This window comes from Vicia villosa, unplaced genomic scaffold, assembly GCF_029867415.1.
Source record: "Vicia villosa cultivar HV-30 ecotype Madison, WI unplaced genomic scaffold, Vvil1.0 ctg.001147F_1_1_1, whole genome shotgun sequence".
Lineage (NCBI taxonomy): Eukaryota > Viridiplantae > Streptophyta > Magnoliopsida > Fabales > Fabaceae > Vicia > Vicia villosa.
Window position 1 is genome coordinate 122,391 of NW_026705503.1, and position 117,024 is coordinate 239,414.

The 117,024-nt window shown below is 33.3% G+C and overlaps 16 protein-coding genes and 1 non-coding gene across 20 annotated transcripts; 13 read left to right on the forward strand and 4 right to left on the reverse strand.

Annotated features, from left to right (window-relative positions):
• The first annotated feature begins 241 nt into the window (after window positions 1-241).
• Window positions 242-2,950, forward strand: LOC131633617 (protein FATTY ACID EXPORT 5-like). The gene is made up of 3 exons (XM_058904316.1): window positions 242-571; window positions 1,539-1,626; window positions 2,642-2,950. The coding sequence occupies exons 1-3, from the start codon at window positions 373-375 to the stop codon at window positions 2,712-2,714; spliced, it is 360 nt and encodes a 119-aa protein (XP_058760299.1). The 5' UTR covers window positions 242-372; the 3' UTR covers window positions 2,715-2,950.
• A 6,295-nt stretch (window positions 2,951-9,245) lies between these two features.
• On the forward strand, window positions 9,246-13,829 carry LOC131633610 (probable disease resistance protein At4g27220). Its single transcript, XM_058904311.1, has 3 exons — window positions 9,246-12,317; window positions 12,540-13,580; window positions 13,694-13,829. Exons 1-3 carry the CDS (start codon window positions 9,246-9,248, stop codon window positions 13,751-13,753), a joined length of 4,173 nt encoding a protein of 1,390 aa, XP_058760294.1. The 3' UTR covers window positions 13,754-13,829.
• Window positions 13,830-13,955: 126 nt separating this feature from the next.
• LOC131633618 (cytochrome P450 716B1-like) lies at window positions 13,956-15,824 on the forward strand. The gene is made up of 4 exons (XM_058904317.1): window positions 13,956-14,456; window positions 14,574-15,012; window positions 15,053-15,282; window positions 15,363-15,824. Exons 1-4 carry the CDS (start codon window positions 13,965-13,967, stop codon window positions 15,663-15,665), a joined length of 1,464 nt encoding a protein of 487 aa, XP_058760300.1. The 5' UTR covers window positions 13,956-13,964; the 3' UTR covers window positions 15,666-15,824.
• A 1,539-nt stretch (window positions 15,825-17,363) lies between these two features.
• LOC131633602 (cytochrome P450 716B1-like) lies at window positions 17,364-19,513 on the forward strand. The gene is made up of 4 exons (XM_058904305.1): window positions 17,364-17,972; window positions 18,084-18,522; window positions 18,604-18,791; window positions 18,961-19,513. Exons 1-4 carry the CDS (start codon window positions 17,481-17,483, stop codon window positions 19,261-19,263), a joined length of 1,422 nt encoding a protein of 473 aa, XP_058760288.1. The 5' UTR covers window positions 17,364-17,480; the 3' UTR covers window positions 19,264-19,513.
• Window positions 19,514-19,599: 86 nt separating this feature from the next.
• LOC131633601 (uncharacterized) lies at window positions 19,600-23,288 on the reverse strand. The gene is made up of 7 exons (XM_058904304.1): window positions 22,921-23,288; window positions 21,991-22,131; window positions 21,545-21,910; window positions 21,168-21,413; window positions 20,834-20,926; window positions 20,362-20,562; window positions 19,600-20,108 (listed from the first exon to the last, which is right to left on the reverse strand). The coding sequence occupies exons 1-7, from the start codon at window positions 23,239-23,241 to the stop codon at window positions 19,893-19,895; spliced, it is 1,584 nt and encodes a 527-aa protein (XP_058760287.1). The 5' UTR covers window positions 23,242-23,288; the 3' UTR covers window positions 19,600-19,892.
• Window positions 23,289-24,909: 1,621 nt separating this feature from the next.
• Window positions 24,910-25,803, reverse strand: LOC131633606 (uncharacterized). Its single transcript, XM_058904308.1, has 2 exons — window positions 25,663-25,803; window positions 24,910-25,557 (listed from the first exon to the last, which is right to left on the reverse strand). Exons 1-2 carry the CDS (start codon window positions 25,801-25,803, stop codon window positions 24,910-24,912), a joined length of 789 nt encoding a protein of 262 aa, XP_058760291.1.
• A 686-nt stretch (window positions 25,804-26,489) lies between these two features.
• TRNAM-CAU (transfer RNA methionine (anticodon CAU)) lies at window positions 26,490-26,561 on the forward strand. The gene has a single exon. It is a non-coding gene; the product is annotated as a tRNA-Met (tRNA).
• Window positions 26,562-27,682: 1,121 nt separating this feature from the next.
• On the reverse strand, window positions 27,683-30,910 carry LOC131633603 (KIN17-like protein). The gene is made up of 2 exons (XM_058904306.1): window positions 30,804-30,910; window positions 27,683-28,784 (listed from the first exon to the last, which is right to left on the reverse strand). Exons 1-2 carry the CDS (start codon window positions 30,908-30,910, stop codon window positions 27,683-27,685), a joined length of 1,209 nt encoding a protein of 402 aa, XP_058760289.1.
• Window positions 30,911-40,112: 9,202 nt separating this feature from the next.
• On the forward strand, window positions 40,113-42,600 carry LOC131633591 (probable serine/threonine-protein kinase PBL23). The gene is made up of 5 exons (XM_058904289.1): window positions 40,113-40,444; window positions 40,619-40,803; window positions 41,050-41,239; window positions 41,373-41,764; window positions 42,124-42,600. The coding sequence occupies exons 1-5, from the start codon at window positions 40,348-40,350 to the stop codon at window positions 42,394-42,396; spliced, it is 1,137 nt and encodes a 378-aa protein (XP_058760272.1). The 5' UTR covers window positions 40,113-40,347; the 3' UTR covers window positions 42,397-42,600.
• Window positions 42,601-49,823: 7,223 nt separating this feature from the next.
• LOC131633608 (uncharacterized) lies at window positions 49,824-50,255 on the forward strand. The gene has a single exon (XM_058904309.1). The coding sequence runs from the start codon at window positions 49,824-49,826 to the stop codon at window positions 50,253-50,255; it is 432 nt and encodes a 143-aa protein (XP_058760292.1).
• Window positions 50,256-51,367: 1,112 nt separating this feature from the next.
• On the forward strand, window positions 51,368-58,254 carry LOC131633619 (DNA polymerase I A, chloroplastic/mitochondrial-like). Of its 2 annotated transcripts, none has more exons than XM_058904319.1 (12): window positions 51,368-51,574; window positions 52,528-53,509; window positions 53,621-53,812; window positions 53,962-54,641; window positions 54,828-55,269; window positions 55,429-55,524; window positions 55,672-55,764; window positions 55,845-56,039; window positions 56,132-56,224; window positions 56,335-56,547; window positions 56,847-56,936; window positions 57,459-58,254. In XM_058904319.1, the coding sequence occupies exons 1-12, from the start codon at window positions 51,453-51,455 to the stop codon at window positions 57,618-57,620; spliced, it is 3,360 nt and encodes a 1,119-aa protein (XP_058760302.1). In that variant the 5' UTR covers window positions 51,368-51,452; the 3' UTR covers window positions 57,621-58,254. The 2 variants fall into 2 exon arrangements, with proteins under 2 accessions (XP_058760302.1, XP_058760301.1); XM_058904318.1 differs by having other exon boundaries at window positions 52,525-53,509; window positions 57,459-58,252.
• A 2,699-nt stretch (window positions 58,255-60,953) lies between these two features.
• LOC131633598 (uncharacterized) lies at window positions 60,954-63,981 on the forward strand. Of its 2 annotated transcripts, none has more exons than XM_058904300.1 (2): window positions 60,954-61,173; window positions 62,012-63,981. In XM_058904300.1, exon 2 carries the CDS (start codon window positions 62,097-62,099, stop codon window positions 62,631-62,633), a length of 537 nt encoding a protein of 178 aa, XP_058760283.1. In that variant the 5' UTR covers window positions 60,954-61,173; window positions 62,012-62,096; the 3' UTR covers window positions 62,634-63,981. The 2 variants fall into 2 exon arrangements, with proteins under 2 accessions (XP_058760283.1, XP_058760282.1); XM_058904299.1 differs by having other exon boundaries at window positions 60,955-61,169; window positions 62,012-63,980.
• A 13,928-nt stretch (window positions 63,982-77,909) lies between these two features.
• On the reverse strand, window positions 77,910-80,162 carry LOC131633595 (chloroplastic lipocalin-like). Its single transcript, XM_058904297.1, has 5 exons — window positions 80,025-80,162; window positions 79,820-79,925; window positions 78,995-79,228; window positions 78,612-78,902; window positions 77,910-78,413 (listed from the first exon to the last, which is right to left on the reverse strand). Exons 1-5 carry the CDS (start codon window positions 80,093-80,095, stop codon window positions 78,135-78,137), a joined length of 981 nt encoding a protein of 326 aa, XP_058760280.1. The 5' UTR covers window positions 80,096-80,162; the 3' UTR covers window positions 77,910-78,134.
• A 6,948-nt stretch (window positions 80,163-87,110) lies between these two features.
• LOC131633600 (ABC transporter B family member 20-like) lies at window positions 87,111-88,510 on the forward strand. The gene is made up of 2 exons (XM_058904302.1): window positions 87,111-88,106; window positions 88,239-88,510. The coding sequence occupies exons 1-2, from the start codon at window positions 87,975-87,977 to the stop codon at window positions 88,335-88,337; spliced, it is 231 nt and encodes a 76-aa protein (XP_058760285.1). The 5' UTR covers window positions 87,111-87,974; the 3' UTR covers window positions 88,338-88,510.
• Window positions 88,511-99,516: 11,006 nt separating this feature from the next.
• LOC131633596 (septum-promoting GTP-binding protein 1-like) lies at window positions 99,517-102,541 on the forward strand. The gene is made up of 6 exons (XM_058904298.1): window positions 99,517-100,108; window positions 100,234-100,354; window positions 100,438-100,534; window positions 100,641-100,680; window positions 101,026-101,109; window positions 102,145-102,541. The coding sequence occupies exons 1-6, from the start codon at window positions 99,758-99,760 to the stop codon at window positions 102,307-102,309; spliced, it is 858 nt and encodes a 285-aa protein (XP_058760281.1). The 5' UTR covers window positions 99,517-99,757; the 3' UTR covers window positions 102,310-102,541.
• Window positions 102,542-106,875: 4,334 nt separating this feature from the next.
• Window positions 106,876-110,956, forward strand: LOC131633594 (uncharacterized). Of its 2 annotated transcripts, none has more exons than XM_058904296.1 (2): window positions 106,876-107,820; window positions 110,252-110,598. In XM_058904296.1, the coding sequence occupies exon 1, from the start codon at window positions 106,978-106,980 to the stop codon at window positions 107,815-107,817; it is 840 nt and encodes a 279-aa protein (XP_058760279.1). In that variant the 5' UTR covers window positions 106,876-106,977; the 3' UTR covers window positions 107,818-107,820; window positions 110,252-110,598. The 2 variants fall into 2 exon arrangements, with proteins under 2 accessions (XP_058760279.1, XP_058760278.1); XM_058904295.1 differs by lacking the exon at window positions 110,252-110,598 and adding an exon at window positions 110,665-110,956 and having other exon boundaries at window positions 106,877-107,820.
• A 5,442-nt stretch (window positions 110,957-116,398) lies between these two features.
• Window positions 116,399-116,995, forward strand: LOC131633609 (uncharacterized; the record flags this gene model as incomplete). The annotated part of the gene is made up of 3 exons (XM_058904310.1): window positions 116,399-116,497; window positions 116,570-116,683; window positions 116,831-116,995. Coding segments are annotated over exons 1-3 (378 nt in total), but the record flags the coding sequence as incomplete, so codon positions are not given.
• Between the last annotated feature and the right edge of the window lie 29 nt (window positions 116,996-117,024).

Consider the following 117,024-nt stretch of genomic DNA (forward strand, 5'->3'; position numbering starts at 1 on the left):
AAGAAAAACAGTAAGTCTTCGTGAACAATATTTTCGATAACAATTTTAGAAAATTTAGTCGAATATATTTGACAACATTTTCAATTATGCATTTAAAACAAAAAACAAAAAAATTAAGGGTGAGTTTTGATCAATTCAAATAAAAAAAAAAGCATGGGTTCTAGAAAAGGGTAATCTCGTAATTAGATATAATTTCACCTAATGAAGTTGACCTGTGGCTTCCACGCGCCTTTAAGCACACAATCTCTGAATTTTTCAATTTGAGACTTTCTTTCTTCTCTATCTTTTTTCCCGATTCACTTCAATTTCCTCCCAAATTTCCCGAAAAATCAAAGTTCATTTGCGAAGGAAAGAAAACCGAGAGAAAGAAAAATGCACGATTTCTGTTTCACGATTCCTTACGGATTGGCATTAGTCGGTGGAGGATTGTTCGGTTTCATCCAAAAAGGAAGCACCGCTTCACTCGCCGGAGGTGTCGGCACCGGTTTGGTTCTCATCCTCGCCGGTTATCTCAGTCTCAGTGCCTTCGGAAAGCGGAAGAACTCGTTCCTTGCTCTCGCTATTGAGATCCGTATGTTTTATATTTGTTACTAATAGTTTTTTCATGATGATTGATGTTGTTTTGATCCTTGATTCTGAATTTAGAACTTGTTGTAATGATATATAGATCATGATTTGATGATATTTTTGTATGAATCACGACAACACTGATTGATAGATTCTAATAATTTGAAAAAATAATAAATTAAACATAATCACAATCACAAGTGTAGTGTTTATGAAATTGGCACGGATACACTTTTTTCAGAGGTGAGGTGTTGGTGCTAAGTAGTTTTGCTCAAGCACGGGTACGGGAAACACGGTATCAACACTGACACGTTGACACCGTAATAATTTGAAAAAAATGAATAAATAATTAACAGTGTTAGTGTCGGTTTTGGACACCGGCGCTCACAGGAATGCACTTTTTTAAAGAGGTGTTGGTGTTATTGAGACTTTACTTCATTTTTAGGTATTGTTTATATTTTTCCAAAGTAATTTTTCTCACTTCTAAGTTGTGTCTTGGGAAACATTTTTAGGTACTTTGTGGATATTTTTTTTCTATTTGAATTGGTTCCTTACATATTGTGTCTGAATATTTGGATTGGAGTTTCATCAATGCATTAAAATAAGGATTGGATTCATATATTATATACAGAATAGTGAGAACATTAAAAATGTTTGACTTCTACTTTTAAATAACGGTCGCGGTTTGATCGCGTAAAGGCTTCCATGATTTCAGTCTATATTGGTGTTACGACCCTGATTACGGTTGTCGTGGTGTGAATTAACCTTTTTATCTTAAAAACGGTGAATAACAGTATCGGTATCAGAACCTTCCGAATTCCGATATTGTTTTGTCGTGACCTTTTTTAAAATAATTTAAAACGCTAGTCATACCAATGATTGTGTAAACTTTATTTTGCTTCATTTTTAGGTATTGTTCATATTTTTTCGAAGTAATTTTTCTCGGTTCTAATTTGTGTCTTGCAAAACAGTTTGTGCAGGCGCACTAACTTGGATCATGGGGCAGAGATACTTGCAAACATCAAAGATTATGCCAGCTGGTATTATTGCAGGACTAAGGTAATTAAAAAGGATTGATTATACTTTGTTTTATTTTTGTAGGGATTAAATTTTAAGTTACACAAGATTTTATTATTGGATAATTTGTTGTTTTGTAGATCATAAATTGATGAACTTTTCTCTTATGAAGAATTAATGCATTCACTGATGTGATTTTGTTCTTTTTACTATTTATTTTCTAATTAACGAAGGATTCACCATTCCGTTTATTCAGGATACAAGGAAAACTGTAGTTTGTTATCATCCCTTAGGAGAAAAATTGAATATAATGTTGGCTATGGATATGACTTAAATAGAATTTGTACAGTTTTGGCAGTTATTGTGCCAAACAAACTGGTTTTATGGGTTGAGTTCAGTGTTGTCGATGGCGGTCTATGGTGGAGAACCCCGCTTTGCAGCGCTGTTATAGTGGAGTATGGCGGTAAAACCTACAATATCGGCCTATATTTATCAATATGGCGAGTCTAAAAATGTATATCCGCCATAGCACCGCCATGGCCGCTATTTGATAATACTGGTTGAGTTAGATTCAAAATCTAATATACTATCTGAACTTATTTCTTAATGTGTTGTTGGGTCACTTGAATTATCTAAGCACTCCACACAATAGCCCTGAACTTATTTCTTAATGTGTTGTTGGGTCACTTGAATTATCTAAGCACTCTACACAATAGCCCTAATCAAAGTTTGAACATCTACGCTATACATTTTAAGCATGACCTTGTTTAGCGCAAGTTCTTTTTCGATTTATTTTAGTATCTTGTTGTTTTGAAGATCTATATATTGTTTTCTAAATATGACTCTTCAGGAATCAAGCTCCATTTTTTGTTTGCTAGTCCTAATAGCTTTATTAACTTAATTAATACATGCATTTTTTTGACATTTATATATTTTTGGTTGTTTGATATTTCTAAACTACTGCTGGCGAGATATGCATCGGTTGCACTTCCTAAGAAATGCATTGTATTGTTTTTGTATCTGGAGTTAAAGACTGTTGTGTTTTCTTTTCCTGCAGCGGCGTCATGACTCTGTTTTATATCTTCAAACTAGCAACTGGTGGCAATCATATACCTGCTAAGGCTGACTGATGAAAAAGTGATTCATCATATTACTATAATTCATATATGTTGAGTGACCTACATGATTTAGATGGTTGTACTTAGTGATTTCAAAGTTTCGAACAGATAGTTGTCGTTGTTGTATGTAGAGAATTGGTTTTTTTTTTTTTTTCATTGGGATCTTCCTGAATGCAAAATAGACTGGTTGTTACATTATTCACAAATTCGATGAAAATTACTAATGAAATGTATTATGATTTATGACCTATTACATGATTATTTGCAAATTTCCATTTCCTTGTGCGATTCTACCTTTTATTTGAAATCTGACAAATTATTGTATACATTTAGGTTTTGTGCACATCTTCAATGTTTTAGACAGAAGTGTTATTTAATTTTGAAGTGTTGTAATTTCGCAAATCATAGTTGAGTTAGGATGCCTTGGTATGTTGTGTTGCTTTTGAATTATTTATTTGTTTTAAAAAATTAATTTAATTGAAATACACAGTATAAAGAAAATTTTATATTATCACTAAATCATAGCCGTTAGATTTTTGTAAATGTTTTTTTTAATCACATATAAAGAATCACTTTAAAATAATTTTGATGTACTAACTGTATAAAATATTTTGAAGTGACAATGGATAACAATTATTCTCTTTATTAATTTGTATTATAGTTCATTTATCAATATGTAATATCTTATTATGGAAATAGTTTCTTTTATTTTAAAATTTTACATAAAAATATTATTTTAACTTTTGAATAAAATGATGTGAGACTTTTAAAATGAATAATTGTGATGAAAATAATTTGATTTATATTGGTGAGAAAAACCATATATTTGAATTTAATTCTGTTAATATTTATAAACTAATATGATAATATTAGTTATTAATCTAGTTATAAGATCAAAATAAGAAAAAATAAAGAAAGTAGAATGATAATATTTATGTCTTTCAGAATAAATTGGTGGGTATTTATAAGAATCAAATTAGGGTATTTATATTAGTAGAAATATTACTATTACACAAAGTAAATAATTGGTATTACTATTGTGAGATATTGGATCGAACTCTAGTATAGTCTAAGGGTGGCTTCTTGGTTCGACAGTTCGACATGGTTAAGCATGAAGTCAAAGGTTGTTCACATGCTGATGTCGAAGTGTGCATGTTGTAGTCGAAGATGGGTCGAGCATGCAGGTGTTGAAGATGCTAGGGTTATTAGCATGTTAAATTAGGTTTTAGTATTTAAACCCTAATTTGTTAAGTTAACTTGTTTATCAAGTTGGCTTGTGTAATGGGCCTTGTGGAAAAAGTCCATTACTTAGTATGTTAGGTTTTATTATAAATAGCATACTAGTCTCTCATCATTGCAACACTGCAAATCCTGATTTAGGGTGATAGAGGTTTATTGTTATTCTTGTAATCTTGTTTTCTAAGAGAAAGTAAAAGAATAGCAATTATAACCAATTCTTGTGTTCTTCTTCCTTGTTATTTATTCTTCCCTTGTTTTATAATTTGTTATTGGAATTGAATTCACAACAACTATCTATCTTTGACAAATTATGCATCATCAATAATTTGTCATTGTTATATTAAATAAGAAAATAATTACTATTATTATTATTTAGAAATATCTATCTAAATTGTCAAATTTAAAATAGTAATGACAAATTATTGGTGATGTATAATTTGTCAAAAGATAGAATAATAATACCAATTATTTACTTAATGTAATAGTAATATTTCTACTAGTATAAATATCCTCCTTTTGTTCATAAAAATAAGGGTTAATACCTATTTTACCCCCTGCCATATGGGGCGTAGTTGAAAAACCCCCCTGCCAAAAAAAAAGTTTCAAAACATGCCTCATAAAATTTCAAAAGTTTGCATTTGAACCTTTATCACGCCACATCATTAAAAAATCTGATGTGGCATTATTTTCTATAATTTTTTAATAAACTTATATGCCATATCACTAAATCATGAAATGGAAAGACCTAAATACCCTTAGTCTTTTTATCTTCATAAACCCTTGACCTTGTTGACCTAATTCACATTCGTGAAGCATCTTCTTGTTCATCTAAGCTTTCTTCTTCTTGTTTCGTTGCTGCGTTTTGCATTTTGAGTCAACAAATTTCATCTATTTTCTAATCTTTTCTTCATGAGTCAACGAATTTCATCTAACTCAAGCTTATCTTCAAATGGAAGAGTAACTCCCAAATGTGGCCACAATGTCTCCATGAAGTTATTTGTTTCAAAATCGGTTTCAAATCCAGGAAGAAAATACTGGAAGTGTAAGCTGTGGGGTAAAGAAGACGACTGCAACGCATTTCTTTAGGATGATGAATTTTGCGGTGTAAGAGATTTTGGGCATCTTGATGTAGGAGTTGTAGAACGAATGAGCAAAATTGAGAGAGACTTCTCACTAAAGATGGAAGCCATAGAGAAAAAGATTGATGTGCTAACAAAGAAGATGAATTATCTTTTAGTTGTGTTAATTTGTCTATGGGTTTTCTTTCTTGGTTCATGTAACAAATAATTTGTCTATGTGTTAATTTGTAAGACTTCTGTTATTGAATTTTGTCTATGTTCTGTTATGTTGGTTCATGTTATGTCATGTTGGTTTATGTGACAATTTATTTGTCTGTGTTGTAATGGCTTTATGAAGGTGTATGGTTGTATTGAAATAGATTACAATGGAAATGACATTTGTTATGTTATTCAATTCTTATGTGTTTTATTATACCAAAATATGAAATTCTCATGTGTTTTAGTTAAGCCAATACCAAGTGAACTTGGATTGATTCCAAAATATTGACAATAACAAGTACATAAATAACAACTTGGAATGGTACCAAAATGGCACATAATTAACAACTTGGATGGGTACCAAAATGTCACATCATTAAAAGCTTGGAATGATACTAATATGTTCTGATAAGTAGGAGTTACAAAATGGCACATAATGTGCTTAACATAAGTACAATAACACAGTACATTTGAAATCACCAAAATGGCACTTAATGTGCATAACATAAAGACATTAAAACAGTCAAATTGAAATCACATAATGGCACACAAAATGTCCCCCATGGTGCACAACTACTGAGTCATGCGCCTAGCAATTCCCTTCCACTTCTGCTTTGAGATTTTCTTTGATGCACTCCAACCAGATCCTTCATGTTCATCAATTGTCAATGGTGCATCAGGTGTGGATCCAGGCCCACCATGTCGTTTGGCATTTCTCACCTCCTTCAACCTCTCACTGACCCTTTCCATTTCATGATTTAGTGATGTGGCATATAAGTTTATTAAAAAATTATAGAAAATAATGTCACATCAGATTTTTTAATGATGTGGCGTGATAAAGGTTCAAATGCAAACTTTTGAAATTTTATGAGGCATGTTTTGAAACTTTTTTTTGGCAGGGGGATTTTTCAACTACGCCCCATATGGCAGGGGGTAAAATAGGTATTAACCCTAAAAATAAACACCAATTTACTTTGAAAGACATAAGTGTTACAATTCTACTTTCTTCTTCATTTTCTCTTAGTTTGATATTATAACTATATTAGTAACTAATATTATCATATTAGTTCACAAATATTAACAAAGTTAGATTCAAATATCTGGTTTTTCTCAACACTTTATCAGCACGGTCGTTTCTATCAGAAGTTTATACTACATTAAAAATAGGGTTAATAGTCATTTGCCCCCCTGCAATAGTAGCGAGATTCGGTTTACCCCCCTTTTAAAAAAAAAATTTGCATTACCCCCTTATAATATTAAAATTGTAAGTCTTTTGCCCCCTAAGAGGGAAAATTACCCCCTGTAAAATATATTTTTTTGATTTTACTCCCTGCTTTTTACACGTTTAGGGGGGTACCCAAATATTACAGGGGGGTAATCCAAAATTTTTTTTTAAAAGGGGGGTAAACCGAATCTCGCTACTATTGCAGGGGGGGCAAATGACTATTAACCCTTAAAAATATATTCTACACTTACCTCTTAAATCTTATTACTATTTTTATTTTGCCCGGTTATAAAAAAACAGGCAACAAGTCAAGTGATTTATAACTGAAGTGGTTATTATCGTTATTATTATTTTACTTGTTGTGATAGAAAATTGGCAACTTGTCAAGTGCTTTATAATAACTGTGGCTATTTTTATTATAAATTTTGTGTGGAGGTTTAAAACCTATATACGGTTACTAACCTTTATATTTAGTGGAGGTTTAAAACTCCATATGCAGTTACTAACCTTTACATTTAGTGGAGATATAAAATCTCATATGTAGTTACCAACATTTATATTTAGTGGATGTTTAAAACTCCATATGCAATTGCTCTTTTATATTTAGTGGAGGTTTAAAATCCAATATGTAATTACTAACTTTTATATTAATTGGAGGTTTAAAACTCCATATGTAAATATTAACTTTTATATATAGTGGAGGTCTAAAATCCCATATGCATATACTAATTTTTATCATATGTGTTCATTTACTTTATACGTTCATTTACTTTATATGTTATATCTTATAATTATCTTTAACACTTATAACATCTAAAAGATATTTAACACACTTAAAATTTTGCTAGATATTTTTTTATCACACTTAACCCTTTTCTTTTATTTTTTATTTTTTTTCCCGACCGTAATACAACGGCCATTTTTCAAAATTACTTCTATAAATACTTCAACTTCTTTCATAACTTTCACATCATTCTCAACATATTCATCCATCTTCTTCAAATGACTAAATTCCTTCTTTTGTTCATCAATCTACTTGCCATTATTTTGTTATTTATCAATATTATCAAGCATAAAGAATTAGGTAAAGATTTTATACTATTAATGATATTGATTGTTTTGCCATTATTAATTTTAGCTTGGTTTATTAATAAAGATTTGTGAATATAAAAAGGTCAGGGTGTTTGTAATCATTGTTATTAAATAAATTGGTTTTTTGTTTATGCGTTAAATATTGATTATGTTCATCTGAATTTTAGATATAATCATGTCAAATTTGAAGCATCAATTTAAAATTCTAAGCATAACTGGGGACAACTTCATAACCTGAAACAACAATTTAAGAGAGTACCTTGCATGTGAGGGACTTAACAAAATTATTGAAGGAGAAAATTCTGGAAAATTGACAGACGACCCAGATAAAATGGCAAAGAGAATTTCAAAAGTGAACAGAATAATCAAACACTACCTTGATGATGGATTGCAAACAGAATACTCAAATGCTAAAGATCCCAAGATTTTGTGGGACAAAATTAAAGCAAGATTTGGATATCAGAAAAAAGTCTTGTTACCCTCATGAATGGATCAGCGGAACAAAGTAATCTTGGAACCTTAACTTGTTCTAAGCTTGTTAGAGCAATAAACTTGTTGCGTTGTTCGACATGAGTTGTTGCATCACTTATAAAAGGCATTAGGGATGAAATATTAGCCTTCAAAGAATCAAGCTTACTAATATAAGCTTGCACTGCGCTTATTTCAAAGAGTTAAGGCGAAGAACGACACTGTAGAGCCGATGGACATCGTTGGAGAACACTTTCTTAGCATTTTCCCAAACCTCATAACAAGTAGAAAAAACTCGTACTGCGCTTGGAGATTAGGTTCTATGGAAAACCATAACACGGTGCATAGAGATGCATCGACTTGCTTCGATTTAGTACGATGGACGATGAAAATATTTTTCTATTATTTGGTCAAGTGATCTTCAAGTTCTTGACCTTGAAACCATAGCTTGACACCACCAGCCCATATGTTGTAGTTGGTTGTTCCAGTTAGTTTCTGGCACGGGATGAGTGGAATTTTGGTAAAAGTGGTGGAATCGGGGGCAGAGTGATTTCCCATGAGATTGGTGGGAAAGATAGTGGCGAACGCGACGAACAACCTAACGGGGTGAAAACGTGCCGAAAACTGATTTCGTAGCGCGCGTGAGGCGTCGATTGGGGACGAGCTTCCGTCGACGGGTTCGGTGGAGGGTTGAGAACCAGTGATGGCGTCACACCGGTGATTGGACGCGTGGTGGCAGAGAAAAAAGACACGCAGTAGCCTTGTGTATTATGAACAGCAAGGTTACTGAGGCAAAATGAAAGGGATCATGAAAATCTTAACTATTGATGATACCATATTAGAATTGTATTAATTTTGCATAATGCATACTGAATGTTTATTTATAATCATATGTATAAAGTAATGTAATCAATACAATTAATACAATATCAATACTAATTGATCCTAACACTCTTACCAGTACCTATCAGTCAACAAACTAAATACCGTATTTACCAACTTTTTCTAACTTTTTCTAACCAGCTTTTATATTTTTGTTAGTATCAGTGTTTAATTAGCTCTATTTTTAACCAGTAAACTACAAATGAATCATGAAAATTGTATTTTGCTATGGCATCACTTCTTTGAGTTGCAACATAAATTTCTGCTATTGTAGTTAACCAATACTTGTATGCATTATATTCAACTAATTACCATGATTTGAATTTACAATATAAGGTTGCCTAGCTTTTCCGTTCATATATGGCAGAAATTGCACTCTCCATTGCAGCTAAGCTTGCAGAATATTTGGTCGACCCTATATTAAACAATGCTCGTTACGTATTCGGTTTCAACCAAATCGTTAGAAGTCTTCATGATCAAAAGGATGAGTTGATTGTAACCCAAAAGAGTGTGAAGAAGCGCATGAAAGAAGCCAGAAGGAAAACCGAAATAATTGAGGAAGCTGTCGAGAGGTGGATGAATGATGTTAATAATGTCTTAAAAGATGCAGAAAAGCTTGAAGAAAAAACTAAAGATAACAAAGGGTGTTACCGCGTACCTTTCCAATACTTTCTAGCAAAAGAAGTAGAGAATGTAACAAAGAGAATGAAGAATCTAAATAGCAGCTGCATATTTGAGCCATTTTCTAGGCGCACTGAACTTCCTGGCATGAAATACTTCTCATCCAAAAACTTTGTCTATTCCAAGTCCACTGAGCATTCTTATGATAAACTCATGGAGGCATTGAAAGATGGAAAATGTAACATGATTGGATTTCATGGGATGGGAGGATCTGGTAAAACCACTTTGGTGAAAGAGGTCGGGAAGAAAGCTGAGGAGTTGCAACATTTCGACAAAGTTGTTATGGCTGTTGTCTCTCACAATCCCGAAGTGACGAATATCCAAGGTCAAATTGCAGATAGTTTGGATTTGATATTGAGGGAAGAGACAACATTTGGTAGAGCACAAAGACTTTCAACAAGCTTACAAGCTGAGAGGCCTCTTGTGATCTTGGATGATGTGTGGGAGAAGCTTGATTTTGAAGCCATAGGGATTCCACCATGTTGCACTGTCTTGCTAGCTACTCGCGGTCGAGATGTATGCGTGTCTATGAACTGTCAAACAACGGTTGAACTGTCTCTCTTGGATGAAGAGGAAGCTTGGACTTTGTTTAAAAGGTGTGCAGATATCATTGATGACTCACCATATGCCTTGAAGTTGAAGAATGTGCCAAGGAAAATTGCTAAGAAATGCAAAGGACTCCCAATTGCAATTGTGACTATGGCAAGTATGTTAAGAGGGAAGAAAGTTGAAGAGTGGGAATTAGCATTGCTTAAACTAGAGGAATCAGAGGAAATTGATGTTGAAGAAGTGTTGAGTAGTTGTTATGCTTGTATCAAGTTAAGCTATGACAATTTGACAAAGCAAGTTTCAAAGAATCTCTTTTTGTTGTGCTCGATGTTTCCAGAAGATTATGAGATCAATATGGAAGATCTGGTTAGGTACATAAAGGGACTTGGACCATCTGCCGGGACTAGTGGACCAATGGAGAAAGTCAGAAGAGAGATACAAGTGACCATGAACATCCTTAAAGATTCACATTTATTGCAACCTTGTGGTAAACAAGAATTTGTGAAAATGCATGACTTGGTTCGGGATGCAGCCTTATGGATTGCTTCAAAAGAAGGCAAAGCGATTAAGGTACTGACCAAAACATCGGTAGCAGTAGAAGAAAATGTAAAAGAGATCGCTGCAATGTCCTTATGGGGCATGGAAAATCTTCCTCCTATTGATCAATTACAGTGTACAGCACTCAAGACTCTTCTACTTCATTCCACAGATGAATCTTCTATACAATTACCAAATGAATATTTTGGAAAGATGCAAATGCTGGAAGTCTTGGGGATAACAAAATTTTACTACACATGGCGCAATCTGTATATGCTGCGCTACTTGAGTTCATCATTGTCTATCTTTGCCGTGCCTCAATCAATAGAGAGATTAACTAGGCTACGGACTCTTTGTCTAAGAGGATATGATTTAGGCGATATCTCTATACTGGCAAGCTTAACAAGACTTGAGATTCTCGATTTGCGCAGTTCATCTTTCGATGAGCTGCCACAAGGAATCACAACTTTGCAGAAACTAAGACTACTGGATATCTACACTTGTCGCATCAAGAAGAACAACCCTTATGAAGTGATAAGGAAGTGTACACAGCTAGAGGAATTGTATATATGGAGAGTTGAAGATGATTCTTTACCGATTATCTCTTTACCAAGGTTACATAGATATGTAATTGTATGTGACAAGTCCAGGGAAAACTGTAGATTCCTCATAGATGCTTATCTAGAAGATCATGTGCCATCAAGAGCGTTATGCATAGACCGGTTTGATGCATCTGCTCTTATTCATGATTCATCTTCAATCAAAGATTTGTTTCTGAGATCGAAGCACCTTTACATGGGACATCTTCGGGGAGGATGCAAAAACATCGTGCCCCACATGGATCAAGGAGGGGGCATGAATGGGTTGATTGGACTAATACTTGAATCTTGTTCAGAGATAGAATGCCTCCTTGATACTACAAATACCAATTTGCCAGCATTCTTTGAGTTGGTTACGTTGAAGTTGATATGGATGAATGGTCTTAAACGTGTTTTCTATGATCCTACTTCCCAATGCTCTCTTGAAAAATTACAAGACCTGCAGATAGAGTATTGTACACAACTGAGTAGCATATCTTTTCCAAGGAATTCAAATATGTGTAATCTTAAGATTCTCAGATTACAGTGGTGTCCATTGCTAACATCATCACTTTTTGTACCTGCCATTGCTCGACGTTTAGTGCTACTAGAGGAATTAAAAATATTTGATTGCAGTAAGTTGAAGCATATCATAGCAGAAGAATATGAAGAAGACGAGAGTGCTAGTAATCCAAGTCCTACCTTGAAAGTGTTCCCAAATTTAAGGATTCTTCATGTGCACGGATGCCATAGTTTAGAATCAATCTTTCCAATCTCTTTTGCTCAAAGTCTGGAGAGATTAGAGAAGATAGTTATATGGTACAACTTTGGGTTAAATTATGTATTTGGCACACACGAATACAAGAATAGTGCGAATGAGATTAAGGCCAACGTCAATCTCATTGCTTTAAGAAGAATCTCACTTGTATCACTGTTGAATTTTATTGACATTTTCCCAAACTATTGTCATTCAAGGTCGCCAAATTTGAAAGAGATAGAATGCATAGAATGTCCTCGCTTATCAACCAACCTTATGTACAAGACTTTGCTCAGTTCAGATCAACAGAAATGTCTCACGGCCACTGAGGTAAGGATTCAAATATTTTTAGCTTCACATAAAAAAAATTGAGTCATTAAATCGTTATTCATAATATATTTTAAGACATTAATAAGCTATGAGAAAACTTGAGGTTCATAGTCAAATATTTTACTTTTCGAGATTAACTCAGGTATATTACATGCATGGTTATAAGTGTGGTATATTAACTAATGAGCATGGTGATCTAAAATTGACGGGGTTTCGATGCAGGAGAGAGTGGTCTTTCCTGATAGCGAAGAACCTGTCCTAGCCTTGGAATATCTCACCTTTGAGAATTCCATGGTAGAAGGTATTTTCCAACTGCAAGCTGTAAAACAAGGGCCATTGAATTCAAACTTATCTCATTTATGTTTAAAGGATTTACCCAAGTTGAGTCTTATTTGGAAGGGTCCAAAAGATGTTCTCAACCTCCAGAAACTCAAGAGTTTGGTTCTGGTTGGATGTAGAAACTTGGAAACCATCTTCTCTCCTACTATTGTTGGAAGCCTAGCTGAGCTGAGTGAACTTGTTGTAAGCAAGTGTGAGAAGTTGAAGCAAATAGTTTGTTCAGATAATTCAATGCGCTTCCCTCTACTGTCCATTGTTCATGTCTTTCAGTGCAACAATTTGAACTTCCTTTTCTCTCAATCATTGCCTTCTCCATTTCGTGAACTAGAATTTATTACTATAGAGGAGTGTTATGAAATAGAACAGGTTTTCTTTTGCAATGAAGATGATAGAAGTCAACATGTGCCAGAAGAAAACAAACAGAATTTAGTACTTCCAAAATTGCGAGAGGTGAAACTCGTACGTTTGCCAAACATCACTGAATTTTCTAAAGGACCTTATAAACTGCAGCAAAATGTGGAACATTATACAGCGAGAAACTGTCCCAAATATACTTGTGCTTGGTTGCAGGAAAAGACTCCATTTTCAACCATACATTTACAAACAAAAGGGGATGTTTGTGAAATGGGATTAGGATTAGGCTCAGGCTCAACTAGTACTTTTTCCGCCACTACTGATATTAATCCTCAGATACAAGAGAGGGTTAGCAAGTTGGAAACAAATTTAGAATCGGAGAGACAGAGAAGAAGGTTGATGGAGTTAGATTTGCAGGTTGAGAGGGAAAGGCGAAAACTAATAGAACTGAAACTGGAAGCTGAGCAAGAAAGACGACGATTCATGGAAGAAACAATGCTTTCTTTCTTTCATAAAATGCTTGGAAGGGTCCCTCAACAGTTTGCTTACCTTCTTTCACAAACTCAATCGGTACTTGCTCCTCAATTTTCTTTGCATGTGCTATTCAAGTTTGAAGTATAAATATATTGTTCTATTTATTTTCTAGTTCTAAAATATATAGTGATAATCATATATAATTTCAGGCACAAAATGAAGAAAGTGAAGATCAGGACTTTCAAGATGTATCCATACAGTCCCTCTGAATCAGTCATGATCATGATCAAATATGAGATGACATAATCTACTTAAATAGAAAGAATAGATGATATAAGTTAGAATAATGTTCCCTGCCGGCTAGTTTTCATTTGAAAACTTCAAGTAGTCATAGAAAATGTCAAATCTCTCTTATAAAAGCATCAATAAAACACTCTCCTATCATGATATTCTAGAACCTGAAAAACGAAGTCCTGAGCCATGGCTAGTGTTCTCCTTGTTGCTCTCCTCTTACTCATCCCAATTATCTTTCTGCTAAAACGAACCAAACCATCCAAAAGGGTCCCTCCAGGTACACTTGGAATTCCCATTATCGGTCAAAGTCTTGGCTTTCTTCGTGCTATGCGATCCAACACTGCAGAAAAATGGATTGAAGACAGAATAAACAAGTATGGTCCTATTTCAAAGCTAAATATCTTTGGAAAACCAACTGTTTTGATTCATGGACAGGCTGCAAATAAGTTTATATTTGCCAACAGCGGTAACAATATTGTTAACCAGCAAACAAAGTCTACTAAGATGATATTAGGTGAAAGGAACTTGCTTGAACTGAGTGGCAAAGATCATAGCAGAGTTAGAGGTGCACTTGTCTCATTCTTGAAGCCGGAATCTTTGAGACACTATGTCGGTAAAATTGATGAAGAGGTTAGAAGCCACCTTCAGATGCATTGGGAAGGGAAACAGCAGGTCAAGGTAAGTTGTTACAAATCTTAACAAAAATCTTAAGCTAATAAAATGACATGGTGTTAACTTGTGACTGAAGTTAGAAAAAAAAATGTTATGCAACTATTTGTTTGTTTTTTCTGATAGGTATTGCCCCTGATGAAGACTCTAACTTTCAACATAATTTGCTCTCTTCTGTTTGGTCTTGAGAGTGGAAAACAAAGAGATCAACTCATGAATCCTTTTCGAGCATTGATTAAAGGAGTGTGGTCAGTCCCAATCAATGCACCCTTCACAAGCTACAACCGCAGCCTCAGGGAAAGTACAAGGATACAAAACTTGTTGAAGGAGATTGTGCGCCAGAAGAAAGTTGAACACGAGAAAAATGGCGCGAAATCCCGCCAAGACTTGATTAGTTGCTTGCTTAGCATGGTTGAAGATGGTAAACAAGTTTTGACTGAGAAGGAAATCATCCATAATGCTATGCTTGTCATGGTTGCGGGGCATGACACGTCAGCTATTCTAATCACTTTCATTATCCGGCTCTTGGCTAACGATCAAGATATTTGTGCAGCTGTTCTTCAAGGTATGCATCGACTTGTGTGCGTGTGAAGCTGTTCATCAAGGTAGAGAAATCTATGTATTTGATTATATGTTTGCACTTGCAGAACAGGAAGAAATAGCGAAAGGCAAGGTCTTGGGAGAGACTTTAACATGGCAAGACATTTCAAAGATGAAATATACTTGGAGAGTAGCAATGGAAACTCTTAGAAAGTTTCCTCCTATTTTTGGTGGAATCAGAAAAGCAACAACAGATATTGAATACGGTGGATACATTATACCCAAAGGGTGGCAGGTAAATGAAACTTTAGTGTCAATCATAGATAAAATTCTCACATGCACTCTAGTTAACATAAAAATCTTGTTTTCTTATAGATCTTTTGGGTCACATCAATGACTCACATGGACAACAAAATATTCCCAGAGCCATCAAAGTTTGATCCAAGTAGATTTGAAAATCAAGCATCTACGCCACCCTATTGCTATGTTCCATTTGGAGGGGGAGCAAGAATATGTCCAGGTTACGAGTTTGCTAAGATTGAAACTCTTGTGGCAATTCATTACCTTGTGACAAAGTTCAGTTGGAAGCTACTTTCAGACAATTCCTTCAGCAGGGATCCAATGCCAACACCATCTCAAGGTCTATTGATTGAACTTTGCCCAAGGAAACTATCTTAGCTCTCAGTCAACAACTTCTGGTCCCCCTCATAAGATTTTTACTAGAATAGTGTGTTATGTAGATTAGTGTATATCTTGTGCTCAACTTCAATGTAAACTTTTATAGTTAAAATCTTATTAGGAGGATATGTACTATATTGCATAATGTACAGATATTCAAGTTGTTCCATCTCTTTGCATATTCTTCAATCTAGTTAGCAATGTAAGTTATATTACATAAATCACCTAATATGAATTGTGAGAACATATACAATGGTGAATCGGTTGTACTTTTGTTATGAAACAAACAACAACACTTATTCACTTGGAACCTTTTAAATAATCCCAAAAGTTGTAGGAAGAAATAATCTGGAGAAGCAATCAGCCTATGATTAGTAAGAAAGAGTTGAAGGCACCTTTCATTCATGTCCGGATATGATTGCATTTGTATTGTAACCATCGATACTTTCCTTTAATCTGAAAATAAGGAAGCTTCATGGAATCTCCATAGTTGCATCATGTTGGCAAGTGACTTGAATTTTTATCTGAAAAATTGATGATGTAAGCATCTTAACTTTTGTGTTTAAATCTCATCTCATTGTCTCAATATTTAGAAATCTTTTTTTATGCAATAATTATAAATATTTTAGTCAACAATAATTGCTATTTTGGGTACAAAGTCAACCATATAAGTTATTCATTACTATGTTATCTATATCTATTTCTAATATATTGAATACACAACTTCCTATACAAATTTATATCTTTTTATACTTGTTAAACAATGTACTTCGACACTTATTTATCATTTGCCAAATAAAAGATATAGTGGAATCACAGAATATGCAAGTTAAGGAATCAAAGAAAATGTCAAAGCCTAAGCATCACAAGACACTTTCATATAAGTATATTCCATAACCTGAAAACAGTCTTGAACCATGTTTAGTGTTCTCCTTGTTGCTCTCCTCTTACTCATTCCAGTTTACTTTCACGCTTCTCAAAAAAACTTACCTTAGAGATGTGTCGAAGCAATCAATGAAGGAGTTAAGTACGGACATCTTTAAAAATAGGCGTGTCGCAGTGTCCAACACGTGTCGGTGTTTGGCACATGTATGACATCCGTACGACGTGTTGAAAAAGTCAAACAAGTGTCTCAAAAAATAGGTTTTTTCTTTGCTTCAACACTTTTTGAAACAAATTCCGACACTCGCATAACATTCATACAATACGTATCGGACAATACTGACAAGTATTTCAAAAAAAAGTTGTTTGTTTTTACTTATCACACCTTATACATTTTTGTAAGACAATTCTCATAAACATCTAAAATCTAAAAGGATTAAATATGTATTGAAGTAAGGTTATCCATGAAAGATAAAGACAATAGCTTTTATTAGAATATTTTTCTTTTTAAAATTATAGATGGATAATAAAAGTTAAATACTAACATTTATGTAACGGTGTCAGTGTCCTAGATTCTTGAAATTATCGGTGTCAAGAGTGTCTATATTATGCCGTGTTCCAGTGTCCGTGTCGAAGTGTATATATTTTTAAGTGTAATATCCATGAGTCTGTATCGTGGCATGTTAGATGTCAGTGTTGCATTTTGTTATTGTACATAATAGGCTGACAGCTGCACTCTGGACACAAGTTTTAATAGTTAAATAGATAGATGCTAGATGACAAAAAATTTAATAATGTACACAGCCGGCTTTTGTTTTCATTTGAATACTCCAATTAAGGAATCATAGAAAATGTCAAATCCTATCATAACAGCATCAATAAAGACTCACATATGAAGATTTTCCAGAATCTGAAAAAAGAAAGCATCAAACCATGATTACTGTTCTCCTTGTTGCTCTCCTCTTACTCATCCCAGTTATCTTTCTGCTAAGAAGAACCAAACCATCCAAAAGGGTCCCTCCAGGTTCACTTGGAATTCCCATTATTGGTCAAAGCCTTGGCCTTCTCCGTGCCATGCGATCCAACACTGCAGAAAAATGGGTTGAAGACAGAATCAACAAGTATGGTCCTATTTCAAAGCTAAGCCTGTTTGGAACACCAACTGTTTTGATTCATGGTCAGGCTGCAAATAAGTTTATATTTGCAAATGGCGGTGACACTATTGTTAACCAGCAAACACAATCCATTAAGATGATATTGGGTGACAGGAACTTGCTTGAACTGAGTGGCAAAGATCATAGCAGAGTCAGAGATGCACTTGTTTCATTCTTGAAGCCGGAATCTTTGAAGCAGTATGTTGGTAAAATTGATGAAGAAGTTAAGAGGCACATTCAGATGCATTGGGAAGGGAAGCAGCAGCTCAAGGTATGTTGTCTTAAATCTTAACAAAATCAGAAGTTGATAAAAAAAGACATTGGTATTAACTAATGATAATATAGGATCGGTCATGACAGTGTTTTTTGTTTTTTCTGATAGGTATTGCCTCTGATGAAGACTCTGACATTCAACATAATTTGCTCTCTTCTGTTTGGTCTTGAGAGTGCAAAACAAAGAGATCAATTCATGAAACCCTTTCAAGCAATGATTCAAGGAATGTGGTCAATACCAGTTAATGCACCTTTCACGCTCTACAACCGCAGCCTCAAGGCAAGTGCAAGAATCCAAAACCTGTTGAAGGAGATTGTGCACCAGAAGAAAGACGAACACGAGAAAAATGGTGCCAATCCCCGCCAAGACTTGATCAGTTGCTTGCTTAGCATGGTTGAAGATGGAAAACAAGTTCTAACTGAGAAGGAAATTATCCATAACGCTATGCTTGTCATGGTTGCAGGATATGATACATCATCTGTTGTAATCACTTTTGTCATCCGGCTTTTGGCTAATGAACCAGCTATTTGTGCAGCTGTTCTTCAAGGTATGCATCGAATTGTGTGCCTGAAGTGATTCTTCGAAGTAGAGAAATTTATATAATTTGATTATATGGTTGCACTTACAGAACATGAAGAAATAGCAAAAGGCAAGCTTTTGGGAGAGCCTCTAACATGGGAAGACCTTTCAAAGATGAAGTACACTTGGAGAGTAGTTATGGAAACTCTTAGAAGGTTTCCACCCATCTTTGGTGGGTTCAGAAAAACAGCAACAGATATTGAATATGATGGATACATTATACCCAAAGGGTGGCAGGTAAATGAACTCACGAGTATTTTTCTTACTTCGATTCAGGAAACAAACCAACCCCTTAAGTGTGATTATCAGTTCACGACAGTTTTTTTTAACAGTCCTACTTATTTGTCATTGATGAAGAACATCTTTCCATGCAATCAATTAACAATAAACATTTCTTGTTTTATAGATCTTTTGGGTTACATCGATGACTCACATGGACAGCAACATTTTCCCAGAACCATCGAAGTTTGATCCAAGTAGATTTGAAAACCAAGCATCTACACCACCCTATTGCTTTGTCCCATTTGGAGGGGGAGCAAGAATATGTCCAGGATATGAGTTTGCAAGGGTTGAAACTCTGGTGGCAATTCATTACCTTGTAACAAAGTTCAGTTGGAAGCTGCTTTCAGATAATTCCTTCAGCAGGGATCCAATGCCAATGCCATCTCAAGGTCTACTGATTGAACTTTGCCCAAGGGAACTATCTTAGCTCTCACTCAACAACTTCTGGTCTCCCTAATAAGATTTTACTAGAATAATATATGTTAAATCACTATAAACGTTTATAGTTTAAATCTTATTAGGACAACTTGTTGTAAGGGAAGAGTAAAGCAACTTTTTCTTATGAGTTGAAATCGAACTCCGTAATCTAAAATTCACAACCCTCGCACACACCCCGCCAATAACTAGGTAAGCAGGTAATACTATGATTATAAATGTACATTGCAGAATTGGAGTAAACAATAAACATACTACTTTAGCAACTTACCGTTCAATAATTTTCAAATTTTTAATTCAATGTTGGACTAATTTATTTAAAGACAAATAAAGCTGCACCACTGGGAACATTTATACTGTATGATATACAGATATTCTTCAAGTTCTATCTATTTACATAATCTTTAATCTACCTAGAAACGTAATCCAAATTACAAGAATAATCTAACATAGTTGCGAGAACATATACAATGATGAATTTGTCGTAGTTTAAAAAAACAAATGGATAAATACAAACACTAATTATTCAGTCGGAATATCCTAAATAATCCCAAAAACAATTGGAATAAATAATAAGGTGAAGCAATCTGCAAATGGATAGGAAGAAAGAAGTGAAGACTGCTAGCAATTCTCGGCTCTGGAATACTTTGTGGGAAGAGATGAGCACCTTTCATTCATGTGAGGATATGGTTGCATGGTATTGTATCCAGGTAACTCCATCCGATACTTGCCTTTGATTTGACAATAAGGAAGCTTCACGGTGTCCCCGTCATTGCACCATGTTGGCAACCGGCTAGAATTGTTCTCGAAAAAATTGAGAATGTAAGCATCTTTTATCTGCATTCATTACCAAAAACAAGCCAATAAGAACCTGGTCAAGAAAAGAAAAATCTACAAAAAAATCATTACCTTGTGAAGTCGTAAAACAAAAATTAATTGTGGATTGATATCAGCCATGTTCAACAAACTATTAGATGATTTCATTTAATGAAGATGGTGTGGAATATGGTCAATGGTTCTAATGAAACTTTGTGCAGGATGAAATTGAAAATATCCAAAACATAGAAACCAGATTGTTGGACAAACTCACCGTAAACTCTGTCACTTGGATAGAACTAGCAATTGGATCAAACAATCCTGCCTCCTTGTACATTGCAAGTATAAAAGCAACACAAGAAGTTGACTTTCCATCACTGTAGATCCAGTCATCCTGTTCTGGAACCGTCAGTAGTTCATCAAAAGATGATCCACGCCTTTCAACTTCTACTAAAACTTCTGAAAGGTCAAGCTCCTGCAGAAAGAAGAAACACAAAAAGGCAATAAGAGTTGACGGGGTTGTTCCAAACTATCGCAGAGAAGTTATATGTAATGTAATATATCAAGAGCAGAAAAAAGATTGCTAATCTAGGCAGTAGATCATGTCATAGGAATTTTATGATTTATATTAGAAAAATAAAAGCAACGGTTTAATTTATTGTCAAAAGCCAAAAATGATTAGTATAGTACTATAGTATCATAAAGACACATATTGGAGCAAGAAGCAAGTAAAGGTTGTAGCATACTTTAGTTCCAAGTCGTTTGTTCAAGGCTTCATTCCACATATTTGCAGCATATTCAGGTTGAAGTTGAGTCCAAATTGTCATAACACATGCAACCTGAAAAGCAGCAAGGTAAATGCTAAAAAAAATTCAAGGCTTCTTTTAAAGTGAATGAAATTTTTCTCCACTAGAAATGGTGTCTTCTAGAGTGACAAACAAGCAATTATGAGTAAAACTAAAAGAGCTTATGATACTGGAATTTGAAATTTTGAAAATTTTTCTCCACTAGAAATGGTCTCTTTGTTACGAATGCCACCACAGATTAACTGGAAATTTAAAGAGTTTCATAAATTCATACCAGATTAGCATCCAAGGGAGGTGGATAGTTTGCAGTTAAAGTATCTATCCAACTGAAAATCATGTTATGGTAACCATAAGGTTTTCCGTCCATACTCAAGGCATACTCCCATGCTGCAGTCTCGTTAAACCTCGCACGAATGTCAGGGTGTAAAGGAAGAAGAGCAATATGGGGATTAGAATCATCTTTATTCAGTTCAAAGTCCCACCACTCATCCCATGGTATCATAGCAATTATATCTTCTCCCTACAAACAAGAGAGGAATGAAACACTAGCAGACTTGAAATCTCTACAGGTTTAACTCATTCACACACTCAAAAGAGTTTTACTTTATGTATCATGCTGTGAACCAATAGGTTAAACTTAAATATTTTTACCTTTTCATTCTCATGTCCTGACTCTCCAACCCAAAGCTTTCCTTCTGAATCTCTTAAGCAAACAGCAGTGTGACCGGCATAAGCGCCACTAACCCATTTCTCTAGAGTCTCAAAAGCACCCCAGCGACCTCGAATTTTTGAAACAGCAAGAAAATCCCCAGAGTGAATGTCAGCAGCACTGATATTCGTAACCCAAGGCTGAGGGCGTATTTCAAAAGAGGCTCCCATATGTTTCTCCAAAAACCCGATATTTGAGTTCTCTCCCCATCCAGTATTTGTAAATAAAGGGAAGACCTCCCAAAGTGCTTGAAGGGTCCCCAACATTCCAGCTTTCAAGAGGAAAATTGATAAGCCGTGATTTTTTACCTGATTGCAAAAAGGGTAACTTTCAACACATTATACTTAGTGATGTTGTAAATTTGTAATGAAGAAAGATGGATACTTACATACTCGTACTCGGCTCTCCCATCCCATTCCTTGATTTCAAGTGTATGCTCCCGGGCCAGAAAATAGTAATCCCATGTCACGCGATACGGGGTTGCAAAAAGGTAAATATCTAAACATGTCCAACTATGAGCATTGCTAACCTACATCAGCATATAGATAATAATCAATCAGTTTCCTTTGAATCCCAAATATCAATGTTTTACAAAAACTGAGTGCCATAAGATTAAATCCAGTGAACTACTACACACATATAACTGAATCTAAATATCATGGAAAATTATATTATATGGATAAAATATTGTAAGCCCTGATAATTTAAGAATCCTATTATTAAGAAAATAATGCTACACAACCAACTCCCCTAAGGATCTCTATTATATAAGTAAAAAAAACTGCAACATATATCATGATTCATGAGCATGAGAAATATTTGTTTATATGTTTCATGACTTTCATAGGACTAAGTGTGTGGTTGGTTTTGTGGTGAAAAATTTTGATTTTGAGCAAATTGATTTTGAATAAAAGTGATTTATTTTTTGATAAATTCATCCAAAAGTGAGTAGAATAGTAAATTTCAATGTTAAAATCTCGTTTAGACTCAAAATCATTCCAAAATCAATTTTACACATCTAAAATTGCTTTTGACTCTTCCAAAACCTAAACCAAACATACACTTTATACCAAAAGAAACACTTTTTGTTCTTCCATCCAAAAGTGAAACCAAACCTACACTAAGTGCCAACTAAACAAGTTTAATTTAACTAAATTTTCATCTTCATTCTAATTAGTTTAATAAGTAAAAACAAAATTTCAATACAATCAAACAACAAGTCTCAACAAAAAATCTGAACAATCAATTAAGCTAAACAAACAACGAACCAGAATTCAAAATCATGAAATTAAACCAAAATCGTAACAAAAAAACGCACCTTTAAGTGAACGGTTCCCCCACCAAATTGAGAGCCAGTTTTATTATGAAACTCAATCCACGCCTGATTCTTATAAAAGCAAGCACCTTTCCATTCATTAGTATTCACCTGAGACGAAACAGCGCCAACAAAAACCGGAAGAAGATCAACAGCGCTATGAAGCGAATTCAAAATCGGCCACGAAATTTGCTTCGGCATCAGAGGAAGCAAGTCGCGAGGGTGAAACGGGGATTTCACAGTCCAAGGTTGAAGGCACGTGAGGATCACGAGGAACGTGGCGAGTAACCATGGTAGTAGTAGCTTGGAAGAAGAAGCAGCCATGGAAATTGAGTTGTGGCAAAATAGAACACTTTTAGAGTCAACAAATACCTTTTTATTTATAATAACATGAGTTTTAGATTGAGATTTTTTTAAATAATTATTAAGGAGTGGTAATTTTTTAAAAATTGTTATTGTTAGATATTTTAGGAATAATCGAAGAAAATACCTTTATTGTTTTTTATGGATAAAATATGATTTCATTATTCTGGATTTACGTAAACTAGATTACACGTGTAAAATAATTATTATGTTATTAATATTAAAATGAATAAGCGGTTAATATCATCTTTAAGAGGAGATGATATCATCGTGACAATACAATGCAATGCATGCGCAATAAATTTTTCGCCCAGTTTTGAAAATTCTGATTCATGAAAAAACTTTTTAAAACTAAGATCTATTTAATCTCCTATTTAGACATATATCGCACATTCTCCTTTATCATATAATAACTTGGTAATGGCAGAAATTTATCATTTAAAAATGAACAAATAAAATGTCACAGATTTCTGTATTTAAAGTCTTTATATAATTATCAACTGATCTGACGGATAAAAATAATTGAAATTAGTTTACAATGATTTGTCCTTTACCAGAATCTCCTTATCAATTGGAGGGATTTTCTCTAACAAAATTTCTAATTGTTTGTTATATTAAGATAATATAAGTTGAAATTTTTAATATAAATCTATCAAATTTATTCAAACTGCAGCAAAAACTACGCATACTTTAATTTTCCTATATTTGTTTTAAACTGCCTTTGGTTTTTCTTATATCTGTTTTTAGTATCTTGTTTATCAATGGAAGGACTTTAGAAGTATTTTGTTTTAAGTTTGTTAAAGTAATTTTATTTTCTAATACTTGGAAAATATAAGAGAAATATATTTAAATTCTATGAGTAATTATTGATTAAACCATAAAAAACATTGTTAAAAGTATATTTAAGAGATAATGATAATTAAATTTAAAAGTATATATAAATATGGGGAGTAACGCTTTCCTTTTATTTAGAAAACTAGCAAGATATTTATGCGTTCGCTCGGATAAATTTATTTGATACTATCAAAGATGTATCTCTGTAAAAGTGTACAATTGTATAAATTCCTGAAAATGTAGACAATGCCCTACCTAAACACGAACAAATTTGTATACATGTCTAAATAAGTACCTACTTTAATGTAACTACAAACTAATGCATTTTAAATAACCTATTTTACCTAATACATGCACCACAATTCAAAAATAGAAAGAAAAAAAATGAGAAACTTACCGATTGAGAGTTGTTGTGGAAAATCTTGAGTGGATTGCAATGCACTTAAAGTAGTGTTGAAGCTTGAAAAATGACACACTTGAATTTTTCTCAGAACTCTTTGAAAAAGTTTTGTGAAAATGTAACAAATGAAGAAGGAAGAGTGAAGGTTCTTGCGCGAAGTATATGAGTTAAAATCTATCTGACAATGCATCTTCATAAAACTTGTTGAGCGTAAAACACAATTTTTTTTAAACAAAAGGAAAGATTTTATAAATAAGAAAGGAAGAGAACAAGAGAAGAGGGGGACTATGCCAAAACCTCTTTAAGAAAATATTCTAGTTCTAGGAGTACCTTTCTTGTCTAACAAGAAATCTTTCCTAATATTATCATGAACATGTTGGAACCAAATGATAGAATTACAATCTAAACCAATGCCAGCGAAAATATCCGCACAAAAATTGGCCTCCATGCGTGATTCTAAAATCAATGTTCATCATATACGCCCAACAAACTAGCCAACGAGATCGGAGATTCCACAGGACCAAAGCATGGTTGTAGAAAGCATTAACAACAATATAGCAGTCTGATTCCAACCAGAACCTAATAAGCTCCAGCTCCATAGCTTTTTCCATGGCTACCATGACTGCCAAGAGTTCAGCATTTGCAGGAGGTTCGTTGCCAAGGAACATAGAAAAACTTAGAACATGATTAGCATGGCAATCTCTAAAGATGCCACCACAGACAGCTTTCCAGGGAGTCCCTTTAGCCTCACCATCAATATTACATTTGATCCAAGTTTGCAGAGGAGGGGTCCATAAAACATCAAAGGAATCAATTGTCTTTGATGGATTTAAATTGACATCAAATCTTTTAAGCATGACAAAATTAGATATGTTGTTGTTGCATTTTCTGCTAGAAAGATTTCCATCCAGTTTCACTTGAGCAGCAATGGAGGCAACACACGAATTCCAAGATGTTTTAGAGCTCTCATGTCTAACTTTGTTGCGAGCCCTCCAAACCTGATAGAAAATACTAACGATGCTAGCTTTGAGAACTGCCAAGGCCTAGGTAGACCAGTTCCTATCAATCATCTTCAAGCAGTCATTAAAGGAACAAATTTTGAAGTTAATTTCACAAGAGTCTGCACGCCAATTCCAAATTTTAGATACAAAATTGCAGCTAAAGAACAGATGATCCATGGTTTCAGAATTAGATTGACATAGAGAACACATGGATGGTAAGCTAAAACCTCTAATAGCATAGTTATCATCAGTTGGAATTTTATGATGCATGAATCTCCAAACCACCATTGAGTGAGAAGGAGGTGAGTCTTTATCCCAAAGAAAGTTGGGCCATATTTTGGAAGGATTGGGTTCAATAACAGTAATGTAAGCTGTTTTGAAATTGAGATCCCCATGAACAGAATTTTTCCAAACAAAGGAGTCATCCACATTAAAATCTGGAATGCTAACATAAGTGATAGCATCTTCAAATAAGTGTTATTACGAATATGCATCTTCGAAAATATTTTTGGACAAATTTGGACATTTCATTCACTAAAAGGTTTGATGGTAATTTAGGTGTGTCCAAAAATACATATTTGAGATTTAAATTTTTGTATGAATTTTTGCTGTGGTGAACTAGCACGGTAGCACCTCATGCATGAATAAAGTAATGCCCTTGAACTTCTTCACGTTGCAATCCAACAACAAATACACTCCAATTTGGATATTAACACTTCAGCAAAGATAGCAAGTCTTGAACATTACTACACTTAAATTAGTTTAAATTAGTCCAAATACTGAACTTTTAAGCTTCATTTAAGTATAGAAATTCTTATTGAATCAAATCTATTAAAAAATGTAAAACTATTTCATGTGTTATATTACACAATTATATTTTCCACTTCAATTATCTTGACATATATTTTGTGTTATATATCAACCAATACGAGTAATACGTTGATATATATTTTGTGAAGAATTGGTTTCAACAAATCAGAGTGGCGCAGCGGAAGCGTGGTGGGCCCATAACCCACAGGTCCCTGGATCGAAACCAGGCTCTGATAATTTGATATTTTTTGTTCACTCATTTATAGTATGCTATTGAGGGAGTGAGAATCTTTGCGGTTAGTTGGTTGTTGTTATTCTTGTCCACAAATGAAGGGGGCATTTCTCTGTTTTTTTGTTGTGTTGGTAATCGATCTGTTGTTGGGTTGTTTTCATCAATCAGTCATGGCTGCTTCAGCACCTCGGCGTAGTTTGTGTTGCAGTCAGTTTTAACTCAGATTTGCATTCTTTTTGGGGCTCTGGTGTAGCTGTTGCAGGGCTGAGTTGGTGATTTGCTTAAGGCACTTCTTATAGATTGCTTGGATTTGGTTATGTTGGATCATATTCTCCTTGGTCTAGGGCGTTGAAGTGTTTGTTTCTAAAGTTTGTTGGGTTGTTTGGAGAACTTGGTGAGTGTTTTGTAGCAATTTATTGCAAGTCTTAGAGTTAAAGGTGATAGTACTTTTGTTTATATTTGTTTTTTTGTATTTGATCACTGTTGGAGTAATTTTGGTGGTGATTATGTCCTGCCATGACAGTCTGATTATTTTGCTGTATCTAATAGCACATCTTGTGCTTTTTTTTTTGTTAATGCATTTGTTTTTTTTTTCAAAAAATAGTTCTACCTTATTATTATATGGTACCAGTTATACTGCAGATTCTAGTTGGTGGTAGTGACAACAGAGAAGCTACCAATAGCATATAAGATCGTATATTAACATGTTAAATTGAGGTTTTGTTACATGATAAACAAGATTGTATATTGGCTAGTTAAGTAAGTGTGTTTAGTTGCTCAGACTGTATTATTCTATTTTAATGGTACTAGCAGTCACCCACAAGAGCTCTTTTTACTCACCAGTAAAATTCAAAAATAAAACTGAATAACAATTACAACAATCAAACATGATATAATGGCACTGGCAGTTGCCAGCCTTTAATGCACTTTTCTGGCATAATTATAGCCAGAAATCAAAATTCTAAATTACACCAACCAAGAATTTTATTCAATAGAAGAAAAGATAATTGTCATGGTTTAATTTATGTTATAGAGATGACATTTAAAGTCTAGAGCTTCCGCATAATACATAACAACAAACTTTCCAACTCCTGCAAATTAACAGAATCACAAAAATCAAACTCACTAGGCTACTTTACATATGTCCTCATATTCCACAACTTTAAGCACCCTATTATCATAAGCGCCTTTCTCTATCTGCACCTTAGCGCAAAATTGATATGTATCCACCCCGAGCAGCCTAGCAAGGGATCCACGATAAGCCCCATTTACTATTTTTACACGTCCCCCAACCTGTGGTATCACAGTTTCAAGCTCTTCCTGATCAACTCTAAGCATATGCTTGCTTTCTAACATTTTTATTTCCCCTATGTACTTGTCAATTACTTTCCTCATAACACCTTTTTGTTTGTAGTATCCCTTCTCTGCCAAGACTTTGCTCATAACCTTAACAACAATTCCCTCATGCAACCAATAATCCTTCCTGTTGATTTTTTCCTTTTTCCTCTCTTCTTCCCTGATCATTTCATCAAGAGTTGATTTTCCACCGCCGCTTTCTTTCCTTTTCAAATTTTTTACACGATTCTTTTCCTCATATTTCTCTTCATCAACCTCATCAAACGCCATCCTCGATGTCTTGCCTTTATCCTTAGCTATAGGTTTAGCAGACGACCCAAGAGAAAATCCTATCTTAATTCCATCTTCTGCATTTAGTTCCCTTATAGTCTCTACCTGTGAAGGCTGATTGGACTCTGGATTAGATAGCAGCATCAATTGCTCAGCCCTTTCAATCTGTTTCTGGATCTCCTTCTCTTGTTTTTTTTCATCTACCAAATCTGCCTTGATTCTCTTATTCTTCATCTTCTTCTTGAAAAGGGTGTATGAATCTTTATCTATGTATGTAATGAACCATCCCTTGGGTGTTTCTTCAACCTTACATTTTCTAGTTCGACCCAAGTACTTAACAAACTCAGTAAGTGTAGCCCACTCTGTGGAGTTCATATGAGCGTGATTCCTATCATTTATGTATTCATTATACACTACAGTGGCAGCTACACGGTTGAGTCGATGGTTGCGCTTCATGTGCTCAAGAAAAGTAGTCTTAAATTCTTCGGTATAGCCCTCAACTATGCGGGTTGGGTTTTGTCCAAAAATTTGCATTTGACGCTGGTGCCCTTCACTCATGCAGTGGCATTTGAAACAATTCTCATCATGACACTGTAACACCCTTCTAAACCCCGCGGAAATTTTAATAAATAATCAGAGTAAAAATATAAATACAAGGGTGCCACAATTATTTAAAAACAAATAAACCAATTATGGTCGAAGTCATGCTTCATTAGGAAACGATTTACCAAAACATAATCATATTTATCACAGCGGAATGGGAAACAACGTCAATACAGCCAAATGGAAATATAATCCAACACCAAATAAAATAGAGTAATCTCTTAAAACTCTAAAACTATCGTTCTCCAGTGTTACAAGATCAGAGCATGACCGACACGACCCAAAACAACGGATAAACTCTACGAGTCATCCTCACCGAGCACTAATGCCGCTACTTCTCAAATCTGAAAAATGTCAACAAGTAAGGGTGAGTCTCATTCTCAATTAATCAATGTTATGCATTCATAAGCAACAAAACATCATAATATATCATTCACCCAAATTGTCATATATTCAGATATTCAATGATCATTCATCAATCACAACAAATACAACAAATCACATCAAACATCACTGGGATCCATCATCAAATGCATATGAATGAATGTACACATATACCATACTTAAAAACATCACCGATCCGATGCACCGCATCGTCTCATCATAACTCACCATTTTCATCACCGAATAAGTATGTACACGCTGCACAATCATTCAATTATTCACATATATTTACATCAAATATATCATTCAATCATCACCGTCATATTATCACAACAACCATGATAATAGTCACAACAAATCTATCACCGCATCAACACATTGTCACATTCAAAAACATATGCACACAATGTTACATTCAATCATACATGTCCACATATAACATATAATCATCACGTTAATAATAATAACGGTTCATTCCATCATCCCACAAAAACATTGTCATGTTTACACAATTCCACATACACACAATGTATATCACTGAAGCAATTAAATAATATTTTAAAAATAATTCGGGTCACCGCCCATCTCACCAATTCATCATAGAAAATATTTAATTTGCTTCACAATGCCCCAAACGGCACCAAGAAAGGATACACGGATCAAAAGATACGTTATTTTAAAGTTTTAGAAAAATTCGACACAGCAAAGTTCGCTCAGCGAAGCCCGACAGAAACGAATCCTCCAGACCTCCGCTCAGCGAACCTCTAGAGACGCCCAACAGAAGCAAACTACGTTGGGACCTCCGCTCAGCGGACCTGCGATTTCATCAATTCTCAGGTCTGCGATAGACCTGCGATTTCACACCCTTTTTACCCAAAAACGATTCCAGACATCATATACAGACATGCAAACATCGAATTTCTCATCACACATCATTATACATCAAAACAACACATCAATAACCAACAATCTATACAAATTCATCAATTATCCCAAATCATAACATACTTAACAATATCAAATCCCAATATACCCAATCGAATCGAATCATACGTTAATCCATCCTATTACCCATAATCACATAATAGAAATTAACCGGAAGAGTCCCCCCTTACCTTAGCCAAGAATCCAGACATTTCTCCTTCTTCTCCATCAAACCCGTAAGGCTCTTTTCATCACTTTCAGCAAGAATCTCCAATCTTCAAACCCGCTTATCTCCCTCACCAAGAACTTCCCTGACACGAATTAATATATCAAATCGAAGGAAATTTCATGTAGAATCCGAATCTTCAAGAGTTACCTGATTTGGAGTTACGAGCAGAAAGTTATGACATGATTTGTGAAGGCTGCCAAAGGGTTGCGAAAATAGCTTTTGCCCATGAGTTCTTCTGCTCTCCCTCTTAGGTTTTCTCCCTCTATTTCTCAATTTCCTCTTATTTTCTTGTTTTATTAAAACATGGCATAATTTAGTAATGGGCTCAACATTTAACACCCCCTCATTACTAAATACCTCACTTGGCCCAAAGACCCATACTCCATAATTCTTCCAATTAGTTCAACGAAAATACCAAATAAATTCCAAATAATAATTTAATTTCCGATTAAATTAAAATTAGAAAATATGGGGTGTTACAGACATTGCTTCTGGCACATCTGGCAGTACCATCGAAGCTTTTGCAGTCCTTTTGCTTTAATTCGATTGGCAATTGCCTTAGGCGTGAGAAAGTCGTTTTTTCTCATTGGCAATCTAGACGTACTGTTTCAGATCAAACAAAATAATATATGTAATCCTGCACAACGCTCCCTTCCTCTTAACTGAAATTATGTCTATTTCTGAAAAACACAAACAAAAAAGAAATATCGTCAATAAATACAGATTAACAACAACTAAAATTCATAATATACTAGAACATGAAGCAGTAGTATTTGGAAGCAAGCAGCCAGGCTAACACAGTGATCAACAAGATATCATGTAATTATGAAAAGTGATCAACGCACACATTTAGTGGACGTTTGTTTCACAGATTCCAAATTTATTTCCAGAAATGTGACCTAAATTTTTTTGTTCTCGTGTTTGTTTCAAGTTTTTATAAATTACGCCTAGAAACTTTCTATTCCTGGGAGTTTAATTTACAAATGGTTTTCTCACTTTTCATTTCCATGTAATAGGATAGGAATCTTGTATTCCTAGAAAATTATATTATTCGCCAAACACAAAGATATGCATAAAACTCCTGGTAACAATATACCCATGATTATAGTTTTAATCCTAGGAATTAACACATTCTTATTGAACACATGAATGCTATTTAAAATTAAAACATGAATATTCTAATAGAAACCTTAAATCATATTACCAAGAATACGGATAACCCCTTGATTACAACACCGTAAATTTCAGAGGTCTGACAACCTCCCAAGATGAAAGACACAATTTCTCTCAAAAAGACAAGAAACGACCCGTCAGCCGAACACATGAATAATTCGGTTCAGTTTTCAGATAAGATTTGCAGTTGAACAATGCCGGTTCGGCCGGTATGACGTCACGAAACCGGTTCGACTCTGAACCAGACGAACTAGAGTAGGAGATCACAAAATAAGAAGTAAGGCATGATGAAGAAAAAAGATACCATGGATCAAGAAAAATCATCAACATCATACATACATAATAGTCGATAGAAAATTATTAAACATAACCTTCACTAGGATCCATTTGTGAGTAGCTTGTATGGTATTTCTTTGAAATTGACTTAAATGGTCACAAAATAAATAAAAAACCAATGAATTTAATTCTAGAGTTAAGTGAAAGATAATTTATATTTAAATGTGTGTGTAATTTTTGTGTTGATAAAAATTAGTTTTAAATGATTTCTCTAACCAATCGTTAGTTGGTCCAGTGGTGATTGGCGCTGGACTTGGTAGGGAGAACCACGGTTCGATCCCCCGCAACTGCGATCGGGAGGGGGCTTGACCCACTTGATGCCAGAGCTGTTCCCCCGAACCGGACTAAACCGGTGGTTATAAACCAAAAAAAAAAAAAAAAAATGATTTCTCTAAAATTGTTATAACTAAAAGAAATTTAAAGTTATAATAATTTATATTTATAATTTTTTTTAATAATGATTGAGAAATAAAAAAGAAAATTGTTACAAAAGAATAGAGGGGACAGCCACCAAGACCCTACCACGAAGAAATAGGCCTAAAGAATGGCAAATCTAACATATTCTTTATAAAATATGTCCTTAAACAAGCAAGGATGGAATATAAATAAGATGAATCAATAAGATTAAGATCTATGTTAGCAAGTGCGCGCACAACTGTTATCCTCTCTAAAAATATGAGAGACCACAAAATTTCAATTAGTGATTATATTTATACAATTTACTCATTTATGTCTAATATACCAAAGCACCGAACAAAGAGACTTAAACGCCTTTATCACCGCCATTGAATCAAATTCCAACCAAAGATTGTGTCAATTTTTCTTAGTAAAAAAAAGAAATATTGTTTCTTTTATTTGTTCAAATTATTAAATTTAACTCGGTCAAAAAAAATATGTGTAATTATACCAAGTTTAATTTTATTTTTGGCCACTAAACTTTTTAATGGTGTGATTTTAATTTTATTAGGAATCACTATATTTAGAATGTTGATGAAATTAATTAATCAAATATATAATAAACAAAAAGTCATTTTTAATATTTTAAAAGGAAAATATGGCTAAAGGCTCAATCGTGTCCAGCTAAATTAGAATTATCTAATTTATTTAATCGTGTCCAGCTAAATTAGAATTATCTAATATATTTAGGTAGCACAACTGTGGTTTAAGGTACACTTTTATGATCTCCACTTTTTATTATACTCATCTTGGATTTTATAACTAATTTGGTGTTGAAATGATATAATCTTGTTGGTCAAAAATGCGCTATCGAACTAGAGATCAGCGTCATCAATTCTAGGGTCCTACCTCTGCAACCAACACCAAATATATTTTCAATCTAGAATAATGGTGTCGTCAGTGGGAATTGACTCCTAATTCCCATAAAATTCTACAAACAAATTTTTTTATTTTAAGTCAAATCTCTACCAGAACCACTGTGAGATGGAGAGAGTAACCTCGTACATTGCACCGAAGAACCTCCTTCGAGCAACGACTGACATCAGATCACCAAGTAAGGACTGAGCAATGCTAGAACTTTGAGATTGTGAGAAGGTGAGTGGAATCCTAAATGTGAAGTTATTGTTGGTTATAACAGTCATTGTAGGATCACACAGTAGCAAGATTCCTCGTAGAAGACTGAAATTCGTGTAAAGTCCTCTATATTGACACACTCGAGCAGCTAAAACTCCGTCAGCTAGATCTGAGTCCATGCAGTGGAAGATGTCTCTTGGCCTTCAACATTTCTATAACTCATCCCTGCAAAATGATAGATCTACTGCTATCGATTCGAGAAGGGGAAAGCAAAAGAAAGGTAACCATTTATTTCTTGGTAGTTTTGTGTAAGAGTTCTTTCATCGACATGCTTAGAAAATCCTTTGTGAAAAAACTAGACATCGTAGATTCCTCGGTCCACGTTAAGGAAACATGTCATAACAATGATGGAAGGCAGTCATAATTCATGCTAATTTGACGGTTGTTGGGCATGTCTGTGAAGTCATACTTAAAAACCTCCTATCTACTTTGGCGGTATTAGAGGAAAATCTGGGGATAGTCAATATGTTCAACTTCAACATGAACAAAGATGAAATCAGACAAATTTCGGACATTGATTTAGAAGTTGTTCGACTTGATGACAATCTAACCAGATTCATGAAGATAGGATCCCAAGAACTCTCTTCGTCAACGAGGATCCTTGAAACGCCAAAGTTGGTCATGGTTGGAAATGTCTTGTTGGGGATTTCCTCCTAACTCCTCATTTTCTCTAAAACTTAGAATAAGCCATTTAGGGATCTTACCTGAGTACAGTTACCATTGTTGGACATGAAGGTCCAAACACAAGAAAATAGGTGAATTGTGTGGGTTTGAAAAACCACTTTCAAAAGAAAATCTTTCGCAAAAACTAATTTTAAAAAGCATTTGTAAGACAAAAAAATTAAAGTAGCGAAATAAGAAAATGGAATTACAGCAAAAAAATATTGAACGGAAAGTAAATAGTTTAGGGGTGAGAGAAAAGCACCAAAATTATCTTCGACTTGAACATTTTACGAGAATATTGAATCTTCTTCTGATGAGGCTTAAGATAACTCTGCATGATAACCATCATCATCAAGCAACCTGTTTAATTAGAGATCTTTACTAACTTCACCTAACTCCGCTTGATAAAAGGTGTTGCCTTCCACAAATAGGATTTCATAACTTGATCTCCAAGCATTGGAACTTGATCAATGTTGGGTGAGAATGCAAGAATGCAACAGTCTAGAGGGGGTGAATAGACCTCCCCAAAAAATGACTAATTTTAAAATTTGTTTAGTTTGAAAAACTTATTAGAGTTTAAAAGTGGTTTGGTGAGCAAAAGCACAATAATGTGTATAAAATTTATTAGGCTTATCAAATGGTATACACAAACACCTTAATCAGTATACAAAGATTGAAATTTGGATCAAACAAATAATCTAACTAATCAAAATGGAATATTGAATTATGATAAACTTACACGATAAGTGTAAGTGTACATAATCAATACAAATGGAATTCTAAAATTACAATTTTGAGTCTTAATCAACAACAAGAGATATTTGCAGCACCAATCTATCAAAACCTACAGTTATACAGTAAATCACTATCAAATCAATAAACCTAACAACGTGTGATTCTACGAGTGCAATAAATCTACATAAACTTACAATTCTAAGAAATTAAGAGAGAGAGAGAGAGAGGGAGAGAGAGAGAGTACGCCATATATATAATGGTTATGCTATCGTCCTATCTAAGCCTATTTCACTCTCCAATGATTTCCCATTGAAATTGTTGGTCTTCCACTATAGTTTGTGACAAATTTACAAGATGTTCAGTGCAATTACAATTCGAATAGGCTAAATATAAAAATCTTCTATCAAAATCCTCGTTTACTTGTACGGAGTATCCAAAATTGAATCCTTGCAAAAACCTTACTCGAAACCGACTTGAATCTTCTAGCACCAAGAATGTTATTTCAAAATCCATGTTCTGTAGTGATTTTCACTTAATCTTACCGGAATCTTGAGCCTTTGTCTGTCAAAAGATTAAGAAAAACTCTCATTTTGTCTGTAGGCTTCCACGTAACATTACCAAAGTAATTATGGAGAGAAGAGTTTCATTCTTTTCCAATAGACTTGTCAAAACCAACCACAACCACACACACAATTTTCAAACCTCTAAAATCTCAAGAAATATTCAAATAAGTGTTAATCGCAATAACAAACCTCCTCACATAAATCACACCTCAAAGATGAGAGTTAGATCCAAACAAAAATTGATAAAGAAAGGGGTAGAAGATAAAAGCTTTTGTTTGCAAACACTCAAAACCAGATTTAAAACTCTTTTGAAAATGTGAGAACAAATGGGTTGTGAAAATTCAAATCAATAGTGGAAGTGTATGTTTCCAACGTTGTGAAATGTTTTGAGAGAAAATGCTTTAATGAGTGAAAAAATTGTGTTTGATTCGAGTCATAAGCAAGACGTATGATTTTAGTCAAAAGATTAAGTGATTTTAATCAAGAGCAAAAAACAAATGAAAACCCATTTTGTAATTCAAGTCACACTTTTTGTAATTCAAATCACATTATCCGAGTCATGAAAAAATGTGATTTGAATCAAGACTCACGAATCAAATCCCATAGAAATGCATTATTGTTTAATTCAAACGAGGCGGTCTATGATTCAAATCAAGATCTTGTGATTTGAATCAAGGCAACATGAAGACAATTCCTGGACATTCTGTGACCCTGATTCAAGTTGAGAGTGTTATTCGAATCGCACTTCCAGTATCTCAATTTTTGCAAAATGTAAAATGATTATGAGGTTCTAACTGTTGAGTATGGCTCATATTGTTGAGATAATTATGGGTTGTTGATAGTATAACTCATATTATTGAGATAATTATGGATTATTGAGATGATTATGGGTTGTTGAGAGTATATCTTATATTGTTGAGATAATTATGGGTAGAGATAACTACTTGTTGAGGAAAACTGGGAATTAGGATTTTAGATAAACTAAACCCTAGTATCACATATATTACTTGTAATACTGCAATCCAATCAATTCAAAAGAAAGATATAAAGGGAAATATATCTACTCTATAGTCGCATAGGTAGGCATCATTGGCCAAATTCCGTTAACAAAGATAGAGTTCATCCATTTTCATGCAACTGATAATTCCTCTTGTAGCAAAGGATGTTAAAATGACCTCTCAATGATATTAACCATACCAAGAAGCATTCCAAAGTCTCTGATAATGCTTCTCTCAAAGACTCCTTATGCATGAAGTTAACGACTCTTTTGTGTTCCTTTATATAAGGAGCTGAAAACTCTTGGAGAAGATACAACATTTTGCCTTGACAAATAAAGAGTTGTTACTCTGTCAAAACTATTGCACAAGATTAAACTTAGAACTTCTTATCAATTGTACATTATTATAAGTTCTTAAGTCATAGAGTCTTTCTGTGTTGTATTTTTTTTACACCTCTGATTGTATATCAAGTGTAAATCTTAAACAATCCATAATTTATTATATAGGTTGTTAGAAGTCTATTGCTAGTGTGTTTGAGCATTGAAGTCTTTTTTTTGTGTTCTTGAGCATTGAAGTCTTTTGCTTGTGTGCTTGAGCATTAAAGTTTCTTACTTTTGTGTTAGAGCATTTGAAAGTCTCTTGCTTGTATGCTTGAGCATCTGTAATCAGATTTGGCTATAGTGAAAATCTCTTAGAAGTTCAAGGGGTTTGGATTACTCCTTATTTGTGGGAGTAACCATGATATATCATTTGTGTTCTTCTTATTTACCTTTAAACCTTTATTTTGATGCATATTTCAGACTATGACTCAGATTCTAACCTTGTATTCAGATTCTGATAAAATATTTTAAAGAGAAAAAGAAAAAAAAAGTAAACACAATTCAACCCCCCTTATTGTGTTTTCTTTCCTTTAGTTGGCATCAAAGCACAGTCTGTGCTTAAACACTTAAAAGTATCCTAAGAGATAAACATAAAAGATCCTAAGAGATAAACATGACTGAAGAGTATGGAACCTCTGGTGGCCCTACAAACAATGTTGTTCCTTTTGATTATAGTGTTGTTGAAAAGAACAACTATAATTCTAAACCTCAAGTCTTCAGTGGAGATTCTAATGAGTTTGAATGGTGGAAAAGAGTAAGATGTATACTCATATCATAGGTATTGATGATGAGTTGTGGGATATTCTTGAAGATGGCATTGATATTAAAGTAGATAGAGTATGTATGGTGGCTGGCCGAAAAAGTATCACCCTGCTCTGAAAAAGATCTATAGAAAACATCATAGAGTACAAGGAATTTTGGTAGATGTTCTACTCACTCTGAGTACATCAAGATAATTGACAAGTCTACTGCAAAAACTATCTTTTAATTATGAAGGAAATCAACAAGTAAATGAGGAAAAGACTAATCTTTTGGTCCAACAATATGAGTTGTTCATAATGGAGGAATATGAGAATATTGAAACCATGTTCTCAAGGTTTCAAGTTCTTGTTTATGGACTTCAGGTTTTAAACAAAAGCTATACAATTGTTGATGATGTCAAAAAGATTCTTATGAGTCTTCCTATCAAATATAGACCAAAGGTGACAATTATTCAAGAAGCTAAAGACTTGAACACAACAAGTCTTGAAAGTCTGATAAGAAATCTTCAGAGTCATGAGATAAAGCTGATTGAAGATGAACCTATTAAGAAGTGAAAGTCTATTGCTTTAAAATTTGTTGACCAATATGCCAAATCTTATCAAGACTGGAAATCTAAAGAACCTACTCATGAAGAAGGTTCTAAAGAAGGTTCAAAAGAAGGTTCAAAAGATGTAGAAATGTCATTCATAATTAAGAGATTTCAATATTTGGCCAATAATAAGAATAGAAGATTCTCAGGCAGAGGCAATGGCTTGAGAGGGTTCAGATCCAGAATCAATAAATATGACTAGAAGGGAAGCTTTAACTGCAAAAAGCTTGGTCACTTTATAGTTGATTGTCCAGAACTACAAAAGGACCAGCCAAAGAAAGGAAGCTTTTAGAAGAGTAACATCAGAAACAAGGTCAAGAAAAGTCTCATGGAAAAAAAGGATGAACTCGACAAAGAAGGAGAATATGACAAATAAGAAGAAGAATCCAATCTGACTCAGGTTGCTTCAACATCTTTAGACACAAAATCTGACTCAAGTTCTGGTTCAGATTTTGAGGAAGAAGATGAGGTATTTTCTAAACTTCGTTGTGCTGATTTAATTACTTTAATTTAAGACCTCATGGAACATTGTCAAGAGAAAGTCAGACACATAAACATTTTGAAAAATCATTTTGAACAAAAGGCAAGCAATCAAATTAAGTATGCTCAAGTTAAGGTGATCACGTTATGATGTTGGAACGTAGTAATTAAATAATACTATTGAACAATCGGTTGAGGAATCATCGTTGAAGCTTGGGGATCTTGTTGTTGTGGAGGTTCTTCAGCTATATAAGAGATAATAGGTGAAATGTTGTCTTGGAGAATCTAAACTCTCATTCCAAGATCGTTAGTTGCGCTGCAAGTGAGAGTTGCTTTCAAACCAACCCTTGGAAAAGATAACACAGAGTGTTTACGATATGATTAAGGTTGTCATAATTATAACAAAAAAACAATTGTGGTAGTGCAACAATGAATATTAGAGAAATTAATTGGGGAATTCACAAGAACCAAAAAAACAATTTCCACAGACGACGCCGCTATTCTATACTTGAAACAAAAAAAGATGAAATGTTGAAGATGACAACCGTTTTAAACCTTCTAGTACGTGGTTATGGTTTTCCAATGAATAGAGGGATGTCAGAAAAGGTTAGCACTTCAACGTTCAAGTCAATGTTTTAATGAGTTGAAACTTTGTAAATGTGTGTTCCAAGAATACATGGACATGACTCAGAGTCACGTTTATATAAAGGAGATTGTTAGAACTATTTATGGTATGTCCGACATAGAGTGTGGACAACGATTGGATATGGTCAACAGTCGAGATAAAGGATGAGGTCGTCCTCCTATGCAGTGTCCATAAATTAAGATCCATTTGCATGTTAGTGAATAATTTATTTTATGCTGAAATAACCTTATCAGATGTCAGTCATAATAGGCCTTTGGTCAAACCGAAAGACCAACTAAAATAAGTTTGATCAGCATCTTTATCATTCGTATGCTTACACACATTAAAAAAAATTGTGAACACTCTAGTACCTTTGAGTTTAGTTGAATACAGGTACCCTCGTCCAATCAAATAGTGGAATTTGCCACATCACTTTTTATTTTATTTTATTTAAAATAAATTAAAATTAAAATATAATTTGCATTAAAGGTACTCGCACCCAACTTAAACTCATGGGTACCTACGAATTAACCTAAAAAGATCATAATATAAACCAAAAAAAAAAAAATCATAATAAAATTAATAAAACAATTTACAATATTCCACGATGTCATTTTAATTGAGGTCATTGACAATCTGTCAAAGAAAAAGAGAGTTTATAGTCATTAAAAGGTTTAAAAGCATGAAAATATTGGTTAGTTAAAATTAGGTACACCCTTAATGAAAAAGAACATAATTGAGTTAGATGAGAAGGATCCAACGTTAAATTATTGTCCATGCAAAATTAATAGTTGTCATTACTTAAATCTTCATCATGAATCCATAAAGAGTGCTCCTCCTGTTAGTTGGCATGATAAAGTGGAACCTAAGAAAAGAACTTTATATAATGACATTAAATTCAACAATAGGTTCTCTCTATCGGTTATTTTTGAATTAACATGTTTGACAAAGTCATCATTTCTTTTGAAGAACAATGAAACCTTTCCATGCGTGAAAGGTTCTTTGAAAACAAAATTCATAGAATCAATTTTGTTTTTGAAGGGCCAAGGTTTGAAAACAAAATTCACATGCTTTAAGGTATAGATTTCAAAAGGTGATGCAAGAATTTTGCAAATATTTAAGGGTGGAAAATGAGTTTCTTTGCATGTTGTAAATCACAAGATAAGAATGACAAGAACTCATTGAAGAAGCGTATTAAGGATTATCATAACATCTGTTTTAAATATGGTATGTTTTTCTTACCCTTCAATCTTAAAACCTTCCTCATTCTATCAATCATTTTACATTTTTTTTCTCTTAATGTTTTCATATGTGAGGTTTTGGTTTCACATATATATTTGTATTGATTTTCATGATTTAATTAACTAATGTTAATGAGAATATATTAACTTTATATTGTAGATAGTGGCAAAAGGAAGTACATAGTGGAAGAAATCAACAACGATGACAAAGGAAATATTACCTCTAAGATATTTTCTTACAATGAATTATGTGTTGCAACTAAGAATTTTCATACCAGCAATATGGTTGGTGAAGGAGGTTTTGGGAGGGTTTATAAAGGACGCATCAAAAGCATAGATAATAAGGTATAATATTATTTAATCTAATAGTTATTTTAATATTTAGGTTAAGAAAGTATAAATAATATTTTAAGAATCGAATTGAACATCGAACATGCAAAACCTCTAGGTTAAGGTTCAATTGTCTTGAATGGTGAGAACCACCAAAATAACTAAATTGTAGTGAAAGCTGGTTTAAGGTGGAATCGTATGGTTTGATATTAAAACACATAATAAAAGCGAATTTGTAAATGTCGTGTTACTTTTATTCAGGTCGTTGCGGTAAAGAAACTTAATAAGGATGGATTTCAAGGAAGTAGAGAGTTTCTTGCGGAGGTTATGATTTTGAGTTTTTTGCACCATTCCAACCTTGTCAATTTGGTAGGATATTGTTCTGAAGGTGAACAAAAGATTTTGGTATATGAGTACATGGCAAATGGTTCTTTAGAAGATCACCTTTTTGGTAAGTAAATGTATTTTTTGCACAAAGAAAAATGAAGTTACCGTATTAAAATATATGATCCTATAAATTATACTGTAAGTAATGTTAATGTTAAATGTCATCTGACCAACAACAAAAGAAAAATGATTTTCAGAGTTACCGCAAACCAAAAAGCCTTTGGATTGGTATACTAGAATGAAAATTGCGGAAGGAGCGGCGAAAGGACTTGAATACTTACATGCGGAGGCAAATCCACCCGTGATATACCGCGATTTCAAAGCATCCAACATATTATTAGATGAAAACTTCAATCCAAAACTCTCCGATTTTGGACTTGCAAAACTTGGTCCGACCGGTGACAAAACACATGTGTCCACTAGGGTTATGGGAACTTATGGCTATTGTGCACCTGAATATGCATCAACAGGGCAATTAACTGCAAGATCAGATGTTTACAGCTTTGGAGTTGTGTTTCTCGAAATGATCACAGGGAGAAGAGTACTTGATTATTCAAGAGCATCGGAAGAACAAAACTTAATCAATTGGGTATGTCATGTAACTTTTTTTTTATATACCTAAAAGCATAAAACTTCTCTAGCATAAAGTTTAAGGTTTTATAATTTAATCAAAGATGATCATTCATGCTTTGATTTTAACTAGCAAGGTTAGCTCAATGATGCATGAGGCTAAAACATGCTTTTAGTGAATTTTTTTTTAGGTTTAATAACCTAGCAACATTTTTTTTAGCGGATTGATCTAATGTTAAAACTTATTTACTACATGTTTTTAAGAAAAAAAACGTCGAGAGTTTCAAAAACACACATACGAATAGAAGAAAATAACTATGTTTTTGTCTAGAAATCCACATAATAACTATGTTTTTTTCATATTATTTTCGATTTCAGGCGCTACCACTACTCAAAAACAAAAGAAAATATGCATCAATGGTTGATCCATTGTTAAAAGGGAACTATCCAACAAGGGGTTTATTACAAGCACTAGCAATTGCAGCAATGTGTCTATTGGAGGATGCAAATGCTAGACCTTTGATTGGTGATGTGGTAACAGCTCTTGGAGTTTTAGCAATGAGGCATGTACAAGTTGGTAAACAAAAAAGTACAAAAGAAACTTGTAGTGAGCAAGGAGAAGGAAGTTGGCAAATGAATTTGGTAGACTAGACAAGTATTAGAGGGATAGTGAATGAAAATGCAAGTTCTAAGTTTTGTGAATTATTTTATAACATTTCATTGTGTTGCTACTAGGTAGCATTATGAAGATCAAAACCAATTACCATATTCTTTCATTTTCAATGTTTATTTGTTATAGTGGTATTAGATTTTGTTGATAATGGTTGGTATCTGGATTATAAATGTTTACTCACTGTGTTCTTCAATAAAATTTGTTGCGGTTTTTTCTTAATGATACTTAAGATATATTATATATTTTTATTAAATGTTTTTAAGATAATTTATAAAAAAAGATTCAAATAAAAATTAGAAATGGTCTTTTATATAATTTTATTTTAGGTATTTTATCTTTTTAATATGATTTTATTTAAAATCAAAATTTTACTTTTTAATATGATTTTATTTAAAATCAAAATTTTAAAAATTCAATTAAATTTAAAATTATTTTAAAAAACTTTTTCATAAAAATTATTTTAAAAAATTATGTAATTTTGGTTATGTTAAAAACTTTAAACACAAATATTTAAGTTATTGAATGTCAAAGTTACTCTTTTAATTTATAAAAAATTATAAAAAATGAGTTAAAAATAACTTCTATTATTTTTAAAAAATTATCATAAAAATTAATTTAAAATAAAAAATAAAAAACACTTTTTTTTAATGTTATAACAAATCGGGGGGGGGGGGGGGGGGGGGGGGGGGGGGGAGAGTGGAGGCTTATGAAAGACTTAGGTGACACGTATTGGACCATCATGCATATTTTTACTCAACTCAATACAGAGAAATGCTAGCAACACTCTCTTTTCAACACTCTATGTCCATAAACTATGGGAAATCTCTTATTCACTTGCAACTGCAAATTCTGTGAATACTTAACTTATTACAAAATAGGGGTTACTTCCTCTATTTATAGTTTTAGGTTTGCTTTCTCCCTAAGGCAAAGCCCAAAACATAAAAGCAAAAATACCTATTTTAGACCTAAGTCGAAATATTGTGTGAAGCTAACTGCTTCAACACTTCGACAACAACATACGACTAGATTGACTAAGCTTTTCGATACACCTTGTGTCAAGCAACATGCTGCTTCAACACAAGGAATTACAATTTAGCACACCACCTAATTTATTGTGTCTAAGATATCTACATTCATCATAGCTCTTAGTCTTTTGAATACTTCGACCTGTACTCCTTTTGTCAAGATGTCTGCAATCTGATTCTCAGTTCTGCAGTGTTCCAGAATCATCTTCCCTTTAACTACATTCTCTCAAAGATAATGAAACATCATTTCGATGTGTTTACAGTAACACCCTCTAAACCCCACATCAAATATATTGCATAAATCAGAGTAAAACATGCATATCAAGAGGGCATTACATGTATTTCAAAATACAACAAATTAAAAACGACATAAAGACTCTGGTCATGTTCATAACACACATTTGAATATCATGTTGCATATGCACATCACAGTGGAATAATAAAGTGATACCAATCATTAGATCTCATATCATATAATCATGCATAAAATGTTAGGCACTATGGCCACATCACATAATTCAACATAATCGAAATGTAACAAGGGCAATACAATATCTCTCAACAACAATAAATATGAAATCAAATGAAACCCCAATGTGTTACATAACCAGAGCATGAGTTCCATCTATACCTAAGAAAACGATAGACGAAAAATAAAAGCTCCTCGGCTAAATCCTCAAAAGCAACAGGCACCTTTACTCCTTGGTACCTGAGCGATGTCGTACAAAATATCATTCCAATAGAAGGGTGAGAATTTATATCATTATGAAACTATATAATAATGAACAATGTATAAAATATACAATATCGAATTCCACACACTTCAAGTATACATGTATTCAACATCTTATAAAAGACATAAATCAATTCAAGATATCAAGTAATACAATCACAATTATCCACAAAGCACCAATTTACACAATTAGCACACAAACACACAATGCACTTCACATTGATGCATGTGACACCAATGAGCCTCAATGTAAATGCATGTGGTACCAATATTATCCTTAGCGGATTACCCGCGTCTATCATCTCTAGACAAATAACCACCAAAATAAGTTCTTCCTCTAGACTTCAAACTCATCTCCTGGTTTGAAACAAGTCAATAGTGAAGGATAGAAAAACACTTAGAAAGGGGGGTTTGAATAAGTGTAGCTTTAAAACTTGCAAGATAAAAACAATTTGCACAATGATTTTTATCCTGGTTCGTTGTTAACTAAACTACTCCAGTCCACCCCCTTGGAGTGATTTACCTCACCTGAGGATTTAATCCACTAATCACACAAGATTACAATGGTTTTTCCACTTAGACAACTTCTAAGTCTTCTAGAGTATACTGATCACAACCTGATCACTCTAGGAACAATCTGCTTAGATACCCTCTAAGACTTTCTAGAGTATAGTGATCAACAACCTGATCACTCTAGTTCTTACAACTTAATGTAAACAAATTCTAAGAGTTACAATACTTCTTATAAAGCTATTATCACAACTGTGATTTTCTCTTAAGTTTAAGCTTAATCTCACTAAGATATTACAACAGCAATAAGTGAGGTTGAAGATGAAGTTATGAGAGATTTTGAATTGAACAGCGTTTCAGCGTTTTTGGATCGAGTGTTATGTTCAAAGTTCGTAACCTTGCTTCTCATCAGAACTTCATATTTATAGGCGTTTAAGAAGATGACCGTTGGGAGCATTTAATGCTTTGCGTATTCCGTACAACATTGCATTTAATGTTTCACTCTTTTGTCAACTACCTCAAGCCTTGCTTTCGCTGTGTCTACTGACGTTGCCTTTAATAGCTTTCAAAGTTCCTTTTGTCATTCAGCGTAGCCTGCCAGCTAGTACTTGCTTCTGATCTGATGTTTGTGTAAACAACGTTTGAATATCATCAGAGTACAAACAGCTTGGTGCAGAGCATCTTCTTGTCTTCTGACCTTGAAGTGCTTCTGAGCGTGATACCATGAGAACTTCAGTGCTTCTGCTTCTGATCTCAAGTTCTTCTGATGCTTCCATAGACCATGTTCTGATTCTGCTTGACCATCTTTTGATGTCTTGCCAGACCATGTTCTGATGTTGCATGCTGAACCTTCTGAGTCAGTGCTTCTTGCGCTGATTTTGTGCATACTCTTTATATAATTCCTGAAATGGAAATTGCATAGTGTTAGAGTACCACATTATCTCATACAAAATTCATATACATTGTTATCATCAAAACTAAGAATATTGATCAGAACAAATCTTGTTCTAACAAATAGCTCCCACGAAACTTTCAAACATTGCATCCTTCTCACCTGATCAATGAATGCATGTGCAAATATCGACCAACATATGCAATTAAGACCATCTCTCAATCTTAATTATACAAGCATACATCTCTCCAATTCATCACATATGAATTCACCATAATTTGCACAAACACACACAATTCTCATGTCATCATATATACATGAAAACATCTCCACAACATCCACCAAATCATCACATTACCAATAGCAAGTAGCAAACAAAGCTCAACCATATTATTCTCAAGTAATCACAATTCACAACATACATACATGGAAAATTCAAGTATCATGTTATCACAAAGAATTGATCAAAAAGCCGACCAAACGATTCCAAAATATTATAGAATATTCACCAAAATTCATGATAAATAATAAGCATCCAAGACCCAGTCTCTTTTCACAAAAATATAAAATTATGCAGAACATGGCGCGCTAAGCCCGCCCTACCATGATAAGCGCGACTGCGATTCTGCAGAAAAATTCTTGCACAAACAACATTGTCCAACATGAACTCTTCACTAAAACCCAACCAAAATAACGATTTAATCATGGAAATGATGTATTCTAACATATAGAATCATTTAGCATCATAAAAACAAGATTTCGTGACATCAATTTCATCACCTCATTTCAAAATCCTAACATTTCAAAACTATGAAAATAATGAACAATTCATAATCTCGTGAAATAGAAACATTCTAGCATGTATTCACCATATAGCAACAAGTATAATCATCAAAACATGCTTCAATCATTCAATTTCATGAAATCTCAACAAAACCTAACATGTTAAGAAATCCCATCCTTACCGTAATGATTTCTCCTCTTAGGGTTAGCCTCATTCTTCTCTTTTCTTCTTTCTCTTCTCTTCTCTCTTCTTTTCCTCTTTTCTTCTCTTTTCTTACTATCTTTCTCTTTCTCTCTAGTTTTGTGAAACCTAACTAATTCTTATTATCTAAATGGGTTTACTCATTAACACCTCACCATTTCTCATTCTAACAAACATTAGGCCCAATTGACTATTTTCTCATTTTCACACTTATTAACCCAAAACACAATTATCACAAATGTATCACAAAACACATATTTAATTATCATTCCACTTAATAATTCATAAATAAAATAATCAATAAAATAATAACTACTAAAAACATGATGTTACAACTCTCTCTCTCACTTAAAAGATTTCCGTCCTCAAAATTACCTCAAACAAACATCACAGGATACGACTCCCGCATCTTACTCTCAAATTCCCAAGTCATATTCCCACATGCTGGTCCTCCCTAAACGACCTTCACCAAAGTGATCTGTTTACCACGAATTTGCTTCAATTCCCGATCCTCTATCCTCATAGGTAATGTCTCCACAGTAAGGTTATCCCTCAGTTGCACATCATCTACTTGGACTACATGCGAAAGATCTGCAATGTACCTCCTCAACTAAGACACATGGAACACATCATGAAGATTAGCAAGCGACGACGGCATAGCAATTTGGATAAGCCATTTCACCTGTAACACCCTGATATTTAGATTTAATTATTTAATCTATTATTTAATTATTTTGAGGTGATTACCTGAGTCATTGTGATATGTCGATGAGTAGACGCGATGTTTAAGTGATGTGTGATGCTTATGCTTATCATGATATATGTGTGGGGTAGTGGAATTAAGGCATTGGTTAGAATAATAAAATAATATAGTTCTAATTAGCATTATTATTTAAATAAAATAAAATAAGGATATAATATGAGGTAGAGTTAATAAGGGCAAATTGGGAAGTTCATAATAAGGGTCCTAAGACTAACTAGGTAAAAAGAGGAAAAAAGAAATAATTCTCATTATCGTAGAATTTTGGAGAAACGTGAAAAGAAGAGAGAATTAGGGCAAGGAGAGGAGAAGAAGAACAATCGTAGAATCAAGAGGAGGATCAATCAAGTTAATAACCTAAGGTAAGGGGATTTATCCTAATTATTATATTTGATTTAAGGGATTGATAATTGTATGTTGGGGTTTTGTGATGCCGTTGATGATTTTGATGGATTTCTGATTGATGGCTTATGTGGATTGTATTGTTTATATGATGTATGATGTTGTATTGATGGATAATAACTTAATCTAGAGTCAAAGCTACCATTTTTGCGAATTTGAAGGTTTAGGGCTTGACAAAGATTATTGGGATTGTAATGCATATTTGTGTTATGATACTTAGAATGAATTATGCATGTTAGAACTAGGTTAGTAGACCTTAAATCGCAGAAAATTGTGATTAAAACATGTTTTAGGGTGAAATATTGGGACTGGTTTGATGCAGGCCGCACATGGTTTTCTGCAAAAATCGCAGACCCCGCCTTAGTGCGGTGAAGCCCGCTTAACGCGCTTTTGGAAATAAGACAAGACTCATTATAGTAGGTATCACACATAGTGCGATAGGGAGCCCGCTTAGCGCGGCAGTCTGGGACGAAAATTGATATTTTTGAAAAATGATTTCAGAATATGGAAGCTTATATTTTATTCTAATTTTTTAGAATTTTCTGGAATTTATCGTGCACGTTTTGGTAGGTTTATATGGCAATTTGTACGGAACTTGATCTTGTGAATCCATGTGTTTATATACTTGATTGTGATGATTGTTGTTATGTTGATTGATAATATGATAATTGATGATTATGTGTTGAGTTGACCAAGATTTTTATGAAGTTTATGTGTTTGAATAATGATATAATTTTGATGAATAAATGAATGACGATGCCATTTTGACTAGCCACGGTCGTTGGTTTTATGACGTTGAGCATCATGCATTCATAGCATATTTGTAGGACGATAGTCCAATGATGTTTGTAGGACCATTGGTCCAGTGATGACCCTTAATCCCTTTGTGCGAATTGAGTGCAATTTTGTGAAGTGCTCCAGTTCCAAGCGATGGGGATCTTTGGAGAACGACGACTGAGTCATCAGTGAAGTGTTGGTAGCACATGCATGAGTTTATTGTTGTTGCATTGCATTGTTTATGACATTTCATGGATGAACGATGTTTGATTATTTATGATATGAATGACTTAAATGATGATTGTGATTGAATCAGGCGATGATGTTGTGAATAAATGATGATGTGCAGGTGTAAATAAGTATGTGAAGCATGAGGATACCTTGTATCAGTATATGTGTGATTGATTATTTATATACCACTACTATATTTATTCCTTATGTCTTATATAATGAGTATGAAATACTCACCCTTTATGTTTGAATGTTACCTCCACGTGGATAACACGCAAGTAATCAAGAGTAGTGCGCTGAAGTTAGGGGATAGCTTCGTGGAGTCCTTTTGTCGTTTGCTTAGAATACAAAGGGAGTCTTTCTTTGATACGTAACATCGGGTCGGGAACGCTTGAGTTTTGATGTTTTGTCATTTTTAGACATATTTATGTTGATTATGTTATTTGAGAAGTTGTTTGGTGTTAACCTTTATGATTATAAGGTTTAATAGAGTTTCGTTTAAATAACTGAAATTGAGATGAGATTATGAATTCCGCTGCGAAGTATTTGAATAATTTTGTTGAACTGTCATCTGATGTATTTTTTAAAATTGATGCAACCCGTGTTACGAAGTAGGATGTTTGTTTATGAAGTTTTGTGAAGGTGACACCCTTGTGTGGATGTTTTGTTTGATTTAATTCGTATCATATTTGCAAATATTCCTAGTGGGTTAGAAGGGTGTTACGTTAGTGATATCAGAGCAGGTCAGTCCGTCCGACCAAGTTATTGAGTCTATAGTGTGACAGTTGGATTACTGTCGGTAGTTAATTATAACCTTGATGTTAAGTTTTGGTATGAACATAGTATGGATGGAAGAAACGACGCTGCAATTGCTGCTGCTTTGGAGGTTGTTGCTCCGACCATGCAGAATCAACCTAATACTGGAATGATTGATGAGTCGCGTAGCTTGAGTATGTTTCAGCGGGAGAATCCGCCTACCTTTAATGGTAAGTACGATCATGATGTAGCGCAAGAGTGGCTTAAGGAGATTGAGAGGATCTTCAGGGTGATGGATTGTTCTGCAGCATAGAAGGTACGTTATGGTACTCATATGTTGGCTAGAGAAGCTGATGACTCGTGGATTGACACTCGTCAAAGATTGGAAGCTATAGGTGAAGTGATTACTTGGGCTGTGTTCACAAGGGAGTTCACGAGGAAGTATTTTCTCGAAGATGTCCGGGGAAAGAAAGAGATGGAGTTCCTTGCGTTGAAACAAGGGAATTCGACTCTAACTGAGTATACTTCTAAGTTTGTTGAGCTCGTGAAGTTCTATCCACACTATAGCAAGGAGACAACTGAGTTTTCAAAGTGTATCAAGTCTGAGAATGAGTGGTGTCCGGAGTTTAAACGGGTGATGGGATATCAGCAGATCCGTAGGTTCGCAGAATTGGTGAATAGTTGTCAAATTTATGAGGAGGACATCATTGCTCATTCGGCTTATTACAAGAGTCTGAACAAGAAGAGGGGGAAAACCACATCATGATTTTAAGAAGTCTTATGAATCTCCTACTGACAAAGCTTAGCAGAAAGTTGCTGATGGGAAGAAGTCGGGTGGGGGAGGAGCTCCTGCTACTGTCAAATGTTATAGGTGTGGCGAACAAGGTGGTAAGGTCTTGTAAGTATGGTAAGACGGGCCACCAAGGATGATGGTCCGACTTGTTTTAATTATGGTGAATAAGGTCATATCAGCACCCAGTTCTAGAAGCCAAAGAAGGATGCTAATGCTGCCAAGACCAATGGTGGAGTGTTTGCTTTGAGTGGAGCAGAGTGTTCCAAGAAGAAAATATCATCGGTGTAATTCCAATCATCCGCATCAATTAGTTTCTAACAATTTTTCAATTTTTCAATTGTAAATATCAATTATAAGGAGAAAGTATTTTTGAAATAATGGATTATTGAAATTAAGCGAAATAGAAGTAAAGGTAATTTAAGTACCTGAGTGACATATTCAACGATGTTAACGGCGTTGATTCCTTCTCTAGAGGTGGAGTGGAGTATCGAAATGGAAGATGTAGTGGATACAGTGGCAGTGGCGACAACTGCTCGAGCATTTCCTGTACAAAATCATGGAAGAAAATCTCAACAGAGAAACCCTAAGGTTACATTCACTGCCAGAAAATCGAAGATGAAGAAGAAGAATGGTTTTGAGTTGAATGGTGTAATGAAGGGTTTCGACGATTGCAGATGAAGAAAAAAAGTTTTGAGTTGAACGGTGAAATGAAAGGTTTCTCACTGTTCCAAATAATTCACTTATGTATTGAGAAATCAAATTGGATGTGAAAAAGTTTTTTTTTTTTTTTTTTTAATGTTTTCAAAGCTCAAGTTAATCAATTATTATTAATATTAATGAATAATAAATAATAAAATTATTAAAGACTAAAAATTTAGTAAAGATAATTATAGAAGTTTAAAAAATAGTATACATTAATAAAATGACAAGTGACAAACTTACGGAAAAAAACCTCAACGCTTTGTTATATTCTATGATTCATTGATATTTAAGAATTTATATCTTTTATTTTACTTTTTTAAACAAACACCAACTACAGTATAATTGTAAATTAAAATTAATAATAATAGCCAAGATTTTTCACATTTTTTTATTCTCAATATCAGTTTCATGATAGAATAGAATAGAAGCGTAGAAGCCATTACCGTTACAGAAGCAGCAGCAGCAACAATGGCGGCCTCTACACAAGCCACAGAGTTAAGACCATATTGCCCCTTGTGCTGCCGTCTCTCACGTCCCTTCCATCTCTCCCTTTCCTCACGCTCTTCTCTCCTTTCCCTAACTCCCCACAGGTTTACCTTTTTCTTCACTCTCTTTCAATTTTAGTGTCTTTAGCTAATCAAATGTATCTTTAGTTAGTTAGTTTGGTCATTGAATGTGTTTTATGTTTGTTAAATTGGTCCATGAAATTACTCACAGATGAGTATGTTTGGTTCTGCCGTGAAAAAAAATTGATTATATAATATTGATTATGTAATATTGATTCTGCTTAAAAGTGAGTTGAATGTAAAACGATTTATGTTTGAATAAATTTATGCAAAATTGAGTTTAACAGTAAATTTCAATTTCAATGTAAAAATCATGTTTAAACTAAAAAGTTACAAATTCTAGCTTCAAGTAAAATCAATTATACTTTAGAAGAACCAAACATACACGAACATACATTGGGATGTTTTTTAAGTTTCAAATTTCAATACACCTCTAGAATTGCAAAATCATTCCAGAATTAATTCTAGTAGTCTACACCTCTAGAATTGCTTTTGACCCTTTCCAAAAGTTAAACAAAACATACACGACATACTTTGGGATGTTTTTGAAAGTTTCAATACACTCAAGGATTATATTGACTTGCTTCACACTTTTATGAACAAAAGACTGTTTGTTGTTTATTATTGTTATTATTATATTTTATATCTTTAGTACATGAACTTGACGGAGGGGTTAACTTGTTGGTGAAGGCTTGAGACATGAGAGTGTGCTTCTCTTAGGTCTCAGCTTCGAATTGCACTTGTGCTAACAATTTCTGTGTTATGTTGGTCCATACATAGTTTTGCTGTGTCTTCCATTGGGTCCTTAGCTAGTGAACAGTGAGCCGGATTAGACGATCCTAGGGCTGGATACTGAGTTTTCGAAAAATATTTTTAGTATATGTGAAAGCCTGGATATTATTGCCACATAATGATATGCTATTGTTTTTCATTGAATTGACACCTTTGTTTTCGTTGTATGATGTGAACTGAAGAAGAAAAATCAAGGCAATTCAGATTGGTGTCAATGGCCTTCGAAATAGTGTTATGCGTAGTAATTGTGTTAGAGCAGATTTACGGTGTTCAAAGTTGAAATCTGTAGGGTTAAGTAAATACGACGCTCAGACTCGATATAAACAGAATGTTCCATACAAGAATCCAGTTTGTGATACATTTATGAAGTTTTCGAATTTATCAACTAGCATGGTGGAGGAAATGACAGAAGAGGAAGAGCTGAGTTCTTCGCGTTCTTATGAAACGCAAATTAGAAAAGTGGGTGTAGCTCCTTGTAATCCTGAACTTTCCACAACTGCTGATAGCATGTTGGTGGAAATGACAAAAGAGGAAGATAGGAATTATTCGCATTCCTATGAAACACAAGTTAGAAAAGTGGGTGTGGCTCTTTGTAATCCTGATCTTTCCACAACTGCTACTGAACGGAAATTGTCGGGTGGTGATAAAAGAGGATGGGCTATGGCAAAAAATAAGTTAGCTGAAGATAGGAAGGAAATGAACAGCGCAAACAAATTTGAGACAAAAGGTGATGGCTCTCAAGTATCTAATAAATTAACTTCCGTTAGACGGATACAAGGTTTTTCTATGGAGGGAGTTAGCAATATTGTACCGCAGGACCATGGTGAACATGTCCAATCTTCGGTTAAATATTCCGTTGTAGACAATTCAAAGACATTTACAGATTCTGAAACTGTGGTCCATCTGCTTAATGAACCTGCATTGGAGATCAGTCAAGAGAAAATTCCTAGAATTAATATTGACAATGTTTTGGAGGAAACTACAAAGGATTCTACTGATGCAACATTTGCCAAAAAGGAACGTTGTGCTGACCAGTTAAAACTTCATGACAGACTCTGTCGTATCTATGAAGATGTTCTGGTGGTTGATAATATTCCTCTTGCAAAAGAGGTTGTTAAGATGCTCACAGTAAAGTACCGGCATCTTATTTATGCATGTGATACCGAGGTATAATTATTGTGTTATGTATGAATTTTCCATGATCACTACTGTGCATAGTTAGACTTTTTCCTCTTGTATGCCAACATATATTATATGCTGATTTCATTCTATTCAAAGGTAGCCAAGATAGATGTCAAACAAGAAACGCCTGTAGATCATGGGGAGATAACTTGCTTCAGCATTTATGGCGGTCCAAAAGCTGATTTTGGAGGTGGAAAATCTTGTATCTGGGTAGATGTTCTTGATGGTGGAGGCAAAGAGATTTTAGAAAAATTTGCTGATTTTTTCAGCAACCCTTCCATCAAGAAGGTGAGCTTTTCTTTCTTCTTCAATCCTATCGCTCACCTCAAAATGCAGTGCCTCTTGTGCCGTACTTCTACGGTTTCTTCTGTTTGAATGCTATGACTCTGGATTACAAATAATATTTTAAGTAGCCAAATTACTGATGCTTTTTGTAGGTATGGCATAATTATAGCTTTGATTGTCATGTTATAGAGAACTACGGATTCAAGGTTTCTGGTTTTCATGCTGATACAATGCACATGGCACGGTTATGGGATTCTTCAAGACAACTAAATGGGGGCTATTCTCTTGAAAAACTATCAGGTGACAAAAAGGTCATGTCAAGGGCTCAGATGAACCATGAAAAGGATTTGATCGGGAAGGTGTCAATGAAAACTATATTTAGTAAGAAAAAAGTGAAAAAAGATGGAACCGAAGGTAAAGCGATTATCATCACTGCTGTTGAAGATCTACAGAGAGATGAGCGTATACCTTGGATATGTTATTCTGCTTTAGATGCTAAAAGCACTTTGAATCTGTATGAGAGCCTTAAAAGCTATCTTTCAGACATGCCGTGGAGATTTGATGGTGTACCTGTTTCTGGGAAAACCATGTATGACTTCTACAATGAATATTGGCGCCCATTTGGGGAGATTCTTGTCCAAATGGAAGCTGAGGGAATGCTAGTTGATCGGTCATATCTTGCAGGCATAGAGAAGGTTGCCAAAGTAGAGCAAGAAATAGCTGAAGATAGATTCCGGAAATGGGCATGTAGGTATTGTCCTGATGCCAAGTATATGAATATCGGAAGCGAAATACAGCTGCGCCAGCTGCTTTTTGGTGGTACCGTGAACAGGTGCACACTTTATTTTAATACTCGTAGTCGTATGTTAGGACCTATTTATCAAGCGAACAGTCAAATTATTGTAATTTTAATACATATTTGGATATGTTTTATGAAATGCTCTTTTTATGACAAAGTAGCTAAAAGATATTGATGGAAGCAATTCACACATGCCCACTTGTCTTGTTCAAATTGCAGAAAAAACTCAGCTCTATCACTTCCAACTGAACGAATATTCAAAGTTCCCAATGTTGATGGAGTGATTGAAGAAGGCAAGAAGGCTCCTAAGAAATTCTGCGATATGAAGGTGAAGAGCCTAGGTTATAACTTGAAGACAGAGATGTACACAGCAAGTGGTTGGCCATCAATTAGTGGTGATGCTTTAAAGGTCCTGGCTGGAAACATTTCTTCTGATTTTGACTTTACCGATGAGGTTTATAACTTGGATCTTGATGATGAGCATGGAAATCCTTCTCAAAATCATATTGAGGTTCCAAAAGGTGATAATTCTGCATATGGAACAGCCTTTGCTGCTTTTCCAACAGAGAAAGAAGGGAGAGAAGCTTGCCATGCCATTGCTTCTTTATGTGAAGTCAGTTCAATCAAATCTTTGATTTCAAACTTCATCCTACCCCTGCAGGTATATTTTTAATTGTACTTTTTGGTCTATTACATTATGAATTTTTGCTTCCATTTTCCATCACTCATGTAATAAATATTTGATCTAGTATGTTTATTTTTTAACTCCGAAGTTCTTTATACCATGCTCTACGTCAGCTTCATAGTTTCTTTATGCCAGGGACATAATATATCAGGAAAGGATAACCGTGTTCATTGCTCCTTAAATATCAACACGGAGACAGGACGCTTGTCAGCTAGAAGACCAAATCTGCAGGTATTCTAATTTGTTTTATATACAAGAAATTTTCTCTTTAAGATTTTGATTATAGGATATTTCCTTTTAACGGTGGTAGTTGTGAACCTGAAATTTGTTAAGCACTATTTGTTTAACCATTGAACTACATCTTTGTGCATGAATTAGAATCAACCTGCTTTGGAAAAAGACCGATACAAAATCCGTCAAGCATTCATCGCTGCACCAGGGAATTCTCTTATAGTTGCTGATTATGGACAGGTTAGTAGTTCATATTGTGTATCTATTTGGAATATTCTCTAGAAATTTTAACCGGTTAACGGTGTTATGTATTGTTGCAGCTGGAACTTAGGATTCTCGCACATCTTGCCAACTGTAAGAGCATGATGGATGCTTTTAAAGCCGGTGGAGATTTCCATTCAAGGACTGCTATGAATATGTATCCATATATTCGTGAAGCAGTTGAGAAAAAGGAAGTGCTTCTCGAGTGGGATCCTCAGCCTGGTGAAGATAAACCTCCAGTTCCTCTATTGAAGGTATAGAGGCATAATTTATCGCTTTAGCATTACAGACACCTTTTCCATAATTTGTTCGTAACTCTATTTGTGTTTTCCCCCTTCCATTTTAGGATGCGTTTGGTTCTGAAAGAAGGAAAGCTAAAATGCTTAACTTCTCAATTGCATATGGGAAGACTCCAGTGGGGCTATCTAAGGATTGGAGGGTACACTGAGTTCTATTACGTATTATGAGAGATTTATAATGCTGACGAGTATCCATGATTTATTATTTCGTTGTCGAGAAAAATTCACATGTTTTTGTTCTTTCTTTCAGGTTTCTGTGAAAGAAGCTAAGAAAACAGTTGACCTTTGGTACAACGACAGAAAAGAAGTTTTGCAATGGCAAGAGGAGCGTAAAAAAGAAGCTCGTAAGTTTCACTGTGTCTACACATTGCTAGGGCGAGCCAGGAAATTCCCTTTGATGGCCCAAGCTAATACCTACCAAAAAGGTCACATTGAGCGTGCTGCTATTAATACTCCAGTGCAGGTCCGTAATTCTTTCGAATAACACAATAATTTGTCCCCTTCCCTATCAGACTATCACTATACTCTTGAGTTTGAGAATCACATTATGGTTAATCTAACATAGAAAACAACGAATAGTGAAATAAAGTTTTCAAAACTCACTTATAAAGGTATCATATTCCAAAGTTTCTATCAAAGTGATAGTGCAAATAGTTCTTTAAATAAAATATCACGGCTTAACTGTATTTAACGTCACAATATCGCATTCATTCAAACATACAGATTTTTCTCTATGGATTTCTGATTTGTAAAATGCAACAGGGTAGTGCTGCTGATGTTGCCATGTGTGCCATGATACAAATTTCCAATAATAAAAAATTGAAGGAGCTTGGATGGAAGTTACTTCTACAGGTCATATCACTCCCTAGTTTCTTTCTCAACTTTCTTGCTCACTTTTATTGGTATTTATAAATTGTGTATCAATTGAAAGATTAGAGTTGGCCATACAACCGCCAATATTGTTAATAGGCTATAGCACTATAGTTTAGTAAAATTTGAACAAATCGCTATTGTCTGCGATATACTAGATCCTTGTTATAAGAAAAAGTTTGCTTTTTAAACACATTGAATAAACAATGTATCTGAACTACTTGAATAGTTAATGTATCTAGTCCACATATAATTCAGATACATTGATTATTCAATGTATCTAAAGAGTGAATTTTTTCTTATATTAAGAACCAGAGGGAGTAGTACTATTTAGTACAAATGTCGTCCAACAGTGGCGGCAGCTCTACAGGCTACAACACTGTTGCGCAGAATTTGAACAAACTGCTATTTTCCACTTTCCCCAACCATATGCATGGCCAAGATTGGTGTTACTTGAATGTATATAGTTATATATTCACAAAGTATTTGAATATGGCAAAGCAGGTTCACGATGAAGTCATATTGGAAGGACCAACAGAGTCGGCTGAGATTGCGAAATCCATAGTCGTTGAGTGCATGTCGAAACCCTTTTATGGCAAGAATATTCTTAAAGTTGATCTCTCTGTTGATGCCAAATGTGCTCAAAATTGGTACTCAGCAAAATAGGTATAATAACTAGATGACTGTTTATAGAGGTTTTGGTTCCACTGATGTTTTGGTAATATTAAAGCATACCACTCTAGCTTGGGAGGAAGCAAAAGGCGAAAAACCGGTGGCTTCGACTTTTTACTGATTTAGGTGGCATGTTTTTTTTCATCCTTTGATTGTGTAACTATTTTTCATGCCTTGCATCATGTACCAGTATGGTCTTTTTGTTTGATGCAATTGCAAAGTATATATAAATATGAGCCCTGTTGAAAACTTTGCAGCATTCTGCTTAGTAATTAGTGAAATTATTGAGGTTAGTTTTCAGCATGAAATATGAATCTCAGGGAGTACTTAATGATATTTTGTGTAGTTTTTGGAAGAGTTTATTTAAACTCATTTAATTATACATAAGCACTGTTCTTGTCAAAAAAAAAAGCACTGTTATTTAAACTCATTTAAATATAAAATGTAAAATTTCTAAGAATTGTTAGTGACACAGTCATCCTTTGAGAAGGACCTGTAGAAAGTGAGTATTTGTCTGTATTCATATTGTCACCGACTCACTGCCGTGGCTGCTTTCTAGCCAAACTAGTATGATCAGCCTCATTTTCTGACTTATTTGGAGAATCTAAACTTATCACAAATGTTCACACCAACCAACTCATTTACCATTTAATTAAATTTTAATTTCAAATTCAATTCATTTCGATTCAATTTGGACATTATTTTTAATAGTTCTTATAATTACTCTTGTTATATGCTAAAATATTTTTCCAAAAGTCAATACACAAAAAAAAAAAAAAAAATCCTCCAACTCTTAGTCGTAAATCACCAACAAGAAAGAATATTGATTTTGTCCATTAAATAAATAAGTCTTTATTTGTTGTTGAACTATTAAAAAAATTATTTGAAGTTTAGATTTTGGTAAGAATTAAGCTAAATTTTTTTTCTTTTGTAAATAATTTAATGGTTGAAATTTCTTTTTTTTTTTCGATTGGCAATTAAATATATTTGCACAACTATCAAACTAAATTAATTTTAGTGTAAAATAAAGTTTACTTTTAATTCATTATATTATAAAAAAATTTATATTATATCGCTTATAAAAAATAAAATCATATTATTATTTTCAATACATCACATTTAATTATACAAATAAATCTAAAAGTAATTATAATAAAATTAAAATCTGTAAATTATGTGTCAATTATGAATTACTATTAATAATACAATGTATTCATCTTTAATCCTCTTTAATTTGCATTAAAGTAATCACAAAAATCAAATCCACTAAAGTACTACTATTAGTAGCATTCCAATCCTAACAAAAATCAAATACACTAAAGTACTATTATTAGTAGCATTCCAATCATACTAATCTTGATGATTATGAATTGATTTTTTGGTAGTGAATATCTGGTAGAAAAAAAATTATTAAACTATTTTCCTTCTAACTAGGAAGGATGATATGAGAGTGAAAGTCAAATCAATGAAATTGAATCCATCCACACTCACATAATTTTGAAAAACTCATTATATTTCTAACATCTGATATTAGTGTTTAAGGTCTTGAAAAATATGTCATTATTAATTACATTTAATATAAGTATGTGTGAATATCTGAATGATTGATTGACATTCTCAACTGACGTTTTTAGCTAGTCAGAAGACATCTGGCATAGAGAGATGACTCACCCCTTAATTAGGAGGTGTATGCAAACGAAAGGAGGGATTTAGCTCATTAATAAGGTCACTTTGAGTTGAGAAACTCGCCCTAAGCTGAAAAATTTATCTCTCATTAATAAGGTAGCCTTCAGTTGAGAGACTCATCCCAGGCCGGGGGACTCACCTCCTGAAACAAAAGGGTCAAATCTCATGCTCCCGAAAGTGATCCGAAATAAGTCTTAAAAACACTCCGCCTTTTAAAAACTACCATGTTTAAGGGATTATGTGATATTATATTTGTGAGAGTCCCAAACAAGGGTGACTTCAAGTCCCAACCTAGATTGCTGTCGACTGGCGCCTGTCACACATAACATGGGGGCTCGTCCTTGGGACATATGACGTTTATAGTACCATCATATCTCGTTAATTATATTTGAAGAAGTCACACCACGACTCCTTCGAAAAATAGATAGTCAACAATCTCTCCTAGTCATGGATGAGCGACTACTACCTCTAAGGGTTTTCTAAATCCTATGCCCAAAAGACCTTTATATACACTTCTTCCCAAATGAGAGAAAGACAGATCTTATTCCGCACGCTTATACCTAAACACCATATTGAGATACAAAGTCTCTCACCTCACATGAATAAATCCTCTAAAACCACCATAAAACCATTGTACAGAGCTTCTTGCCGTCGTGGACAGTTCTAACCATCAGAAATTATTATAAATCTACTAAGGCATCTGAGTACCTCTGTCCTTGTAGGGGTAACTGTTGGATTTAGAGAGCAAAAATAACAAGTTCAACAGTAATGAAATCACAAAGTAAATTAAGGAAAATAACCGAGTTGAATCGTGAATTAGATTCACTGTCCTTGAGAGTTTTATTCAGGTATTATCCTAAACACTCCCCAGGATTAAACAACACCTTCTGGTTGTAGTAACCAGGAACTCAAAAACCATCGAGAATCTCAAATATATATTGCCCAGGAACAAAGAAGGGAGGAGAAGAAGATAATTTTCTTGTATATTGTTTCATGAGAAATAAACCAACTATTTATAGGACAAAATTAGTGAATAACAAGATAAAGGAAGGAAATAAATGATGGGCGGCAAAGTTTAATAACTTGGGCGACAACACAACAAACCATACTGATTTAGTCAAACTAGACGATGCAAGGTTTAATAACTTGGGGACAGCAAAACAAACCATATTGATTTAACACTAAACTTCCACTGATGGAAGTTGTTCTTAAAAAGGCTAAGTAATGTTATGGTTTGATTTTGCACTAACTTTCACATATGGAAGTTGTTCTTAAAAAAGATTACAGTAGTGTTTTGGTCTGATTTTGCACTAACTTTCACCGGTGGAGGAAGTACTTTGAAATACCTTAGTTTTTCAAAATAATAACAGGCACGCTTTATACTTTTTGATAAGTACACAAATAATTTTAAAAATAATTATAATAAAATTAAAATGTTTTAAATGATATGACAATTATGAATTACTATTAATAATATAATATAATCATTCTTTAATCTGTATTACAGTAATCACAAAAATCAAATACACCAAACTATTACTGTTAGTAGCATTCCACTCATACTAATCTTGATGATTATGAATTAATTTCTTGATAGTGAATATTAGGTGTGAATGATTATTAAACTATTTTCCTTCCTACTACAATGAATGATATGAGAGTAAAAGTCAAATCAATGAAACTGGATCCATTCACACTCTCTAAAACAAGACATACACAAACTCAACATAAAAACTAATTTCCCAAACTTTCATTTTCACTTCAATTTCATTCACATGATTCAAGGGGAAAAAATTGGGGAATTTTTTTTGTTCCTATGCTGGGTCTGTTCAAATCTGCAATTTCCATGACCATGTTGTGAGTAAGAAAATACCCAAAATTTATTTTTTATATTTTCTGTTTGGATCTAAAATGTGTTCCATTTTTGTTTTCTATGAATGTAAGGGGCAATTCTGTTGAATTCAAAGTTCATTCCTTTTTTGTTGTTATTGTTCAATTCAAGCTAAGTTATCACTGTTTTGATTTTGGAATTTTGTATATGCTTTCTTAAATTGTCAAATTTGGTGGATTCTGCTAATGTGGATAGTGTTTTGGATTTGATTCTGATTCATGCTAGTTTTATAGATTTTGTGGTCAATTTTTGTGTTTTGCTGTGATATCATGATTGCTTTGATTTAATTTCAATATTTGTTTTTCCTTTTTGAACCCTAATTTGGTATTTTTTGAGAAAAATTGTTTCTTTGTTTTTTTTCCATTAAATTTCTTGAAGCTTATTAGGGATTAGTACTATTTTGGACTATTTTCTCATGCTAACTTGGGCCTTTAGGGCACATGTTAAGTTATCTAGAAGTATGAATTTCGTATTGAAAAAAAAATTCTAAAATTTTGAGGAATCGAATACACGAATTCTAAAAGAGTGTATCTCTATATTTGATTCATTGGGTGTGTTGGGTATGTTTCATAGTTTACTTAATAAGGGGGCAAGTCGCTTGCGTTGAGGAGTATAGATATTGCAGTTTCTTTGCAGCAGACGTAGGCCTAAGGCCAAATTGCGAAATGCAGTTTCTTTGTAGCATACGTAGGCCTAAGGCCAAATTGCGAAATCAAACGCGTGTGTTCTTTGTTTGCATTTTTCATATCTGTTTTTTTTTTTTTAACTAGGGTTGCTATTCTAACCGGGTGACACTAATGTGCAACAGATAATTGAATAAATCAGCAAGGAATATCTATCTCAAAGACTAAAATATTTGGATTATTAATTGGAGATAATAGGATCATAGGAACATGGCTCAGACACTCGAAGGTATGAAGGGCAAAGGAGGATCGATCAAGTTAGGGACGATCGGAACAATTAGTTCCTTAATGACAAGAGAATTGGATCAAATCTCATCCAAACCACAAAAACAGAAGGTATCTTCAAGAACTAAACCTAGAACACTTCACGTTTCTGTTCCGTGTAGTAGTAGTAGTAATACCGGTACAAGTGCAAACCCTCAAAGACTACAACCAAGAAAATCATCAGATGAAGCCGGTGGCAGTGGCAGTGGCAGTGGAAGCAGTAAAAATACAAATTATAGAACAAAAGCTAATAGTAGTAGTAGTACTAGTAGGAATACTCATAGAATACCAATGTTAGATTCTGCCGATCATTTTTCAGTGGACAGAACTCCAATCAGACAGAAAAAAAATGATAAAAAGAAACCTAACATTGTTGAAGTCGTCGATATCAAATGTGGGAATGCAGAAAAAACTTGGGCTACTCCTTTAGCGACTCGTCTCAAGAAGCTCGGCTTCTCAAAGCTCTCTGAGAGCATTATCTAAAGCTGAAACTTTTTCGTGTCAGACCTCAGGTTTCTGTAACCAAAAACTGAGGTCCCGTTTGGCCTACCGCCTTCTGATACATCCACCATAGAGCACATACTAGGTAGGAGCTTGCTACTTACTCGCTTTTTCTTCGTACTTTCAACTGTTGACACAATTGTGCTCCTAGAATTTGTGCTGTGAAAGGAACCTACATTTGTGAATTGAGACTTGCTGTTCCTCTGTGACCTGTCTTGGGAATTTGATTCGATCCGGCTGAAGTAGTCGATTTCCTGCATTATGAGTGACGCGACCGTGCCTCGGGTGCCTATTTCCACTGGAGGAAACTCAGCGCTCTCTTTTGTTGCGTTATTTGCGACCATGCTTTCTTTAGTTGGTGCCGAGGAAAGAGGTAAACCTTCTGTTACAAGAAGTGCTGCTTCTGGTTTTGTGGTAGTGGGAGAAATGCAGATACTTTGAGGCATTTTTTTCTTCATCTTATATTGTATATCTAAAATGCATGGCATAAAGTTTGTAAAATTGGGAGATTGGTGTATGACTTTATGGTCACAGTATTCATGTGCTTGTAGTTAAAACAATCTGATTTCTAACTACTAAACTACCCTTTTTAACTACTTTTTAAGTGACATCATATTCCTAGCTACATGCTAGCTCATTATTTGGAACCACAAGTGGAGCCAAAAAATTTAGGGAGTCTGGGCAAAAAATTTATACCTTTGTTTTTATTAATTTTATACCCTGTTTCTATTAATTTTGCCTTTGATTTTGTCTAAAAAAATTATCTTTGATTTTGTCCAAAAATTTCACACCCTATTTTTACTAATTTTGCCCTTAATTTTGTCTAAAAATTACTAATTTGGCCCCTGATGTTATGTAAAAATCGACTATTAGGTGGGGATTATACAACAAAAGGAGGGATTGAACTCGGACACATGCCCGGATTCGCTGGGCTGTAGCTCCGCCCCTGCTTGTCAGTATGAAACATTGTTTTAAAAACTGAAATGAATCAGCTGATTCAACCAGTTAACCAGAGAACTAGTTAGTCCTCCAGTTGACGGGTTGAACTGAACCGGTTTTTAGGATATATGTTGTGTGAAGTGGTTGTGATTGGATTCATGTGAAAGATGAAATAGGAAAATCTCTATGATTGGCTTTTTAAGTACGTTTGGTGTCTTATTAGGCATGTATTAGTATGCTAAGTTGCTAATTAGGTAAAGAAAACTATTAATTATAGGAGTGGTTTTCAGGTTTAGGAAAGTGTGTGAAAGATAGAACATCATTTACGAAATCTATATTTATCAATGAGTTGAACTGTAATTCTGAAATTAGACAAAAATCAACATGCATGACACTCAGCATTTGTTGTTTTGTATTTGTATCCTTTAAACTATTTTGTCAATGACAAGTTGTATAATTATCTTCTAAGAAACTATTTGACCAAACTAATTTTATTATAATTTATTCTAATTTTAAATTAAATAAAAAAATTTAATTGTAAATATAACAAACGTTAAATTTTGTGTTTAAAGAAAGCGTAAATATCATGACTGCAATGTTTTTTTCACTCATAAGTTATAAATTATTAATCTTTAATTATAAATTAATAGCGATTAGTTTATCAGTTATAAGCTATTTTTTTTTATCAAATAGAGTATAAATTATATCAACCTATGGATTTAAATAAAATCAGGATCTTTAAAATTTGATGCTAGAACTGATCCTCGAATTAGATTAATTGATCTATTCGATCAAATACTAGTGGTGAAAATAATTGTTTAAATTTAAATTGTATTTCTTTTGAAAAGTGAGTTGTGGATGCTAATGTCAAATTATACAAAATGTTTTTCAAACTAAATATACAAAAAAGAATTTCAAATTAAAAAAGTATACAAAAATTTTAATTGAAAAATCCTCAGTTAATTAAGATTTCATTTTTTTTAAGAATTTAATTGGAATACACTGAAGGTGTAAAGAAGTTTTACACCGTCAATCTGTTGAAAGTGTTTGACTTTTATTTTAATTTTTTTAAAATAATATAATTAAGTGGTTGTGATACATTGATAGTGTAAAAAGTTTTACACTGACAATGTATAACAATTAAACTCTTTTTTTAATGCAAGTGCCTGAAACTAATTATCTTACATAACCAACCATTAATGCCATAGTGTGGAACAGTTGGTAGATAATTGGATGTCTTCAAGATGAGGCAGAATCTTTAAATATATGTTTATAGTGGGGTAATCTGACTCATTGATATGTCATAATAATTTCTATATTAAATCTGAACTATTTGATGAGAGATTGATCTTAAAAAATTAATTTATATTTTTTAGTTGGAAAATAGTTAAATTTAAGGTTCATTAGGTGTGATAAAATGAGTCGGGACCAGGCCGACCCGTTTGACCCGTAATTTTTGACATATCAAATTAAATTTTCGATTGAGTGTCTTAAGTAGGTTTCTCTTCTTAATATGTTTAGAACAGCGGCCGGGACGGGTTTTTTTTTATTGAAGAGAGGGCTAAACGCCTGTAAAAAAACAAACTACAAGCCAATAATTCTATGAATACTAAACCTATTCCCATTCGTTCGAGGAACATGGTTAATGCGTTAAGGAGAAATTATACTTGACTAATGCGTCAGCCAATTGATTTGTTTCCCTGTGCACATATGTGAGTTTCACCTCCCAATCCAGATCTCACAAACTAATGATCTTAGACACAAAATTGTTCCTATTGCGATGAGTATTATTTCTAGCAAGCTGCAACCCTTCGTATACACCCCAAACCTCAGCAATGTAAGCATCCCACACCCAATAAATATTAGAGAACCACTAATCTATTCTCCCGCATCTCCTCAAATCACACCTCCACGCCCAATGATATTTCTTTTACAGGTTCCATGCATTCTAAATTTTTATTTTTTAGTTAAAAATTTACCCCGTGAGTTTTCTTGATAATTTTTTAGTTAGAATTAAAATAACTTTAACTATAAAAACAATGCTTTTCTCTTTAAATTATGTTAATTTAATTGCATTTTAAATTATTATACATACAAATTGAATTATAATTGTAAGATTTTTTCTAATACATGTATTGGTTGAAATAGTTTGAAATTAAAGAACAATTATATGGCATAAAGAATTATTAAGTTGTCAATATATTACTTTAGAGGATTTTTCTAGACACGGGTGTTGATTTTAAGAAAAGGAAGGATATGTGTATAAGTGTGACAAACTATTAAGGAATCAATAATATAAGAGTCTATATGATATAAATAATGTGAATGTCAGATGTTTATGTACTATGATATTTTTTTGAAATGTTTGAATGACATGTGAAGTTCTATTATGCATTGTTAAAAATATTTTTTATCAGCATCTTTGGTAATGATTAAATTTTTTTGTAAATGATGTAATAACTTAAATTGTAAAGTAAAAAATTAGCAGCGCTAACCCAGCAACTCGTTAGTAATGTGACAAACTTAACTTTTGAGTTCAGGAGTCTAAGTTGATCCGCCCTGCTCCACCTTACTTTAAACGGGATTAAACGCGATGGACCGCCCGCTGTGTCATCCTAATTCATTCTTTCAATATTTTTAAAAGATAACTTTTATATTATTATATTTTCTTGTTTAAAATATTAATAGAAAAATTTTAAATAAAAATTTAGGTTAATTTTTATATATAATATTATTTCATGTATTTAATTTTCTTATTATAATTTTTTAATATATTAAAAATCCATCACTTAAATTTAAAGTTATTTTAAATAACTTTTATAAAAAGTATTTTAAAATATATCTTTTAAAATATAATTTATTTTCAATAATAAATATTTATGTTGCTAAATATCAAAATACTTTCTCAAAGTATTATATTTTAGAATAAAAACTCGTGATTTTTCAGGAATGGGGTTCATTAGATGATAAACAGAGAGAGAGAGAGAGGGAGAAATATTAAGTACATAATTAATTATACTATAGGAGTAATAAAATAAAAAGAAAGTGAGAAAAATATTATATAATTAAATATAGTATAATTAAATAAAAAATAAAGTGGGGAGAGACTAAAAATTAAATATTATATAATTAAATAAAAATAAAGTAAACTAAAAAGAAAGTGGAGAGAAGTTATGTGATCGCATAATTAAATATAATATAATTAAATAAAAACAAATGCAAAAAGATTAAAAATTTCTTGTGAGAAACTTGGTAATGTTGGGGGAGTTTTGAACATTATGCATTTTTAGGGGTGAAAATAAGCTGAGTTGAGTTGGGCTTTGTCAAGCTTAAGTCTGGTCTGTCAAAAAAGTTGGAGCCTAAGTCTGGCCTGTAGCATATCATAGGCTTATTTTTAGGCCTGAGTCTGGCCTTTTCGAAGGCCTGGTTAGCCTGTTAGCCTACATAAAAGCCTATTTGTTTAAGACATATATAAATAAGCAATTAAAATAATATTTAAATAGACTAACTAACTAAAAGATCAAGAAACTAAAAATTTGTTTGCATTGACTTATTTTAACTTACCTATTAGCATAAGTTTTGGGAGACTATTTGCTTAAGAGAACTTATGAAAACAATGTTCATTAGGTGTTTTCTTCTTATTTTCACAAGTTCTTCAAGATAACCAAATTTTATTTACGTATTTTAATTCAAAGTACAAAACATAACATAATGATAATAAAAAAATTACTGATATTTATTTAAATAGGCCGGTCTGATAGACTTAAAAGGCTTTTTTCGGGCCCGAGGCCTAGCCTTTTTAACTAAATAGGCATATAAAAAAGTCTAGATATTTTCTATATAAAAAAATGTGTGGCCTGGCCTGAGCCTATATAGGCTAGTCTGTAGGTCTATTGTCGGCCTGACATATTTTTACCCCTATGTATTTTGTGAGAAACATGCTACTTATTCATCTAAATTTTAAATTGATAAATGTATGGATTCTCTAACTTATATATTATATATTTTCAAGTCACCACATTTTTATCCAATATAAAAATATTTCCCATTTATGTTCACTTGAATTTTTATTCTAACAGGTAAAAGAGTACTACAATTATATCATTAGCATTTTTATCCTATAGTTAACATGTCTAACCTAGAAAAATGAATATTTGTTATATTATATTTTGAACACTATAAAATTTATGTATGAATTTGTCTGCTCCATAATTTAAAATTTTTGGGTAGTTATAAACTATCTATAAATTTATTTATTATAAACTAATTTATTAGATATTTATTATTTTTTATTAAATAAGGTTAAATATCTAATTAGCTTTTAAGTTATGTATATTTATTTTCTAAACCTATCTTTATTTTTTTGTAATAAATTATGAAAGACGTTTTTTCGTATACATTTTTGTTAAATATTATACTATTGAAAAACATTTTCTCTGTTTATTTTTAACTTACCCTTACCAATTAAGAGAAAGATGGAGATAAAAAGGAAATAAAATGAAGGGGGAAAATTTACCAATTTATTTTAGTGTTGAATGTGTGAATTTATTGGTGCCTTCCTTACTGGCCAAAAGAGATAGAACAAGTTGAAGTAGCATATGATTCTCACTCTCTTCAAAACGCCACTAATGGGGACCCCTTATCATGGTCTTTGATTTGGAGTCACTCACGGGTAATTCATTTAATTGTGTACTTATAACTTCTTGGCCGTCCATTTCACATCACAATCACAAGTTGGGAAAATAACTTGATTAACTAATAATAATCAAAGCTAAGTAGTTCCCTTTTTCATTCACAAATAGGACCAATTTCTTGCTATTTTATGCATATTGTGACTTTTAAAAGATATAGAGTACTTAATTCGGAAGTTTTAGTCAAATATGAATAGATTATGACATCTTTTGGAACTTTAAGTGGAAAACAAAGTTGCTTAAATACTAGCTATATGACAATAACTTTGTGCATGCGTTGATTGCTTTTGTAAGTGGATAATATTAATTATAACTTAAAACCTTGAACGATGGAGGGAAAGAAAATATGTTTTGAAATTGATAAAAATCAATACGTTAGAAAATAGTAAAAACTCAATGAAAGACGTTCAGAGCTACGATGGTGGCGATCTGATGAAGTCTGGTTGGGCGGCAGCGGAAGCGAAGGTTCGACAATCAGCGTCGTCGGTGCGAGTCTGATAATGGTGGAAGGTTAGGTGGTGGTCGGGTCCTGCATTAATTCGGATACATCAAGCATTGGGTTCGTTTCAATCGATTTGCATGTATCTGAATTGGTTGTTTCAGTTCGTAAATGAAATGTGTTTTGGACCGTTAAGGATCCGTTGAGTTTCATCAGTTATAAATATGTATTTTTATCATTTTTTTATTTTTACATCCTTCAGAATATAGACCGAAAGATAGAGGGAGGATGTGACAATCCTAATAGAAAAGTTAGAGAAGCAATAGTAAACATTTCTTAGAATTTTAGGAAACATTTTTGAGGTACTTAAGGGAATTGAGAAATTTTCTAAACACCTTGTCTGTTGTGATTCATATATAAATATTTAAAAAATATGAGTGTTCTTGAAAACTTGAATCACTCAAGTTTTCAAGAACACTCATATTTTTTTATCTATAACTCATTTATAATCTCGATAAAAAAAATTGTGTACTCGTTTTTATCTTTCTCTTACATGAATTGAAAAGATTATTGTGTTCCTTGAGGCTAATTAAAGAAGTGATTAAAGTCTCGTATTGATAACATGTTTTTAACGAGGACAACTTGCAATTAGAGTTTGCTTTTGATGATAATAACTTGAAAGAAAACTTGGTCCAACAACCTCTACAAACGAAGAGAATTCAACATGCAGTTATAAATACAAGAAGATGAACTAGGATTTGATGAGAACTACAAACATTCTCTGATGATGACATTCAACTTATTATAAAGATCCTTTTTGATATATAATTTTTTGAAAAAATTACTATTTTAACTATGTTTTGATCTTTAATAATGTATGATATATGTTTCTATTATAGAATGTCAAAATTAGTTTTTCAATTTATAAAGGAAATTTCTTTGGCCACCTCCCAACCTTCTAGCCCACCTCTGCTGAAAAACCCAAACTACCCCTGACTTCGGAAATGCATTTCCGAAATGCAAGAAAAATGTGTTTTCGGAGATGCATCTCCGAAAGCGCCATTTTTTTTAAAAAATCTGACTTATTTCGGAAATGCACTTCCGAAAACACCATTTTGGAAGTTCATTTCCGAAATATTGCGTGTTTTGCAGATTAAGCAAAACAGCCCCCCTCCCCCCAAATCATTTACCCTAAACCAATATCAAACTCAACTCCTCTGAGATTTTCTGCTAACACACTTCCAAGGCTGCATCAAAGGCTCCAATCACCTTGCTATACTACATTCAAAAGCCCTCAAATCACTCAATTTGTAAGTTTTATATTTGTTAGATCCATATTTCAAATGCATGTTAGGGTTGTTTTCAATTGCATAAATGATATAGGGGTAGGTTGTTAGTAGTATTTAGGTTGTTTAGAAGCATTATGGGTTGTTTTGAAGTTTGATTTTGGGGTCTGCCATTAGAGGTTGCAGAGAAGTTCTGCGCAGGGGTGTTTCGGAAGTTCATTTCCGAAAACACCTCCATCCCAGTTTTCGGAAATGAACTTCCAAACTGTATCAGAAGTGCAATTTTTTTTGTTTTTTCTTTTGTCTCGCATATTAATCGATTTCAATTGTTTACAGGAACATGACAGACAACCAACCAGCACGCATCAGACAGGGTAGAGACACCCAGACTGCGTCGGCTAGACGCGAGCGGGCGGCGGTGTCGCTACCCCGCGAAAAATGGAATCAGAGTCGCCACTAATATATTCATCCCATAGCGGGAAAGGAATATCAGAAAACCTAACTCAGAATAAGAACAAGGTCTTTCGACCAGAGAATAGGGCACGGGAGTCGGTTACGCAAGGGGAAGGTGTTAGCACCCCTCACGCCCATCGTACTCGATGGTATCCACCTATGTTTGTTTCTATCTAAAGGGTGTATCTATGTCTAAAACCTAAATGCGAATGAATGCAAAAGAAATACGGGGAAAAGAAGGAATTATTTACAAGTGTGTTCGCTTAGGCCCCGCGACCCAATGCCTACGTATCCCTTTCAGGAATCAGAACGACCGTAGTTCGGCTCCATAGTTTCCATTTGTTTTGTGTTTTTTAGTTGAACAGAGGTTAAGGTCACAATCCACGATGCTCGACCTTTGGAGACTTGTACGCCTATTTTGGAAAGGACTTAACTTGTTCTTAAGCGCCTAACAAGGCAAAAGAGAATGAACTTGGGTTTGTGTTTTTTATGTAACTACATGATGAACAAAACCCAATACAAGGTTTCGCACCACTTCGTCACTTTGTTTTAATTTGAGCCTTTATTAAGTGTTTTAAATGTTTTTGGTTGAGTATTTTTTAAGGGAATTTACTTTGCGATTTGAATCACATAAAAATGTATAATGATCGAGAAGCAGATTAGGGAATGGATCCCACTCACTTCTATCCCATTATATAATGTTCAAGAAACAGATTAGGGAATGAATCCCACTCATTTCTATCCCATTAACTAATGTTTGAGAAACAGATTAGGGAATGAATCCCACTCATTTCTCTCCCATTAAGTAGTGACCGAGAAACAGATTAGGGAATGAATCCCACTCATTTCTATGCCACTAAGTGATTGAGAAACAGATTAGGGAATGAATCCCACTCATTTCTCCATCACTTTCTTAATGTGATTCGTATCTTTATTTATTAATGTTTTAAAGTTGAAAAGAAAAAGAATGAACAAAGGGGACTAACCTATTTTCTAACCTATTGTTATTCTAATTCTAATTCTAAAGTTAACATGGTGGCTAAATTCTAAAAGGAGCATTAAAATGGTGTTAACAAAATTGGCCAAAAATATGGCTAAAAACAATTAACAAAATTACACAACAATTATTCAAAAATAACATGGAAGTGATACAAAAACAATTCAAGCATTAGTAAAAAGTTAACCTAAAAAATACTATTATTTTTATGGTTTTTTTGTTAATAAGGAAAGTCTAATTCAAGTCTAAATATACTAAAAATCTATTAATCCTAAAACTAACATTTTTATGAGTTTTATATTGTCAACAAAATTCTAAAAAATCTAACAAAATGGTGATTATTTACTCTATTATTACTAAGAAAAACTAAGAGAAAACTATGTTAAAAAAAACCTAAATTCTAATGAGGAAAACATGTAGGCAGGGGGTGTAAGCTGAATTAGGGTGTGACTCAGTAGTAAGGCGCAGGGCCCAATGGGGAATAGCCCAACAGCATTGTTTTTGTTGTTTTTCTGATCAGCAAAAAAGAGTATGGGCTCCTATGGGGGTGTAGACAAGCAAATCGTGTGAGCAAGGCCCAAGCAAATTCAAATCTCCTTTCTGAATTTTTAATCCTACTTTATGGTTCATCAATTAAATTAACCTCGGTTAAATGCTCATTGATGCTAATTAAACTCAAATAAACCATGTTTATGCAATTTCCAATTAAATAACCTAAGAAAGAGGGATTAGGGTTCACCTGGTTGTGACCTATCAGCTCCCAACGTTCTTCTCCCTCTCACGCGAACGGCGGCGACGCGATCTCCTTCTTCTTCTCCGATCGAAATCCAGTTAAAGCTCCGAATGCCGCCGCTAATCCTCGCCAATGAGAACAGCGTTTCTATCTCGGCCTCTCTTCGTCTATCAACGGTCTTCTCTCATCTTCTTCGATTCACCTTTGCTTCTATCTCCGGATTCGCGACGATGATGAGGTTGATGATGATTCACGTGATGCGAAAGAGTTGGCGATTTTCTGTTATGGTGGTGAATTGAAGATGATGAAGAAGAGAGAAAGATGAAGGTGAGTTTTTTTTCTGTTACGATTTCCTTTCTCCTCCTTTTCTTCAGACTTTTTAGATCCTCTGTTACGAACTGTGAATGGTTCTTGTTGTTGATTCTTTGCAGAGAGTGTAAAGACTGAAGAATGAAGATGAATTGATGATGATGTTGAAGAGACGAAAAGGGAGATTACAAGTTGCGATTTTGTGGATCAGTTAGGAGAGTTCGAGATCGCTCTGAGAATGAAGAAGAAGGTTGAAGTATGAAGGTCGGGGAAGAGGGAAGAATTGATGTAGTGGTGATGAAGATTATGAAGGTGTGTGTGGTTGAAGATGATGATGAATGAATGGTGAAGAAGATGGAAGAACGATGATGGCAGGAATGGAAACAGAGTGGTGAAGGAGAATGGTGAGAGAAGTTGAAGATGGTGGAGGAAGTGAAGAGAAAGTGAGCAAAAAAACGGTGGGAACCCTTGAATGAAGGTGGAGAAGAGAATATATAGGTGGGGGAAATCGATTCTGAAAGTTAGTTCTGATTCCTCTCTTTTGATCTCTTCTCTTTTCTGTTATATGTCTGTTATGGAAGTTAGAAATTCTGTTAGGTTGTTATGAGGTAGTTAGGATTGGTTAGAAATTTGTTATTTCTGTTGGTGGTTAAGAGTTAGTTAGAGTTCAGGAATTCTGTTATGAACTGATTTTTTTGGTAGTTAGAAGTTGGGTGTCGTTATGTAAAAGAATTTGAAACTCGAATGGATGGTATATTGGTCTGAATGAATTTACTTTCTATGCAGAGCTGATTTGTGACTTTCCATCATTTTTCTTAGTATGGCTCCCAGAAGACAAACCTCCTCGAAGAATTAAAGGACTAGATGCGAGGTCACTGCTATTCACGTCCATTGATGGATGCCGTAATTTTCTTCCAGCAGAATCATCAAGCATCCGCAATTTAACCGAGCGCCTGTCCCGAGCATGATACAAGTCCATTCTATGTTTCTCGACAGCACCAATGTCCTCCTTTATGAACTGGAGATCGGTTTGCACCTCCTTCAACTCATCAACTTTTTGCTTGCGTAAACAGAATGCAAGAAATCTAACAATATTTGCATATTTCTCTAAGCTTCTTCTTGTTCCATTTTTTTTTGGTTCTATCCTGGAAATTCTATTTCTATTGTGTGATTCATGTGATTTGCTAGGCTGAGCTGATTATCTTTCTGAACCGAATATGCTACCGTTAGAGGATACATTTTCATTCTTTTATGACCTGATGCGGGTTTTCTCGTACTATGCAGAACTTGGAAGATAACATCTACAAATGTTGGATTGTCACTGTTTGCTGCTGACTGATCTTAAATTGGCGAGTGTAGGAAGATGAAATGGCATGCTGGTTTGAATGGACTTCCCTTGGCAGGGATGGAATTATGCCGGGATGCTTCGACATGTTGCAGCTGACTTGAAGCTGTTAGAAGCAGCTAGGTATATTTCTGTTTTTTTTTTGTCTGTTAATAGCTAGTTAAAACAGCTAGGGAATGCTAATTTGAATGGATGTTGATGAATGGGGCTGTTTGGGTTTAGTGGAATTGTGCAGGTTTTTTTTAACTATGCAGGATTTATAATTAGTTCCTTTTTCTTTTTACTGATGCTGAACTTGAATGTGGCAGGGGTATATGGTGCTGATGTTGAACTTGAATGTGGCAGGGGTATTTGGACATGAAGAAGGATGGACACCAAGTGGGGAACAATGTAGACCTTTTTGAAGTGGTCTTAGGAAAATCATTAGCTTTCTTGTTTCTTTATAATATTTCTGGTTATTGACTTGGAACGGCTTGGGCTTAGAAATTCAATTCATTGAGATGTAATTTGGATAATGTGGATATCAGTTGAATCGAATGATGTAATGAATTTGTGTTTTGAAATTGGTTTTTGAACTTTGTAAAGGGTTTTCTCTTGATGAATTATGTAGAACCCTTGAACTTGGACATTTTGTAATGAATATTTTGAATGGGTGTATGAATTGGAATTTGATAGTATGATACAAACACTTGAATGATGATTGTTGTTTACATGACTTAGGCTTTAAATTTGAATGATAATGAGCAGAAAAATGTATGGATCTTGAACGAATGGTTGAATGAATTTGAATAGAATTGCACCAATGCTTAACAATTTTTTTTTATGAGTAATCATGCACGCCTTAGTCTTGTAACGGGAATACCAAGCAGTTCCGATTACTCTCTTTTTTATTTATCTACGCAAATCCTTTTCAAGTTTTAATGAATAATCTCAAGTCCACTTAATAAACCTTCACTTCCAAATCTCAACGACAAGTCTTGAATCATTAATTCTCGAAATCTTAATTAACCTGCAATAAATGAACAGGTTAACCTCTTGCCATTGCCCTTGTATTTCAAACCACCACAACAGTAATGCCTTGAGGAATTCTTGAAGAAGATAAGAATTGAAGCGCATAAGAACATATCGACATAAAATCCGATGAATCTCAGTCGAATTAATGATTGCAGACACTACATATAAAAACCATATTCCTCTTGCCCTTGGTGAATCTTCATAGAGGAAAACCTTGTAGCTTTAGGAGAAAGAAACCCACAATGACCATATAAAACCCTAGCTTCCAAGATCCTTGATCCAATGCAAAGTTATTGATTAAGGATGCATGATGTTATGTTGATGCCCTAATGGAGGATGCATATGAAATGAGAAGTACAAGCCAATTAGGAATAAATATGTTGGCAAATTTTGGGGTGCAACAGGCGGCGCAGCTGGCGTCGACCCAGGGACGGGGGCAGGGCCGGGGACGCCGTGTGCGAGTTCCCGTGGACGTGGGAGAGGGTACCTCTTCATCTGGATCTAGGAGTCGGCTGGCTCGGGTATCTTCTTCCCGCTAGCGAGAGGAAGAGGAGGAGGAGGAGGTGGCAGTGCCATACCTTGAGCCGAAGGGGGTACCGGATGTTGACCCTCCACCTGGGGAGGAGGATGAGCAAGAGGACAGCTACCTAGGAGGGCCCATTAACACTTCCGTGCTGATATCCTACCGCGACCACGTCGCTAGGCGTATCTGGGAGGGAGAGGTATTTTTTAAAATTTAACTGTTTATAATTTAGACGTTTATTCGATATTTTCTTAACGGTCTATTTAACATATGCTTTTATTTTTTTTTTTGTAATAGGAGAGAGAGCCTTTGAAAATGGTGAACCATACCCGAAAGATTTTCAGTCTGTTTAAACCAGCAGCTGAGTGGTTTAACGACGCGGTGCGAGGTTCAGGGCTTAGCGGGCTCTGCATGACGGGGTACACCACCATCAGCCACGACATGCAGGGGGCATTTGTGGAGCGCTGGCACAAGGAGACGTCTTCTTTCCACTTGCCGGTTGGGGAGATGACGATCACCTTGCATGATGTGCAGTGTCTTCTCCACCTGCCCATCAGGGGGCCACTGTTGACCCACTCCCGGATCCAGAGGGTCGAGGCCAGTCAGTGGATGGCGCTCTATTTGGGCATGGAGCCCGAAGTTGCTGACTTTGAGTGCGCCACGACATCTGGGCCTCATATCCGGTTCACCACACTGAGCCGCTATTTCGAGCACCACCTGGACGCGGCGGCCGATGCCGAAGCCGCGGGTGACGATCTATTCACACAGTATCACCGCGGCTGCGCTCTCCGGTGATGGTACATGCATGTGGTAGGCGCTGCATGCTTTATGGACAAGAGTGCAAGGTACGTCGACGTGACCTACCTCCTCTACTTCATGGACCTGGATACCGTTCACCAGTGGAACTGGGAGGCAGCTACTCTGGCATACCTCTACCAGAAGCTGAATGAGGCCTCCAACTGGAGGACGAGGCAGTTGGTTGGATCCTGCACACTACTCACGGTACGTTTCATTTTAATTGTTTCGTATTTATTTATGTTTCATATGTGTGTTTCGTATTTACTTATGTTTCGTATTTATTTATGTTTCAGAGCTGGATCATCTCCTACTTCTCCCGCATCCACGGTTTCCACATCGATCCTGCGTACGTTGACGCCATGCCCAGGGCCGCCAGATACGTTCTCCATAGGGGGAACAATGCGGTGGGACCATACCGTGGGTACCTGGACCGCACGATGCACGACGACATCACCTGGAGGCCGTTCAACGACTACACTCAGATTGTCCCCTTTGACGGCATATCTCTATATTCTGGCTGGTTGGCATGCGGGACTACCATCATGGTCCGGTATCTCCCTGAACGGTGCATGCGGCAGTTCGGATTCGTGCAGATGATACCCAGGTCACCCTTCGAGGCTGCTCCCGACACAGTGACCAGAGTGCAGCTCACTGCCATGTGGGACGATTGGGAGCATCATGTGGTACCGGAGGAGTACCGTCTCATGCGGGTCACTCAGGACTGGCACAGTGTGTAGGGTTCCGTCACATGGTTCTACCGGGTGTCTCATCCTCTGCTGACACCCGACGCTCCCGGCGCTCCTATGCCAGCACACGAGGAGATCCTGGAGAACCAGCAGGCCGAGGATGACCACGCCATTGATCTCCTTCCGATCTGCCAGCGGATAGAGATGCTTGGGCGGGACGCGTTGGATCGAGGTGTCGTTCATCAGGGCGGTCCAGAGGCAGTCGCCGTGATGGAGATGATCGTCACTGATGCGGGCCGTGCGGCGGCATACAGGCGGCAGAGGAGGGCCCAGGGTGAGAGGGTTAGGCACACCCAGTAGTGGTCGGGTTTATTTATTTTTTGTTTTCGGATTGTATCTTTAGCACACTATTTTTATTTGGATTTGGATCGGCTTGTATATATTACTTTTTTTATCATATTAGTTTTTTCTGTTTATATGTCATTTATTTTATTTCCCTATTTACTTTAATTAAAAATACGAGACTGTGAAAAACATAAAAAAAAACCAGTTTCTGCATAATTCGGAAGTTCATTTCCGAAACCCCCCAAAATCTGAACAAAGGTGTTTTCGGAAGTTTATCTCCGAAGTGGCTAAAGAAAAAACCTTTATAAAAATCATTTTTGAAAATTCAAATAAAAAATCTATTTTTCTAAAGTTAAACAGGCCCTTATAGTAATGAGTTAAAAACAATAAAAAATGTAATTAAATTTTTTATAATGTATGTTACTCATCTTCTTCAAGTGCTTTGACATCACATTCTCACTTGATACCAACATGAATAAGAGCACCAATGACATCTACTAAAAATGTTTTTAACGTAAGATATTTGAAGAATTAAAATACATTACTACACTTAAATTGTTTGGTTACTTACCAATCAAGTAATAATCATCATTTGAACTTCCAACAAAATTGGAAATAAATGGTACAAATATCATATATAGAAAAGTTTGACATTTCAATAACTTTTTTCAAATTGAAAATTGGACTTAAAAAGATGACATGAATTCGACCACCTTCAGAATTCAATAGAATATTTTGATAAAAATGCATATGCAAGACACTTTAAAGCATATGTTGAAGAAGAAACATGAAGAGCATGAAATGGTGATAGTGAAAAGAAGTAACATGAGTCGTCCATCTGAACCACGAAATCAGATTAGTCGATATTGTGAATCGGAACTGGTTGACTAAAAACCAAAAAAAAAAAAAATACAACATGATGAAACTACTTAAAATAAAGTTCAACAAGCTTCTTCAAAGTTTCAAAAACACTTGTGAGTGGATCAAATGCAATATTGCCCTTCAGTTCAAGATCAGGAAACTGGTTTGTTAGTGCCTGCTGCATCCCTGGCATCGACATCATCGCTGTCAGTTTACTATCGGTCATTCCTTCACAATCTTGGGGTGTATCTTTAATTGTGCTTGGATCATATCCATAATTTGCTAGGGTAGCTTTGTATTTCTCAATAAATTCAGTTCCGGGGTTAGGTGTTCTTGAGTATATCTGTGATATCGATCAATGGAAAACGAATTCTAGTTGTAAGTATTACTATGAAATATCGATACAGACAAGAACACAACACTGACACACACACAGAGATAATCATTTAAGAAAATGAAAGTAACTGAATATAAAAACATGTGTCGGTGTCAGACACTAACATATGCCAGACACTCTGATATGTGCTATACTTTTTCATACCTGAACAAAACCTGTGTCCTTAGCTCCAGAAACAAGTGCGAAATTGTCATAATCAGTAGCAATCACATCATAAGGCAACTTGGGAATGAACGGCAACGTAGGAAATCGGAGATAACATTTTTCTCTGATCATTTCTTGCATTTCAAGCTTTGATTCATTTTTCTTCATATCTTCTAGTGAAAGACATTGTACCCTTCCCCTAATGCCGGTTATATAACCATTAGGACTCCCATGAACACAGAAGGTATCCACTTGGATCGCCGGTGCTTCTTTGTCGAATGTATACACACCCTGAAATGTCATTTATATACAGAAATTATTATCACGAAGCTTATCGATGGCTACAAAGAAAATTGACTTTATGTATTTTAGCATTGACCTGCCTGAGTGCAATGACAGTCTTCTTGGCCTTGCCCAGCGAAACCACGCTTGAGCGAAGCAACTTCGAACCATCTTCCGGAATATCTGACAGGGTCGAAATTCTTGGCTGACATACCTTTCATCATCATTAGATTTTCATTGGAATCATTCTCGAATGGTGAGTTAACAGCATTTTCACTGGCATTGGCAAGCTGGCATATGTTTTGTTGATGAGAAGATAGATCTTCTGCTACAGACTGTTGATGAAAATAAGATGGTAAGAATTTAAAGAGGGAATGCAAAATTTCTACTTTCTCCGGGATGAAACATAAGTAAAATTTGAGTGTCCATTTTGAGTGTGGAAACCCCTCATGGTTTTGTTTTAGTAAAGGCATCTCGTTGGATTGAGGAGTTTGGGTGTTGCCCTTGCACTCGTTTTCCAAGCAACATGAGAATTTTTGGTATACCGGAGATTTTGCCCTCGGTTGAGGCTAAGGGACTAAAGGGTCTGAACCTTGAGTATGAAGGTTTGACGCCTCCCTCGGAATATTAACTAATAAATTGATTCATTATAAACTAAAATAACTAGCGAGTTTTATCTGATAGCACTTAGATGAGATGGTAAAGAATCTCTTCCCTCTTAACCAGAGGTCCTGGGTTCGACTCAACTCTTGGCACGCAGCAGTCTCAGCAATTGTGCGCAAAGGTTTCTAGACTGTCAGTGTGATTTTGTAACCATAAAAAATGATAAAGCATTAAGCACCACTATATCTATATCTATAAAATATGTATACAATATCCAAAATATGAAATAGTAACATTGTTGAGCTATGCAATACAATACAAACCTGATTAGCTGGAGAGATAAATATCAAAGAAGCAGCAAGGCCAGATAAGACATGCTTACTCAGAACCTTACTTGGTACATTCAGTGAACACTTCAATGATGTTTTTCTTCCAATATGAACAAGAAAAAAAAATATAAAAAAAAAACAACAATATTACAATAATAATTGATGGTAGAAATGAAAAAGAGAAGGTTGGATTTGTTACCTATGAATGGGAGGATATGAAGTAGAGTGAAGTAGTAGATGAGGTGATGATCTTAGGAAAATCTCTACCATGACTTTGTTTTATCAATTCTGTACTGTTACACATTGTGAAGATCTTTCTACTCTTCTAGTTTCCAACACAAAAGATCTTCTTGAAACATCATCATCTTCCAACGGTCCCATCTATGAAACCGGGCCTGTCTCGTTGTGAACAATTTTGTTTCTGAAAAGATAATGCTATCTACACCATCCCTTTTTGCTATCCAAATCCTTCTCTTTTTTTATAAAATATTCAAGTTTTCCAAATTATTTTTCTAACAAGTTTGTTAAAGGTTATACACATGACAATGTATAAAAGAAGTAAAAATAAAATATTAAATATTTATAAGAATCAAATGTTTGTATTGAATTAAGTTTTTAGTTTTTATAAATATGTTATTTTATATATTTAGTCCCTCTATAAAATCTCACTTTTTATCTTATTTTCAATATTGAAACTAAATGTTTGTCACCAAAAAAATTTATTTGAAGGACTATTATTATTTAAAGATATTTTTTAATAAAAAAATCAAAAAAAAAACTATATAGTTATAAGAACGAAAAGTTATTTAACACAAACTTATTTTGGAGAGTAGGTGTGCAAAAGAATTAGTAGTGTATAGGCATTAGGCAATACTAGTCTTTGTTGAGACATGTTTTGTATGCTTGGGCTTTCAAGGCCCAATTTATCACTTATTCTTGAGTATTCTAGGGTACTATTTCTTCCACCTATGGTGGTGAGAGCCACTCTATGTAAATTAAAAATTGCATGCGTAAGTGAGACACACCTTCATTTTACCATAAATGATATTGAAGATATGTCTATGTAGTAATCTCATATATCTTTCATCTATTCGTATTTAGTTACCCCTCATTTTGTAATAATTTAGTTTGAAGAAAGACACACCTTCATTTTATCATAAATGATATTGAAGATATGTCTATGTAGTAATCCCATATATATTTCATCTATTCGTATTTAGTTACCCCTCATTTTGTAATAATTTAGTTTGCAGAAGCTTCTCCGTAAAAATATAAGTATACTCCCATAATCACGTTTAGGTAGTAAACTTTGACATTTTAAAAAAAAATACATTGATGTAAGATGCTTCTCATGTAGTAAGATTAAAATGTCATATATTAGAATCAATCAAAAATGCATAATATTATCAAAATAACAAATTATAAAGGAAGGAACAATTAAACATGAAATAGCAATGCCAACAAACAATTATGCACATGTACTTGATCCAACGCTGAGACAATGACGCTCTTAAAGAAGAATGATGAAGAATTTTTTTCCAGGTTGATAACATCAGAAAAAGTAAAATGGAGTTTCATGAGCCCTTTATACCTACTTAGTTGATAAGGATTGTACAGTCACTCCACACCACCAACGATAGATATCTCCTTGAAGAACAATTCAAAAAGTACATTAGTACTCTAAAGAATGGCAAACGTCATTACTGCCCAGTGTATGGAGACGTGTCAGTCACTCCTAACGAAATGTTACCCCTTACAAGAAAGAAATTTATGTGGAAACTTGTTTTACAAGTGATATGCTTTTAAAAAAGGACATCTACTTTTGATGATGACAACTAATGTATTATGATAAGTTAAGCATGAAAGGTTAAGCAGATAAAGATGCAATCCCTATCATTAAGGTTTGATGGACTTGACTATCCGATGATGGCACTTAAATAAAATACAACCTAAAGTCTCATATCAAGCTACTCAAGCACATGTCCACAAAAGAGAAAGTATCTGGCAAAGTCTTGAAGTACTATGGTACCTCCTAATTTAGTCGTGAGAGAAACTATTTGTAAAGCATAAGGGCTTTATCATAAAAGCACATGGCTAAAACACACGCACACACACACAAATGTTTTTACCAAAGAAAATACCTTCAAAAACATCTTGAAGTTGTGACAGATGAATTAGGAACTGTCAAAATTGCAAAAGGCAAAATTTTAACTTATCTAGTCGGTTAGAGCTTTTGTCTAATCGGTTAGATTAGTTCAAAATTGAGTCACAAGCAATTAGGAGAGCAAATTAATTATGTGCAGCAGCTAGATATATTTTCCTTCATTTTAAAAAATTACAGATGGTTATTTTTGAAACATCTAATAGATTATGAAAAGGTGATAACCGATTAGACTATCATAAAATGCATTTAATGTAAACTCCTTTTTGAGCCAACTTCTAGCCTATAAATAGATGTCTTTTTCTCATTTCATTTCATTCAGAATCGGGTTTTGACACTCTCAACTCTCATTCTCTTGGTCTAAACTTTTCTTTAACTTTCTCTCACTAATGTTTTTGCCCAAGTGCTTTTATGAAAAACGTCCTTTTGTAAGTGATGATATATTTGTAATTATGGAAATGTAGAATTGTAAATTCACTAAGAGAATCTTTTGTACACTTCTTGATTGAATATTATCTATTTAGGGATTTGTTTGAGTTAGAAGGTAAACTTGTAAAAGCTTTGGTTTGGGATTGTATGATTCAGTCCTAGTTTGGGTTGGAGATCATCCCGTGATAAAATCTCCTAGGTTCTTGATCAGCCCGGTATTAAAACCAAGTTAGGTTGAAGCTTAGCCATGTATTAAAAGCTTCATAGGTTCGAGGTCAGTGCGGTGTTAAAATTTCATAGGTTATTGGTTATCCCGTGTAAAACCAAGGATTTGAGCTCAAGGCTTGAGAAGTTTGAAGAATAATATCTTTAAGGTTCTTGTTTACGGAAAAAAGACTAATCGCTTCAATCCACCGTTGGAAAGGAAGATTGGCCACTTCACTCCTGAGATCATCTAGAAGAAAATACACAAACGGTCATATCTATTATCTTGTTTTATTTGATTGAAGATCAACTATCATTTCCTTGCATAAAGGGGGTTAGTGAGTCTTTCCTACTAAAAGTCGTCAACGTTTATTGGAAACTCTCCAAATCAATTCTTGGGGACATGACTAAGTTGTTTTTGACTGAACTTGTATAATTCTTGGTGTTCTTCTTCTTTTTCCCTTAACTCTTTTAAATTTATGAAATTTATGTTCTGCCTTTTATTTTTTTGCTGCTAAGTTTTTCAAAAAATGTTTTCAAACTGTGATATTATTTCACAAAATATTTCAAAACCACTTTTTTTCAAACCACACAATTCATTACCTCCCTCTTGTGCATGAAATCTCAAGTCCAATAATTTATTGCTCTTGTTCTCAAGAGCGACGATGTCTCATCAAAGACCTTCATGTTCATGGATTATGTGGTCGAGTAAATATACGTGTCACAAACTCTCGTCTTGCAAAGCAAAAACATGGGCTTGGAGACACCTATTTTAGACTGCCATAAGGCCCAAAGAGGCAAAGACCAAATGACGATGCAATGAAGAATTTGGTGCCGAACAAGTAGACTATTTGCTATCAAACATATAATCCCTCTCGAGAATGTGTTGTCAGTCGTCCAGGTCAATCTGACGGTGGATTGCATCCAACATCGTTCTACATGCACATAATTATCAATCATTTCTCATATTTAGAGAGAAAGATGTCAAACTTAATATTATGACACATCTGATAACTCTTTATAGCATATCCGTATGAAAAAATGCACCGTTGAATTTAAAGATATTATTATGTAGATCATGTCTATAAAATTTAACATCAATCGAAAATCATTTAACATGTCAATAAGATGCATACAAATTAATGTCTTACAAAACTTTATGAAAGCTCCAAATAACTATAGTAGACTCTATATCCATACTTTCCTATCAAATCTAGTTCTAATATAAAATAGTATTATTTAAATAATTAATTATATGATATATATATATATATATATATATATATATATATATATATTTATAAAATATCAGACGTAATATATATATATATATATATATATATATATATATATATATATATATATATATATATATATATATATATATATATATATGGGTCAAGATCAAATGACATTAAGGTGTCAATTTTAATACTATGACACATCCGATAACTCTTTACCGCAGATCTGTATGAAAAAAATTCACCATTGAATTGGAGACTATTACCATATAGATCATATATATACATGGGCGGATCTATATGGTGGCATGATGTGGCTATAACCACACCAGTTTTTCAACTCTTTATATATTATATATAAATATATCCACTAACTTAGTTAATAGAAAAAATATTTGGATAGTTATTAAAAAAAAAATATTATCATTTCACTTGTTTCCTCTCTCGTGACAATTCTTTCTCTTACTCAATGTTCTAGAAATCGATTCAGTCATTAGATAAGGGAGGATATTGAGTCACTGGTTCAATATTGAATTGGTCTCTAAAAAATATTGAATTAGTTATTAAACCGATCAATCAATTGAATTGGTCTCTAAAAAATATCACAACACCTACAAAATTTCAAAATTTAAAAATATCATGTTTTAAATATTGTCATCGCACACAATAAAATAGTACAAAATATAAATCCTAATAAATTTTGAACAAAAATCTAATTGCAACATAAATTGAACAAAAAATTAATTTGTCTAATAAATTTAATTCTAAGGAGGGAAAATTGTTCCAAATAAATTTAGAACAAATATACTTTTATTTAAATTTTATTTTTTATAAATATTATCAAAATGACATCATTTTATCTAAGAAACACAAATTTTCGAATTAATGATCAATGGTTAAACGACTGCGTGTAACTTTTATAGAAAAAAATGTTCTTAGAGAAATTAACAATTGTAACCCTTATTTTGTCAAAAAGGCTGGGATCCGCTACTGTTAGCACGTCTTACTATTCACGATAAAAAATTGTTTTGTATACTGTCGGAATGAAGAACTAATCACCAAGCTTATCTACTAGAATTGGTTTCCACCACAATCTTGAGGTTCTATAATTTTCAGCAATCACTTTTCCCTTTCAATATTAAAAAAAAAAGTTAAACAATTTTTTTTTCTCATTTTGAATATAGTTTAGCACATACTTTTCATTTTCAGCCACACCAATATATAATGTTTATATCCGCCCCTGTATATATAATTTAACACCAATCGAAAATTATTTGATACGTTAAAGAGAATAATCAAAATTAACGATTTTGTTGAAGTTTTGTAAGACTTTAGTTTTTATGCATATCGTTGCCATATCAAATGATTTTCGATTGATGTTAAATTTTATAGATATGATCTACATGATAATGTATTTCAATCTAACGGTGGGTTTTGTTATAGGGATATGGTGTAAAGAGTTATCAGAGGTGTCATGTTACTAAGTTTATCACATTGGTGTCATTTGATCTTGACCTATAAATTTAACATTAATCGGAAATCATTTGATATGTCAACGAAATGCATAAAAACTAACATCTTACAAACTTCAACAAAACCGTTAAATTTGATCATTTTATTTAACATATCTAATAATTTTTTATTGATGTTAAATTTTAAAGATATAATTTATATGATATTAATTTTCAATTAAACTGTAAATTTTATTATATAAATATACCGTAAAGAGTTATCGATGGTTTCATTTTATTAAGTTTAGGTGTCATTTGATTGTATAAAACCCATGGAAAGTAATTCAAGTAGAATACACGCATCATATAATAGACCCCAAAAAAGTGAAAAAGTAGAATAAAATTTTAGAAAGACAATTTTGAGTTTTGACAACTTTTTAAAACCCATTTGGAAACCTTACCAAACCTCCGCGATTAAATAACACAAAACTATATTGTTAAAGACCCCATCACTCAATTACATTTCTTGTGGTTGCCATCATTCTCTCCCCTTTCTCAACACGTGTTGTGAGCACCAATAACTAACACTAACACGTTACTAAAAGTCTAAAATCATAGTGACTTGTTGTTAATAAGCTTTTAAAGAAAAAGAGGAATTATAATCCTAACTTTAGTTTCTAAAAAGTGTTTGTTGTAACTTTGATACAAACACACCATTTGCTTTCAATTTAGTAATAAATTGGCAATGAATGGCAGTTGGTTACATACCGTAACTGTTTGGTGAGAACACTTTTCTTTCATTATCTAAACCCTGACCTATAATTAACATTAATAAAATCATTTTAAAACCATTAATTTCTTTTGAAATACATTTAAAAAAACTATTTTGGTTAGGTTCATGGTTTTATTTTGTATGACTTTATTTATTAAGTTGGCAAAAAACTTCTCTCTTTACCCGCACTTTTTGAGTCAGATCAAAATTTTAAATTAGGGAAATGCTAACTAGTGCATTTGGGGTACTTTTTAAGTGATTAAAGTAGTAAGTTTTTTTAAAAATACGGGCATTCAATAAAAATGTACTGGAAATTAAAATCATAACGTTTATAAAGAATATTTTCTTTATTTAGTATGCTTAAAGAGTGCTCTGAGGACACTCGTTAGCAAGACCCTTTAAATTAATAATACCTTTTAATATTTTGGTGTGTTTTTTTTTGTATTTTTGAATTTTTGTAAATGCAATTATTAGTGATATAATTATTTTCTATTTTTAATCTTAAAAAAAGTAGCACCCACATTCTTCTCACATCTCACCTTATTTCTTCTGTTTTAAAATATGTGTTATTTTAGAAGAAAAATTTTATTTTAAAATGAGTATCATTCTCACTTTTCAATATAAAAGTGATTGGTATTTTTACAATTGCATCTTTTAATTATTATACACAATTTTCAATATATTAATAAGTTTAATTTGGTAAAAGACTGTAAGTAAAATATTTTATAACAATATCATTATATTTTTTAATTTATATATAAAAATTTTAAACGATATTTATTTTGAAACGAGGGAGTAGGATTTTAGATCCACACTTTAAATATATATGTCGCACTTAGTTCCAATTTTTTCGCAATCCATTTGTCACTTCTATCTACAATATAAGAAAGTTTGATGTTCTGGAAAGGACCAGAATGCCCCTTTGCTTATATGGTGAGCCACGTGGATGGGGTCTTTGCAATTCTTGCTCTTTCTATGCTACCTCCCACTAACTCATCTTACTTGCAAGAAAACCAAAGCTATTTCATTTTATATCTTTCTTGCAAACCCAGAGTTACTATTTGCTTTACTCAACCTGTCTTATCATTGCAGCTTCCTCTTTCCCATGCCTCTCCAATCTTAATCTGTCTATTATCTTCTTCTTCCACTTTCCTCCTTCCTCATTTCTCAGCAAACTTCATCTTCCACCTTCCTCCCTCCTCCTTCCTCTAATATATCTTCGCCTTTCTTCTTCTTCTCCTTGATTACCACTACGACTTCTTCTTTTTTCTTAACTACATCCATTAAAGTTTTGATTTTTATGTTAAAAACCCAAAAATTTCGTTAAAGTTTTTTTGTAATTTCTTCTAATTTAGTGTTTATTGTTTCAGGTTTGGATTTGTTGTTTCATCTACCTTTGCTTCATCTTTCTATACTTGCTTCATCATTCAAGATGATAAAGACATCAATGGCACTATATGTTTTTTTCCTCTTCCTCTTAATGTATCAGTTTTGTTTAACTATAATATTGTTGTTCAATGTTTTTTCAGCCATTTCATTTTATATATTCAACATCACTAATATCATTTTTATAGTTTTCGTTTCAGATAAGTTCTTCTTCTTCAGATCTGGAATTTTTTTGTTGATACTGAGTGATGATGAAGAGATGTTGCTCTCTTTTCTAATTCGTATAAATTTAAATCTGAGTTTTTGTTTTATTTGTAGCTTTCCTCTCATGCCTATTTTCGTGAAAACATGTAATGGTGTCTTTGTCTTGTGTTTTTCCAGTAATGAAGCTGATGAAAACCTTAAATATTTTTCATTTTATGATAATGATGTTATTGTTGTTATGTGTTGTAGATCTGTTGCGGTTATGTTGCTGTTATGTATTCCCAAATTTTCCTAAAATAAAATGTTGTTGGTTGTTGAAAGCAATCCAGGTGATTTTGTAGGCACTGCAGTATCTGGTACACCTTTTGGCAAGGCTTGTGCTGCTGTTGGACAAAGCAGTCTTATGTCTACTTATGATGATTTGTTTAGTCAGGTGATTGTTCTTAATTTGATTAATTAGTCGATGTGGCATCTTATGCTTTCCCTGATTGGAATTAAAAGCAAATCTTCTTATTTTGTTGAGTGATGTTGGCTAATTTTGTTAATTTGCTTTTATCATTTGCAGAAATTGTGGCTTGCTGGTTTTTCAAGGGGCATACAGGAAGTGCACCGAAGAGCATCTTTAGTTCTTAGAGATGCAGTTAGAAATATTAACAGCATATAATGTTTGTTAGAAATATTTGTGGAAATGCTTATGCCAAGGAACATCGTACCTCCATCTTCCCGCTCAGCGTTAAACTATGTCGCTCTCCGCTTCGGCAACTTTAATTTGGATGCTAATGTAAGATTGTGCTTTATTTTGTTTTTACTATAGACCATTTTGTGTTTCTATAGAAAGTCATGATTCACACAACACAACCTTCACAGTAGTTCTTAGAAATATGTACTCTATAGCTAAGTTGGAGTTTTTAGAAAACATTTCCTTATATGTTGTTGATGCTCCTCTAGGGAAGAATGTGCACTTCCTATCCATCATATACTTTCTGTTTGATTTTACTTTGCCATTTTTTAAATGCTTGCCGATGAGTAAAACCATGTTTGATATGAGTTGTGCTTTTAAAGCATGTTAGTATGCATATCAGATTCAATTTGGAGTGTTTGAAACGCATAGCATATCAGATGCAATTTTGAACTCTGGATATTGAGTGGAGCAAGGATCGTGATGACAATAATGGAAGCAATTTTAAATATCTTTATCCATTACTAAATTAAATAATACTTAATGACTATTATTATAAAATTAAATAAAAATTAATATTCTTTATAATTATGTTCTCTATTTATTACTATATATACAAATCTCTTTATTTATTACTTAATGAAATTTTTAAAACTAAAATTAATGTTACTAATAATCTATAATTATAAAAGATGGTGAATTGTAAATTAAGAAACAAAATATATTGATCTTTTTATTTTCTAAAATATGTCTTTCTTTTTATAAATGCAAAATAAAGAGATCCATATAAATAATAATTAATTCACATTTAAGAGTATAAAATTTGTAATGATATATATATTTATATATAATTTTGTTGAAAATAAAAAAATGTTATAAAAAGAGATAATTAATGTCTTGGTTGTATCAAAGAAAATTTATAGAATAGACTATATAATAGGTCTTAGTATAGTGTGTTGTTTATTGCATGCTAAAGTCACATCAATGACATCTATCTATGTCTTTTACCTTTTCATCATCACATAGGTCTTTTAATGTTATAAAAGACTGTCAAAAACTTTTTTTATTTTTTATTTGATGGCACATATTCAAAATAAATAATAATTACAATAATAATTAATAATATTAACAATATCATAATAAATCACTACAATGTTTGACACTAAAACATATCTACATTCAACATTATCATTTTTATATTGCTTTTTTAAAATAAAATTAAACGGAGGGAGTAATATATTGATTGATTTAGCATGAAATCAAATAAAAGTCATAAAAGTACTATAATAGAACATTTATAGCAAATTTTACCAAAGTTAATACAATATACACATATCATATTTTTAAGTAATTCATATCTTAAAAATTGAGATTCATTTTTGAATAAATTTTCCAAAAAGAGATAATTATTGCCTTGGTTCAATCAAATAAAAGCTATAGAATAGACTATAGGATAGGTTTTAGTGTACTGTGATATGGCAAGCCAAAATCATGTCTATTACATAACTATCTCTATGTCTTTTCATGTTATTAGAGACCACTACTATTAAGTAAGTACATTTATTTTTTATTTTTACAAATAACCAGAACAAAGTTTCAAATATGCTCTTTTATCCCTAACTACATAGTGAAAGCATTCCAAAATAAATGTTCAACTCCATATTCCAATATAAATAAAAGAACATAATTATAATTAAATATAAGAGTAAAAATGCTATTATACAATTAAATTAGTTATTAAGGCTATTCATTTCAACATAATGATAAACTTTCAACTCATATTTATATTATTGATTTGAAGTTTCAAGAAATAATTGTGGCAAAAACTAATTAACAATTGAATCCACGAATAGTTATATTAAAACAATTTAATATTTGTATCACCATTTAATTTTTATTTAAGATAGTTATTTATTTCTTATTATAGATCTGTTTTATTTATTTATAGATTTGAAAAATTATTTCTTTATATTTAAGATTTTTAATTATAATTTTTTGCATAACTGCATAAAAATAAGATGAAAAAATTAGTTTCTCTATAACTACATGAAAACAAGATGAAAAAATGGAAACATTAATAAATTGAATGGTCTGTTATGATAATGCTTTATATAATTCAATGGTTTATTTATTCATCAATTTTATTTAAATTGCAATAGTTGAAACTTATTGTAAAATGCAACTTTAGTCCTCTAATTTATGAATTTATTTTTTTAACTTCCTGTTAAAAGAAAATTAGTAGGGGTAATATTATTTTTTTTTAAATTTTAAACAATATCAATCATTTTTAATTAAAGTTCATTCACAAGAATAAAATAGATTAAAATTATAATCATGTAAAATTTTTCCTTTTTTACCATGTGAATAAATATTTATAAATGACGTGCAAAATCTCTCTTTAATTCTTTTCATTAATAATTATTCATAATGGAATTTCTATAAATGAATTAACAAAACTAAAAAAAATCTTTAATATTTTATCACCATTATCACTTTATAATATTAGTTATTGTAAATCTTATGTTGGAAGATATTTGTCGAATTAAATGTAGTTTTTAATTATTAAAATGCTATATTTTTTTCAATATAAAAAGACTATAGAAAAATATTATACCAATATAAGAAAAATTAATCTGCAATAGCGTAATAACACATAAATGTTAAAATATAATATATTATTGATAATCCATTATAACACGTTTGTTCTTTAAAATAAAATACAATATTTCACCTCACTTTTTTTTGTGTTTTCATACTTTTTTAATTTATGTAATATTTATTCTTTTACTTATATTATTATTAAAGAAATTATTTGTTTCCTAACATAACTTTTTCATATATCATTGTGTACTAATTCAGTATTAAATTATTTTATTATTATATTTTATAACTACTTCACACATTTCTAATTTTTTTTCTATATTATATTACTAATAAATTTATTTATTTATCTTTATTTCATCACAATGAAGCACTTAAGTACTGCACTATGTGGGTATTAAAATATTAAAAGCACTTGAGTACACTTTGTGGGTCTCAAAATATTAAAGAAATATGATGTGTTCAAAAAAATATGTCCATCCCTATTTTTATGGGTTTAATTTATTTAAACGTACAAGCCATGTAGCAAGAACAAATGAGTTTAATTGATTTAATCTTGCAAGTATTATAACAATACAATGAGTTTATATGATTTTTTAAAATATTATATTTGACTTTTTTTTATATGACTTAACATATTTTCATTATATTATTTAAAATAACTTTTTATAAATTATTTATATGAAATTCATAGTTGAGACAAAAGACAGCTATATAAAAAATAAAATATTATTATATTAAATTAGCTCTTAGTATTTTTAAATTTTTATAAAAACTAATTCTTTTTTCCAAATTTTTAAATAAAAAAACATCTATATATAAAAAAATAAACACAGAGATGCATATTTTACGTGTTTCTTCTTTATTTTTTATTTTTTTTTAAGAACATACACTAATCTCAAATTCTTTCTTTATATTGTATCGGTTTAAATTAACAAAATAAAAATTTTATTATGATTGTTAGTCAAAGTATTAATGAAATTTTATTTTTAAATTAATAGGTGATATTTTTTTAAAGGGATAAAATCAATTGAGGCGAAAGAGTCATGACTCCAAATACTATTTATTTATTATTATTAATCTAAATAGATAATTATTTTGAGATAGAGGGATTATATTATTAATAGCGTGTTAAATAAATGACTAAATTTTAATTTTTTTTTAATAAATGGGAACCGTTTTTTTTTTAATCTATATATAAATTAAAATATTCTTTTTCAATAAACTCTTTCGGTTAAATAATTTTGTTTTTCTTTTTTATATACATTCGTATTATATTGATTATTAACAGGACATGAAGTTACTGATCTAAATATTGATTAATAACGATACATGAATTTAGTGATCAAAATAATTTGTCATGAGTTGATGTCATGACATTCCATCATAATTTTTTTAGCTTTTATTTTTTATTGTATTTTTTATCTTCTATTATTCACATATTTTTATATTAAAAAAATTTATTGATCTAAATGTTTTTACGGGTACCAGACATTTTTCTATACATTTAATTAATTTTTTTACGGGTACCAGACATTTTTCTATACATTCAATTATTATTTTTTCACGGGTACCAGACACTTTTCTATACATTCAATTATTATTTTTTCACGGGTACCAGACATATTTCTATACATTCAATTATTATTTTTTCACGGGTACCAGACATTTTTCTATTAAAAATATACATCTGAAACAAATGCGCGTTTCGTACCAGAACCCGTGCGAACGCACGGGTTTATTATTTCTTTGGGTAACCCTCACATTGTTATCACAAGTTATATTTATTTTAAATACTTCAATATATATATATATATATATATATATATATATATATATATATATATATATATATATATATATATATATATATATATATATATATATATATATATATATATATATATATATATATATATATATTTACAACTCCTCCATAATATCTGGTATGCAAGTATCCTCTTTGGAAAAGTGATTTCTTTTATGAGAATATTTACTTTTAAAAAATATTCAATCTAACTGTTTTTTTACTTATACTATCAATTTTTGTTTTACTAATTTTTATATAATAAATATATTATAATATCAAGTGGGGACTTAAAACAAATGCGCGTCCCGTACCAGAACCCGTGCAAACGCACGGGTTAGTTACTAGTTTATTTATATAAAAACCTTAGATAGGACCGTGATGAAGACTTTGACATATGGCGGCAATCCTAAATAAGGTAGGAGCACCTCAAATTAAAATATTGGTATGTTGTTATAGGGTAACATTTGGAATTATTTAGTTTCCACATTAAATTAGTGCATCATATGGGTTTGAGATCTGATGTGGCATTTTCTATCATGAAAGATTTGGTAAGAAAATGAAGTTAGTTTCCATAAACTTGTTCAGTGCTAAAATGATATAGTTGGGGAAATCAAGACTAATTTAAAAGATGTTAGATTAGAATGATAAAAAAAAATATTTTATAAATAGGTAGAAAAAAAGTTCACATAGATAATAATTTATGTATTGTATTTGATTATATAAACTTTAAAATAAATTATTTGTTACTAAAAGGTTAAGTTCATCTCTTAACTTTATAAATGATAAGACTACACATTAAATTTTTAGAATAAAATAATTATCAAATTATTAATAATAATATGGACTGGGCCGACGTTTGACTCATTCGGAATAAAGATTCAAATTGAACCCAGTCCATAAAGGACATTTCTCCCTGGCTCCGTTGGACTAAACCCGTGCCCTCCTCGTCAGACGGGCGTAAACATACAACCTTTTGTCATTTGACTTCACTAGCTCTAGGTCGAGCAGGACATGACCCGGACAAGGACACATGCCCGACCCTGGACAGACGTTCCCTGCGAATACTTTTGTCCGCTCATTCCACCGAGGACCCTCCTCCTAGTAGGGTTCCTTCATTCCCAACCTTCCAGATTAATCGGAGTCCACGCACCCCCTAAAAGACCGCGTCTCCCCTTAAGTTTCGGAATGGTTGATCCAAGATGAAGACCACGTGTTGGTCTCCACTATCCACGTAGAATTTTGACAGTCTCCAAATTGGATTTGGGCATCCTGTCTAATAGCGAGATCTTGGCCCAGCGCTGAGAGCTATAAATACCTTCTCTCACTAGAGGGTCAGGTAACTTCATTCATTCTCTTTTACCTTGTACTTGCGCTCTGATTGCTCCTTCTTCTCACTTTGGCATCGTAGTACCTTGCAGGTACACCCCTCAGTTCACAGAAGAACCAATTCCTTGCAGGCCTTGAAGATCCATCTGATCATGTATGATCAATAATAATAAAATTTATAATACTTTTTTAAATAAAAGTAATTTATTAAATACTAAAATAAAAATGATGAAAGAAAATAAATCTTTAAAAATATATATTGTATAAAGTACATGTTTAATAGAAAAATTATATTTGATATTTGTCATCATTTTAATTGAAAGATAAATAAATTTAAAAAATATACTTAATCACTATTAATAACATAGATTTATTATTTATAATAAAAGTTAGTTTGAAATTAATAAATAATTAACTAGTCAATGGGGTTAGAGTGATTTAATTTTTTTATTAATTAAATACTTTATAATTATAATTGTTGGTGGGGTTAGGAGTGGGTGCAGTTACCGTGCATAGATAAAAATCTATGCACCGTGCATAGATTATTATGGACCATTGGATCATTGGATCAAATTCTAGACATCAATTGTTATTACTCAATAATCAATACTCACCACTCAATACTCAATACTGGATTAAAAACATGATTCAATGGTTTATGTAGGCTTATGCACGGTGCATAAGGAAAATCCTTATGCATATTAGCCAAAGCCGTTAGGAGTTAGTGAGATTATATAAAATATTATTTGTTATTTATTATTATAATTAAAATAAAACTTTGGTGGAAAATTTTGATAGAAGAATTTCCATATAAATATGATATGATAAGTAGAGAGTATTTATAAGGAAATAAATAATCTTGATCTAGATATTATAAGTTGTATTTAATTCAAAATTTTGTTTTATTGAATGTTGTGTTGTGTGTATTTTAAATTTCAACAATCCAGTTTGGTGCAATAGACGAGATAGGGCCATATCTTGCACGCTGCCTTGCAGCTTTTTCTTAACCCAATAGAGATTATTATATTGATTAATTAACTTGATTCAGATCCACCAATTGGAGTAATATACTACTCATTCTTTTAAAAATGAATATTGTTTAAAATTTTGTTTATAGTTAAGAATAATACAGTTGTAGAAAATACTATACTTTATTAAATTAACATTATTAATGGGCTAAATACAATAAAGTATAATACTTTCCATTTCAATATACAAATAGTAATAATAAAAGAAATACAACTTTTAAATAAAAACAAAAATTAAATTTAGATTTTTTTTAGATAATTATGGAAAGATGGAAAAATGATTTCAATTTATTAGAATTATGGAAAAAATTAGATAAAATATATATAATTTGTATATAATTTTTTTCAATTTTTCTTCTTATAATATAGAAAAGAAAACTTATTTACTTAAAATTGAGATGGAAGGAGTAAGTAATAATAATAAAAATAAAATAAGACAATTAAAAAAAGGAATATATGAAAATGAAATTTATTTTAAAACTATACTTATTAAATCAAATTTACTTAAAAATAGAGAGTAATTCAATAATAAAATACGAGTAATATTCTAACTTATCTTATTAAATAAACAATCTTTTTGTCTAATAATTTAATTGTCAAAACTATATTTTTTTTTAAAATTAATAAATAAAATGTCATTCATTCGAGATGGCACGTCTAAAATATAATATTTTCGCATAATCATCGACAAAATAGACTTAATGATCTATCTTCCTATATTATTTGGAGAAAAAAAAAACTTTGAATTGGATCACAAATGCTCATGACGTACATTTATATATTATTCACAGACAAATTGGTTTTCATATTAACAGCAAGGTTGGAATTCATAATCATGTGAAATTGGACTTGATGTTATTTAAAAGCTCACATAAGTTCAGCCTCCTTGGGGGCAATTGCTTAGTTTTTAAAACTGAATGTGTATAGTGATAATTTTTCATTTGTTTTATAATTTAAATCCTCTTTTAATAGCCTCTTACAAATGTTTTATGAGTTTTTTTCTCCATGATGGACACTGGCTGAGAATATAATCCTAAGGTTTTTGGTCGTGATTAGAGATGACTGCTGCTTAGGGTTTTAAAATGTTGATTTTTCTAGAAGTTAATTCCTCGTTTTATAACTTTCTTAATATGATCTTATAAGATTTTTGACTTTCAATTGCGAGACCCAAATTCATATGGTTTAAAGATTCTAGAACACTCTATTTAATTTAAGTTGATTATTTCTTTTTTCAAAAGGATTTTTAAGTTGACAATTAATTAATAAAGCATGAATGAGTACCACACGGTGAAAAAGAGTAATATGTATTAATCGTTTGATTTTTCATGAGCTAAGTTAGACTTTGATTGAATGCAGTGTTTTAAAACCTTGAGCAGTGGTTAACTCAGTCAAGATAATGGGTCAATGGTATTGGTCAGACCAATGCAAAATTTTTAATTTTGAATTTGGTTATCTTGGAGTTCGCTAGGATGTGAACTCTAAAATTATGTCAATAAAAAAAAAAAACTATTTTATGAATACATTTTTCAATAATTTTTTTGATATTTTTATATCCTTTTAGCAATGAACATAACATTAATTCTAAACAACTCCACCTAACTTTTTCCCATAAAACAAAAATAATACCAAATATTAAAACATGCCATCGATCAAAACAAGTAAACGACCAAGTATATCCTCTACTTTTTAATTCACAATCACAAACAACACTCCAATCTTAATTATAATCATTTTTGTCGTTCTTTTTTAACCATAAACTTATAATCAAATGATAAGACTAATCAACAACACATAATATATCTCAATTGTTTTTTAGATATAAAATAATCCATAATATTCCAAGTAACATACGATATTATTAATTGACACAAAGATTAGGCAAGAAATTATGTCACACGTACGGTCACGCCCACTCCAATACTCTATACATCTCATAAGATGCTCAGTCCATCTCCAATACTCTTTACAAAATTAATTAATTCGCTTACATAGAACTAATAAATTTGTAACTTCATAAATTAATAGCCGATCCAAAGAATACAAATAAACCCTTATACAACTTTAATTGAGAATCATAATCTAAGGGTGAAAAAATCACCTTATCTTGGATTAATGGTGCAAAAATTAAAGATATATGCTTTTTTTAAGTTTAAAGGTTTAAATTGGACCATCAATGTAACTATGTTTTTGTTGAACAATCTAGTATTACTATTATTTACGTCATTTCATTTTTATATTAAGGTATCTAGTATACTTTAAAAAATGTCGAATTTAATTAGAATGTTAAGTCTTTTGTATGCTTTGAATCAACTGACTAAATGGTCTAATATAAGTGATCAAATATTAAAAATTCAATCTAAAAATTCTCATAAGAATGTAATGAACTTGTAGATCTCTGTTAAAGGACTACACAGTATATATAGATTACTTATTCATCATCAGCTATTTAATTTAATTTAAAGGTATCCTGCATTCCATGTCGTGTCAATTAGGAGTAATTTTACCCCTTTCATATATAAGCTTGTCTGCATGTCATGAAATATACGCTTTTTATTCATTCTTGCAAGTTGCATCTCTCTGACTTCACTAACTTGGGCGTTAGATTGCTACAAAGCCACACTCTTTATATCAGAGACATGCACTACAATATCCAAATAATTTCATACCTACATGTCATTAATATTCTGTTTCGCATCAAAAAAATGGCTCTGTATGCGAGAATTGTCTTTTGATTCTCATAATTTTTCACATCGGATTCATTATATCTTTTTGTTATGCCATCATAATCATAATATCAATCAAATCTCCGATAACTCTCAACCGATAACATTATCTTCCAATTTAGTCGAATAGTCGATCACCGCAATGTCAGTATAGTAGTTAAATTTGTCATGTGGATCCCTTCTTATGCGCAAGAAGTTACACATCTTCTCACGAGGGGATCCGATCCAGTCATAATTACTTCTTCGACCATTTTATCTCTTCAATCTATCTCCAATTCCTCCACCTTTCGGCCATGGCAATTTCTAGTTTCTATCTTCCTTTATATCATTTCAATAACTGCTTCAAGACCAAACTTCTAAGCAACCTGAATGGAAAGCTTAAGTTCACGAACAAAAAATGGTGCAAAGCCTTCAAATTTCAAACCCCACTTGAAATGCAATGAACGAAATGAACTCGTCACTATCATTTACAATTTAGTGTAACATCAAAACACACGTCTTTTGGATGAAAGGTTGCTACAAGTAGAAAAAAAAAACAGTAAATAGATTCGTCGCGAGGCTGTGCAGCACGATAACCCCATAGCCATGCTTTAGCAAATTCTTAAAGACGTAGTCTTGCATCACCAAAGGGTTATCAGATCACCAAAATGATATCATTCTTGGGATTATCAAACTCCCTACATGGTTCTCGAGGCGGGACAATAGCCAGGCACCTCCCGAAGATCGTCACCCTAAAAAATCTATATCACATCATTATCACGCCATTCTTAGAAAAGAGACAGATAAGTTGTTAAAGGACACACCTCTTCTCACCGCTAGAAGAACCTTTCTCAAACCACATTACGGATAATAAAATTCTCAAGTCCCTTGAAAAACCTTTGAAACTGATGGAAGCGGAGATCTGGGCAAAGATATTAAACATGTGGATACCATCTTTGACTATCACCATACTATGAGCATGGTGAAATGAAAATGATTCATCCTAATCCTTAAAGGGGTCGTCATGACATGGTTTTAAAACTGTACCAAAAGGCTTCACCAATCCTAGAAAAAGTTGTGCGGTGAATTCACTACTCAATAATTCACGATCTGAAAGTGGTAATCGAAGATAACAGTCGTTCTCAGTGGGATCCATTAGAAAAAGAATGAGACCTCACATAAGTATATCGATTAATTAACAAATATAGCGGTAGAGGTAGGTGAATCAAATGCTAAAATACTAGTTCTTTGAAAAAGAATTGAGGACAGACTGCATGTATCTTGAAAAATTAGAACAAGGTGAGTGAACTTTTCACGACGATCTAGTCATATATTAACTATGAAGAAAAGTTGTTGGCGGAAGAGGTAGAAAGAAACAAATGATCAATTAATTGAATAAATAGTCAATATGAAGAAAGAGATACAAATAAGTGTCGAGATAACAAAGATGAAAATACCCATTGTGTCACTAAATTATCTATGAATGTAATCTGAAGTGAATTAATAAAACTTTTAATTAATTTTCTTGATAAATAATATTAATCATATATAATCTTTGTTTTCTTCTCTGTAGAAAAAATATAAATTAGTCTTGTAATATAGAACTACCAAAGTACCCCTCTCTTTCTAGAACTCAAAAAAGCTTCTATAGGGAGCCTAAGGGAAAGGAAAAAACCGGTCAACTGTCCTCAATATTAAACCGCCACCTATCTACTTTAGTTTGGTCCTCTGCCTCTATGCGAAACACATTCTTAGTGGGTCCAAAAAACCAAACACACCATCATCAAACACAACACCAACAACAAGAACAAAAGAAAGAATAAACAAACACACAAAAATCAATTAAAAAAGCATTTACCCAAACAAGAAAGAAAGAAAAAGAAGAAGCACCACCACAACACAATACATGTCAATGTCTAAGAACAAAGCCAAATCTCAATGGCAAAACTGATTAAACAAACCACAAAAAAGATGACACAACAACTCTGCCGGAAAATCGTTCAGGTCGATGTTCGTTACGGCGTGCTTCAAAGGGTGTCTTTTGTTGGTCACTTTTTTCGATTCATTTGGAATAAACTCATGGTTTGTTCCCTTGGAAGTTCATCACCTCAATACACAAGGTTGCCTCTCCGTGGCTCATCTTCTGCTCCGCCGTCTCCGACCACCGTTGACGACGGTTTAACTCATGAACAATCACATATCTCAAATGGGTATGAATCAGATTCTGATTTGGTTAACCTCAAGATTAGTTTGTTGGGTGATTGTCATATTGGAAAAACCACTTTTTTGGTAAGCAAGTTTCTATTTTTATCTTTAATTTCGTATTTTTAATATTAGAACGGGGCCTCTGAATTATTTGGTACGATACAAAGTTTTTTAATTATTTTTAAAAAATTTTAATTTTTTTCTTTCAGATCAAGTATGTAGGAAATGAAGTAGAAAAGAGAAGTTTACAAATGGAGGGATTGAATTTAATGGATAAAACATTATCTGTTCAAGGAGCTAGAATTTCATTTTGTATATGGGATGTTGCAGGTAATTTTTAATTTTTTAAATTTATTTTCTGAATTTATTGTTAATAATTTTGAGTTAATTTTTGATGGAAAATTATTATGTAGGTGATAAAAAGTCCTTGGATCAAATTCCAATGGCTTGTAAAGATGCAGTTGCTGTTTTGATTATGTTTGATCTCACTAGTCGATGTACATTAAACAGGTTAGGTTCTGAAATATTAATATTTATTTATATAGTATTTTTTTTATGCTAAGTTTTATAGGAATTTTTATTAGTATTTGAGTTTTGCATTATTGTGTTTTTACAGTGTTGTTGGATGGTACAGTGAAGCAAGAAAATGGAATCAGGTACTATTTCATAAGTTTGCTTGTTCAATAGTACTGGTTCTTAAAGTTAAAGTGTAGTTTCAAATTTATAATGCTTTTGAGTTTTCACACTAAAATTTTTTGAACTAAGAAAAAAAAGCTTTAGTTAAAGTATAGTGAATCACTGATAGACTTTAATTAATAGCCTTTTAAGGTGGTAAGTGACATTAATTTTTTACTTTTTTAGTAGCATGTGGGAGAGATAGGAGGTGATTAATTTTTAAATGTGCTAACTTAATTTGTTAGATGTCATGATAAATTGATAATTAATGTGATTTATTTTTGGTGGAATTTGTGGTGACCATGTTGCATTACATTCAATTGCAGACTGCAATACCTATTTTAATAGGAACTAAGTTTGATGATTTTGTAAGACTTCCTCCAGATTTACAATGGACAATTGTGACACAGGTAATTGAATTATTATTACTTAATAATCAACTTAATACATTTTAAGTTGGTTTAATTTTCTCTTATTTTTTTATATAGCTAGAGAGGTTTATTTGAAAGTTTTATGTAGGATTTTCAATTTAAGCATAGTTTAACAGGACACAAAAATGTATAGGATTCTATTTAGTGTCACTTTAATCGTGATAAATTAAAATTTTTAATCGTGATAAATTAAAAATTTTAATCGTGATAAATTAGAATTGATACACACGTTCCGTTTAAGTCCTTCCTACAAAAAAGTCTTAAAAAACATTGCGGAACAGACATATATAGTTGAGAGTTTTGGCCTAAAACTTTGGCTTGCCCACGAAAAAATGAGGGCATAGTGTCGTCCATTTTAGAGGGTATGAGCCTAAAAGGTTGGCTCGTTGATGAAAAAATGGGATGAGGCGGAATAAACATAATTGAGGGTGAAACTCTAAAATTTGGGCTCTCTTGCAAAAAAAATGAGAGCGGGACATGACAAACATTTTAAAGGGTGTTTAAAATCTTAATCCGACCTACGAAAAATTATGGACAAAACCGGCATTGTCTCCGGGTAGGATTCATCTTTACCCCTATGATAAATGTGTGTACCATTCATTCACTTTAGAATAAGAGAAACGTTAGGTTTACACCAAAACCTACACCAACACCGTATTTTTATACGGTTCCATGCACTTTATTTTTTTTTTTATAATTTTTTCTTGCATTGGTAATTGTGTTAGAGTAAAAATATGTTGAAAAAATTGAGGTGTACATGCGGTGTAAATACTTTTGAGTGTAAATATAGCACACCTCTTAGAATAAAGTTAGAGCTCTAAAATTTTGAATCATGTACCATTCATTCATGTTAGAATAAAGTTAGAGTGATGTGCACACTTCATTATTACTTTTCCATTTGAGGTACAAATTCCAAGTTCAATAATGCTTTATATAAAGTGTTGCTTACTTTTTACCATATTCTTTGGCTTTATTTCCAAATTTAATTAACATATATTGGGCACATTGATACAGGCAAGAGCATATGCAAGGGCAATGAAGGCAACCCTATTTTTCTCAAGTGCAACACACAATATAAATGTCAACAAAATTTTCAAGTTTATCATGGCAAAGCTCTTTAACTTGCCTTGGACGATAGAAAGGAATTTGAAAGTTGGAGAACCCATTATTGACTTCTAAATTGTTCTTTACGTTCATTTCTTTGTATGTATATAAATTAAATAAGAGAAGAAAAAAGTGAAGAAGAAACAAAATTGGAAAAAGAGAGAGAAAGAAAACTAGTCTTCCTTTTCGTATTAACTTGGATCAATCAACATTTAGCACCTAGCTAGGAAGGTAGTCACTACCTAATTTACGTGTATTTTTTGTAGGACAAATTTGACTCCTCTAAGCTACGTGTATTGATATTGTACATGTGTTGCCACGGAAATGAGTTTATAACATAATAACATTATCCTAAGAGGAAGAGAAAAAAAAAAGGAATATGTTTAGTCCATTTTATAAGTTGTATATGTTTTTTTTTTTTTTGCCTTGTTTTTCTATCAATAATATTAATGAATAGTAAGACTCTAGCTCTACATATAGCAATGTCATTGTAAAAGTAGATAGTCCAATGTCAATCTCTCTATAAGATATAGTATCTTTTTATAAAAGGACTTGCGTGGTTATTTTGAAAATATCAGGGATTATTGAGGTAAAAAAATTTGAATATAAACTTAGACTAGAAAAATTTATTTGTATGGGCTAAATATGTATTTTAAGTCTTAATTTTTTTAAGAAAAAAATTGAGCGAAGTAACTAAAGTGTCTTGTAAGAGAACCAGAATGTTTAATAAAAACAGTGATATAAAATATTGGATTGGAGTTCATGAAAGCGTTTGTGTGTAGGGCAACACATTGTGCGGGTAGTCTTCTAATTGAATTGGACGATAATTGATGCGTTGAAGTGTGATATTGTCTGCTTTTGGCCAAGCAAATATCTACCTATTTGGTGTGTTTCTCCGTTAGAGGTCCTCCTTTGGTCCTTTCGCTATGAGCCTTGCGAATGAACTAAAATAGTTGTCCTCCATTTCTTTTAATGTGTGAACTTTCAAATTTACTTCTTTTAAGGTAATGTCCAAATATCATTATCATTCAATCTTGTTATCTTTAAAAGGTTTATGGGTAGGAAGGTTATGGGGTTTGATGGAGAGGATTGTCGTTGATTTAGTGGCTTATTTTGCGCATATTTTATCAGGAACACTAGAATTGGATTTGAGATTGCTAATTGTATTTACTTCTTTCATGTGTTAAAATGATCCCTTATAATGGAGAACGTCAAACCTAAAGTTTAGAAGGCTACAGGGGATAACTCATTGATGTGAGTGGATAAAGAGATGTTGGACACTCCATTTGCTTTTGTCTGTGAGGGCGACCTAGACCACGCCTTCACAACAATGGGACCTTTTGAAGACGTGGAAAGGGGGTAATTCTCCCTGATTAAGACAAGAGGATTTACAACAAATACAATGAGTGTGTCATTCCTCTTTATGAATGTTTATTCTCTTTAATAGGGTTCTGCCTTCCCTATGATGATTTTGAGGTCGACGTGTAAAATCATTTATTAATTGCTCATTCACAACTGCATCCGATGAGTTGGACCGACATCAAAATCTTTCAATATTTGTGCAAATACAAGAAAGGTGTGCTAACCACACCACTCATCTTATATATTTTTTAAAGCCCAACGTAGCTCTATTGACTCGACACGAGACCAAAGTAGCTCTACTGACTCGACACGTAGCTCGTCAAATATCAAGGTTTGACTAAAAAATATTTAAATTTTTTTACAAGGGGATAAACCAAATGTCGCCTATATGGCATGGGGAAAATGGTAATAACCCTAAAAACAATAACGGGTAATTTCGGGTGTTTGGTAGCATTTTCTAATCTTAGGTAGGTAGTTGATTTGGTGAAGTGAAGTGTGCTCATGAAATCACTTGACACATGTTACCCAATTTGAGACGATTTAAATAAAAATGCCCTTAGCTTTGGTCTATGACTTTATTTATTTGAAATGTCAATAATGTATATTTGCTAATATCATAATTGTATATATAGATAATAGATTTGAGTGAGTGAATTCTATATAGTCTTCAAAATTTTGTATTTTTTATTTAGGGCTAAATATTTTTTTAGTCCCTACAAATATGTCGACCTTCAATTTTAGTTCCTCTAAAATTTTCCTTCAAGCAATGATTCTCGCAAACTTTTCTGTCCCTAAAACTGGTCTCTCCCGTTAGTTTCCACTACCGGAGGCTTACATGTATCATTTTTATGTTTCTCACGTGGATATTTCTAATACTAATTCGCCAACGTGGGTATGTTGACAATGTTATCATATTATTAACATATAATGATAGACTTAAGCGAATCCAATATTTCCAGCTCGAGCGATATAGTGAGTGAAGCCATAGAACAACAAAGTCTTCATATGCGTTGAAAACCTATGTATGGTCCTGGAACAAAGCTTCTTTTGTGTGGTCCCAAGAACAAGTTTGTCGTTGTCTTTGTTCTGTCCTTTCACTTGCAAGAAAGTGTGATCCAAGTTAGTCGCATTCAGTGGTCCCAAATATTTCACTTTGTTGCATATTTGTATCTGTAGATAAAGAATCATTCTTCTGTTAATAATAACTATTTTCTATCTGTATCCATAGATAAATAGTAGTATTTGTAGTTTATACCGTATTTTTTGACTTAATTTGGTAAATTTCAAACCCAAGTGAATTTATTGTACAAGAAATGGGTAAATTTAAGGTTGTTTTCTACACAAAGATATATTTTGTAAAAGACCCTAACCTAAGATATGATGGTGGGGAAGTATATGTATTTAGTAGTCAAGATCCCAATTATCGGTTTTTTTGAAGCTTGTGACTTAGTGAAATCGATTGACCTTGAGTTTGATGTTAATGTTGTTAAATTATGGTGGAAACATGATGAAGGATATCTTGATTAAGATTTAAAACCATTTAAGGATGATGGAGATGTTTAAGAATAGAGCAAAGATGAAAGCAAGGTGGTTAGAAGTAATTGAACCAAATTATGTAAAAGTTATTCGTCACTTATGTATTGAACCAAATTATAGGTCCTACCAAGTGAAACTTACAGAATCAATTAAACCAAATTATATATCAATCAAACCATACAAAGTGATAACTTACAAAATCAATTAAACCAAATTACATTGCATAACTAAGCTGCATTACATAAGTGATGGTTTCATAATTGAACAATTCGCATCAATCAAACAACATTACAAACTTAAAAGAAAAATAGTAAAGGATTTCAATATTTACACTTTAATAAAAAGTACATGTTGACCATAAACGAAAACACAACAAGAAAATCATGTTTTAGCTGCAACAACTTAGCGTCGGCCCCGAATCTCACGCTAATAGCGTTGCTTATACGACTGTCCAAGCCGACGCTAATAAAGTGTTTTAGATATTAGTTAGGAAATTAATATTAGCGTTGGCCTAGGCCTTGGCTACATATGAATTTGAATTTTTTTTATTTAAATACAAGGCATATTGACTTCAACTTTCTAAAAAATGCCTCTGACTTCATCTTCATATGCAATTTCTTATTCTTCTTCTTCAGTGAAGATTCATACTGCTCTTTCAAAGTTTCAACAACTTGCATCTCCCCACCTTACTTTCAGCTTTGCTCTATTCTTCATCTACACTTTCATAAACATCGTTTCCTTGTGCAATATTATCATCATATATGAATAAATTACAAGTTTCCTCATTTTGCCAAAACGGACATCTCCCGAAGAGTCTCCCTTTATTATGTTTGTTCTTGCAATGATATGAAATCATACGAGCATTACACCCACACCTTTTCCATGGACGGTTGCTGACACTTGTTGAATGATACGATACTAATTTGCTTTGCTTTGATGAAGTGGCATAATATCAGTTAATGATGAAAATGATGCGCAGTTGAATAACTCGAAGAAAAATGATACAAAATTAGGGTTCACCAAAGAACAAGACGGAGCAGGCACGAATGACTTGTGAAGAAGACGAAGACGAATGAAAGGAATGAAGAGGAATGTCATCTGCATTAGCGTTCAACGTTTGCCTATAATATAAAAAATATTTAATTTAATAATAATCCTAAGTGTCAAAGAAAAATACACATTTGCCATGACACGTAAGCCTCGTTTGTGGAAACTAACAAGAAGGACCAATTTTAAGGACAAAAAAGTTTGTGAGGACCAGTATTTCCAAAAAAACTTTAGAAGGACTAAAATTAAAGATTGACATATTTATAGGGATCCTAACCTATTTAACCCTTTTCTTAAAAAAAAATCGAAATAAACTTATTATAAAAATCACAAAGTCACTAAAAAGAAACAATTTTGATACATAATTGATAATGTTATCCAAAAGAGAGTGATCAATTTTAAGATATTATAGGCCTTTGTGTTAGAGACAATATAAAAAATAGAAGAAGAGATCCAGAATAAAATAAAATCTCACTAATTTGTGAGTTTGAGGCTTAAGGTGAAGGATCTAGAAACCAAAAAGTGTTTTGAGTAATTCGAAAGGTACGGAAGTTGGGGGGTTTCAAAAGAAATACACAATTGTAAATGGATATTGAAGTGGGCCTTGGCCTGTTTCATACTGGACTATATATTTATGAAGATGGGTTCAAAACGGGTCGGGTCATGTTACCGTTTCTCATTTATGATCGATCTAAATCCCCATTTCATCTAAAACCCTAATTCTCTTCGAGACTCAACAGAGTCTTCTTCACTTCAACTCACACCTAGGGTTTTCAGAAAACCCAAATCCCTTCAACAATGTCGATGTCTAAGAGTTCCAAGATGCTTCAATACATCAACTACCGTATGAGGGTAACAATCCAAGACGGTCGTCAACTCGTCGGAAAGTTCATGGCCTTCGATCGCCACATGAATCTCGTCCTCGGTGACTGTGAAGAGTTTCGCAAGCTTCCTCCGGTGAAGGGGAAGAAAACGGCGGATGGAGAGCGTGAAGACCGCCGGACGTTAGGGCTTGTTTTACTTCGTGGTGAAGAGGTTGTTTCGATGACGGTTGAAGGTCCTCCTCCTCCTGAAGAGAGTAGGGCGAAGGGTGTTAATGCTGCTGCGATGGCGGGTCCGGGAATTGGGAGGGCTGCTGGGAGAGGTGTTCCTCCGGCGCCGGTTATTCAAGCTCAGCCTGGTTTGTCTGGTCCTGTTCGTGGTGTTGGTGGACCGGCTCCTGGAATGATGCAGCCGCAGATCTCGCGGCCGCCACAGTTGTCTGCGCCACCTGTTTCATATCCTGGTGGTGCACCGGTTATGCGTCCTCCTGGTCAGATGCCGTATCCTGGACAAGGTCCGCCTCCAATGGCGAGGGGTCCTCCGCCACCTATGCCGCCTGGACAATTTCCTCAGAGACCAGGTGGTCCTCCGCCGCAATTTTCTATGCCGCCTCCTCAGTATGGGCAGAGACCTATGGGACCACCTCCTCCTGGACAGATGTTAAGAGGGCCTCCTCCTCCACCTCGTCCTGGAATGCAACAGCCGCCACGTCCCGGCATGCCTCCTCCTCCTGGAAGTGGTGTTCCGGCGTATGGTCCACCCCGGCCTGGCATGCCTCCTCCACCAAATGCTCCAAATCAGCAACAGCAAAATTGATTGGTATGTTTGTCAGTTATTTTGTTCTTTGTTTTTGATGATGATGATAATTTCTGTTTATCATTTGGGTATCTGAATATCTGTGTTCTTAAAGGTCAATGTTTATGACAGTCATAGATAGATATTTTAGGGATTATATCGATCAATGCTCCAAATCCGTGGGATTTTTCTCCTGTGCTCAATTTAGATTTATCAAACAGTGGTGTAAGGAAAAAATGGTAGAATTTCGAAACATGGACTATTACTTTACTCTAGTGATTTAATAATTGGGAAACTAAAATTCTAGTTTCTGTAGAATAGAATAAACATGCCGTTAAACAACCTAAATTTAGTTATTTTTCATAATTATTTGTCATGTTTGTTCACAAGTAAGGATCGATTTAAGTACCTGTGCTCAGATACTTTTTGGTTTTATTCTTTTGTTTAATGCACTTACTAGATAATTCTGGGTGAGGTGGTATGCTATGCGGTGTCGGGAAATTAAGTGGGATATGGATGTGCCTTGGCATGTCTTAGTGTATACTTGTGAGTGTGATTAAATTTACTTGTATTGAAAGTCCTATATGTATTACAAGTGCATCCTTTTTCTCCCCTTTTAATCCTTTATTAACACACATACCTTGACTACCAAAATGCTTGAATTAGTATGATATTTTGTATTGGCTTTCTTTTTAATCCGTTGTCCAGTTACTTTGGTTTTCAGATTCCATTTCTCTAGACAACTGGTTTTAATTACCTGTTACTTTCTGTTTGCATTTTTAACCGGGTATGCTGTAACTGCGTCTTAAGGTGGTTCTCAAGGTTTATAGGCGTAGTTAAAATTTTGGTATATATTTGGATGCTCTGGTTGTGTGATAGGGAGTCATTGATGTGTTATGCAAGCTGGTGTTCTAGTGTAGGTTAATTTTAATTTGGGTGTGTTATGGGTCGTGATCTTTGAGTAGGTCCTATGATTTTGATTGTAGTAACTAATTTAAAATTGGATTTGCTTGAGCATACTTATTTTACTCTTAAATATCTTGGTAAATTAAAAGATTGTATTTTGCCATGCCAAAGCAATTTACAACAGAAAAAATCACTAATCAGCGATTGATTAGACCAGTACAAACAATATCTTAAAACAATAACATTAACAACAAAAGGTAAATAGCACTTGAATTGGATGATATATGAAGAAGCGAAGTTAGAAGCATTACTTAGCCTTTTTTACCATTAAAACCTAGGAAGCATGTACCCCTCAAAGCCATGCGGTGTCACATTCGCGAATGACAAAGATTACTGATTAATGTGTTAACATTTCATGGACTTTTAAGTAAACCTTAGTTGTACTTCTTACCTTTTTTTTTCTTTTTTCTTTCATATAAACATAAAGATAGGAATACCACATTTATTTAGAAAATTTAACATTTTACTTCTTAAGAATAGCAATTTACACCATATTTTATGACTTTCTACTGTAGTCATTTCCCAGCATGAAACACCTTTCATATCATCTTCCAATTTTCCTTCACAGCCATACTTAAAGAATCCTAGTATGTGTCAAGACTAATCAGCTGTAACAAGGCTAAAGTGAAACAATAGCCATATGATTTCAGACAACAAAATCAGAATAATTTAATCAACAAAACATTTTAGTCAGTTCTCCCATAAAAACATTTTAGTCAATTCTGGTAATATGCCAGCTTGTCATAGAGAGACTCCATTGATATGTATGCTGTGCAGGAAGGGCACTATTGTAGAACCCAGCAAATTCCTGACGGTATTTGTGATAATGAATAGAAACCCAGTAATAGCTTGCATACACAGTTGAATCACTCAGAGTAGTCAATGGCGGCGCTATCCCGCTATAGCTAAGCAGTGCAGAGGCCGACTGCTATGGGAATAGCCTTAACGGTGCAGAAAACTTTAGCGGTCACTATATGGTAAATAGCGGGTAGCGGGGGCGTAGGGGTTCCAGTCCCAAGCGGTTTCTGTCCAGTTAACCGTTTCCCTCTGAAAAACAAAAATAACATGTTAAATTTAAAATGTTTTAGGGTAATTGAGTTTTTCAATAAAATTTGAGTTGATATTCAACCCTAACCTTTCTTTACCGATGTTTATGCTCTTCAGCATTTCCAAAAAAAATCTAGAGTTCCTTCCTCACCTTCCTCTGAACTTCTTTCTTCCCTTTGCACTTCATATGTTTATAATTATTATTCATGTAATTTGTCCAAAAAATGGTCAAATAGTGGCCATTCTGCTATCCTATTTATGGGGTTGGCCACTCCGCACCACTATTGGGGATTGGCTACTCTGGGATCACTTTATGGCATGCTGTCCAGTGTACTCATTACAGTTTCTAGAAGTTTCTTGCATTCGATTTAGTCACCTGACACTTGCTTAAATAAGGCTATTTGAATCTCAATGTATATAATAGGCTCTTCTATCTCTCCAGGGTTGCAGTTTCTCTAAAACCCCTTCAATATAGCTAATGGCTGCTTCTTTCTCAGGATTCAGTTGAAACACCACCATAGCAAAATGTGCTAGCTTGAGAAGGTTGATTTTAGTCTTGATGTCTGTGATGAAATCATTATGAAAATTTATCAGATCATCACTGGCCTAAATGATAATAACCAGTCTAACTAATAAATTATAAACCATGATAAAATGAGCAAATAATCACTTGATTTGAGTACTAGTGAAAACCTTCATGGCTGTAGTATAGCTGTACCTAAGTTGATTGTTTACATCCTACATCTTGAACTTTTTTGTTTTTCTTCATATTGTAGCAGGTTTAATTTTACTTGTGTGACCTGTGTGTAACTGACATCTCTCGAATGCTAAATGCGTTACTTCATATTGTTGCAGGATTCTTCTTGCTGGAGCTCTGAAGTTACGGAGATTGGACTTCTTATCATAGCTCAATATCCAACTCCGTGAGAGTAATTGTCACTTGTACAACCTTGAACCAGTCTCTTATTAGGGTTTTTATTGATGTTGCGATGAGAACGTTTATATTAGAACAACATTTATGTTTTGGAGGAAGATATTGTACTGAAACACATTAAACATCCAAAACTGGCAGTGTAGATTGTTGGGTAATTTTGCTAAATCAGCTTGCTAATTTCAAAATTGTAGGGCATGGTTTGTCTCATTTAAATGTTTTGTGCTATATAACTTAATTATCAATTTCCAAATATTCCTTCAGTAGTGTTTCTCTATAATTTGCTTGCTCTTGGCTCTTCAATTGATTGAAGATGATTAAAAGAAAATTGGTAACGAAGGAAAATTAACATACTCACGTCTTGGCTCTTCAAAGTGTAGCTTTTGAGCTAAACGTGAGTATGTTAGTTTTCCATCGTTAAAAAGAGAAACTACAAAGTAGAAAACATGTAGTGAATGTTTGGATACTCTAAATTTTTAACAGTGTGTTTCAAGACTATCCCACTGTTATAAAGAGAAGCTACAAAGTGTAGCTTCTAAGCCATAAAATGTAGCTTCTGAGCCAAACACGTGTTATAAAGAGAAGCTACAAAGTGCAGCTTCTAAGCCACAAAATGTAGCTTCTAAGCCAAACACGTGTTTGTTAGTTTTCCATCGTGAAATAGGGAAGCTACAAAGTGTAGCTTCTGAGCTAGACGGAAGTATGTTAGTTTTCCATCGATAGAAAAAGAAACTAAGTAGAAAACATGTAGCGAATGTTTGGATACTCCTTTAAATTTCTATTAGTGTGTTTTAAGGCTATCCCACTGCGGTAAAGAGAAGCTACAAAGTGCAGCTTTTGATTTAGACGTGCGTTTGTTAGTTTTTCATTGCGAAAAAGAGAAGTTACAAAGTATAGCTTTTGAGTCAAACGCGTGTCTGTTAGTCTTCCATCATGAAAAAAAGAAGCTACAAAGTGCAGCTTCTGAGTCAGTTTTTCATTGTGAAAAAGAGAACTTACAAAGTATAGCTTCTGAGTCAAACGCGTGTCTGTTAGTCTTCCATCATGAAAAAAAGAAGCTACAAAGTGCAACTTATGAGTCAGACGTCTATTTGTTAGTTTTCCATCGTGAAAAAGAGAAGCTACAAAGTGTAGCTTTTGAGTCAAACGTGTGTATGTTAGTTTCTATTGTGAAAAAGAGAAACTATAAAGCGTAACTTGCCATATCCATGTCTGTTGGTTTTCCACCGCGGAAACATGCAAGTAGTAGACCCTTTCCACTTAGTCCGAATCAAAAACATATGTAATACAATAATGGCAGAATAAAAAACATATGTAATAAAATCATTTGTTTAAATAAAGTTATTGTATATAACTGTCAATTATATCAAGTAATATGACAATTTTTCTTTTAAATTTAAATTCATATTTATTTTATAATAAAAAGTTTTTAATTTGTAAATCAATATTAAATAAAATTATACTTATTATTTATTATAGATTGGTCTACTGACTAGTATTATTAAAAAAACTAGATCTCTTCTCTGTTTGGTCTACCATTTTAATTTTTGTACATAATTATGAAAGTAATCTTTCGTTTTAAAATTATTTAATTTTATTTTCACTCTTCCTTTCATTTTTGGATTTAAAAGTAGTGACTTATAAAAAGGGACAGACTCGAATTCGGGAAATTTTGTTGAAGAGCAAAAGAGAAATTCACACAGGTAAAACCACCAGGCAGTGGGTTGCCCTCCCAAGTAAAACAGGGCAATCAAGTCAAGGCAAGCTGAGGCAAACAAGTACTTAAAGAAGGAGGCGTGGAAACCAAACAAAAAAAAGTAACTTTTACGCCATACGTATTGATAACACTCGGTCACATGGTGGATCAAAGCAACATTTTTCATGAAGATTTTAGAATATAAGGAGGATGGATAATATTCCCACAAAATTGGCTTTAAAAAATGTTTTACATGACACAAACCGGACATAACTTTCTTAGCAGAACCAATGATTTCTTTTAACCAAAATTCAAATTGTTACTGGTCGGAGCTAAGTGTTACCAAATTTTATGTGATGTAATACCATAATCATATATCTAGAATAACAATCATTGATATTAATAATTGGTACCGAATAAAATGGACCAGATTAAAACTATACAACAATACCACATATACAATTAAACAAAACCTTCAACACAGTGGAACGATGCTCCATCGAGTCCTCAGTGTCAAAACACAACTGTGAGTTCAATCCAAATGCATGTTTTCTAGAAAATATATACAACAACATGGAATAAGATACTAATCTCAATGGATTTCCGATCCAACCCACTGAATCACTCTCTATCATATCTTTCTGGTTAAGACATACTTAAATAATCCATTAGGACAACATACATCCACAAATGTAGCATAACATCTGAGTAAAACACCTAAATCCTATTGGTTACGAATTTCATCAACAATACTAATTATTTGATTCCATATATCAAGGTAGGATATCATACCGCAACAACCTCCCGATCTAGGCCTCATCGGGTCTTCATAACTAGCCACGATTAGTAGCAATCCACAATCGGCAGGGAAAAATAGAGATACTAAACATCTCATGAAGGAAAGAGAATACGAGATATAATAAATATCACACACTATAGTGGTAATAATACGTCACCCCTTACACTCACGAACATCAGAAATTGTGTCTAACATTACGAACCTGTTAGCATCCTACTAATACTGTAGGTTGAGTATATTATAATGGAATAGTTAAGGGCTGTTAGAACCTGAGATATCAAGTCTAATGTCATAGGATATTTTATTATACTAGTAATTGATAATATTTACGTCGTCGTTAGATTACATGTTATACACAATGAAGAAGGACATATCACTACACTGATACACTATAGAGACGATAATATGCTATCCCATACACAATGTATACCACATATTGTGTCTAACATTACGGGTTCGTTAACATCCTACTAGTCCCCCGTATGCCGAGGATAGTATTATTGGATTGTTGACGACCTATTAGAACTTTACATATCATGTTTAGTATTACGAGATATCTGATCCTATTATTACTTGATAAGATTTACATATGATTACGGGTTATACACGGTATAGTAAGCCTTATTACTCCATATAGGTATCTAGACCACTCAACGTCCTACAACAACTCGTAGTACCAAGTAACCTTCACGTTACTATGTCATGATACACCCATAATTCATCCGACGATAATAGCTAGTGATTATTACCTAAGTATCTCATTCCAAGATTAACCATAAGATTTTTCATACGTTTTTTCTCTATATTTTTGTTATCATCTATAAACATCGTCACTACTAGATCAAAGATTTTCATATATTTCATAAGCTAAATATTAAAGTGTTGAAGCTTAATGTTATCATATTGGTTAATATGCTGAGAGATCTTCAATTAGGTAATACAATTTATCTCACGTCGTTGATTCAGACATGACTACGATGAGAGCGATGTGCGGAAATATTAGTAACTTATTAGAATTGAATATTACAAATCAATGATATTATATTAGAATAAGTCGATGAAGTATAACCCCGACAAGTTTTCTTAACCGTTGAACGCCAAAGTTCATTTTACTTTATGTTATTATACTTTCCATAGTTCACAAACAATCAAACATTTGATAAATCATTCGTCATAGAAACTATTGAACTGTCTTTGAAACACAATAAGTCCCTATAGAGACGATAAAAACTACACTTGCTTTCTGAGCTGCAACAATGTTGCCCCGTCAAACTCTCTTGAATATGATGATGAGGTGCTTATCATGTAGCTTTTCCTCACTAGAATTTAAAATCATTTTATCCCTATAAATTTCTAGCATTTCACCTATATCTTCCTTGAAGACTTTGTTCATCATCCTCTAGTATGTTTTTCTTGAATTCTTTAGGCTGAAGAGCGTCATGTTTTATTGATAATTGGTTCACTCAGTCATGAATATTATTTTCTCTCTATCCAGCTCATACATGTGTATTTGATTGTAACTAAAGTAGTATGCATCCATGAATGACTAGAGTTTGTACCTGACTAAACTATCTACCATCTTGTCTATGCATGGAAGTGGATATGAACCTTTTAGACATGCCTAGTTGAGGTTGGTGTAATAAACACATTTTCTCCACTTTCTTGAGGTCTTTTGGACAAGTACAACATTAGAGAGTCATTATGTGTATCTCACTTTACAGATAAAGTTAGCATCAAGCAAGCCATAGACCGTCTTCTTGGTTACTTCAGCCTTTTTAAGGTATTGTCGCCTTCTTGTTGAGTTACATATTTTGTGGAAGAGTTGATATTCAACTGATGGCATACTACAACTGGATCAATGGCCGACATATCGTCAGTAGAGATTGCAAAAAAATCAACTTTTTCTCTAGACACTCAACCATCCCCTTTTTCACCGTGGGCGCCAGATCAACACCTATACGAATCAAACATTCTGGGTTATCATCAATTTGGACAGTTTCAAACTCGCCGTCCGGATTTGGTCTTAAGGTCTAGCCTTGACTCACATTGATAGACTTACTTGATCATCCAATAGGATTTCGTCTTCTCGTTTGTCAAGGTCGACCACACCATCTGCTCCACAAACATTCTTTTTCCTCCTCTCAGAGGTGACAACCATCACGAGAGGGTTATTCAATAATGTTTCATGTATAAGGTGGTCTCCAAGTAAACCGGCTTCAATAACGGTCAACTCACTCAAACTATTGTGATATTTCATCTTCAAATTGACTGTGAAGGCCACTATGTCTATTGTTGCCATAAACGACCTTCCTAAGATGCCATTATAGACACTTTTACAAGGGATAATGAGGACGCATACTTTCGCGTTTCTCTTGTTTTTACCTTCTCCAAACGAGACCGATAAATCTATGGCTCTACATGGACGAGTTGAGGAGTCAATGAGTGCTAGATGGTTCCCACCTTCACATGATCTCAATTCTTTCATGCATAATCCTAATCTTATAAGACTATGAGGTACACTATGTTGCATAAGCTTATGTGGTTGATGAGGATCCTTAATACCGAGTGGCTGGATATGACACTGCTTATGACTAGTGGAATCATCACATTAGGAGTTTCATCGACCTTCTCGTGGTCTCCAATCCCTAGGATAAGTCTATCTTCTTCTTGTCTTTGGACTGTTGCTGACGACTTGAGTGAACTACGTGGTGGAACACCTTTCTTGCTAGAAGATTATATACCATATAAATCAACAACGAAAGTTAGAGACCATCTAGATGCTGGAAAGTGATGACAATTTATTTATACATTTGAATCAAAAATCATCTTCTTCAAACATAAATCACTTTATTTTCCGCTCATTTTTAATCTAAAACAACCTTGTATAGTTAATTTTAGAAAACCAAAACACAACCTTAAACACTCATTTAAGAGTTACGTGTTGGATTTATACCCGTGTAAATTTCTTAATGTTTATTGAAGTATTTTGTCTTTTCAACATATACTTACATTGAATGGGTCCCGTTTGTGATCTTTCTTGCCCAAAAAATATCTTCTAACAAAAAATCAACTTCCCATGTAAATAAATACCATACGCGCCACATTTTATTCTACATTATCCATTTATTAGCTCAAGTTTTTTAGAACCATTAATCAAACAGAAATGGAGAGCGAGTTGGTGAAACGCAGAATTCATACAATCACAGCTCACTTTACTTCCACAGACGATAATGAGATTTCACCAAGCCACCTTCTTCCTATGGTAATCTAATAGTATTGCATATTTTCATGAATTTGTTTGCAAATTGTTTTGTTCATCTATTTTCCTTATCAGAATTGCAGTGGTAGTGTGAATTCCATGTTTAGGAGACATGGCAATAACATATATTTTGCAAGCCAAGCATCTTCTGCCTATGGCTATTGTATGAGGCACACATCACTTAAGAAGGTACTTTTATTGTTCTTATTGATCAAATACTCCATCAAAATCTTCATGTTTTCCGCAAACTTCAATCTTGATTCAATATTCACCGCTGGTAATTTCTTTTGTAATGATTTATTTTTTATTGCCTTATTTTGAGCAACAAATTTTCAGGGTGGCTCAACATCTTTTGTCGCTCCAAAAACCAATGGTGCTAAATGTGAAGCTCCTTCTAATTATGGAAAACCACCATGTTTTGCAAGACCTACAGGGAATGAATCAATAGTTTCGAATTCAGTTGCGCAATCAATGACTAAAGCGCAAGGCCATGATTTCGATGCATATGGGCCACCTACATTTGCTAGGCC

What these genes read in the sequence shown, in the direction of transcription:
- LOC131633606 (XM_058904308.1), bottom strand. Translation starts at nt 25,803, where the DNA reads ATGGTGGTTTGGAGATTCATGCATCATAAAATTCCAACTGATGATAAC. An exon ending in TGTTCTTTAGCTGCAATTTT is followed by an intron (nt 25,558 to 25,662) that starts GTATCTAAAATT and finishes TGGTCTACCTAG; the next exon opens with GCCTTGGCAGTTCTCAAAGC.
- LOC131633603 (XM_058904306.1), bottom strand. Translation starts at nt 30,910, where the DNA reads ATGAGAAAAAACGACTTTCTCACGCCTAAGGCAATTGCCAATCGAATT. An exon ending in ATGTGCCAGAAGCAATGTCT is followed by an intron (nt 28,785 to 30,803) that starts GTAACACCCCAT and finishes GGGGTTTAGAAG; the next exon opens with GGTGTTACAGTGTCATGATG.
- LOC131633610 (XM_058904311.1), top strand. Translation starts at nt 9,246, where the DNA reads ATGGCAGAAATTGCACTCTCCATTGCAGCTAAGCTTGCAGAATATTTG. An exon ending in AATGTCTCACGGCCACTGAG is followed by an intron (nt 12,318 to 12,539) that starts GTAAGGATTCAA and finishes GTTTCGATGCAG; the next exon opens with GAGAGAGTGGTCTTTCCTGA. An exon ending in TTCTTTCACAAACTCAATCG is followed by an intron (nt 13,581 to 13,693) that starts GTACTTGCTCCT and finishes ATATAATTTCAG; the next exon opens with GCACAAAATGAAGAAAGTGA.
- LOC131633591 (XM_058904289.1), top strand. Translation starts at nt 40,348, where the DNA reads ATGAGTTTCTTTGCATGTTGTAAATCACAAGATAAGAATGACAAGAAC. An exon ending in TAACATCTGTTTTAAATATG is followed by an intron (nt 40,445 to 40,618) that starts GTATGTTTTTCT and finishes TTTATATTGTAG; the next exon opens with ATAGTGGCAAAAGGAAGTAC. An exon ending in TTTAGAAGATCACCTTTTTG is followed by an intron (nt 41,240 to 41,372) that starts GTAAGTAAATGT and finishes AATGATTTTCAG; the next exon opens with AGTTACCGCAAACCAAAAAG.
- LOC131633618 (XM_058904317.1), top strand. Translation starts at nt 13,965, where the DNA reads ATGGCTAGTGTTCTCCTTGTTGCTCTCCTCTTACTCATCCCAATTATC. An exon ending in AAGGGAAACAGCAGGTCAAG is followed by an intron (nt 14,457 to 14,573) that starts GTAAGTTGTTAC and finishes TTTTTCTGATAG; the next exon opens with GTATTGCCCCTGATGAAGAC. An exon ending in TTATACCCAAAGGGTGGCAG is followed by an intron (nt 15,283 to 15,362) that starts GTAAATGAAACT and finishes GTTTTCTTATAG; the next exon opens with ATCTTTTGGGTCACATCAAT.
- LOC131633601 (XM_058904304.1), bottom strand. Translation starts at nt 23,241, where the DNA reads ATGGCTGCTTCTTCTTCCAAGCTACTACTACCATGGTTACTCGCCACG. An exon ending in CAGGACATGAGAATGAAAAG is followed by an intron (nt 21,414 to 21,544) that starts GTAAAAATATTT and finishes TCTTGTTTGTAG; the next exon opens with GGAGAAGATATAATTGCTAT. An exon ending in ACAAACGACTTGGAACTAAA is followed by an intron (nt 20,563 to 20,833) that starts GTATGCTACAAC and finishes TTCTTTCTGCAG; the next exon opens with GAGCTTGACCTTTCAGAAGT.
- LOC131633596 (XM_058904298.1), top strand. Translation starts at nt 99,758, where the DNA reads ATGGCAAAACTGATTAAACAAACCACAAAAAAGATGACACAACAACTC. An exon ending in TTGGAAAAACCACTTTTTTG is followed by an intron (nt 100,109 to 100,233) that starts GTAAGCAAGTTT and finishes TTTTTCTTTCAG; the next exon opens with ATCAAGTATGTAGGAAATGA. An exon ending in AATGGACAATTGTGACACAG is followed by an intron (nt 101,110 to 102,144) that starts GTAATTGAATTA and finishes ACATTGATACAG; the next exon opens with GCAAGAGCATATGCAAGGGC.
- LOC131633595 (XM_058904297.1), bottom strand. Translation starts at nt 80,095, where the DNA reads ATGGTAGAGATTTTCCTAAGATCATCACCTCATCTACTACTTCACTCT. An exon ending in TCATATCCTCCCATTCATAG is followed by an intron (nt 79,926 to 80,024) that starts GTAACAAATCCA and finishes TCATATTGGAAG; the next exon opens with AAAAACATCATTGAAGTGTT. An exon ending in TTATCTCTCCAGCTAATCAG is followed by an intron (nt 79,229 to 79,819) that starts GTTTGTATTGTA and finishes TTTCATCAACAG; the next exon opens with TCTGTAGCAGAAGATCTATC.
- LOC131633608 (XM_058904309.1), top strand. Translation starts at nt 49,824, where the DNA reads ATGTTGGCTAGAGAAGCTGATGACTCGTGGATTGACACTCGTCAAAGA.
- LOC131633617 (XM_058904316.1), top strand. Translation starts at nt 373, where the DNA reads ATGCACGATTTCTGTTTCACGATTCCTTACGGATTGGCATTAGTCGGT. An exon ending in TGCTCTCGCTATTGAGATCC is followed by an intron (nt 572 to 1,538) that starts GTATGTTTTATA and finishes CTTGCAAAACAG; the next exon opens with TTTGTGCAGGCGCACTAACT. An exon ending in GGTATTATTGCAGGACTAAG is followed by an intron (nt 1,627 to 2,641) that starts GTAATTAAAAAG and finishes CTTTTCCTGCAG; the next exon opens with CGGCGTCATGACTCTGTTTT.
- LOC131633598 (XM_058904300.1), top strand. Translation starts at nt 62,097, where the DNA reads ATGGCTCAGACACTCGAAGGTATGAAGGGCAAAGGAGGATCGATCAAG.
- LOC131633602 (XM_058904305.1), top strand. Translation starts at nt 17,481, where the DNA reads ATGATTACTGTTCTCCTTGTTGCTCTCCTCTTACTCATCCCAGTTATC. An exon ending in AAGGGAAGCAGCAGCTCAAG is followed by an intron (nt 17,973 to 18,083) that starts GTATGTTGTCTT and finishes TTTTTCTGATAG; the next exon opens with GTATTGCCTCTGATGAAGAC. An exon ending in TTATACCCAAAGGGTGGCAG is followed by an intron (nt 18,792 to 18,960) that starts GTAAATGAACTC and finishes CTTGTTTTATAG; the next exon opens with ATCTTTTGGGTTACATCGAT.
- LOC131633600 (XM_058904302.1), top strand. Translation starts at nt 87,975, where the DNA reads ATGTTGTTGGTTGTTGAAAGCAATCCAGGTGATTTTGTAGGCACTGCA. An exon ending in ATGATGATTTGTTTAGTCAG is followed by an intron (nt 88,107 to 88,238) that starts GTGATTGTTCTT and finishes TATCATTTGCAG; the next exon opens with AAATTGTGGCTTGCTGGTTT.
- LOC131633594 (XM_058904296.1), top strand. Translation starts at nt 106,978, where the DNA reads ATGTCGATGTCTAAGAGTTCCAAGATGCTTCAATACATCAACTACCGT.
- LOC131633619 (XM_058904318.1), top strand. Translation starts at nt 51,453, where the DNA reads ATGGCGGCCTCTACACAAGCCACAGAGTTAAGACCATATTGCCCCTTG. An exon ending in CTTTCCCTAACTCCCCACAG is followed by an intron (nt 51,575 to 52,524) that starts GTTTACCTTTTT and finishes TGTGAACTGAAG; the next exon opens with AAGAAAAATCAAGGCAATTC. An exon ending in TTTGGTGGTACCGTGAACAG is followed by an intron (nt 54,642 to 54,827) that starts GTGCACACTTTA and finishes TTCAAATTGCAG; the next exon opens with AAAAAACTCAGCTCTATCAC.